Below are 144179 nucleotides of genomic sequence, written 5' to 3' on the forward strand. Positions count from 1 at the left end.
GCATTTATATAGTCCTTAAAATGTTGTTGATCAGAACTGAGTATGGTAATCTAAACAAGAAGCAATTATGCAACCCTAAATTTATTAATATAGCCTTAATTTTCTTCTTTCTTATCTCCTGCTTCTTCTTATTATTATACTGTACCATTGATGCACCTCCAGGAAATGTTCCTCCCTGTGTTTTCATGTAAGTACTATTGCTGAATTATATGCCCCTCAAAATGAATCTAGACAACTGGAAGTTTGGTTACAAGTCAGGTTCTCACAATTATTCCAACCAAATTACATACTGTTAGATTTTGTTAACCTTTTAGTTAAAAACTTCTTCATGCTGCTCTTGTTACCCAATGCATTTACTCACTTTTCTGTATTGCAAGTAACTGATTTTCTATAAGCATTTCTACTGATAGCTTTATCTAACTCATTGATAAATCTGTTCATATCAGACAAGGTCAAGGGCAAGTGCCTGTGGTGTTTCATCTGAAAAATCTTCCTTCAGGCTGACACAAATTCATTAAAATCACCACTGGGTATAATTATTCAGCCAGTTATGAAAACACACATTAATACTATGTATCAAGATTTTTTTCCCATCCGACCTAGCAGGTTATAAAGACCTAATTAAATTACTTGCTTGAACCTAACTATGTATATTTACTGCTTTGATATAATGGCTTATTAACTTTACAGAAAAGAGGTATGTATGGTAGTGCTCTGGTTTCTCTTTTAAATTTTATAAAGTAAAACCTAAAAAAGAATATATATATATATATATATAGTAAAATAAAAATTAGTTTAATTGAAATACCTTTGTTCATAATAATCACTTTAAAAAGTTTATGAAAGGAAGAATGCAAGAAGTGGATTCCTGGGTGGTCTGGGAGGTGGCATAGTGAATAAAGTATTGGACTCTCAAGTATAAATTCCTGAGTTCGATCCCCGGCAGCACATGTACGAGAGTGCTGTCTGGTTCTTTCTCTCTCCTCCTATCTTTCTTATTATTAAATAAATGAAATATTTTAAAAAGAAGTGGAATACCTTGTTAAGTGTCCATGTTACCATGCACAGAGATCTGGTTCAAGCCCCCAGTCCCCACCTACAGAGGGAAAGAATCATGAAACAGTGATATAGCTGTCTCTCTATTTCCATCTCTCTCCCTATTTCTCTTTGCCCAATCGAAAAACAAATGTTAAAAAAAAAACTTACAAAGTGGTTGAAGACACAGCAAAATGGTTATTTAAAACACTTTCATACCCGAGGCTCTGAGTTCTGAGGTTCAATCCCTAGAACCAGCATAAATCAGAGCTAAGCAGTACTCTTGAAAAACAAGTAAACAGCCAAACAAGTTTTTAAAAAGCCTCACCAAACAGGCATTTGTAAATATAATCTAGACTATTCCCAGCTAAGGAACATGTTTCATGGATCTCAAGGTAACACTTTTTTGAAAATAAAGTATTAAGTCATCTGTCGCATTTCTGTAAGATAATTAATTGGTCCATAGTCTCATTTAGGTCTCTGGTAATAATTAAGAGAGATCATAAAATATAATGGCAACTAGACCACTCAAGTTATTTCTCCACTTCTGTCCATGAGAGAGATCATGCCATATTCATCCTTCTCTTCTTGGTTTATCTCACTTAACATGATTCCTTCAAGCTCCATCAAAGATGAGGTGAAGACGATGAATTCATCTTTCTTAGTAATAAGTAATATTCCATTCTATACCTAATTCCATGTCGCCTCCACCGCAAGAGTTCTGTGTCCCTATTTCCTCCATTGGAATCTGCTGTAGTTTTCCAGAGGTCACAGATATGGGTTGACTATTATTTCTATAACTATATATATATATATATATATATATATATATATATATATATATATATCACATTTTGTCCTATGGTTCCCTTCCTTTTTAAGTCACACCAACACCTATTGCTACTTCAGAATATCCTTCCTATTTTCCCTCTCTTCACTCCTTTCTTTGACAGAATAGGAGTTTAGAGGCTGCTGGTCGTCTTCCCCTACTATTGCTCTGCCTCTGGCGGTATAGACCAACATTCTTTTGAGGGTGTAGAAGATGGAAGTTCTGGCTTCTGTAATTGCTTCTCCACTGGAGATGGGCACTGGTGGTTGATCCATACCCCCAGCCTGTTTCTATCTTTTTTCTGGTGGAGTAGGGCTCTGGAGAGGTGACACATTGATGTCTACAGGACACAGAGATAAGGTCCACTGCCCAGGGAAGTCAGAATGGCATCATAGTAGTACCTGCAACTTGGTGGTTGTAAGGCAGCAAGAAACAAAACAAGACAAACTAATAAAACTGAACAATAAACAGCCACCAAGAAGTAGGAATAGAACCTATGAGAATAGGCATCTTAGGGTAGAGAGAAGCTAGGAAGTCTATTTTAGATGTGTTCCTTAGGACCCATGACTTTAGTCATTTCTGTTTAAGCTTGATAGCTAACATGCAGATGGAGTAAAATCACTGGGGAAATGTAGTCAGAATTGAGAATAGGGCTAGAAAGCTGGACTAAGGCAAAGAGTAGCTCCCAAGCTCTTTATATATGTTGGTTATTAAACTCTTATCTGATGTATGGCATGTAAAGATCTTCTCCCATTCTGTGAGGGGTCTCTTGATTTGGGTAGTGGTTTCTTTTGCTGTGAAGAAGCTTTTTAATTTAATGTAGTCCCATAGGTTTATACTTGCCTTAGTCTTCCTTGTAATTGGATTTGTTTCATTGAAAATGTCTTTAAAATTTATGCGGAAAAAAGTTCTTCCAATATTTTCCTCTAAGTATCTGATAGTTTCTGGTCTAACATCCAAGTCCTTGATCCACTTGGAATTTATTTTTGTATTTGGTGAAATACAGTGATTCAGTTTCATTCTTCTGCATGTTTCAACCCATTGTTTCCAACACCATTTGTTGAAGAGACTCTGCTTCCCCCATATAATAGTCTGGGCCCCTTTGTCAAAGATTAGATGTCCATAGGTGTGGGGCCTCATTTCTGGGCTCTCAATTCTATTCCACTGGTCAGTGTGTCTGTTCATGTTCCAGTACCAAGCAGTTTTGATGACAATGGCCCTATAATATAGTTTGAGATCTGGCAGTGTGATGCCTCCAGTTCTGTTCTTTTTTCTCAAGATTATTTTGGCAATTCTAGGTCTTTTCTGGTCTTGCCAGACTCAACAACAAGACAACAAATAACCCCATCCAAAAATGGGGGGAGGACTTGGACAGAATATTCACCACAGAAGAGATCCAAAAGGCCGAGAAACACATGAAAAAATGCTCCAAGTCTCTGATTGTCAGAGAAATGCAAATCAAGACAACAATGAGATTATCACTTCACTCCTTTGAGAATGTCACACATCAGAAAAGGTAACAGCAGCAAATGCTGGAGAGGGTGTGGGGTCAAAGGAACCCTCCTGCATTCCTGGTGGGAATGTCAATTGGTCCAACCTCTGTGGAGAACAGTCTGGATAACTCTCAGAAGGTTAGAAATGGACCTACCCTATGACCCTGCAATTCCCCTCCTGGGGATATATCCTAAGGAACCCAACACATCCATCCAAAAAGATCTGTGTACACATATGTTCTTGGCAGCACAATTTGTAATAGCCAAAACCTGGAAGCAATCCAGGTGTCCAACAACAGATGAGTGGCTGAGCAAGTTGTGGTATATATACACAATGGAATACTACTCAGCTGTAAAAAATGGTGACTTCACCATTTTCAGCCGATCTTGGATGGACCTTGAAAAAATCATGTTGAGTGAAATAAGTCAGAAACAGAAGGATGAATATGGGATGATATCACTCTCAGGCCGAAGTTGAAAAACAAGATTAGAAAAGAAAACACAAGTCGAACCTGAAATGGAATTGGAGTATTACACCAAAGTAAAAGACTCTGGGGTGGGTGGGGAGAATACAGGTCCATGAAAAATGATGAATGAAATAGTGGGGGTTGTATTGTTAAATGGGAATCTGGGGAATGTTATTCATGTAAAAAAAAAAAAAGACGTAGAAACGCAAAGCAGAAATTGACTGAGTTTGGAGTATGGCACCAAAGTAAGAAAGCAGAAGTACACTAGAGTTTGCAGTGAGTACCCTCCCTAACACTTCCTCTCCACTATTCCAAGCTTTGGGTCCATGATTGCTCAATAATTTGTTTGGCTTTGTATGTTAACTCTCTTTTCAGTCATCAGGTTCCAGATGCCACCAGGATGCCGGCCAGGCTTCCCTGGAAAGAAGACCCCACCAATGTGTCCTGGAGCTTCCCCAGAGACCCACCCTACTAGGGAAAGAGAGAGGTTGGCTGGGAGTATGGACCGACCAGTCAACGCCCATGTTCAGCGGGGAAGCAATTACAGAAGCCAGACCTTCAACCTTCTGCATCCCACAATGACCCTGGGTCCATGCTCCCAGAAGGATAGAGAATGGGAAAGCTATCAGGGAAGGGGGTGGGATATGGAGATTGGGCGGTGGGAATTGTGTGGAGTTGTACCCCTCCTACCCTATGGTTTTGTTAATTAATCCTTTCTTAAATAAAAAATTAAAAAATAAAAATAAAAAAAAGAGTAGCTCCCAAACTTGAAAAAGTATACATAGACAATTAACTGTTTACCTCGTCGATCAGATACAAGGTGTATTTATATTCACATTTAGCTGTGAGTCTGAGCTCACAGCCTCTGGTAACAACTGGGAACATTCTAGGTTTCACTCATTTCAGGACCAGTCTTCCTTTAGTGGCAGAGCAGGATGACCCAGCCTCCGTTTGGAGAGTGGTGTAGTCCCTGCCATTGCTGCTCTACTGTGAGGGCAAGGTTCTGGAGAGGCCCCATGAGCGGGCTTATGATGATGTTCCTGATGGAAGTGACCACTGATGATGGAGAGAGGGATCTAGTAAAGGTCCAGGCCCGCCATATCTATATGGAAATCTGTTGCTGAGGACTTATTCTGATGCAGTCTCCGCCCCCAGGTTTTTCTATGCCCAGCTAAATCCTAGGGTGCCCCCTTTCAACCAATACTGGCTCCGCCCCCAGGTTTTTCTATGCCCCCGCTAAATCCTAGAGTGCCCCCTTTCAATCAATCCTGGCCCTACACGTCACCCCTGGTTGTCGCCCAATAAAAAGCCCCCTCACCCCTCCCCTCTCTCTCTGGGCTCTCGGCTCTCCCTCTCTGAGGTCTCGCTCCCTGCTCTCCCCCCGTGGTCGGCCATGGCCGGCTGGCTCTACGTGGTCTGAACCAAACCTCCCCCCCCATCATATTATAAAGATTTGTGTACCCCTTTGCTCTGGACGTCCGTTCTCTTCTCCGCGGTGCAGCCCGACACCAGACCGCTATAACAACAGAAATCCAAGGTTCCCCTAACTTGAGTCACACCCAGATGATGGGTTGGTCTGTTATTGGCCAAAAAGACCATCCATCATTAAGTGATCCAGTTTCTTACCCTTTTACAACTTTTTTAGTTCTTTATATGATGAGTTGACTTTCTCTCAGTTATTGAAATGCTGAGTGTCATTTTTTGTATCCAAACTGTTACTAGGTTTATTGGGTCTGGTCTTGAGTTAGGAAGAAAAGATACCTAGAATTTTAATGTGGTCTAAACTAACCTTAAACTGTACTGCATTTACTTGTTTGATGATCTGATAAAGGTTATAGAGACAGTAATTATCCTTTAGTTGATATATAATTTTTGCTATTATATCTCTTGACCAATTGTATACAGTGTTTCTTCTAAAGTTTATTAAGAGGTGACAATAATGATGGTGCTGGCAGAACAGATTAGGAGGCACATTTTACTTACTTTCTTAGTTGAGTAGATAGAGTGATTGAGAGAAGTGAAGTAAGGGGTAGAGAATAGAGTGACTAGGCCTAAGTAGTACATTTTAGATTAGACTGTGCTGCCTTCTTTAGGTTTCTTTACTTGCTTGCCAAGGCTATTAGATCTAAATATAAACACAACAGACTGTTGAGAACTTTTACTTTGATGTATTTAGTTACCCCTAACTTATGGATACATGTACACATATACCCTATACACTAGACCCTAGTCTATAACTTTGTTAGAGAATGCACCATTTGAAATGGAGCTAGGTGGTCCCAAGTGTTAAGAAAGGTCTCACCAGATTATTGGAGTTGGAAAGTTGATATTGTCAAGCTTGTCTCTGGATATAAGCGGAAGAAAAAGGCAATAGTAACATAATGATACAACTTCCTCAGACAGCCATCAGTTGTTGATTACCTAGGCTGTTTCCATGTTTTGGCTATTATAAACTGTGCTGCTATGAATAGGTATACACAGATCTTTTCGGATGGGTGTGTTTAATTCCTTTGGACACATCCGTAAAGAGGAATTGCAGGATCATAGGGTAGGAGAGTCCATTTCCAACGTTTGGAATTTTCCAGACTGCTTTCCACAGGGGTTAGACCAATTTACATTCCCATGAGCAGTGTAAGAGTTCCTTTACTCTCACACCCTCTCCAGTTTTGTTATTATTATTCTTTCTGCTGTATGACATCATCACAGTAGTGACATGATATCTCATTGTTTTGATTTGCATTCTCTGACAATCAGTGACCTGGAGCATTTTTTCATATGTCTGTTGGCCTTTTGGATCTCTTCTTTTCTTCTTTTGTGAATATCCTATCTCCACTTATGGATTTGGTTACTCTCTTATTTTATTTATTTGTTTATTTATTTATTTTTGTTGCATTTGGTAAACTCTTTACATGTTTCAGCTATTAGCCTTTTGTCTGATATATGACATTTAAAGATCTTTTATTACTATTCTGTATTGAGTCTCTTTGGGTGGTGTTTTCTTTCGATGTGCAGAAGTTTTTCAAGTTGATGTTGCCCTGTTGGCTTCTTTATTTATTTTTATCTAATGTCTAAAGATCTTGACTTCATTTATTTAACAAATATTCATTAAGAAGTATTTAATTCATACAAGGCCCTAGGCAAGCAGTACTGTACAAATCATAATCTCTACATTCATAAAGATCACATTTTAAAATAAAGACGAAATAAAGCACTTAGGTCTAGGAAGACAGAACCCTATGAGAGCATCAATTTATATGTCTGTGCCCCCAGGTACCATAGATTCCATGGCCTAACCTTATACTAGAGCTGAACAGTGTTCTGGTTTGCTAGCTCTTATTCTTCTCTCTTATTTTCTCTCTTATAAATAATCTTTTAAAAAATCTTTAATTACATTTGTTTATGTATTTATTGGATAGAAACAGCTAGAAATCTAGAGGGAAGGGGGTGATAGAGAGGAAGAGAGAGAGCGAGACACCTGCAGCCCTGCTGCACTACTTGCAAAAATTTCCCCCTAGAGGTGGGCAACCGGGACTCAAAGATGGCTCCTTGAGCATTGTAATATATGGACTCAACCAAGTGCACCACCACCCAGCCCCTAAATAAATCTTTTAAAAAATAAAGAAAACTCTTAAATATGTAAAGTAGTAGAGACCAGTAATTGAAAGAATGAAGAGTCTCAGAAGAGTCAGAAGGAAGAGACTGTAATTCACTATCTCCCTTCCATAAAGAATATATATATATATATATATATATATATTTTATTTTTTATTTTATTTATTCCCTTTTGCTGTCCTTTTTTATTATTGAAGTTATTATTGTTGTTGTCGTTGTTGGATAGGACAGAGAGAAATGAAGAGTGGAGGAGAAGACAGAGAGGAGGAGAGAAAGATGGACACCTGCAGACCTGCTTCACCGCCTGTGAAGCGACTCCCCTGCAGGTGGGGAGCCGGGGTTCAAACCGAATATATATATGTATATTTTTTATTTTAAAGTTTTTATTTATTTATTTTATTTAAGAAAGGTTTAATTAACAAAACCATAGGGTAGGAGGGGGTACAACTCCACACAGTTCCCACCACCCAATCTCCATATCCCACCCCCTCCCCTGATAGCTTTCCCATTCTCTATCCCTCTGGGAGCATGGACCCAGGGTCATTGTGGGTTGCAGAAGGTAGAAGGTCTGGCTTCTGTAATTGCTTCCCCACTGAACATGAGTGTTGACTGGTCAGTCCATACTCCCAGTCTGCCTCTCTCTTTCCCTAGTAGGGTGGGTCTCTGGGGAAGCAGAGCTACACATTGGTGGGGTCTTCAGTCCAGGGAAGCCTGGCTGGCATCCTAATGACATCTGGAACCTGGTGACTGAAAAGAGAGTTAACATACAAAGCCAAACAAATTGTTGAGCAATCATGGACCCAAAGCTTGGAACAGTGGAGAGGAAATGTTAGGGGGATACTCACTATAAACTCTCGTGTACTTCTGCTTTAAGGTATACAAGTAAAAGATTTGGGCTAAACTAAACACATCTAAGATAAATTTGTTTCATTTCACCACAAATCCATACCACTTGCCTAATTACTGGCATATAAATTCATTAGCCAGGAAAGACTATTTTAGGAATGAAATATTATTTTGCCTACTTGGAGAACTTAGTAACTTACAAAGTTGCTAATTTCATAGAAAAATTCTTTTTTCTTTTTTTTTTAACAAAACCATAGAATAAGAGGGCTACAGTTCTGCACAATTCCCATATCCCGATCTCCACATCCCACCCCCTCCCCTGATAGCCTTCCCATTCTCTATCTCTCTGGGAGTATGGATCCAGGGTTCTTGTGGGTTGCAGAGGGTGGAAGGTTTGGCTTCTGTAATTGCTTCCCTGCTGAACATGGATGTCGACTGGTTGATCCATACTCCCAGTCTGTCTCTCTCTTTCCCTAGTAGGGTGGGGCTCTGAGGAAGTGGCACTCCAGTACACATTGATGGGGTCCTCTGTCCAGGGAAGTCTGGTCAGCATCCGGAACCTGGTGGCTGAAAAGAGAGTTAACATACAAAGCCAAAGAAATTGTTGAACAATCATGGACCTAAAGACTGTAATAGTGCGGATGAAGTGTTGGGGGTATTCCCTGCATGCTCTTGTGTACTTCTGCTTTCAGTTATGTATTTTTCCCCTAGTTTATGGGCACGGGTGAACCTATGCTCTATCTCAGGGGACATGGACTATATCCAGGTTTGGGGACTTTATTGGGGAGTGGACCACCTGGAATGGAATTAGAGAATACTATGAAAGGAAAGGTCTCACCAGAGAGATGAAGCTGAAGGGTTGTTATTCCACACCTGAAGTCTCTGGTCACAGTCTGAAGTGAATCATGCTGGGGTGGTACTCATGTTGATTAGGTTGCGATCCGCTGATGCAATATTATTTGATCTGAATTGAGAGCAGCATGCAGAAAAGTGGGCCCCACCCTAAGGTTCCAGAACTGGGGGAAATATAGGGTCTATAGTGGAAATGTGAGGTTCCTATTGTCTTAAGGTTCAAGAAGACAATGGATAGTTATTGTTATCATCACATTATTTGGTGATAGGGTTAACTTTGGAAAGTCCCTTTGATAGGGTTTGGGGTATAGTACCCAGCATCTTGTATATAGCTGTGCTGTCGGTTGCTTCTGTTCTCCCTGGTCTAGGCTTTTGGGAGAGAACATATCAAAGACAGCCTATGTATTAAAAAGACTCAGTCTGTGTTTTAAGAAGTTCTAGACATATCATCAGTTTTTCACCTCTCAGATTAATTAAATAGTGGTTTATATAATGTTTACATTTTAATAGGATTGTACATAAACACCAATCCCACCACCAAAAGACTGTACCATCCCCCACCCATGCAAGCCCCCCCCCCCCTCCACCATGCTGGGAAGCCCAATGGCCACCCTCCCCTTCACCACAGTGTTTTTACATTGGTGCCCTGCTCTGGATTTAATCAGATCCTGCTTTTAATTTCCCTTTCTGTTCTTCTTTCTCAACTTCTGTTGATGAGTGGGGACATCCCAAACTCATCTTTATCTTTCTGATTTAGCTGACTTAACAGAATTCCTTCTAGCTCTGCCCACCAAGATGGGTCAGATAAGGTGGGCTCATTGTTCTTAATAGCTGCATAGTATTTCATTGTGTATATGTACCACAGCTTTCTCAGCCACTCATCTGCTGTTGGGCACCGGGGATCCTTCCAGGTTTTAGCTATTATGAATTGTGCTGCTATGAACATAGATGTACACACCTCTTTTTGGTTGGGCATTATAGAATCCTTGGGGTATATCCCCAGGAGAGGAATTACTGGGTCATATGGAAGGTCTATGTCTAGTCTTGTAAGAGTTCTCCAGACTGCTGTCCAGAGAGGATGGACCAATTCATATTCCCACCAGCAATGTAAAAGGGTTCCTCTGTCCCCACAGTCTCTCCAACATTTGTTGCTGCTGTCCTTTTTGAGGTATGCCATTCTCACAGGAGTGAGGTGGTATCGCAATGTTGTCTTCATTTGCATCTCTCTGACAATCAGCGACCTGGAACAGTTTTCCATAAGTTTGTTAGCCTTTTGCATCTCCTCTGAAGTGAATGTCCTGTTCAGATCCTCTGCCCAGTTTTGGATGGGGTTATTTGCTTTTTTGGTGCTAAGTTTGCTGAGTTCTCTGTATATTTTGGTGATTAGTTTCTTGTCTGATGTTTGGCATGTGAAGATCTTCTCCCATTCTGTGAGGGGTCTCTTTGTCTGTGTGACAGTTTCTTTGGCTGTACAGAAGCTTTTCAATTTAATGTAGTCCCATTGGTTTGTTTCTGCTTTAGTCTTCCTTGCAATTAATTGGGTTTGTTTCATCAAAGATGTCCTTGAGGTTTAGGTGGGAAAGTGTTTCACCAATGTTTTCCTCTAAGTATTTGATAGTTTCAGGTCTGACATCCAGGTCTTTGATCCATTTGGAGTTGATTTTTGTTTCTGGTGAGATAAGGTGGTTCAATTTCATTCTTCTGCATGTTATAACCCAGTTTTCCCGGCACCTTCTTCAACATAGTATAGGAAGCTTTTCCCATAGCAATCAGGCAAGAGAAGGAAATCAAAGGAATACAGATTGTAAGGGAAGAAGTCAAACTCTCACTATTTGCAGATGACATGGTAGTATACATAGAAAAACCTAAAGAATCCAGTAGAAACCTACTGGAAGTTATTAGACAATATAGCAAGGTATCAGGCTACAAAATCAATGTACAAAAATTAGTGGCATTTCTCTATGCGAACACTATACTGAAGAAGAAGACATCCAGAAATCACTCCCATTCACTGTTGCAACAAAATCAATACCTAGGAGTAAAGCTGACCAAAGAAGTGAAAGACTTGTATACTGAAAACTATGAGTCACTCTTCAAGGAAATAGAAATTGATACCAAGAAATGGAAAGACAATCCTTATTCTTAGACAATTGTTGAAAGGTTCTAAGTAAAAGTTTACTTAGCTAGTTACTTATCAGAAGAAGTTATTTGGAATATTTTAAGGTTTTCTTTTCATACCTATAACTTGTCATTGTGCTCTATTTTGCATTACTTATAAGGTTTTAGTGTTACTATTTTTGACTGCGGTTCTATGTAAATAAAATATTTTTTAAACTTCAGAAACAATTAATCATTCTTGTCTCAAATATGTTTTTGTATGGTTAATTTATAATAGGAATTATCAAATGAATGAATAAACTGATGAAAGCCCCTTTCAGTGACAATCACAAAGTTATATTACTATGTTAAAAGTAGGTGTCTAAAATATTTTTTTTATTTATACTAAGGAAACACTGATAAAAACCATAGGATAAGAGGGGTACAACTCCACAGAATTCCCACCACCAGAACTCCATATCCCATCACCACCCCTGATGATAGTGTTCTTATTTTTTAACACGTAGGAAGTATGGACCCAAGGTCATTATGGGGTGCAGAAGGAGGAACGTCTGGCTTCTGTAATTACTTCCCCGCTGAACATGGTCATTGGCAAGTCAATCCATACTCTCAGCCTTTCTCTCTCTTTCCCTAGTGGGTCAGATTCTAGGAAAGTGTGAATCCAGGACATTTTTTTTCTTTTCCTGACATCTGACATGCAGGTGGATTCAAGTTATTGTCTCGGGAGATGATGTCATGGCTGGAAATAAGACCAGATAGCTGGATCAGGGAAGAGAGTAGCTGTATTCTGAAGTATTCCTGGGATGCCAGTCTTCACTACCTTCCAAGCCCTCCCTCCCAAATTCTGCCTAACCCTGATAAGGCTGTGGGGAGAAAGCAAGGAGCCCAGGCAAAAAGAGTGCATTAAAAAGGCACATGTTTAATTTCCAACAGGAGAGGCCACTGGCTGAAGGTACCAGGTGGCCCCGTACAGTTTACAGTTTACACTTTATAATTTATAGTTTACATACTTCCTTCAGGGGTACACAGAGAGTACATGATAGGGAAGGGTTCAGCTGCTTCCCTTCTGATGTGGGATCTATAGAGTCCTCTGTCAAGCGCTGTCCTCCATGGAGCTGCTCTGGGGCAGGTGGTTGCTGTGAGCTGTGGACTGTGTTGCACTGGTGCTGCCATCTTGATGTGGAGCCTTGGCTTGAGTCATGACCTGGGAAAGAGCAAGGAGGCCTCTTTAGGGCAGCCAAGTCTCCTCAGCAGTGGGGGAGAGGAGGGAACCTGGGGGTGCTAGGCAAGGGGTGAGAACAACTTTAGAGTAATGCAGAACCACCCTGGGTGACAAGCTCCTCAGTCAGTGTGCACACTGCTCTCCCTTTACTGTTGGAGCCCGAGCGCCTGGGGTTCCCCTCTCCTTCTCAAAGAGGAAAATGTTCCTTAATGCTGAGCCCTGCCCACAGGAATCTCTTACTACAGCAACTTCAGACAACAGGGGAGGAAGCCCCTGTGGGACAAGAGACTGAGCAGCCCCCACCTGAGCCCCTCCATCAGTTCCCCCATGCTAGACCTCAGAGATTTTCAGAGAAAATACCAGGACCGGTGCTTGCTACTGAGTCAGAGTGCTGTGTCCTCAGACAGTATGACACCAGGACATAGTTACCTTCCTGCACCCTCTCAGCTACCTTCCACTGTGCCCTGTGACCACACTGAGATGTTTCTAAGAAAACATGAGATAAAGTGATTCAGCCTGTAGTGCAGCAGGTTAAGCACAGGTGGGCGCAGAGTGCAAGGACTGGCTTAAGGATCCAGGTTTGATCCAGGTTTGAGCACCCCACCTGCAGGGAAGTTGCTTCACAGGCAGTGAAGCAGGTATGCAGGTGTCTCTCTTTCTCTCCCTCTCTCTATGTCTTCCCCACCTCTCTCCATTTCTCTCTGTCCTATCCAATAATGACAACATTAATAACTACAACAATCCAAACAGACAACAAAAAGGGAATCAATCAATGAAAAAAAAGAAAACAGATGAAACAAATTATTTTCCATCTCATTGTATGTGCATTTAAAAGGACTCTGCTGTGCAGGTTGAGAGGTCACAATGGGTGCCTTCATTTTTGTCCGAAGATCAAGCCATTGGCTGAGAAGCTCTGACTGAGGCCAGAGAAGCTGCAGGGATGATGTTCCAGTAGGCCAGGGATGAAATCTGCTTGTTCAGGTCAAGATGCTGTGAGCCCAGCATTTCTGAACTCTGTCCCCAAAGAAGTGGTTGTGGGCAAGGGCTGAGATTCACACATCCCCTTCCAAAGTTCTCAGATGTGGACCCATCCCTGGTGCCTGCTCTCAGAGGGTTACCTGTATGTGAGCTGGTCCTCATCTCTGGTCTTATCCAGAGGGAGTGATTGAAACACAGAGTGAGGAGACCTGCCCAAGGCCACACACACCCTGGACTGGGCCTACCCTGCTCACTCTCCAGTGCTGTCTAGTGTAGGGCTTGCTGGTTTAAAACATAATGTGTTTTGTAAGTTTTAATCAAATAGAGATGGGAATGAGAGCTGAAATGAGAGATACCTTCCTGAGGAAACTATGTGGTCTTCACTTGGCCCATGCTGGATTCTCCCTGTGCTAATGGGGACCCAGGTGTCCCTGAGTCCAGAGATGTAGGGTGGGCTTTTTTCCTCCTGCTGCTGCTGCCTCCCTGCTATTCTCCACCTGGGTTGAGGAAGGTCATTGGCATGTTTATTCAATCAGGCTCTGTTCTCCAGTTGGTGGTTGCACCACTCACCCTGCAGAGGGAACTCAGAGGGATCTCTGAGTTCCTCTGAGAACAGTGTTCCCTACTGTGCTGCAACCCTGAGTGGAGCTTGGAATGTTTTTCTCGCACATGTAAATTGTAATGAGTTTACACCTTTAAGTTCAGAGCTAATAATGATCAGGGAATGCAATAGGTACGTACCTTGGTGTTGGCATTGGCAATTCTTCCTTTACTAATTCTGTATAATGTCTGTGCTGTAGGTTGGCTGAATGGATAGATGCTGGTGATCCCAGAGCTGTGTGGGGGCTTCTGTCATCCCCAGTGGTGCTGCCTCACTAGCCTTTGTCACAAGGGATTAAGGAAGGTCATGGAAATGTTCACCAGTTGACAACAGGTAACCCCATCGCTTTTCTTCCTAAAGCAGTACCAGGGGCTGAACATTGTGGGCATATTGGATCAATACCATGGTGGCAGCCACACTCAGAAAGGGTGGGCACCCTTATTGGGTACAGGCCTAGGCTCTCTCCCACATGTGGAAGGCAGGGAGAAGAGGCCTGGAAGTTCCTCACTGCACTCACTCCTCAGGTGCTGCCTGACTGACCCTCCTCCCTCACAGCTCCCCCAGGAGAAGGCAGGGTGGGGCCTCTTCAGTTACTCAGAGGGGTTCAGGGGCTGAATCTCTACAGAGTATGTAATCAGTGACAGTTCTTGCTCTGTGTGGGAATCTTTTCAGGTCCCTCCTTAGTGTGAAGAGTTCCCAGTACCAGTGTCAGGTGTCCATTTTTCTCTCCAGGTCTCTGTGGCAAATTGTTCTATGCTACTCTTGATTATGCTCCACTGCTTGTGTGGAGGCAGGTTCCTGGTGCATGGGAAACTCACCCAGTCAACAGGAAGGGTTATTTAAGTGTTGTACCATAATGAACATATGGAACTGGGACAGTGGAAGTGTGTCATTAGTGATATTAGGAAGAAATATTATAGAACATAAATGACATTTGAATTATTTAATAACTGACATCCATCTTCATAGAAATATTTCTATAACGTGACGGAAAAACACATATACAGATCATCACTCTAGCTCCTGTAATGTCAGGGAATTAACTTGGGAGCAATTTTTTCTCTCCAGCCTCAGCCAAGACTTATCCTCCTGGGCAGCAATTGCCATATTCTGTCATGTTTAAGAGAAAGAGACTAACCTGCATAGGACAGTCATTATATTAGAGCTAGAAATGACATGAAACCATTCACTTAATATATGGAAATAAATGTGCAAGTCCAGAGGGGTTTCTCATGTTCTCAAATTAATACAGTGGCTTAGTTAACTGTCTAGAAAGACTTTACCATCTACATTTTGACCAACTCCATTGTTTTTATGTACAGAAGGTGAACAACTTTGCTTTTAGTGTCTTCATTGCAGTGTCTGTCTTTCTGTCCTCTCTGTCTTTCCATGAGGCAGGCACTCCTTGTATCTTCCTCAAATGTTGCACCAGGAGCAGATGAGTCCTTGGCTCTCAGTAACGGCTGCTGCATGTTCTGATAGGGAGAGATGTGGGTGGCTATGTTGTAGAGTAGGAGGAGATAGAGAGAGGATGACTGCACCTGAGCAGAGAAGACAACTCAGGAATCTGTGTGAAGGCTACTCCTGACCAAGTCAGGGATGCACCCCATGAGGACTCCTCTGCAGAGATTACAACCCTCATTGTCTGTCTGCCCAGGATGCTCACTGGCCAAGTGCTCTGATGGGGTCACCAGACTGTGCATGCAGCTCTGTGTGGGAGCTTCTGTTAAGTAGGTCCCAGTGCCTGGGGTGCAGTGTTTCCCACTGGAACTAAACCTCAGTGAAGCTAGGAAATGCTGATTGTGCTAATCATGTATCATTTTAATGAAGTCTGGAGGCCAGAAAGATCATGAAGTGCAATAATTACCTCCCTGTTGGAATTGTCCAATCTTCCTCTTGGTCTGTTTGTGCTCAAGGGGATCTGAAAGCTGGTGACACCAGAGCTGTGTGGATGCTTCTCTCATGCCTGTTGCTCTAACCTTACTATTCACCTTTCTCACCTTGGATTAAAGAAAGTCACTGGCCTGTTGACAATGCCAGGGCTTCCAACCCCACGTGCTTTTCTCTCTAAAATCACTTTAATCAGCTGAATATTGTTGGAATTACTGGCTTCTCTCAGGGTGGAATCCCACAGTCAGCATTGGGCCCAAAGCTCCTGCTCTGGGTGCCCTTCTTGGGTGCAGTCCTTGGGTCCCTTCTCCATGGTGAAGGTAGACTGAAGGGGGCTGGGGCTCCTCACTACACTTACTCCTCAGCTGTTCCCTGTGTGTGTGTCATCTTCCCACAGCTCTCCCAGAGAAGGCAAGGTATGCAGAGCCTCTACACTTATTCAGAGAGGAGCAGAGGCTGCACCACACACAGCTTGTGTGTCCTTCCTGCAGAGCCAGCTCTTTGTCTGTGAGGAAAGCTCCAATTGTCCATCCTAACTGTGAAGAGCTCACCGTACCAGAGTCAGAAATCCAATTCTCTGTCCTGGTCTCTGTGGCAAAATGGTCTCTGGTTCTGGTATGTCCTCCACTGGCTGCCATCCTCAAAGATGCTCCTGCAGATGCCACTGGCCACACTGACATGTGCCCCAATGCCCATGTCACCCCTGTCCCCAGCCTGCTGGTGTGGTCACAGGCCCGGGTACACAGGAGACCCATCCCAGCCAACATGCAGAGTTGTTCTCATGTTGCACCAGAATCAGTTCATTTAATTGTGGGAATAGCAGTGTGTCACCAGTGACATTAGGAAGGGAATATTAGAAAAACATGCATGACAGTCAAAGTCTTTAATAGCCATCACACATCTTCAAACATTTATTATTTCTCTCACCTAGGATGGAGAGAGACCTACCCAGATCATCTCTCTGGTACATGGGCTATCCTAGATTGAACTTGACAGCATTTACGTTTTTCTCCATCTCTGGCCAAGGCTTCACCTCCTGGACAGCAGTTGCCATGTGCTGTTAGCTGTAAGAGAAAAAGAGTAACCTGCATAACCTGCATATCACAACTAGCACATCAGAGCTAAGAAATGGCATAAAAGCATGCCTTGGATTTCATGTATGAGAGCACAAGTGCAAATCCAGAGAGGTTTCTCATTCTCTCAGTTAATCACAGACCATTCCTTCCCTGACTAGGAAGCTTTGACCATCTGCACTTTGGTGGAAAAGAAAGGGTGTCCAAAAGGTGTACAGCTTGGCTAGTCTCATCGCTCATATTTGTGTCTTACAGCTTGGCTAGTCTGTCACATCTGTGCCAGCATTCTGTCTCCTCTCTCTCTCTTTCTCTCCCCGAGGTAGACCCTCTGTTTTTCTTCCTATGTGTCACTCAGGACCCATGGAGTTTTCAGCTCCGAGGAAGGACTTGTTGTCTGTGAGTGTGCTGGCCAGGAGACAGGTGGGTTGCTAATTTGTGGTAGTGAAGCAGCTACAGAGAAATTGAGAAGCTGAATGTGAGCAGAGTTGACAAGCCCAGAGTCTGTTTGAAGGCTGTTTCTGACAGAGTCAGACATCCAATATGAGAGCAATTCCCTGTAGAGCTTGCAACCTTTCTTATCTTTCCCAAGGATGCTCACTGGCCAAGTGCTCTGAGGCAGTCACCCAGGCTGTCCAGCTCTGCATGGTCCTTTCATGCAGGATGCGTGGTGCCTGGGGGTGCAGTGCTTCTCACTGAAAACAAACTAGAGTGGAGTTAGGGACCCCTTTTCTGGCTATTTCCAGAAATTTATATGTGCATAGAGTTAATAAATTAGAAAAATCATAAAGTGCAGTAGGTACCTTCCTATTGGCATTGTCCAATCTTCATTTCTTCCTGATGCCCTGGCTCTGGTCAAGCACATCTGAAAGCTGTTAACATAAGAACTTGATATCAGGCTTGATCACCACATGAGGTTTTTTCCCTAGGAGCAGCACCATGGGCTGAATATTGTGGGCACTATTGGCTGGATCCCTGGTGGCACACCATTCAGTACTGGGCCCACAGCTCATACTCTGCTGTCCCTATTGTGTACAGCTCCAAGCTCCCTCCCACATGATAAATGTATACTGAAGGGGCCTTTGGGCTCCTAGCTGCACTTGCTCCTCAGCTGCTCCCTGTCTGCAACTCCCTGCACATAGCTGCTACAGGAGAAGGCATGGTGTTCAGAGCCTCTTTAGTCACTTGGGGGAGCAGGGGCTGAACCTCACAGCACCCATATTTTTATCTTGCAGTTCCAGCTCTTTCTCTGTCAGGGGAGGTTATCTGGTCTCCTGTTAGTAGGAAGAACTCACTCTGTCAGAGTCGGGGGTTCACTTCTCTCTCCAGGTGTCTTTCCAAGCTGGTCTCTGCTCCTGTGGCCTGTTTTCCACTGCCTGTTGTCCTAGTGACCCTCCTTCAGATGCCACTGGCCCCACTGTCAAGTGCCCTAAAGCCCATTTTACTGCTTCCCTGCCTGCTGGTAAGCCAGAGGCCCTGGGTATGTCACTGTGATATTAGAAAGGAAATAGTAGAAAACATGGATGAGATTTAAATTCTTAAGTACATTCCACACATTTTCATGATTTATTATTTGTCTTACATGAGAAGGAGAGAACACTGCCCACCCTCCTGCAGATGTCTCTCTCTCTCTCTCTCTTTCTATGAGGCAGGCCCTCTTTACTCTTACTAGGATGAGACCCCAGCTCCAGAGGAGCCCATGTCTCTTAGGATGGGTTGTATGTGTGCTGACTAATATGCAGAAAGATTGTTGGCTGTGTTGTGAAGGAGAAGGAGGTATAGTGGGTAGCTGGACCTTTAGTAAAGATGAACATTCAGGAGTTTGTGTAAAGCCTGTTCCTGACTTAATCATGTAACCAACACCCTAGGAATATTCTGCAGAGCTTGGAGTCCTCCTTATCTCTGCCCAGGATGCTTGCCAGCCAAGCTCTCTATGGAGTCACCCAGGCTGTCAGAGCTGTTATAGGAGCTTCCATTAAGGGGGATTTAGCACCTGTGGGTGCAGTGTTTCCCACTGGTATTTAATTTGAGTGGAACTAGGGACCCCTGTTGTGGCTAATTTTTTAAAGAAAGGATAAATTAAAAAAACCATAGGGTAGGAGGGATACAACTCCACACAATTCCCACCACCCAATCTCCATATATTCCACCCCCTCCCCTGATAGCTTTCCCATTCTCTATCCCTCTGGGATCATGGACCCAGGGTCTCTGTGGGTTGCAGAATTTTAAGTGCATTGTGCTTATGTCAAGTTTAATTGTTTGGAGACCAAAAAGATAATGAAATCCGATAGTTACCTTCCTGTTGGCATTGTCCAATTTCCTCTCATGCTGACTTTTGCTTGTGCTAAAGGGAACCAAGTTGTGGGTGACCTCAGAGCTGTGGGGTGGCCTCTCTCCTGCTGGTGTCTCACTTCATAATCCCCTTCTCACCTGGGATTGAGGACAGTCATGGGCATATTCAACAAATCACTGCTCATAACCTCCATGTTTTTTTTCAAGAAATGGTACAACTGGTTGAAGTTTTGAGCCCATTGCCTTTTCCCCTGGGTGACTGTCACACTCAGCAGTGGGCCTACAGCTTATACTCTGGACACTCTTACTGTGCATTGCCCAAAGCACCCTCCCACATGATGAAGGCAGAGAGAAGGGGCCTCTAGTGGTCCTCAGAGGAGTGCAGATGATGAACCCTCACAGAATATGTGGCCTTCCTGCACTGCCAGCTCTTTCTCTGTGGGGGAAGCCCCATTGATCCCTTTTCAGTGTAAAGAACTCACTCTACAAGAGCCAGGTTCCACTTCTCTCTCCACATCCCTGTGGCAGCTCCTCTCTGTTCCTCTGGCTAGTCCACCACTGCCTGCTCTCTTGGAAGTCACTGGTCCTACTTACAGGTGCCCTTCAGCCCCTGTTACCCTGGCCCCTGGCCTGCTGGTTTGGTCACAGGCCCAGCACACAGGAGACTCAACCCAGTCAACATGCAGAATTATTTCACTGTTGGCAGCAGAATCAACCCATCTAGTAGCGGGCAGTAGCAGTCTGTCACTAGTGAAGTTAGGAAGGAAATATTAGAAAAGCATTAATGAGATTGAAATTCCTTAATAGTTGCTAGATATCTTCAAAGATTATTTGTCTAATGTGATGGAGAGAGACCTACACAGACAATCCCTCTGGCACATGTGGTGTCAAGGATTGAACTTGGGAGCACTTAATTTTTTTATCTAACTCCAGCCAAGGCTCCACCTCCTAGGCTGCAGTGCTATGTGCTGTCATATGAAAGAGAAAAAAGAGAAACCCACACATCACAGCAATGATATCATTATTAGGAAGTGATATAAATACATTCATTTAAATGAATGTGATAGTAGAAGGCCAAACCCAGAGGGGCTCTTAGTTGAAGACAGACTGTCCTCTCAGCAGGAAGCTGGGACCATCTACTTTTTGGTAGAAGTGTGAATGGTGGCCAGAAGCTGTACAGCTTTGCTGTACAGCTTTTGTAGTCTCTTCTTATCTGTGTTTGGTTTATCTCATCTCTCTCTATCTCTATCTCTATCTCTAGCAAAGACTCTGAGTGTCCTCCCTGTGCAGGTTCCAGGACCAGAGGAGGTTCTGCATCAGAATTAGAGCTGAGTGTGTACTAAAGGGGAGACTGGAGGATTGGTGTGCTGTGAGAATAAATACCTGAGTTAAAATCAATCGCAGGGGTCTGTGTGAAAGCTGCCTGTGAGGCAAGATCCACCCTGTCAGCTGCATGCTGCAGAGAGAACAGTCCTCTGCCCAGGAGGCTCAGCAGCCAAGTGCCCTGTAGGAGTTGCCCAAGGTCTCCATGAAAACACTGTATCTGTGTGTGTTTCTGGACTTCTGGAACTTGCTCATTAGTGCTAACACACTAAACTGCTAAGTCAGACTTTGTCTGTTCTCTCCACCAGTAATCACTAAAATGACTCTGTGTAATGCTGGACTGTTTGACAGATAAGACATGTCACTAAGGAGGCACAGGGCACTGTCCTGCATGTAGGCTCTATTTGTGTGGTTTGCGATTCACACTGTACCTGGGCCTCCTCCCACTCAGAATAGAGGGATCAGAGGATCGTCCCCTGGACATTTACTGAGCAGGTCTTTGCTGAGGGTCTCCAGGTCCCTCTAACTCTATAGTGTGTCCCGTGCTACAGATGATACTCCTGGGGGTGGGAAGGCAGACTGGCCACAATCACAGGGTACATCTAGCGTCAGCCCTGTACCTGCATCCCTCCAGAGCCCCAGCTGCTGGCCACCCTGCCCTGCAAGTCCACTGCTCTACAGGCCACTGTGTTCAAGACCAGATGTTGTACCCTGGTCCACACCCCAGGGGGAAGCTGCTGGTGTCTCTCTCCCTATCTATCTCCTCCTGCCTTCAAAGTTTCTATTCCAAAGGAAAGTATATAAATAGAACCACCAGGATAGTGGGGTAACTGTGCAGGCATCAAGCCTGGTGGCAAGAAATTAAAGTGTAACTTGGAAGTGGATACCATGCCCCTACAGGCTGGTGCTGAGGATATCTATATCAATCATTTTATTATATACATGCAACTAAAAATGGAAGTTAGAAAATAAGACTGCTTCCAGGAGCAATGTGAAGCACTGTTAAGGAACCAAGCCCCAGAAATGACCCTGAAATAAAAGGTTCATACAATAAACTAATAATAGAATAAAAATAAAATATGCTTTATAATAGTAAATTAAAAATAGATATATAATAACTAAAAATGAAATAAAAACAAAAATGAAAAATTTAAATTGAAAATTAAAATAAAAAAACAGAAATAAACCATTGGTGGCTGTCCCCCTGGTTAATCACACACATTGCCACATGACAGTGTGTGTGGATCTGAGTTCCTGCTCCTGCTCCCCACCTGCAGGGGAGAAGATTAAAAAGCTGTGAAACAGGTGACTTTTTCTACTTCTCTAATGCCCTCTTTAAGTTTAAGGCTATCAAATTAAAATAAAAAATAAAATGAAATAAAAAAATAACATGACATGTAAGTTAAAGGTGCAGAGCCACCAGGCCAGTGATGAGGGTGTGGATTTCACAGTCATCGCAGCTCCCAGCTCTGGACTTGACTGTGGGAGTGGTCTTTGGAGAGGCTGCAGCAGTTGCCTGGGGGCCTGCAGATGAAGGACCAGGAAAGGTGGCAACCTCAGTTGGAGCTGTGGTGGTCTTCCTGGGTCTGCAGTCAGAGCTTGAAGGTCTGAGGTCCTTCCTCATAGAGACCCTAGGGTTGGACAGGGCAGTGGCATTGTGACCCTGGGCCATAATCCCAGGAATGCTCAGATGGGTTAGGCTCAGAGCCTGCATCTTACTTATAAGGGAAGCCAAGTCACTGGTGACTCTGGTGCCAGCACCAGAAGTGCTTGAGTGAGCTGCCCCTCCAGACAGGCTGGGAACATTAGAAGATGCTCTCAGAGCACCAGAAGTAGTGACTCCAGATGGAGCAGCGGTGGTTTTCCTTCTGGCAGACCTGGCTGATCTGTGGTCCATCCCACCCAGGGCCCAAGATGTGGACAGGGCAGTGGGTAAAGGACCCTGGGCCACAGTCTTCCCTGTGTTGGAGTCACTCAAGCTCAGAATCTGTAGCCTATTTATAAGGAAATTCAAGTCACTGTTGGCTCTGGTGCCAGAGTCAGGAAGGCTTGAGTGAGCTGCCCCTCCAGGCAGATTGACACTATTAAAGGGCCCTGCTCCCAGAGCACCAGGAGGAGTGACTCTAGATGGTGCAGTGGTGGATTTCCTTTTACTGTCATCCCTGCAGGCCCTGTGTTCTTTCCCATGCAGGGCCCCAGAGGAGGACAGGACACTGGCTGACTTACCCTGGGCCACAGTCCCTGGAATGCTGCCATGGGAAAGGCTCAGAGCTTGCAGATTATTTATTAGTAAATTAAAGTCAGTGGTGACTCTGTTGCAAGCACCAGGAAGGCTTGAGTGAGATGCCCTTCTAGACTGCCTGACACTAATCAAGGGGCCTGCTCCCAGGGCACCAGAAGGAGTGACTCTAAATGGTGCAGTGGTGGATTTTTTATTCCTGATAGACCTGCACATTCTGTGGTCTTTTGCACCCTGGTTACCAGAAGGGGGACAGAGTAGTAGTCATTGAACCCTGGGCCTCAGTGCCCAGAATGCTGGGATGGGTAAGGCTCAGAGCCTGCAACTTACTGTTAGATGAATCCAAGTCACTGGTGACTCGAGCCAGCACCAGGAAGGCTTGAGTGAGCTGCCCTCCAGACAGATTGACACTATTTAAGGTCCCTGCTCCCAGAGCACCAGGAGCAGAGACTCTAGACGGTGCAGTGGTGGATTTCCTTTTCCTATCATCCCTGGAGGTCCTATGCTCATTTCCATGCAGGGCCCCAGAAGAGGACAAGGCACTGGCTGAGTTACCCTGGGCCACAGTCCCTGGGATGCTGGCATGGGTAAGGCTCACAGCTTGCAGATTACTTAAAGGTAAATTTAAGTTCCTGTTGACTCTGTTGCCAGCACCAGGAATCATTGAGTGAGCTTCCCCTCCAGACAGGTTGACAGTTATTGAGGGACCTGCTTCCACGGGACCAGGAGGAGTGACTCCAGATGGAGCAGTGGTGGATTTCCTCTTCCTAACAGACCTGCGCACTCTGTGTTTTTTCCCACCCTGGTTCCCAGAGGAAGACAGAGTTGTAGTCATTGAACTCTGGGCCACAGTCCCTGGAATGCTGGGATGGGTAAGGCTCAGAGCCTGCAACTTACTGTTAGATGAATCCAAGTCACTGGTGACTCTGGAGCCAGCACCAGGCATGGGGACTTCAGATGTTGCAGTGGTGGATTTTATTTTCCTGTCATCCCTGAGGGCCCTGTGTTCTTTCCCACCCAGGGCCCCAGAGGATGACAGGAAAGTGGTTGAGTTACCCTGGGCCACAGTCCCCATTTTGGCAGAGTCCCCCAGCCTCAGTGACTGCTGCATGGTGATAGCACTCACTCTCCTGTCTCCAGCATTGTGTAAGGTGCTATGTCTTGTCCCTGCAGAAGTGGTGGGAATGCCTGTGGGGGCTGCAGCCTGCACAACAACAGAGGTGGGCTGGCTGCTGGATTTGGCCCCTATGGTGAGAAATGTAGCACCTGAGCCCCAATTATCTGGGGTAACCATGGAGGATGGCCCCCCGTCTGCTCTTGTGCTGGAGGGTGCTCCACTAGAGGGATCACTGGCAGAGGTAGGGGTCCTGGAATCCTTTCCTGAATGGCCCCTTGGGAGCACCTGCACAGGATTTGACTGGACTGTGCCCTGGCTCCACTGTGTGCTGGAAGGATCTTGGTTCGGGACCTGAGGGGTGCTCCTGGCAGTGCCCCCATGACCCCTGTTGCTGTTGCTGGGGTCAGCTCTGGACACTGCAGTAGGAGCTGTCCGTCCCATGGCCTTGGGCCTGCCAGGGTAGACCTCTGCCATGTAGATGACAAACCTAGGAACAGTACTCCTGGCTGTGGGAGTGTCCTGTGTCTGTGTTGGGTCAGTCTCAGAGCTGGAGGCTTTGGAGCCCATTGCACCCAGGGCCCCAGAGGAGGACAAGGCAGTGGCTGAGGGACCCTGGGTCACAGTTCCCTGTTTGGAATGATCATGGCTTAGAGTGCCAGTGTGAGTCCCTCCACTGGGCACTATGGTACATGTTGCCCTTATAAAAGTGGCAGTGCCAGCATTGCCAGCAGCCTGGGAAGCTGTAGAGGGGGGCAGGCTGTGGGTTTGGGCCCTCAAAATGGATAGTGTAGAGCAGGAGCTCTGAGTCCCTGGGGGTGCAGTGGAGTCGTGGGGTGGAAGGCTTATAGTGGAGGAGGGCACCCCATCTGCTTCTGTGCTGGAGGGTGCTCCACTGGAGAGACCACTGGGAGAGGTGGGGTTCCTGGCATCCTTCCCTATGTGGCCTCCAAGGTGCACCTGCACAGGGGATGACTGGACTGTGCCCTGGCTCCCCTGTGTGCTGGAAGCATCTTGATTTGTGACCTGAGAGGTACTCATGACAGTGCTCCCATCACCCCTGTTGCTGTTTCTGGGGTCTGCTCCAGACACTGCAGTGGGAGCTGTCCCTCCCATGGTCTTGGGCTTGCCAGGGTAGACCTGTGCCATGTAGATGACAAATCTAGGGACAGTATTACTGGCTGTGGGGGTCCGCCATGTCTGTGCTTTGTCAGTTTCAGAGCCTGGGGCTTTGGAGCCCATTGCACCCAGGGCCCCAGAATAGGACAAGGCAGTGGCTGAGGGACCCTGGGATGTAGGCCCCCTCTTGGAGAGCACATGGCTCAGGGTTTCTGAGTAAATCCCCCCACTGGGGAGGGTGATGTCTGCTGTCCCTTTGAAGGGGGCTGCAGTGCCTGCATCACGAGCAGCCTGGGCAGCAGCAGAGGGGGTATGGCTCCTCTTTTGGGCTCCCTTCCTAGGAGCTTTGGTTGAGGACCTGTTTGCGCATGTTGGCACAGCCCTGCTCAAAGTGACCTGCTGGACCCCTGAGCTGTCAGAGGAGGCATAGCTTCTTTTAGAGGCTCTAGTCTTAGGTCTTGCGCCTCTGCTCCTCTTCTGCCCAGGGGTCACTGACATGTCACCCTGTTCAATGACTGAGTAATTGGGAAGGACACACCCCAGAAGGAACCTTGAATGGCTTGGACACTGAGCTGGAGTATGATCTGAAGATTCCAGTAGTGATATCTCCGCACAGCTGTGTGTGTGTGTGTGTGTGTGTGTGTGTGTGTGTGTGTGTGTGTGTGTGTGTTAGGGGCAGGACCAAAGAGAAGCCCAGAGAGGCCACATCCCACCCTGGCCCCACCCCTCCCCTCTCTCACCCCTTAGTGTTCCTGACCATTTGATATAGGTGCTGGTTGATCCCAGGACAAGTCCTCAGTTTCTGAATAAAGGACAGGAGGGAGCAGTTCACCGCATAGGGATCAGACCTGAAGAGAGCAATCTCTTGATCAGAGGTCAGCTCAGAATCAGAGATGCCAACTGCTTGACCTGTTGCCAGGAGACCAGTGGAAGCTGTTGGCCAGGGCAGCCCATGTCCAGTGGGGGGTCTGGGGGAGGTCTTCCCAACAGAGACAGTCTTGGACTACAGGGATTGTCCGGGTGCTGGCCTGGGGGGCGACAGGCCCTCTGAAAGAAGCATGTCCCCTCCCCCTGCAGCAACCCCAACCTATACTGGGTGCTTAAGGGACAGCTTTTCTTAGCCCCCATTGGAATGTGGACTGTCCCAGTCCCCTGTGATTGGTGGAAAGTCTTTTTCTAATGTCAGCTCAGGTGGTAATGTTCCATGACTATCCCTCCCCCAACCCATGGTAGGAATGTTCCACTTTTTATTGGGGGCATTTGCATATCTAATACATGGGGGCCATTCACTGTATCCCATTGCATATTGAAATCTACTCTTAACTGTATGGCTGTTAATGTGACTATCTTATTAATACTTGTTTCATGTATCTGCTGCTCCTTTATTTTATTTGGTTCATAGACAGGGTAATCCATGTAACAACTTCATGTTATTATGGGTCCCTAATCATCATGCAATGCCCTACATATATTTCTACCCTTATACATGGGGATCTATGTTAGGATGGGAAGAGATAAGGAAAAATGCTCCAGGTCATTGATGGTCAATGAAATGCAAATTAAGGCAAAAATAAGATGCCACTTTACTCTTCAGAAAATGTCATAGAGCAGAAAGGATAGCAACAAGAAATTCCGGAGAGAGTTTGTGGATAAGATAACCCTTTGCACTGCTTGTGGGAAGATGAATTTATCCAACTCTTGTGGAGAGTAGTCTGGAGAGCTTGTAAAGGCTAGAAATGGGCCTAATCTATGAGCTGCCAATTCCTTTCTTGTGTATATATCCTATAGAATCAAACACAAGCCTTCAAAAAAGTTCTGTGTATACCTATGTTCATAAGAGCAGAATACATGATAGCTAAAATTTGGAAGTAACCTAGGTGTCCAAAAACAGAGGAGAAATTAAGTTGTGGTTGGGGTCCAGGCATAAGCACACCCAGTTAAGCACACATAGTAGTAAGTTCACATAGTACTAAGCACAAAGACCCATGCAAGGATCCAGGTTCAAACCCTTGGCTTCTCACCTGCAGATGGTAGGATGCTTCACAAGCTGTGAAGCTAGTCTGCGATTATCTATCTCTTTCTCTCCCTAGATATCTTTTGATTTTCTCTCAATTTCTTTCTGTCCTATCCAATAAAATGGGAGAAAATGGCTGCCCAGAGCAGTATTGTTCTAGGGATGACATCAGTCCCAGCAATAAGCCTGGAGAGAAAAATATGTGTGGTGTCTATGTACAATGGAATATTACTTAGCTATTAAGAATGAAGAATTCACTATCTTTACCTCATCTTGGATGGATCCTCAAGAAGTCTTATTAAGTGAGATTAGCCAGAAAGAGAAGGATGAATATGAATTTATCTAACTCTTTGACAGAAGAGAAATAAGAACTGAAAGGAAAACACAAAGTGGAGCCTAGACTGAATTTGGAGAATTGCACCAAACTAAAGAACTTTAAAGGGAGCAAGTGCCCTTCAGGTTCAGGTACATGAAGGTGGAGGAGGACCTATATGTTTCCCGTACATTATTTTTAGCATCAAGCTTTCTATGAGACAATTATAGGAACAGAGACGGTATCATTATAGCCCATGCAATGTTCCTGAAATTCAAGTTTATGTCATAGTGCTCTGGTTAATGACAATATAAGTCTACATAAGAAATTCAGTCACTTGCACCAAAGTAAAAGACTCTGGGGTGGGTAGGGAGGGTTCTGTCCCTGTATCATGATGGCGGAGGAAGACCTAGTGGGGGTTGGATTGTTGCATGGAAAACCAGGAAATGTTATGCACATTCAAACTACTGTATTTTAGTGTAAACTTTAAACCATTAATCCTCCAATAAAGAGATTTTTTTTAAAAAAAGAAATTCAGTCATTTAAAACTCACTAGGACATTACCCACCTATGTTGAAATATGTCATTCCTTCAAGTTTCATTTAGTCCTCAATAAGAAAAATAGCTTTCACCAGTTGAAGGTGAACTATCTATGCAATACTTACAGTCTATTTGTCACAAACATCGAGTTAGTAAGACTTTTAATTTTTATATACTTGATCTATTTCACATGACAAGTAACTTTTCTGTGTATTTTAAAGAATCATGTGTGTTCTCACCTTTCTTCTATGTCTTAGCACCCTGAATTTTCTGCAGTAGTAATTAGTATGTCCATAACCTTGTATTTTACACATTCATGTGGAATGACTAGTATAGTTTTTGCTGAAGGAATCCCTGATCAGCATTGAGATAGTAACTCCCCCATGAGCTGGGAGTGTTGGTAGCTTTGGGGTTACTATTCAATCCTTTTCTCAGAATTTCTTGATCCAAATGGATGGGAATCAACATAATAAATTTATGTTTATAGAGGTGTTTTACTACCAATGGTTATATACTATAAGGGGGAACAAAGCTTCTACTTTTCTGAACTTTGAACAACTTGCACCAATCATCTTAAACCTAACTATTTAGAGTTCCTAGTTAATATGGACTTAAAAGTCTCTGGTGTAATTGAGTCACATGTCAGCTGCAGTCTTCTGTCCCATCCTGGTTTCATTATTCCTTATGGTCTTTACTACATAGTAAATTCTCTACTTGTTGCATTTCCATTTCAGATTCCATTTATTGGATGAAGAGAGTTGAACCCAATTGTGCTCCTAGAAAGACAATTACAATGTTTTATTTGTTTATTTGTTATTTAGTTATTTATTGAATCACTAGGGCTTCACCCCTCTGGGTTGGATTTTTTCAGATAGAAAGTGAGAGACAAAGATAGAGAGACAGGGAGAAAGATAAAAGAGCACCATAGCTTTCTTGCATGGGGCAAGGGGCAGGCTTGTACATTTGTTGTGCACACGACAACCAAGTGCACTATCCAAGTGAGCTGTATTGCCAATACCTAAATTTCTAGAATGGGACCCTGGAGTTGAACTACCAACTCACTGACTAATATGAAAATGGCACTGCTGTTCACAACTACAGTGTTGACAATCCCAGGCAAACTCCAGTGGTGCAAATTTCACAGATATCATAGAAGAGTCTTAGCAGAAGTGCTTTTAGTTTTATGTACAATATATCATACTGTTGGGACATGAATGTAATTAGCATTAGCATAGCATAATTAGCATATATCTGATGTCAGGCAGAGAAGACATATTCTAGATAAATAACCATTAAACTATAAGTAAAAGTAGGTTGTGAGACAATCAATGATATAAGTGAAAATGTTCTGTAAACTCCTAGAGATGGATAAATGTTAGGGGAAGAGCAACAGAGGGTTCTGAGCTCCAATTCCATAAGGATTTGGAGAGATAAGAGGAAGAAAGGAAGGAAGGAAAAAAGGAAGGACAGAAGTTGAAAAGGAAGGAAGAATTTTATACGTGAAAGCTTATAAGTGAGTAAACTATTACCTTTAAATTAATAATATTAAATTTATCTACAAAGTTAAAAAATTCTGTGAATTTGCAAAGATGTATTTCATTTATGGCATCATTAGTGACTTCTTAGAGGAGGATTTGTATCTGCATAGTTTCAAAGGACAGAGCATGTTTAACTGGGAATACTAGCGTTCTAGAGAGAACATCTTTTAAAAATATTTATATTTATTTATTAATGAGAAATATAGGAGGGAGAGAGAGAGAGAGAACCAGACATCACTCTGGTACATGTGCTGCCAGGGATTGAACTCAGGACCTCATGCTTGAGAGACCAATATTTAATCCACTGCACCACCTCTGGACCACAAGAGAACAGCTTTTATAAAACATGTTTCTCTTTGACCCATCAAATAAGAAAATAATAAAATGGCAATTGAAAGCAGTGGATTCATATTACAAATATTGATGTCCAGTGATAACCCTGGAGACAGAAAAAAAAGGAACACATTTCTAGCATTCAATGTTTTCTAAGTTTTCACCAAAAGTATGTGTCTTATATATTTTTTAAATATTTATTTTATTTATTTATTCCCTTTTGTTGCCCTTGTTGTTTTATTGTTGTAGTTATTATTGTTGTTGTCGTCGTTGTTGGTTAGACAGAGAGAAATGGAGAGCCAGAGAGGAGGAGAGAAAGATAGACACCTGCAGACCTGCTTCACCGCCGGGGTTCGAAAGGGGATCCTTGTGCTTTGCGCCACCTGCGCTTAACCCGCTGCGCTACAGCCCGACTCCCGTGTCTTATATTTTTAATCCATTATATATTGATAAAGGCAGAGCAAGAAAATTTCCTATAACTAAGTGTAGATAGGAAAATTATTTTTTTATATTTTCATCATAATTTTATAAAATAAATTTCCTGTGAGTCCATGTCCATCTTGATATAATCATAGACTTAAGACCTTACCTGCTTTAAATGGAGTCTGTCTTGGAGAAGGAGCTTAAAGTCATTGTCACTCTTTGTGATTTGGTTTACACAAGATTATGCTGTTTTAACTTGTAAACTGGATCCTTCAAATATATATAAGTACAAGACAGATTCTGTCACCTCATCAAATGAAAAATTAGAATCTGTTTCATTCTTAGAAATGGTCTAAGCTTTTTAAAGAAAAATATGATGCTTCACCTATTGAAATGCCAGAAAAGTCATGATGTATTTTTCTATGCTTTTCTATGCACATTTAAATGTGTCACAACTTTTCTGTCCACTCAATAGCTATACCCCATTTGGGTATATACTGCCGGAATCCCGAAATCTATACAGTATGACTACTGATTCATGAATACAATTTATTCTCTCCCCATGATAGGCATCTGCAGAACATTCTCTCCACCGTAGATCCTTTAATTGTTTCTATTTTTTCACCACCACATAAGTGGATACCTTGCTTACTTATCACATCAAATAGTAAACCTCACATGTCAGTCACGTTCCCTTTTCTCTCTTTTTAAATTCATGGAAGGATGTTAATATATGAATATAGTACAGCTGTTGACATCTTAATTCCTTTTAGCCACCAGGTTTCAGATGCTACCATGATGCCAATCTGACGTCCCTGGGTAGATGACCCCACTAATGTGTCCTGGAGCCTCACCTCTCCAGATCCCTACCCCACTAGGGAAAGAAAGAGACAGGCTGGGAGTTTGGATCAATCTGACAATGCCCATGTTCAGTGGGGAAGCAATTACAGAAGCCAGACCTTCCACCTTCTGCACCCCATAATCACCCTGGGTCCATACTCCCAGAGGGATAAAGAATAGGAAACCTATCAAGGGAGGGGATGGGATACAGAGTTCTGGTGGTGGGAATTGTGTGAAATAGTACTCCCCTTATCCTATGGTCTTGTCGAAGGAAAGGGAAAGAAGTGAAGAAAAAATTGTCATGGGGGGGGCAATTGATGACATACCTGGTTAAGCACATACACCACACAAGGATGGTCCCCACCTGCTGGGGGGAAGCTTCAAAATTGGTGAAGTAGAGCTGCAGGTGTCTCTCTGCCTCCCTCTCTATCACTCCCTCCCCTCTCAATTTCTCTCTGTCTCTATCCACTAACAAATAAACTAAACATAAAATAAAATTAAAAAATTTCATTGGGATCAGTGGATTTATCTTGCAGGTATCACATGGAACCCCAACAATAATACTAGTGGGCAATAAAAAAAAGGAAGAAATCACAGTCCAATTGGTCTATCCATTTAATACTATCTGTCCATCAGTACTGTCTACTAAAGGCCAATGATCACACCCTTTCAAGTAGCTTGGGTCTCCTTAGATGCCAGTCCCTCATGTTGCTTGATCTCTTGTTACCTTGACATTACAGAACAGATTGATCAGTGACTTTATAGAAAGTCCCTGAAATAGACTGAATATTTGTGCCCTCCTCAAATTTGCATGTGAAATCCTAACCCTAGTATCATGGCATATGGAGGTTATTGGGGAGTGATTAGGTTGAGATGAGGACATGAGGGTTGTACCCTGGGGTGGGATTCTTCTCCTTATTAATTAACAAAGAAATGATATTATAATCCTGTAAACCATTATTAAAAGACCTGTTGTCCACGGTCTGCGCAGACACTCCCAGTGAGGACACACCCCTATCCAGGAAGGATTCTGATTGGCCAGCCTTCTGCAACATCACAGTGAGCTCTGTCTCAGGCCTGGGTTGCAGGTGTTCCTCTGGTCAGTGGACTCTCTGACCACTACACCTCACGCCACTCCACAAAACTCTCCTTTGTTCTCATCTTCTCTCATCCTTGAGTGTGATGAGAGAGCTTCTTTTTTCATGTACTTCTCCTGTGGAAGCAGATTCATTGCCAGATTCACCAAGAGCCACATCTCAGGGAGGTAGGTGATCCTTTACAATTAACTGTGCCCTGCGAGGTGAGATTCATTGAGGACTCATATCAGTTCTGGAAGGTTCCACTGCTCTTACTGTGATGGGCTCATACATGATGGTTCACTACTGGATTTTCTTTAATCACTAAATCTCTTGAGATGCCATATTCTTTCCCCAAATTTGTTGTGGTGAATTATTTTCATCTTTCCCATGCCTCCAGTTCCTAGACTGATCACTTTTTAATATAGATATATTAACTCCATAGAGTTTTGAAAATATATATAGATACATGAGTACATAAATGTACTCATATTTATTATCATATGTACTGATACTTATTTTGTAGCCTGCCACCTTACTATATTTCTTAACTTTTTAGAAGTTATGTACTTGATTGATTCTATCTGATTTTAACCACTAAGTATTTTGTATAATGAATAACTTGTTGTTTGTTTTCTTCCAGGGTTATCTCTGGAGCTGTGTGCCATCACCAAGAATTCCTCACCCCATGCGGACACTTTTTCCTTTTTTTTTCTTTTATTGTAGTTTATTCAACAGGACAGAGAAATTGAGAGGGGAGAGGAAAGAAAAAGGGAAAGAGAACAGTAGATAACTGCAGACCTGCTTCACCACTTATGAAACGTACCACCTGCTGGTGAGGAGTGGGTACTTGAACTGAATCCTTGTGTGGGTCTTTACACATTAATACGTGTTCCATCACCCAGCCCTGACTGGTCTATTTTGAAGCATTTCCATCTGATGGGCATATAGAATCTTTTCTTTTGCCACATGATGTTAAATGTGCTCTGAAATTTTTCTGATTTTTGTACTCTTATTTTACTATACAAATCAGACAAATATATATAATAAAGTTGCCAGTGATAATGAATAGAAATGAGAGTCTAGAAACAAGCCCAAAACCTAAAGACAATTCATTTTGACAAGGAGAGCCAAAACATTAAATGCAGTGTACCTGGTTGAGTGCACACATCACGTGCAACACCCTGACTCAAGTCCCCAGTCACCACCTGCAGGCTTCACAAGCGATGAAGCAATGATACAGGTGTCTTTCTCACTATCTCCCACTTTGCCCTCAATTTCTACCCCCCCATAAAGCGCACACATAATGATGCACAAGGACTTGGGCTCAAATCCCCAGTTCCCACTTGCAGGCATAAACTTCATGAGTAGTGACGCAGTGCTAATCCTGTCTCTCCTCTCTCTCCTTCACTCTATCCCCTTTCTGTCAATCTCTATCCAAACAATACTTAAGTAAAATATTTTTTAGAAAGGAAGGTAGAAGGAACAAAGAACAGTAAGACAAAAAGAAAACATGACCACTAGTCACCAGCAATATTCTGGTGGCAATTTGAAAATTGAAATGACATTGTTTTGAATTAAGTATTCTCTCCCAGATGCATAGTACTGCATGTCCACAAGGTAACCAAACAGAAAATTATGTTTTCCTTCTATCCATTCTCTCTCTCTCTCTCTCTCTCTCTCTCTCTGTTGCTTTTCATGAGAAGGCAGTGTCATATTATCTGTTCAGCTGTTCCCTCCAAAATTAAGGATTATGGCTCCTTCTTTTGTATAATTGTAGAATCATATTTTTTCTGCTGTTCTGTCGAAATAATTTTAAAATGTCACCTTGAATTAGAAGTGTGTATTTTAATGCTGCAGAGGTTGTGGGGTCAAAGGAACCTTCCTGCACTGCTGGTGGGAATGTCAGTTGGTCCAACCTCTGTGGAGAATAGTCTGGAGAACTCTCAGAAGGCTAGAAATGGACCTCCCCTATGATCCTACAAGTCCCCTCCTGGGGATATATCCTAAGGAACCCAATACACCCATTCAAAAAGATCTGTGTACACATATGTTCCTGGCAGCACAATTTGTAATGGTCAAAAACTGGAAGCAACCCAGGTATCCAACAACAGATGCAAGTTGTGGGATATATATATATATATATATATATATATATATATATATATTACTCAGCTATAAAAAAGGTGACTTGACTGTAGCCAAACTTGGATGGACCTTGAAAAATTCCTGTTAAGCAAAATAAATCAGAAACAGAACAGAAGGATGAATATGGGATGATCTCACTCTCAGGCAGAAGTTCAAAAATAAGATCAGAAGAGAAAACACAGTAGAACCTGAATTGGAATTGGTGTATTGCACCAAAGTAAAAGACTCTAGGGTGTGTGGGGGAGAATCCAGATCCAAGAAGGATGACAGAGCACCTAGTTGTGGTTGTATTGTTATATGGAAAACTGGGAAATGTGCATGTAAAAACTATTGTATTTACTATTGAATATAAAACATTAATTACCCAATAAAGAAAATTTTAAAAATTTGTATTTTAAGATCTAATACATTTTAGAGGAACATCTTTTAAATGTGTGCAGTATGTTTATTTTGTGTGTAATAATTATAAGGTGTTAAGCTAAATAAATGAGGGGCCTGGCAGTAACACAGATGGTGGAACACACATGCTACCATATGCAAGTACCTAGATTCACTGCTCATGTAGCTTCACCACTCCCTGCAAATGAATCAGTGTTGCAGGTCTCTCTCTCTCTCTCTCTGTCTCTTTCTCCCTCCCTCCCTCCCTCCATTCTCTCAATTTCTCTCTGTCCTATAGCATTAAAAAATTTAAAATATTATTTTAAAAATAAACTAGTGACCTGTAATGAAATGATTGGTGAGGTTTATGAATGAAATGCTTTGTTCAGACATCATACACAAACCTAAATGTACTATAAAATGTTTTTATACAATTACCTAGCCTGAGACTGGGAGTATGGACCGACCAGTCAATGCTCATGTTCAGCGGGGAAGCAATTACAGAAGCCAGACCTTCTACCTTCTGCAACCCACAATGACCCTGGGTCCATGCTCCCAGAGGGATAGAGAATGGGAACGCTATGAGGGGAGGGGGTGGGACATGGAGATTGGGTGGTGTGAATTGTTTGGAATTGTACCCCTCCTACCCTATGGTTTTGTTAATTAATCCTTCCTTAAATAAAAAATAAAAATTAAAAAATTTTAAAAAAGATTCTAATTAATGGGCACCTCGTCAACCATCTGAGTAGATAGATGTGTGCCTGTTTCCTCAGTCCAGAGGAAGACTTAGCCTAGTGACTTTTCAGTCTCATACCACTTTGGGTTGCTATTATTCTAATTACAATGCATGCCTGATTCTCTGTTATTTCTGGTGCAGTAAAGAAAGGACATGACAAAATATGAGTAAAGGATTGAGAGAATCATATTTAGGAAAGAATAATAGATTGCCCAATTCTAGGGTTGAAATCGTGATTGGTAGGTAAAGGATACAGGGAGAGTTTAGTAAATGGTTTGAATATGACAGTGAACCTGTGAAAACAAAGATATAGTGTATTGTCTTGGAACAATGGGTCTTTAAGATAAAGTGTTAAAATATAATGAGGTGTGAAAAAAAAACAATTATCTAGCCTGAAATTACATCCCAGGGTGATACATGGTAAACAAAGATATACAAAAGTAAATGAGCACATTTGGAGAGAGAGAGAGAGAGAGAGAGAGAGAGAGACCTTCCAGGAGATGGGGACCACTCCTTGCACTCTGCTTCAGTGTTACTCAAGTGAGGATTCTTCCTGGGCTGCCTGAGGGGTTAGTGAAAGACCAGGACTTGTAAGTCACACAGACAGCTGCAAAGCTGCCTGAGACTGAGCACCCCCACTCTCTGCATGTTAGTACCAGCCCAGGTTCTCTGAATTGGAGCCCATGGAACATAAGGTGTGACACATTCCCTTTGTCTTTTATTAATATTTCTTTATTGGAAAGAGATGGATATTGAGAGGAAAATAAGTGATAAAGAGGGAAAGAGACAGAGAGGCACCTGCAGTCCTGCTTGACCACTTATCAAACTTTCCCCCTGGAGGTGGGGACCAGGGACTTGAACCTGGTTATTGTGCACTGTAATGTGTGTGCTTAACCAGGTGTGCCACCACGTGGATCCTGTTCTCATCTTTCTCCATTTGGAGGTACTCTCCTTTTTCCACACTGGACATGTTTTGATTATTTTCAAGGCTAAAGAGATAGGCCACAAAACAATGTGGCATATGAGGGTGGGTCAGAACCAGGGACCTCAAATGTACCCATTTTGCTCTCTGTCACTGAGCCACCACCACTACTGTGGCAATGTGTTCTCTGGCACATTTGGGAATGTCTTACTATGAGACTAGGAGACAGCATAATGGCTATGCAAAAAATTTAAGTACCCGGGTTCCTAGGTACAGTCCCAAGCACCACCATAAGCCTGAGTTGTGCATTGCTATTGTAACAAATCAAATCAAATAAATATATTAGCTAATTCCTTAAAAAAACGCCCGACACTTGGTTATACATATTCTTCATGAGGTTGATTCTACTTGCATCCTTTGCTCTGGTGTATTGTGCAGACTGACAGTAACATTATTTAAAGCTCTCCCACTCTCCAAGGGCTAGACAGTGGCAAGAGAAATAGCTCAGGTGGTAAATCACAGGATCTACTTCCCTGAGGCTCTATGCTCCATCCCAGCAGCCATATAGATGTTATCTTGTTGTTCTGCCGCCTCTCTGTCTGCCTCTTGGGTTAATCACTCTCTCATCTCTGAGACAGGAAAGTACCTTTTAAATAAAAGGGAGAGAGAGAGAGAGAGAGAGAGAGAGAGAGAGAACTTTGCTTAGGAAAAGTATTATGGATTTAACAATGGATTGAAAGTATGCACTCCTGAGGTGCATTCTACTGTGTGTCCACAAGGAGGTGACAAACAGCTGATAAAGTTTGCTTTGCTGGCCTCCTGCAAATACCAGCTCCCTTGCCTGTTGTTGCTCCTTTGGCTGGGATGTGTGGAGTCAGCTGAGAGTAAGTTTTGTAAATCCCTCCCACATCTTGGATGGGGGTGGGCATCATAATGGTTATGCAGAGAGACTTTACTGCCTGAGGCACCAAAGGTTCCATGTTCACTCCCAAACACCACCAAAAGCCAAATTTGAGCAGAGACCTAGTAAAACAAGAATAAATAAAATTAAATAACTCTCCCACATCTCAATGACTACAGAGAGTGGTAGGCATAACAGCTCAGCTGGGAGAGGGCAGGGCTTGCATGCCTGAGGTTTCTCATTTCATCTCAGTCACAAAGTAGGTGATAACTTTATGTTCACTCTCCTGTCATATCACTATTATAACTCACATTCTTGCCTCTGGATTAAGTAAAGACCTCTTTTTAAAAAAAACTATTTATCGCATAGAAACAAAAACTGAGCTTGGAAGGAGAGGGAGAGAGAAACAGACACCTGCAGTGCTGCTTCACCACTTATGAAGCTTCCTCTCCATTGCAGGTGGGGAACAGGGGTTTGAACCTGAGTCCTTGTGAAAAGGCAAATAAAGAGTTGACTAGCTGGATTCCTGTATCAAACCCAGATGTGCATAACAGCCCTGGGAACCCTGGGGAGTGTCTCTACGACCCCCATCCACATGGTGAATCTCATCCTGACAGGACAGGGAGTTTCTGTGTCCTCACCCTGGGGACAGACACCTGGCTGTAGAGATGAGAATGAAGTTGTACATTGTGATTGTACAACTCCTCCGAGCTTTGCATTTTTTGCCTTTGTAAGCCTGCCAACACAGGGGTCCAGGCTCTTAAAAGAATAAGTCACCTGGCCCCCACTAGCATAACTAAGAAATGCTGACATTCCTCATATTCTCAGTGATACTTGTGTCTCTGCTGAGGGTAACTGTTCCTGCCATTACAGGACCTACTGCCTCCAACCCAGAGGTTTGTCTTTCTGTTTTAATTTTTTCAATTATATCATATTAGATAAAGAGTTTCACACTGAGAACTCAGAGCACCACTTTGGTACATGTAATACTGGGGCTCTAATACAGAGCCTCAGGCATGAGAGTCCCTCATTCTATCAACTGAGCTCTGTCTCCAGCAGCCAGATTTGACTTCTAATGATCCCTGTTCTGGAGGGGGTGATCAGCTTATTCATTCTTAGGATGTTTCCCTGAATCATGGATATATTATTTGGACTCATGTCTAACTGTTTGCCTCTCTCTCATATTTTATTATATTTCATTTCACTTTATTTTAATTAGAGAGAAATACCACATCACTGCTCAGCTTTGGCTTATGTTTGTGCCAGGGATTGAACCTGGAACCTCAGAGTCTCAGGCATTAAAGTCTGTTGTTTGACCACTATGCTGTCTCCCCAGCCTGTGTGCTGATTCTCTATCTTTCAGGTGCCTTAGGTGAATGCATTTGTAGCATTTTGACCCTGTTAAGAGAGTGTATTCACTTCAGGTCACACTGTCGTATTATGTGTAGATAGTCTATTGTTTTATATAATTATCTAGAGGGAGGAAGGAAAGGAGGGAGATTACTCAAAGAGAGACAAGAGCAAAGTCCAGCACAGGCTGATGTATTTGCTGTGGATGGCACTCTGGATCTCTGCTCTTAAGGTTCTAGTACTGAGCAGTCCTCCTAGTCCAATTTTTCTCTTTGTGGTTTCATTTTCTATTTACACTATATATCAACATGCAAAGCTTTTTTATTAAGAGGGAGAGCTGCAGTTCAGAAAATAGATAGTAAACCACCACAGCAGAGCATGGATCCAAGGCAGAGGCTTCCACTTGCAAGTCCTTTGTCCCTGTCTCCACTCCCAGGCAGCCCTAAGTCCCCCCCTCATTCTGGAAACTCAGAAGCAGAGTTGAGTGCTGGTCCCAGTTCCCTGGAAGAGTTCCTATCTTTAAACTGGTTTTCCCAGAAACCTCCCAAGCAACCCTGGGAATTTCTTACACAACATTCTCCTCTCTTTATATTTAAGAGTTCTTTTTTCCCAGAGAAGAAAGAGTGGTAACAGAGCAAAATAGAGAAGACTGAGGTCAAAAGCACCTCTTAGGTGTCTGGATGAAGAAGTAGCCTCAAGAATGAACCCACCTGCCCAATGGCACATCCACATTCCAGGGAAACAGTCTGAGACAGCTGACCATTCCTTCCAGGCTTATACCCTTAAGAGACAGACTTCTATGCAGGAGGCAGTTGAATTCCTTAGAGAATGAATCTGTTAGCATTTACGACCAACCCCCACCCCCATACACACACTGCTCAGCTTTGGCTTCTGGTGATGCTGGGGACTGAACATGGGACTTCAGAGCCCCTTGCATTGTCATCAGGTAGAGCTGCTTAAGAAACCGAAGCTATTTCAGTCCTTGTGATAATGAACAAAGAAAGATTGACCCCCAGAAGTTGAAGCCAAGAGGTTTACTGTATTGTTCATGAGAAAGGTGACACTCATTGAATGAGGGCTCTCTACTGAGAAAGGAGATGGGCCCCGAAATATCGCAGCAAGTGTGTTTTATAGTAAATTTGAAGGAGCTTGAGATTATATCAAAGACTGACAAGGGCGTATAAAATTATTAGTAGTCTGGGCTTGTGCTTACCCATAATGCATACAGAAAAACCCATGTGGGGTGGCAGGGGGACAAACTGCAATCCTATTTTATTTTTATTTATTTTTATTTTTATATTTATTCCCTTTTGTTGTCTTTGTTGTTTTATTGTTGTGGTTATTATTGATGTTGTTGTTGTTGGTTAGGACAGAGAGAAATGGAGAGACGAGGGGAAGACAGAGAGGGGTAAAGATAGACACCTGCAGACATGCTTCACCGCCTGTGAAGCAACTCCCTTGTGGGTGGGGAGCTGGGGTCTCAAACAAGCATCCTTATGCTGGTCCTTGCACTTTGAATCATGTGCGCTTAACCCGCTGCGCTACTATCCGACTCCCTTTAATTTATTATGACCACAGTGTAATGAAGCTGGAGTCACCTTTAGCCACCTCTCTGTCCTTTCTGGGCCTGTTCCAACTGCAGTAATTGACAGGTATGCTTTTCCTCCTCAGTAAGCCAGGTGACATTTAGGGCCTGATTCTTTCCAGTGTGGCAGATGTTCTTGGCAAGACCGGGAGTTCTGCCATCTTACAATTCGTTCTTAGGTCCTTCCTGAGTGGTGGTTTTCCACCTAGCTGGTTACTGGCAGCATTTTATTTCTTGTAAGATAGATTTGGAAACCCTTAACTTCCACCAAAACAATCAGTACTTCTTTAATACCTGTTAGCCTTAACTACTTAACATCATGAAAGTGTTTTTTTTTTTTTTTTTTGCATAGCCATTGTGCTATCTCAAAGGGCCCAGCTGCTAGCACACCCCAGGTTTCAGACCCCTGAAAATACAAAAATCGGAAGAACTAGGCCATTTTAGAAATGTTTCAGTTGCTCATTGAATTCTGAAAATGAAGTCATATTGTTTTTCACCATGTGTATTCCAGGTTTCAGGTATGGTCTTTGTCACCAAGTGTAACTTTATATCCCAGATGGTGGGAACACTGCCAGAGAGAGGAGACCCACATCTGTGCATTGTTAGATGCCAGCTCAGGAACTCCTGAATCTGGAGCCCCTAGAAAAGTGACAGGTTACATGATCTTTTGCTTTCTCCCTTTCTGGATGCTCTCCATTTCCAATACACTTTTTCTTTTATTATATTTATTTGGGAGGCTGGGCGGTGGCATACTTGTTTAAGTGCACATAGTACTTTATTTTTTATTTACTAACCAGAAAAATGCTTATCTCTGGCATATGCCCATGCTGGATTTTGACCCTCGGGCATGAAAGTATTCTTACATAACCATTGTGCCCTGCCCACATTCCTTATTTTCTTTCTGTCTTTTCTTTCATTTTAGTATTAGATAAGACAGAGAGAAACTGTGAGGGGGAAAGAGAGACAGAAAAGGAGACACCTGCAGCACTGGGGAGCAGGGGCTTGAACCTGGGTTCTGTGTGTACTCAACCTGGTGTACCACTGGCCTACCCCATACCTTTGTTTCAAAAGTTATTTATGCACTGAGCAAATAAGATAGAGATAAACATCTATAGAACTCAGGCACAGAAGGATCAGAGATGGCACCTGTGAAGTCCCACAGGCTCATCTTGGTCTCCATCACAAGCCACCTTCCTGCTGCAATGTACTGTTTAGTAATGTCTGATCACATTGGATGAGATGAATACTCCTCCTTAACTGCATTCTCCTAGGGGCCACATGATGGCGCACCACTTGAGCGCAGGCTACAATGCACAAGTATCTAGGTTCAAGCCTCCGGTCTCCACCTGTAGTGGGGAAATTTCACAAGTGGTGAAGCAATGCTGCAGATGCCTGTCTCTCTCCCTCTCTATATCCCCATTTTCTCTGAATTTCTGGCTGTCTCTATGCAATAAATAAATAAAGATAATTATCTTTAAGCCCCACTTCCCCAGAGCCCCACCTCACTAGGAAAAGAGACAGGCTGTCAATACCCATATTCAGCAGGGAAGCAATTACAGAAGCCAGTCCTTCCTCCTTCTGCACCCCATAATCACCCTGGGTCCATATTCCCAGAGGGATAAAGAATAGGGAAGCTATCAGGGGAGGGGTGGGTACACAGAGTTCTGGTGGTGGGAATTGTGTGGAGTTGTACCCCTCTTGTCCTATGGTTTTTGTTAGTGTTTCCTTTTTATAAATAAATTTAAAAAATGTCTTAAATGCACATTCTACTGCATGTCCACAGATGGCAACGATGAGCTCAAGGCCTTCTTTGTAGCCCTTCCCTGCAAATGCTCTCTCCCATTGAGCCCTCAGTCAATCCTTTTTCTCTGATAGAAAGCCAGCTGACAGCAACCTTTATCCCCCTAAAGGTTTCCTACATTTCAAGGGCTGGAGCAGGGCAGGTGAGATAGCTCAACTTCAGAATGTAGTGCTTTCCTGCCTGAGGTTGTAACTCCATCAGAGGTGCTGTGCCATTGCTCTGTCTTTTGCTGGTGTAACCCACTCTCCATCGTCCAGAATAATAAAATGCCTCTTATATAAAATAGGAGAGACTTAGCTGTATAGGAAGCATCCAGCTGGTATCAGAGGGAAGGTACTAAGAAACCCACTTAAAGGTAGGAAGGAGTTCTTCCAAGGGGTGACAGGCACTAGTCTAATTCTGCTTTCAAGTTTCCAAAAGGAGGAGGGGACCTGGGGTTGCCTGGGGGCAGGGAGGACAAGGCGCCAGTAATAGCCCACACAGCAGGAAAGCTGCAAGGTCATCCCTCAGAGACAGTGGTAAAGCTGCATGCCTGCAAGAGGGGGACCCCTCTCTCTGCACTGTTAGTTGCCTGCTATCCAGGGTCTCTGAATCTGTGTCCCTGGCACAGTGAGGAGTGTCATGTTCCCTTGCTTTCTCTGTTTCGGAGTACTGTCCACTTTCCACACTGGATATGGATTCTTCTTTTCTAAAAGTCCTCATGGGAGATGAGAGACAGCATACCTAGTACATCACACAAGTCACCATTTACAAGTGCCCAGATTGCTAACAGACAAGCATGAGCAATGGAGCAAAGCTGCGTTTCTCTCTCTCCCTCTCTATTGCCACATTTCCTCTCAATTTCTATTATTTTTTTTTCAAAAAAGGAAATGATGGTCACCAAGAACAGTGATTTGTAGTGCAGGCACCCAGTCCAGAGATAACCCTTATGTCAAGGGGGAAAAAAAAGATACAAATAATATAATAGGGAAGATAGCATAATGGTTATGCAACAAGAAAAAAAAATACACACCTTTCATGCCTGAGGCTCCAAAATCCCAGGCTTAATCCTCCACACCACCATAAATCCAAGTTTGAGCAGAGCTGTGGTCTCTGTGTCTCTGTTTCTCCTCCTCCCATTAAAATGAAACATATAACTATAACAAGAAGAATAAAGCTACTTATGTGGGGACTGTAGCCAGAGATACCAAGCCTGAGAAGTCAACCTCGCAACTCTTCAAATTTGGTGAGATCTTTCCTAAACACATGGGTCTACCTATATCCATGCTAGATGGCACATCATTTAACTAACAGATACCAGATTAGGCTAGGGTTTAGGCTACTGGGTAGAGGTCTACATGTATCATAAGCAAGGGGTAACTATATAACTCCAAGTCAAAGTGCTCGATGATGGTTGAGGTGCCTAAAGAGTGCATTATAAATTCTCTAATTGACTGGACTTAGACCAAATTATCTGGGTGGCCAGGCAGAAAGGCCCAAAGAAGACAGATCCCAAAATCTAATTCTGGTTGGGTTCAACAAATTATTCTCAATGTGGAAACAACAGAGAGAAAGTCTAAGATCATCAAATAAAGAAAGGACTACAAAAGTTGCATAAGTGCAAGAGAGTGGCCCACTTAACAATGACCCTTTTGGTCAGTATCACACTACCTCATCATCTGGGGCCCTAGTTAGGGAATTCCACACACAAGATGGGCCTAGACTTCTAATGGATCCCTCTCTCCACCACCACTGGTCACTTCCATCAGGAATGTCATTTTGTGGGTCCTCCCAGGACCTTGTCCTCACCATAAAACAGCAATGATAGGGATAGCCCATCCTGCCCTGCCACTCAAGAAAGACTGGTCCCGAAATAAGTGCAGCCTGCAAGGTTCCCATCTATGACCATAAGCTGTGAGCCAGTAGCGACTTAGAGGTTACACAAGTTCTGGTCCTAAATATATATAATATATGGACCCTGGGTCAGATGACTGGGGGTAGTTAATTGTATACACAGAATTTTTTTAATAATTATTTTTATTTACTTATTGGACAGAGACAGCCAGAAATACAGAAGGAAGGAGGAGGCAGAGAGGGAGAGAGACATCTGCAGCCCTGCTTCACCACTTGTGAAACTTTCCCCCTGCAAGTGGGGACCGGGGTCTCGAATCTGGGTCCTTGCGCACTATAACATGTGCGCTCAACCAGGTGTGCTACCGCCCGGCCCCCACAGAATTTTTTTTAATATTTATTTTTATTTATTTATTCCCTTTTGTTGCCCTTGTTGCTTTATTGTTGTAGTTATTATTGTTGTTGTTGTTGTTGGACAGGACAGAGAGAAATGGAGAGAGAAGGGGAAGACAGAGAGGAGGAGAGAAAGATAGACACCTGCAGACCTGCTTCACTGCCTGTGAAGCGACTCCCCTGCAGGTGGGGAGCCGGGTTTGAACCGGGATGCTTATGCTGGTCCTTGTGCTTTGTGCCACCTGCGCTTAACCCGCTGCGCTACAGCCCGATTCCCCACAGAATTTTTTTTAAGGACAGGAGCTACTCACTTCCCTAATCCAACTTACTAACCCTTTTCTCTACTCTGACACCATCCTTTCAGACAATATTCTTATCCAGCTTCAGGCTAGCTATCAAACTCAAGCAAAACTGCCATAGGTATGTGCCCCCACAAACATGCCTAAAATGGATTTCCTGGCTGTCTTCTACCTTAAGGTCCCTAATCTCATCTGCTCTAAGCCTACTTTTTGGTTCCTGGTCATTAACCAATTTGTTTCAACTTAGGTCTTGCCATCCATCATCCAAACGCTAAATTACAGGACACCATTCTGACTTCTCTGGGCAGACAACCTCACCAAGGTGTCCTGGACCCTCCCATCTTCAGAGCTCTGGCCCACTAGGGAAAGACAGAAACAGGCTGGGGGTATGGATCAATCTACCAATGCCCATGTTCAGCGGAGAAGCAGTTACAGAAGCCAAAAAATTACCTTGATCCATACTCCCATCAGGGGAGAAGTGATAGGATGAAGATAAGAGGGCTCTGAGTTCTAGCTCCATCAGCACCCAGAGAGAGAAGGAAAAGGAGAGGAACATATGGAGGGAGTAATGTTTCCATGAGTGGTGTGGAGGGGAAGAGAGGATGGGATCAGGAAAAAGAAGGGGGGATTATATATAAATGTAGACATATAGCTGTAAAGATGATGGTTGGCCCACATCTACAAACTTAGGGGAACAGTGGTGGCTTGTGGTGAGGAGACTGAAGATTCAGAACTCTGGTGGTGGGAATGGTGTGGATTTAAACCCCTGCTGACATGTAATTTTGTAAAATAAAACAAAATTTAAAGAAAGCCTTCATGTTTACATTTTCTCCATCATGTTCTCTAATCAGTACATAAAATAAAAGACCAATTAAACATACAACCTTAAGAAGCAGAAAGAGAACAAATTGTTTATTGTGAGGATTTCCAGACAGTTGAGAATTTATTTCTAATTTTTCCTGTTTCCTGGGATTCAGTCTCATACACATCCTAAGCAGTTCTGTCACATGATTCTGGATCTTAATCCACAGTTGCCTGTGCTCTCCTAACTTTGTCCATCAGCACATTCTGATCTTCTGCCAGGTCTTCCTTCAGCATCCTAACAGGAACTTCAGACTCAGTGGTCAGCACACTGTACACATCAGGGCCCACTGCACACACCTGCCTTTTTCCCTGGTGCCAGAGAGAGATGCATGATCCTTCAAGTTCCACATCAAAGCTTCAGTGATCTCATGTCCCTGTGCTGACAAGCAAGTGATACAGGAAAAATCCTCACCGCTCCAAGGTGAGCATAGGAATCTTCCAGTCACACCTTCATTTCCAGGCCCATTTCCTTTGGTGTCCTGGCTGGGTCCTCCATTGTTGGATCATAACCCAGGTGTAATCTCAACCTGGTCTCTGCACTTGGAGGCAAGGAGACACTGAAGGGAAATGCAGACCACTCCACAGTGGCAGGAGGCAGCTTGCAGACAGGCCTTGGGTGGGTTGCTTCCATCTCAGCAGTGCAGGAGACCATCTTTACTATGTCCCAATGCTCTGTGTTCATTCCTAAGGTATACCATGGCATAGGAGCATAGGGGGGATGGAGGGCCCATGGTGCCTGTCCCAGCACCCACTCTCTTTGAATAGCCTTTCCTGGACATTCATCATGGAGCTGGCTGATGACTTCATCTATTCCATCTCACTAGACAGGGACAGCTGCATCAGACCACCACCAGAATCCACAGAGGCCTGTAGGGAGAATGGGCACTGGGAGTCTCTGAGAAATATCAGAATGGGGAAGTGACGATGATGGCTCCAGGACTGCATGAAGGTTTGGTTGCAGACCTCAGAATGAGGAAATGATCATTGTAGCCTAGTAGTTCCAGGCAAAACAAGATACAACTAAGGAACAACTACAGAACCCTATTCCTCCCTGAGTTATCAACCTGACCACCCACCTTTCCCACACGTGGTAAACCTCTACTCCCCAGGTATAAAGCCTGCAGGCCACTGAGAGACGGTACCTGTAGGATTACCTCATACACACCTGATGAGGTCCTTAGGAAGCAGTTTCTAGCAAGTTACATATTGTGCAGGTTAGGGGTGGTGGAGTAATAGAGACACCATGACTTCCTATGATACAACTGCAGTGAATGGTCTGAACTCAACTCTTCCCCAGATTTGGGTCTTGGCTCCATTCCCAGAGAGTGGGGGAGACTTTGTTGTCTATTTGTGTGCAGTTATGTTGTCAGCACCACAGAGAGGCTCTGAGCATGCCTGATGCAAGGGGCCTGAATACTAGAGTCTTGAGAAAGTGACCTCACTCCACTGGTAACTGGCATCAACAGAACTGAGAGTTCTGGAAGCCCACCACCCAAATTCTAGAGACAAGAGCCAATCCAGCTCACTTCCATGGAGACTTTTGAATGAAGAAGATGGTCACTAGATGTGTCCCAACATTGGGAAGGTTTGGCTGCACAGTTCTAAGAGTGAGCAACTTTTCTGTCAGCATTGGCATTGTCTCCATTCTCAGCTCTTATATCCTGAGTTATTTGGCATGAGGTACCCTGAGGAAACACAAGAGCTGTGTGAGGTGCATGAATCCAGGTTACACTGTGATCCCTTCTAGGGCAGTCACACTCATGGTGCACGTGCATGTGTGTGTGTGTGTGTGCGTGTGCGTGTGCGTGTGTGTGTGTGTGTGTGTGTGTGTGCGTGCATTGTTGGGGGCAGAGAGGTGCAGTGGATATATCGGACAAGATACTGGCCCTTTCTGAGCAGGAGCAGGTTATTATCTTCTAGAACCCGGAGGCTGCCATGTTCAATCCCAGATGGAGATGCAGGATAGAAGGTGAGTTCTGGGGCCCAAGATCTTCTGCCCCATATTAAACACAACCCTTGAGTTGGCATCTCATCCCTTCCCTAACCACAGTGCTAGACCAACATTCCTGAGCCTACTCTGGGGAGCAGAATTGTGCTGATTTCCCCAAAGCAATCCTTAAGAAGGTCTCAGGTCTTCTGGATACCGGGCACTGAATGCAGAGCTCAACACGTAAATAGCTTTATTCTTCTTGTTATATTTATAGGTTTTACTTTAATGTGAGGAAGAGAAACAGAGAGAGGACAGAGACAGAGACCAAAGCTCTGCTCAGACTTTGACATATGGTGATGTAAACTCTGTGTCATCCTGCTCTTCAGCAAGCAGTCACTGTGACCAGCATTTCTGAGCATGAAGTTGCTCTCCCTTCTTCCTCCCTTTCCTGACATCTATCCTAATTATCTGTCCCCTTTGTCCTTGTCTACCTGCCCCAGTGACAGTGATCTGTAATGTGCACTAGCAGGGAAGGGATCCCGAATACACCACACTCTCCATGTGACTGATGAATTAACAACCAGCACCTGCTCTGAGCGCCGAGCTATCTTGACCCCATTGGAGGGAAAGAGAACAAGTCCACACACCAACTGCTTGTCTCAAGCCTGGAACCATATTACTTGCTATGGGTGCAATTAACCTTAAAACGAGGTTTCCCAATGTGGTGGAAAGAATAAATGTGAGAGAAGTAACCTTGGAGCTTTTCTCTCCATAACTAGGGGCTGGGGGCATCCATTGTGTGGATGGCTGACCTTCTATATTTCAGACTTGGAGGGGAGGTACTCCCTGGAAAGGGGACAGTTGTGGTGGGGCTATACAGTGGGGAGCTCAGTACTGTGTGATTGAGGCAGTGGGCTCTATGAGGAGCACTGACCTCGTGTGAGTTCCTAGGACTATGAAAGTGCCAGAGACCAAGGCAGGGAGAGGAGACGGCGGGTGCATGGGGCAGCCAGCAGTCCCTACTCATTGGTCTTTCTGAATTCCTGCACCCAAAGAGGGGTTAGAAGAAAAGTGAATCAAGACTCCCTCAAATGTGGACAGTGACTGACTGTCCCAGCTTGCTGCACTCAAGGTCTGGGTGAGGAATGGGGTAAGAAATGGGTCCAGTCCATACTTCTCCCCATTTCAAATAGTAGGTCCTGAAAAGGGGAAAAGGGAGAGAAAGTTCCTGTCCATGGATCTGATGCAAAATTTGTTTGAAAGCATTACAAAGAAACACGTGAATGGAATGCGAATTACAAATCCTCCTTTATTAAGTTCTGAGGTAGAATCTGTGCAAAGTTGAAATTCAAAAGATATAGCTCAGGGACAGATTCTCCCAAGGGCCTTGGAATGCATACAGAAGGCCTTTCCCTGCATAGGTTCTTCTTCTCTTACACCCCACATATGTCACACCTGGGCCAGCTTCTTGTGGGCCTGCTGAGACCACCAGACAGGTATGGTAACGTTACTGAAACTCCTCCCACTACATGCAGTGCAATGCACCTTTCTTGTGTTCCCTGTCATGTAATTGTGCATTGTCCTCATATCCCAATCCTTTGCATGTTCAAACTCAGCGAAAACAGTGTCTATGCTCTCCAGGATCTCATGTATCTGTGCTGTCCCTCAACATTCTCCCCCTCTAGGAGTGTGGACCCTAAATTATTTTGGGGTGCTGAAGGAGGGAGTTTCGAGCTTCTGTAACTGCTTCACGCTGGCTAGGGGCACGTCGCCTGGTCGATCCACACTCCTAGACATGCTTGTTCTGTCCCTAACCCAACCCTATCAGGGTGAGGTCCTAGAGAGGTGATTCTTTGTAACAGGCTGAAGCATTGTCTGGGATTCTGATAAAATGGAGTCAACATGATGAAACATCATCTGGAAGATGAGGGCCACAAGGTGGGAGTGGCATGGGCTAGGAGGTTAAAAAAACAAGGGCGGAAACAGAAGAAGAGTATGATCAGTATTAATGGACAAAGTGCAACAAATTCTAGGCCCACACAGACATTAAGAAGAACAATAGCCATTCAGGTATCTGGAATTGCCTGATCACCACTCATGGCTTGTACCTGTGACAACTGGGAATTCCATAAACACTATTATAAAATGCTAACTTAAGAAATATTACTAGCAAGACATTCTATTCCTTATGCCCCCCCTCCCTTTTTCTTAAAATTATATACCCACTATAAAATACAAAAGGGAGAAATAAGTTAAGCATTTGGAAAGAGAGAGGAACAAAGTGGTGTAGCAGATGCTGGTACTACTTGAGGGGCTGCTGATGCAGGCTGTGCTGGCATTAATCCCCCAGTAAGGCAAAAGGGGTCTGGATGAGAGAGGAGGTGATCTGAGCAGTATCTCCTATGTCTCTCCCTCAGCAATCATTCAAAGGACCATTAGAGTCCGCGGTACTGTGCTGTGACCTCTGGAGCTCATGACGACAGCAGTAATCACACTTGCATTCTAGGAAACAAGACCAGAGTATTTTTTTCTCTCACCAAATATCTCCTTCATGTAAATGGGTCCAGTGGAGTCCAGGGTCTGAATCCTAGTAAGTAGTGTGTTGATCACAATGAGTGCAAATCAGATCAGCTGGGTCTGGCTGGCTACTGGGGCTCCATCTTCCAATGCAACTCATGGCTTCTGCTGGCTGGAAGCCATGCATACCCTCATCTTGTATTCCTATTGAAGGTGCAACGAAAAAGGTTAGATGACCATACCAGTGAAAGACAGACCTAGCACAGCAACAGACAATGTGTCCAGATTAGGAGGAAGTGGCAACTCCCTTCTACATCTACCTTGGACCCAGGTAAAACTTAGAGTGCACTGTCCATCCAGCCAGGTGGTAACCATGACCACGTTCATTCCACACAGCTCTCCGTTCCATTCGGTGCTGGCCCAATGCCTGGTCTGCTACACCAATCAGTAGTGAATCAATCTGATGCATTTAGCACAACAATATGCTTGCAAACATAAGGTGGTAACCACCCTAACTCTCTCATTAAATTGTCTCACTTTGGAAACCATTGGGCAGACTGCTCTTAATAGTGCACAGGCTGCTGACTAAGAATGTCTGTCAAAGGAGTCATCCAAAGGTATGGATCTCAGACTAAAGCTCCCAGCTGCATGGCAGCTCTTATGAGGCTGATTTAGGGGTCCCTTTTTTCATGGGATCATGACTAGAGTTAGCATAAATGTGTCTCATAGATAGTCTGAGATACAGAGAATGGCTTCCCATGGTCTTCAGAATCCCACGAGAACAAAATACCCAGCCACTGGGACCCATCCCAACAGAGCAGATGTGAAAAGTGAGACTAATCACCAAGATCAATAGAGATCAATGCTAGAAGACATCCCCACAGTAAAGCAAAGAAGGGAATAGAGGAGCAACCCAGGATTTAAAGCACTAGTGGCAATACAGTGTCAGTACTCATATAGTCTTTGTCTTATCTTATTTAAAGAAAAAAAAAGTCCTTCCAGGGGTTCTATAGTGTATTAAGTCATATTTGTAGGACATTGAGTGGAGACTGTCCTAGCTGATGTCTCAGGAGCAGCTTGTGTGCAAATAGGAGGCAGCTTCACTCTGGAGATGTGGATCCAGTTGTCGATCCCCAGGACATTCACTGCAGTGGAGGTAGAAAGAATCACTGTGAAAGGATCTTGCCACTTGGGAGTTCAACGATATTTTTCCTTTTAAGGATGTCCTTTAGGCCAGAACTTGATCAAAGCCTGTTGGCCAAGATGAACAATTAGAGAACCAGGATCTTTCCCTTCTTGAGGTACTTTTCCCCATTTGTGCAAGAGGCACTGGAGCTCTGTTTAGTCATTGCTACTGTTTCAGGGTCTACTATCAAATCTATATTCAAGAATGCCCTACCATAAACCATCTCAAATGGGCTACAAGTCATCCTTAGGTGAGGCAAATTATGAATCCTAAGAAGAGATACAGGTAGTCAAGCAAGCCATTTACCCTGTGTCTCCTGGCGTAACTTAGCCAGATGGGGTTTTAAAGTCCTATTCTTGCTTTCTACTTTGCCTGATGACTGTCACTGCCACCCTATATGTAAATAGTATTTAATTCCTATGGCTTTGGCTACTCCCTGAGTGACCTGGGCTGTAATGATGGACAACTGTCATCTGTAACCTCCCAGGAAATCCAGAACTAAGAACAATTCCTTTTAGGGAGTCAAGCAGTGGCACAGTGGGTTAAGCTCACATGGCGCAAAGCACAAGGACCAGCGTAAGGATCCCGGTTCTAGCCCCCAGCTCCCCACCTGCAGGGGAGTCGCTTCACAAGCTGTAAAGCCGGTCTGCAAGTGTCTTTCTCTCCCCATCTCTGTCTTCCCCTCCTCTCTCCACTTCTCTCTGTCCTATCCAACAAAAACGACATCAATAACAAGTAACAATGTTAAACAAGGGCAATGATAGGGAAATAAAAATTTTTTAAAAATTCAAAAATTTTAAAAATTAAAAAAAAGAAAAATATCTTTTAATAAAACCGTGGCAACTTTAGTTGCCCTCTCTTTCCAGGCTAGGAAAGCTTGGACCTGTTCCATGCAAGTGTCTACTAATACCAATAGAACTTTGTACCCCCTCCTCAGGGAGACATATGGACAAAGTCCAGTTGACAATCTACCTCAGGATCTGCTCCCTTTCTCTGAACTGGCTTTACTAGATTAAGTTTAAGGCCTCCAGAGGTACTATAAGAAAAAGTGGGGTATGCCTGGAAAACTTGCCGGACCAAGAGAAGTTGGTCCAGGGCCTGTGAACAAGTGCTGAGAGGCCATAAGAATGACTTTTCCCCCTAATGGAATAAATCATGCATGTGTTTGATTATCTTCCACTAATTGATTAGCTTTGGGAAGAAAATATTGATCATTTACCAAGCACCATCCAGCAACTCTGGTTCCTCCATTTTCTTGAGCCCAACCATCATTTTCTGTGAAATACTGAGGCTGAGTATCTAGATTTAGGCTAGGAATTAAATCTAGTGCCAAAGGTAGAGTCCTAGTGGCTGCCTGCTTGGTCTCTGAACCTTCTCTGTGATTTCCATTACAGACCACACTTACACCATTTTGATGGTGTCCCCAGCAGTGTGTGATAGGTACTTTCTGGGGTAAGTGGACTATATGTAGTAATTTTAAAATCTCCTCATCATATTTAATCAGAATATTTCCCTGTCAGCCTTCTAAATTCTTTCCATATAGCTGTGGAGGTATGACTAGCATAAAGGAATAGTTCGGGGTCAGTATATATGTTTAGGCAACAGTCCTCTCCTGGGCTAAGTGCCCTATTTAATGCTATAAGCTCAGCCTTCTGGGTTGAGGTTCCAAGAGGACCTGAGTATAAGTTCAGTTGAGGAAACCATAGCCTTCCTTTCACCACTGACTATGTAGCTACTGCAATCTGTGAACCATATATGTTCTGGGTCTGACAGTTAAGTCTTGCCTGCTGGCATAAGTATGAGCAATTATATGTGTACACTTATGTCCTAAAATTCGAGGAGCTGGTAGTAAAGTAGCAAGGTTTAACCCATTACAAACTTTAAGAGAGAGCTATGACAGCGGAGGGGGGAGGGAAGGTGGCATAGGAAGATAGCCTAATAGTTATGCAAGTATCAGTTATCCATAAATATCTCTGAATCTATCAAACTACAGACCTAGAATGGAGGAAAAACCTCAAGCTGTTGGCCCAGTGAGATTCTGGATGTTTCTGCTGTCAGGAGTGCTGTGGCTGCCAGAGCCCTCAGGCAGCTAGCCATCTTTGCACAGTACCATCTAACTGTCTGAAAAAAACAGGCAACAGGATGCTTCTCAGAGCCTAATATCTGAACATATATTCCTACAGCTAGGCCATACTTATCAGCAACATATAAATAAGCTGCAAATTCCCAAGGTAGGGCCACTGAGGAGAGTTTGCTTTAACTCTGTAAAAGCCTCTGACTCAGGAGGCCCCCAAGGTGGGGATTCATTGCCTGGTCATGACTCCATAACTGGGTGTCCAGAAATGGCTGAACCCTGTGAGACCAAGGAAACTATGCTGTTCGGCCTTGATTTGGGGCTTAGGAATCCCTCTAATAGTCTGTAATCTGTCTATCCCCAACTCCTTTTTCCTATAAGAGACTTTATAATGTTATTAATGGAGTCCTCTTGAGATAAATTACAAATAAGATCATCTATAAAGGCCCCCTCTAGCCAGATCTGTGTGAGATCCATTTCTAGAGTTCTGGCAAAACAATGAGGGCTATCTCTAAACCCTGGGCAACAGGTTAATTGCTGGTGCTGTCTTGTATATCATCCTCCCAATCAAAGGCAAAAATAAATCAGCTCTCTGGATCTAAAGGCACAGTAAAAAAAAAAAAAAAAAAAAAGCATTCTTTATGTGAATCACGCAGTACCAAGTGGTGTCTCCAGATATCTGAGTTAGAATGATATAAGGGTCTGCCTCCAGAGCGTGAACAAGTATCACTTCTTCCTCGGTAGCCTTAAGATCTTGAAAAAGATAAAATATTTTCTTAGACCTAGATACACTCACCTACTTCCTATTTCACTTCCCTCAATCAACTCTAAGTCTAAGCCTGTCAGATAATGTAAGCACTACAAAAGCTGGATAAGGGCAAGAGACTGTCACTACCAGGCCACTGCATCATCTGGAGCCCTAGTCAGGGAATCCTGGGTTTCCCAGACAAATATGATAGGCCTAGACCTCTAACAGATCCCTCTCTCCACCAATTGCAGAGACCCTGGGCCTTGGCTGTTGTGAAGTAAATAGGACTGTGACCTTCTTGGAAACATCACAAATAGTTACCAAAAAAAAAAAAAAAAGGAAATATGATTTCAAATGTAGTACTCTCAATGCTCAGATGCAGAATTCTACTTTCTCTTAAATGACTACAATGGGATAAGCAGAAAAACACTTCACACATCTTCAATTTATCTCTCTAAAGTCACAGCTCCCACAATGAGTCTCTAACTAGCACATGACACTCAGTGCCCTCCCCCATGGAAATGGAACCACCCTCAATTGTTGTTCCTACCTGGAGTCTCTCAGTCATGGAGGCTTTCATCATCTGAACTCTCCAAAGCCAAACCTTTGGAAACACAAACATGAATAGGATGGTTACTGGAGTGGACTCTGTCTCTACTCTAGCTAAAACCATGTTGATTCACACAGAATCACCCCAGATTCTCAGACTGTTTCTGTAATGATGGATGAGAGCCCTTCTGTAATTCATGGATCACATCTGAGAAAGGGTAAGAAATCACCCCCTCCACTTCTTATGACCCTCCTTCCCACTGGAATATGAAGGCTCTCATCTCCAAATGTGTCACCTGGAATTCCAACTCTATGGCTACCCTTGAGTTACAGGATTTCAATGAGCAGGATATGTGTTCAATGGTGCTTTCCAAGATAACACACAATGAGGATGGAAATAATTATTTGTGTTTGTTGTCAATATGTAACATTTAGCAAGTTCGGTGCCACACATAGTACACATACATATAGAGATTTTATATGTATTACACCCTGTATTACTTGAAATGTGAATGTGTAATGGGAAATGTGATGGTTAGTTTAGGTCACTTGATACTTCAATTCAGTAATTCATTAAGAGCATGAGGAAGCAATTGCTACACTAGAAAGCAGAGATGTAGTGATCAGCTAAGCCGAAGACATAAACTCCCCTTCATGACTCTCCTGTAGAGCAGACTGATAACCTGCTATGATCATGCCACACCAGGACACATGCCAAAGACTCTATTTCTAGAAAAAAAATAGAACATCAAGGTCTATGGCCAGTGAAGAGGCTAGTAGTCTACTTATGTGCAGAGAGGGGTGGTCACAGCACACATGCTCTGGACATGGTCAGGCCACTGGTCTGAGAGCAGAGGGACACTCACATATTCAGGACATCACCCTGTCAGCCTCAGCTGGGTGATAGCTAGGGTGGGCCCAGCTCTGTGTGGGACCTGACACACTGACAAACAGAGGAGGGAACACCACACAGAAGTAGTTTTAACTCAGGGGTGTGTTCATCAAACATGTACTGGGATGTGCAGGTAAGCACAGCTGGGGAGAGATGAGGAAGATACACTGCTGCCCTTGCTGTGCTCACACATAGTATCAGTGCCTAGGAGCATCCAGATTGAGAGAACACAGGGACCAGCCACCTAATGCTCAACTTCTGCTATTCTCAGGCACAGGTAAGATAGCAAAGACCTACTTAGCTCTAAAATAATCCCCAACCAGACAGATAATACTTTTTGCCCCACCTGTAAATCAGTTGTCCTGCTTAGGCAAAAATTACTCAAGTCACTGGACCATCAGAATATAGCTAAATTGGACTTCCTGGCTTCTTCCAACATGAAGACCCCAACCTACTAAACATTTTATCCTGCTTTATATTTTAATGCTTTTCAGCCACCAAGTTGCAAATGCTACCATTTCACCAACCTGACTTTCCTAGGCAGACATCCTCACCAATGTGTCCTAGAACTCCACCTTCCCAGAGCCCTGTCCCACTAAGGAAAGATAGAAATGGGCTGGGGGTATGGACTGACCTGCCAACATCCATGTCCAGTGGAGAAGCAATTACAGAAGCCAGCCTTCCCACCTTCTGTATCCCATATAAAGGTCTTTCGCACGTACTCCCAGAGGGATAAAGAATAGGAAAGGTTCCAATGGAGGGGATGGGATATGGAACTCTGGTGGTGGGAATTGCATGGAATTGTGTAACCCTCTTATCCTACAATATTGTCAGTCATTATTAAATCGCTAATTAAAAAAAATCCCACACAGTTTGTTCGACTCACTCTCCATGCCACACTCAACTCATCTGCCACAAGAATATTCTACAAGTGCCCTAACCATGTGGATAAGACATTTCATTTATGTAACTTTATTTCTGGGACAGAAAACATGGCTCAACAGGTGTAGACAAGGACTCATTCTCAGGGCACTTCTAGGAGGAGGTGCCAAAAGAAAGTAGCACTGGAATGACACAAAGGAAAATATATTTGGGAGCCTATTTTCCTGTCTACCACCCTTCTTCATTTCTGATGTCCATGTCCTGGAGGGCTATATGGAGGAAGGGAGACATGACTATAATTCCAGCCCCTCACCTCTGCATCTTTGAGGAAAGACTTGGTTAATCATAGAGTTAATGGAGATGATGATGAGTGTAAAGGAAACTCCTGTATCCATCTTTGAGGAAGATGTCCCTGCAGTGATCTCAGGAGCCATGGAAGAAAACAGCTCCTGCCTCATCTTTACTCAGAGAGGTCATAGTGTCCATCCTAAGAGCCTCAGTGCTGGGCCCAGGGCATGAGGACATTTCTGCCACCATGACCTTTACTCATTAGGACCCATGCCACCATGGACTTGCTGTCCTTGATACCTCCTTTGTGTCTCATGAATCATTCCTTTGAATGAGATATTTAATTCTACACTTCACTCAATGTCCACACATATATGTACCCCCACAATAATGATGGAATAACTTATTAAGGAAGGTAACATTGGAATTGTAGTAATAGGCTCTAGTAGTCATTGGGGCACACATACATACAATTATTCCCACTGGAGTTGGGCAGTAGTGCAGTGGGATAAGCGCAGGTGGTGCCAAGTGCAAGGACCTGCTTAAGGATCACAGTTCAACCCCCAGCTCCCCACTTTCAGGGGAATCGCTTCACAAGCTATGAAGCAGGTCTTTAGGTATCTATCTTTCTCTCTCCTTCTCTGCCTTCCCCATCTCTCTCCATTTCTCTCTGTCCTATCCAACAATGATGACATAATCAACAACAATAATAACTACAATAATAAAACAACAAGGTCAACAAAAGGGAATAATTATTTTAAAAATTAAAAACATAAAAAAACAGTTATTCTCACCACCACACATGGACCCTCAAAGTCAAGCAGGTCAGCACACTAGTAGTGACAACACTAGTAGTGAAACCACTTTCTTAAAGTTACATAGGCTTTTTTTTTTGCAAACAGAAATGATGGATGGTTGTTTTCCTCAGATCTCTAACATGATTCAAAGATCTCAGTCAGAATGAGTCTCTAGATTAATGACACTAAGTTTACCATGAAAGGTAGTGGCTGCAGGACACTTACCATCACTGGAGGATGATGATGATGCCACCTGTAACAACAAAAAGAAGACTGTGAGCCTCAACAAAAGGAATGCAGTGTGCATAAGAATTCTGTTTTCAGGTTGGTTAGGAAACCATATAGGAGATTACTGTATAATCATAGACCAAAAGCAAACTAGAATACATGTGCACTCTGGTTATGTGTGATTCAAGGCCAGTTAGATTAGCATGAAAACATTCATAACCAAAGGAGGAAAGTCTGACATGGAAAGAGGGACCCCTCCCATAGGATGTGTCACCACAATTGGTGTTTCTGTTCTGAGAGAGTTTTCTGGAATCAGCCATCACTGACATGGAATTCTCCCACAACACTCCCACCTAGATATTGTTATCTGTCATGGACAATGTGCAGTGTTGACTAGAAAGGAAATTAACAGGAGAAAAGACTTCCCCCAGTGAAAAAGGCAACTCACCTCAGTCCGTTGAGGTCCACCCTCACCAGTCTCCAAATGTATATTCATCCTTCTGACTTGTTCATCTGGTGGAAATACGAAGACACAGAGCAACTGTCAGGACATGGCTGCTGCTGCTCAGGATTATTGGGGGCTTTGATGGCTGGAGGATTCATGTGGGAGGGGTGAAAACTTGGTGTTGACACCCTCTGTACCAACTTCTCAAAAGAGCTGTGACAAGAGTAAATATCAACCTGGCTACTGACACACCCAGACAAATTCCAGTACTGTCTATCCTAGGTTTTGTGGTTTGCCTGATTAGAAGAAGATTTTATTTAGGGGGTCAGGCAGTAACGGGTAAAGCACATGTGGTAAAAAGGACCCAGAATGGTGTAGGATCCCATTTCAACCCCCTGGGTCCCCATCTGTATGGGGTTCACTTCACAGGCAGTGAGATAGGTCTGCAGGTATCTATCTTTCATCCTACCATTCAGCCTTTCCCTCCTGTCTCCATTTCTCTCTGTCCTATCCAACAATAACTACATTAAACCCAAAAACCACAACATTAAAAAGGGCTACAAAAGGGAATATTTTTTTTTAAAAAAGACTTTAGACAAAGAAGTCACTCATATGAAGAACATACTGAACTATCTTTCTGATGCTCAGCTTCCTTCCACAGCTCTCCAATTTCTACTCAGATTACTTGACCACAGGCATGACCTTCTGATTTATAATGTATGTCTTAGGGGTCTCTGCTGGCTCCAGCACTTCATGGCTGTCACATGGAGGTTGGAACTCTGATGCACAGTGACTCAAAAGCCAGCTGAATGACAAGTGAAGGCCACTAGTCCAGAACACCAACAGTGGGAGACACAATGAGGTCACATTTTTCATGAATGGGTGGTCACATCTCACCCATGCATAACATCCTCTCAAAAAAAAGTGTAGTACAAAAGTATAGCTAGAATACCCACCCGATCCAGGCTGCTGTGTGTAGTGGGTGGAAGTATGCTGGGGACAGGAGAACAGACAGGATACTAGCAATTGTGAATCTGTGAAAGTACAAAATATCCCTCTCACTCCCTCTCCATGGTCTCTATCTATATTTCTACCTACTCAGACTCTCACACTTGTAACAACTATAAATACTAAAAATAATGTCTAAGCCTAATGTAAACAAATATAAAGAATATAGAGTTAGTAAGAAATAACACATACAGACCACATTTCTCATCAAGAAATTTGCTATTTCCTTACCTCCCCAAGATCAATTCCCCATAGAGACCTGGAGCCAAGCTGGTTCTCCAGAGTGAAGACACCAAGGGTGCACTGCATGAATAAGCACCAACTTTGTCGTCAGCAAGAGAGTCAGCCCAGAATACTTACCATTTCGGGTGGAGATGAATGGAGCCTGCAATGGCAGAACAGAAAACACTGTGAGCATTAGGGCATTTTGTGTCCTGTGTGTTTGTTCCCTTGGTGGCTGTCACAAGCCAAAGGGAACAAGGGCCCAACCAAGCAAAAGCACTCCCTAGGGAAATGCATGATCTTTCTCCAGGGGATGATGTCTCACATCTACTGAAGCTGTGAGACATTACTTTAATCCAAAGAGAGAAAAGTACTTTCAAGTCATCATATTATATCCTCGAATTCCTAATACAATAAAAATAATAAACATCTATAAACCACACAGGTTTTGGCTACCAGGGTTATCACTGGTTTGTAGTGCAAGTAAAGTCATAATGATATTCCATTCCCCCAACCTTCATTTGGTGAGATAGACTGAAACTGAGAGTAAAGGGAAAAATACAGGTTGAGACAAAGAGACACCTTGTACACTGTTTCACTGTTTGTAATATTCCCCCCATGCTTGTGGGGGATATAATTTGGAGATGCCATCAGCTGGGGCCCTAGTTGGGGAGTCCTAAGCTTCCCAGATATGATGGGCCTTGACCTCGAATAAATCCCTCTCTCCATTGTTACCAGTTATCTCGATCAGGAACAATACAATAGACCTCTCTGTGGGCCCCCATAGAACCTTGCCCTCAACTTGGATCAACAATGGCAGAGAATGGTCCATCCTCTGAAGGGTGGCTAGATGATATACTCTGTCTTCCCCCTGAGGAAGTTTTGATCCTGCATTTGGTGCAGCTTGGAACATTCCTACTCATGACCACAGAATGTGAGTTTAGGTCTATAGGAATGCAGAGGTCACAAGGCTCCTAAGTTGAATATGGGCTAAATTGATGAGATTTACATAATTGGAAGCTACTGTCTCCCTGATTCAACTTTCTGGTCCTTTTTACAACCATGACATCATCTCCCCACACAATAACTTGAATCCACCTGCATATCAGAAGTCAGGCTCAGAAAAAAAAAATTTAAAAACCTAGTATAGTCATAAGTCCTTTGGAATATAACTAAAACAGGAATAATAACTATCTACCAATCAAAACCCCACCCCTTCTTCCTGCAAAATCTTCATCTGCACTATTCCAACCTTTAGGTTCATGATAAGTCAACAATTTGTTTGACTTTATATGTTAATTATTCTTTCAGCCATGGGTTCAAGATGCTAACATGGTGCCAAATGGACTTCTTTGGGCAGATGACACTAACAATATGTCCCACCCCACTAGAGAAAGAGAAAGACAGGCAAGGAGTATGTATCCACCTGCCAATGCCCATGTTCTGTGGGGAAGCAATTATAGAAGCCAGAATTCCACCTTCTGCACCCCATGAGCCTGAGTCCATACACCCAGAGGGATGAAGAAGAGGAAATCTATCAGGGGAGGGGATGTGATTCAGAGTTCTGGTTATGGGAATTGTGTGGAGTTGTACACCTTTTATCCTATTATGTTTTCAGTATTTCATTTTTATAAGTAAAAGTTTTAAAACAATAATTGAGCAAAAATTTAAGTCTATTATAAATAAATAAAAAAGTAAAAAAAATAATTCTCCATAAAAATAATTTTGGGGATGTTCTACTCAAGACCAGTCAGTCCAGCATGGTAGCACTCTAAAACAACATGGTGAAGGACCTCTACCATAGGGTGAGTCACCACAATGAGTTCCTGTACTGAGAGAGTTTTCTGGAGTCAGCCATCACTGACATTAAATTCTGCCTCAACACTTCCCACCTAGATACTATTATCTGTCATCTACAATGTGCAGTTTCAAACTCATCTGAACTTGACTGGAAAGGAAATAATTCAGGAGAAAATGAAAAAAAAAAAGCTGCTCACCATGTCAATCTGCTGAGGTCCACCTACACCACTCTCAAGACTGGGATTCAGCCTTCTGAACTGTACATCTAGTGGCAATAAGAAGACAAAGAATAACTGTCAAGACATGGATGCTGCTGGTCAGGGTTATTGGGGGCTTTGATGGCTGGAGGATACATATGGGAGAGGATAAAACTTGGGTGTTGACACCCTCTGTACAAACTGCTCAAAAGTGGCAAGAGTAAATATCAACCTGGCTACTGATGCACTCAAACATTAAATTCCAGTTGTGCCTATCCTGGGGGTTTGTGGTTTGCCTGATAAAAAGACTTTAGACAGAGAAGCCAATTATATGGTAAACACACTGAACTATCTCCCTGATTCTCAGCTCCCTTCACCAGCTCTTAAGTGACCAAAAATGGAGAGAGGTTGACCACCTTGTCCTATGAAGTTCCTCTACTTCCTGGAATAGGATCCAGAATATTTCATGGGTTCTAGATGCATTTCACTTGATTAATGAAAAATCTGTGAACAAATGCTATTTCTGCTCAGATTACTTGACCACAGGCATGAATGACCTTCTGATTTATAATGTATGTCTTAGGGGTCTCTGATGGCTTCAGCACTTCATGGCTGTCACAGAGAACTCTGATTCACAGTGACTCAAACACCAGCTGAATGGCAATTGAAAGCCACTAGTCCAGAACACCAGCATTGGGAGACACACTGAGGTCACAGTTTTCATTCCATTAAGTGGTAAGGCCTCACCCTCTCATAAAATTCTCTCAAAAGTGTGGCTAGAATACCCACCCCCATCAAGGTGGCAGTGTTGTGGAGGCACTGCCAGTTAGTGAGGCTGCTGTATGTAGCATGTGGAAGTATGCTAGGGACAGGGGAACAGACAGGACACTAGCAATTGTGAATCCGGGAAAGTACAACATCTCCCTCTCCATGGTCTCTATCTATATCTCTGCCCATTCAGACTCTCACAATTGTAACTATAAATACTAAAAATAATGTCTATGACTCATGTAAACAAATATAAGGAATATATAGAGTTAGTAAAAATTGACACAGACTACATTTCTCATCAAGAAATCTGCTACTTCCTTACCTCCCCAAGATCAATTCCCCACAGAGACCCAGAGCCAAGCTGGTTCTCCAGAGTGAAGACACCAAGGGTGCACTGCATGAATAAGCACCAACTTTGTCCTCAGCAAGAGAGTCATCCCAGAATACTTACCATTTCGGGTGGAGAAGAATGGAGCCTGCGATGGCAGAAGAGAAAACACTGTGAGCATTAGGGCATTTTGTGTCCTGTGTGTTTGTTCCCTAGGTGGCTGTCACAAGCCAAAGGGAACAAGGGCCCAACCAAGCAAAAGCACTCCCTAGGGAAATGCATCATCTTTCTCCAGGGGATGATGTCTCACATCTACTGAAGCAGTGAGACATTACTTTAATCCAAAGAGACAAAAATACTTTTAAGTCATCATATTATATCCTCCAATTCCAAATACAAATAAAAATAGTAAACTTATATACACCACACAGTTTTTTGGCTACCAGGGTTATCACTGGTTAGTAGTGCAAGTAAAGTCATAATGATATTCCATTCCCCCAACCTTCATTTGGTGAGATAGACTGAAACTAAGAGTAAAGGGAAAAATACAGGTTGAGACAAAGAGACACCTTGTACACTGTTTCACTGTCTGTGAAAATCCCCCCCATGCTTGTGGGGGATAAAATTTGGAGATGCCATCAACTGGGGCCCTAGTTGGGGAGTCCTAAGCTTCCCAAACAGATATGATGGGCCTTGACCTCAAATAAATCCCTCTCTCCATTGTTACCAGTTATCTCGATCAGGAATAACACAACAGACCCCTCTGTGGGCCCCCATAGAACCTTGCCCTCAACTTGGATCAACAGTGGCAGAGAATGTTCCATCCTCTGAAGGGAGGCTGGATGACATACTCTGTCTTCCCCCTGAAGAAGATGGATCATGCATTTGGGGCAGCTTGTAACATTCCTACTCATGACCACAATGTGAGCTTAGATCTATAGGAATGCAGAGGTCACAAGGCTCCTAAGTTGAATATGAGCCCCAGATCGGATAAAATTGATGAGATTTGCAGTAAAAAATATTTATACAACTTTCCCATATTTGGGAGCTACTCTCTTCCCTGATCCAGCTTTCTGGTCCTTTTTACAGCCATGACATCATCTCCCTGGACAATAACTTTAATCCACCTGCATATCAGATGTCAGGCTCAGAAGAAAAAAAGAGAAAGAAAAAAGAAAGAAATCTAGTATAGGCATAAGCCCTTTGGATTATAACTATAAAATAAAAAACAGGACTCCTAACTAATCTACCAATGGAAACACCACCCACGACCCCTGCAAAATCTTCATCTGCATTATTCCAGCCTATAGGTTCATGATAAGTCAACAATTTGTTTGGCTTTATATGTTAATTACTCTTTCAGCCACCAGATTCAAAATGCTAACATGATGCCAACTGGACTCCCCTGGGCAGATGACCGCAACAGTGTGTCCTGGAGCCCTGTTTTCCCAGAGCTCCACCCCACTAGGAAAGAGAGAGACAGGCAGCGTGTATGGATCCACCTGTTCTGTGGGGAAGCAATTATAGAAGCCAGACCTTCCACCTTCTGCACCGCATAATGAGCCTGAGTCCATACTCCCAGAGGGATACAGAATAGGAAAGCTATCCAGGGAGCTGGTGTGATTCAGAGATCTGATGATGGGAATTGTGTGGAGTTGTACCCTTTTTGTCAGTGTTTCATTTTTATAAATAAAATTTTAAAATAAAAATTAAGCACAAATTTAAGTCTATTATAAATAAATAAAAATTAAAAAATTAAATCTACATAAAAATAATGTTGGGGATGTTCTACTCAAGACCAGTCAGTCCAGTATGGTAGCACTCTAAAACAACATGGTGAAGGACCTCTACCATAGGGTGTGTCACCACAATGAGTTCCTGTACTGAGAGAGTTTTCTGGAGTCAGCCATCACTGACATTAAATTCTGCCTCAACACTTCCCACCTAGATACTATTATCTGTCATCTACAATGTGCAGTTTCAAACTCATCTGAACTTGACTGGAAAGGAAATAATTCAGGAGAAAATGAAAAAGGCAGCTCACCATGGTAGTCAACTGAGGTTCACCTTTACCAGTCTCGAAACTTGGATTCAACCGTCGCAACTCTTCAGCTAGTGGCAATAAGGAGACACAGAATAACTATCAAGACATGGATGCTGCTGGTCAGGGTTATTGGGGGGCTTTGATAGCTGGAGGATACATATGGAAGAGGATAACACTTGGATGTTGACACCCTCTGTACAAACTGCTCAAAAGTGGCAAGAGTAAATATCAACCTGGCTACTGATGCACTCAAACATTAAATTCCAGTTGTGCCTATCCTGGGGGTTTGTGGTTTGCCTGATAAAAAGACTTTAGACAGAGAAGCCAATTATATGGTCAACACACTGAACTATCTCCCTGATTCTCAGCTCCCTTCACCAGCTCTTAAGTGACCAAAAATGGAGAAAGGTTGACCACCTCGTCCTATGAAGTTCCTCTACTTCCTGGAATAGGATCCAGAATATTTCATGGGTTCTAGATGCATTTCACTTGATTAATGAAAAATCTGTGAACAAATGCTATTTCTGCTCAGATTACTTGACCACAGGCATGGATGACCTTCTGATTTATAATGTATGTCTTAGGGGTCTCTGATGGCTTCAGCACTTCATGGCTGTCACAGAGAACTCTGATTCACAGTGACTCAAACACCAGCTGAATGGCAATTGAAAGCCACTAGTCCAGAACACCAGCATTGGGAGACACACTGAGGTCACAGTTTTCATTCCATTAAGTGGTAAGGCCTCACCCTCTCATAAAATTCTCTCAAAAGTGTGGCTAGAATACCCACCCCCATCAAGGTGGCAGTGTTGTGGAGGCACTGCCAGTTAGTGAGGCTGCTGTATGTAGCATGTGGAAGTATGCTAGGGACAGGGGAACAGACAGGACACTAGCAATTGTGAATCCGGGAAAGTACAACATCTCCCTCTCCATGGTCTCTATCTATATCTCTGCCCATTCAGACTCTCACAATTGTAACTATAAATACTAAAAATAATGTCTATGACTCATGTAAACAAATATAAGGAATATATAGAGTTAGTAAGAATTGATACAGATCACATTTCTCTTCAAGAAATCTGCTATTTCCTTACCTCCCCAAGATCAATTCCCCACAGAGACCCGGAGCCAAGCTGGTTCTCCAGAGTGAAGACACGAAGGGTGCACTGCATGAATAAGCACCAACTTTGTCCTCAGCAAGAGAGTCAGCTCAAAATACTTACTGAATGTGGTGGAGGTGATTGGAGCCTACAGTGGCAGAACAGAAAACACTGTGAGCATTGCATTAGGGCATTTTGTGTCCTGTGTTGTTTGTTCCCTTGGTGGCTGTCACAAGCCAAAGAGAACAAGCACCCAACCAAGCAAGTGCACTCCCTAGGGAAATGCATGATCCTTCTCCAGGGGATGATGTCTCACATCTACTGAAGCAGAGAGGCATTATTTTTAACCCAAAGAGAGAAAAGTACTTTTAAGTCATCATCTTATATCCTCAATTCCAAATAAAAAATCATATTAAATATCTAGATACCACACTGATATATATATATATTTTTTTTGCTACCAATGTTATCACTGAGTTTTGGTTCCTGTACAATGAATACACCACACCCACAGTGATGTTCCATACCCTCCCACCCTTTATTTGGTAATACAGTGAAACTGAGAGTAAAGGGAGAGAGACAAGAAAAGACAAAGAGACACCTTCAGCACTGTTTCACTGCTTGTGATATTTCCCACATACGTGTGGGGACCAAGGGTTTGAGCATGGGCCTTGTACATAGCAACATGTGTGCTCAACCTATATGCTACCAGTCATCCTCTGCCATATTTTAAACAATTAAGTTCATTTAATACTAGAATTCAAGGAGAGAACAGTATGTCCCAGACAGGCAGGTGAGCTTACTTCCATTCCAGGTAGTGAAACATGGGATAAACTGTCACTACTGCATCCACTGCTGTCCTCATCTGAATCCAGGAAGGTAACTAAAAGCACAGAGAGTGACAATCACCTATTGGGAACTAGAAGCACAGAGTGACAGTCACCCATTGTTGCAGCTCAGAAATTATGCAGAGAGCTTGTCATGAACAGATCACTGTAGGGGTGTGGTTAGTTATAATCACGCACTTGGCCATTTCTGAGCCTCCTTCCTTCCAAGAAGGTCTGGTGAAGAGGAAACTCTGCTCTTCAGTCAATGAAGAGGTATCTCTAAGTGCACACAGCAGCCACACCAGTCACCTCCTCCTCATCCACATCAAGACTGAACCAACTACCTTCTCAAGATAGTCGATGCTGGGCCTAGTGTTCACTCTCCTGATTTTGTCACCTTGGAATCCATGGATACCATGACCTGCTGTGCATTATGTATCCCTTCTTTCCCTAAATCATTCTGCTTTAAGAATCCTATAATTTGTCCTGGACTATAGTTAATAACCTGGTCACAAAACCAAAGTTAGGGGGAAACGAGCAACTTGTCTCAAAAATACAAGCATTTTATTTTTTAATATCTTTTAACTTTTTTTAATGATTTAAAAATAATTTGCTAAATAGGATTACAGCAGACTTATTCCACACCACAACTTCTAGCAAAGCTCTATGCCTTCTTTTACCCAAAGTTCATCACCACATGCCTCAAAAAGTAGTAGGGACATAGGATATTAAAGACTTTGTTTTGCTTTTTGTTTATTTGTTTGAAAATTTATGTGTTTTCAAGTCTCAATATTCCACGTATGAACAAAACCAACCAGTAGTTTTCTTTCACGTTGTTATTTATTGTGCTAAGCATAATTAGCTCAAATTACATTTATTTTGCTGCACACCACTGACATACCAACTGCTCCAAATTGAATCCCACTGTGTATGGAAAAGGAGATGGGGAGAACATTTTGGGGGACTGCACATGTGATTTGAGATAAATGATATTTAAGGAATTTTAAAGATACCCACTTTGATATAATGAACATGAACCCTGGTGCACTATTGGTAGGAATGCATACGAGTGCAGCTTTTATCAAAAGCAGAACGCTTAAACAAATAATGGAAATACTTTATGATCCAGCAATATTGCACCTAGGCATACATCCAGAGGACATGAAACACTCACTCAAAGGGAATATGTGTTCCTGTGTTCACAGCTGCGTTACTTACAGTAGTCAAGAGAAGTAACCCACATACATATAACTGAATAATGATGAAGTCTTCTCCTTGTCCATATCTTGGATAGAACTGGAAGGAGTCATGGTAAGTCATATAAGACAGAAGGAGAAGGATGAATACTAGATGATCTTATTTAAAGGTGGTACATAAAAAAAAGTCAAGAAAGAAGTGAGAAACAAAGGAGGAAAAGTGGCTGGATTAGGTGTATTGCTGCTGAGCAAAAATCTCTGGCCTAGGTGGAGATGGTGTAGGAGGAGAGGGCGTCAGCTACCCAGGACATGATGGTGAAGAATTCTTGGGCTTGTGGTGGAAATGATGTGCAGACAGCATCCTGGGAAGATAAGAAACTGCATCCCTATAACAACAAGGACCCTGTAAGCCATTTCCCCCCCCAAATCATTTCTCATTTCAGGTTGACCACAGGGACCCTGTGACAGCAGTAATGGTGGTCAGTGACCCTTTGAGAAAACCCCAATGCATGTTCTTGATAACATTCCCTCAGGACAGATGCTAATCCTTCCCGGGAAGAGGGGATTGGAACCCTCTTAGCTCTGCCTAGAGGCTGCTCTCTGCTTAGGTTCCTCAGCACTGGCTAAGGCAGAGGCTCCCCAGCAGAGAAGGAGCCTAGCCTGACCTTCTGCTGACATGCAAAGGGTCCATCTAAAGCCCTTCAACCGACAGGACTGGGAGGGAGCAGAGCAGGAGTGAAGCAACACCAAGGGGAAAACAAGGGTTGATGCTTGATGGATGCGGTGACCACACTCAGCTTCTGCAAGGCCTCACATAAGGCTGGCGTTCATGTCAGAATTGCTGTTGGTTTCAGATTCAGACTCTCCCAGGGAGTGGAAGTGTGAAAAGTGCACAGGATGGGGATCAAAGGGCCTGACCTGCTGCCTAGACAACTCTGCCTCACTCAGGTGACTGTTCCCAGCCCCTTTTCTCCTCTCTAAATCTTATTTCAGGTGATGTTGCATTACAGTCATGTTCAACAAGCATTAAGAGAATGTCAGAAGCCACTAGGAGGGAGATTCAATATTAAATAATGTTGTACCATAGAATCAAACCCAATATTTAGAAACAGAGTTTTCTTCTCTAAATGAGTGTGTTCTCCAGTGATACTGGATGAATTCACGCTGAGGGATCACTCAATATAATGAACTGCTCATATATAAACAATGTACTTTATGAGCACAGCCCCTCCTACTAATGGCTGTAGATACCTGTAAGAAGGTATTCAAGAGGTGATGTGCCCCCACCTATAGAAATCTCATTTTTGACAATGCGGCTTCAAATACAAAATGGAGAATCTTTGCAACAAATGGTGTTGGGAAAATTTGGTTTGAAACATGTAGAAGAATGAAACTGAAACACTACATTTCACCACACAAAAAGGTAAACTCCAAATGGACCAAGGTCTTGGATATCAGACCAAAAAGTACCAAATACTTAGAGGAAAATATAGGTAGAACTCTTCTCCATCTAACATTTTTTGGCATCTTTAGCAACTCAAGTACACTTACAAAGAAGACAAAAACAAAAAAAAAAAATCAATGGGACTATATCAATTGAAAAGGTACACAGCAAAAAACCAAACAAACAAAACCAGACTCCTTCCAGAATAGCTCTCTCTTTACATACCATATATTAGACAAAGGGATGACAACAAAAATATATGAAGAGCTCTCCAAACTGAGCCACAAAAAACTAAATTAGCCTATCCAAAAAATAAAAAAGAAAAGAGGACAAAATGTGAACAGAGTATTCACCAAAGAAACAACCCAAAAGGACAACAGACATGTGAAAAAAATGCTCAGTGTCACTGTTTGTCAGAGACATACAAATAAAGACAATGAGATGATACTCCACTCCAACATAAATGACATACATCACAATGGATGGTAGAAATAAAATCTAGAGAGGTTGTGGGGCATAAAGAAACCCTCCTTGACTGCTGGTAAGAATGTGAATTGGTCCAACCTTGTGGAGAGCAGTCTGGAGAACTCTCAGAAGACTAGAAGTGGACCTAGCCTATAGTCAAGCAATTCCTCTCCTGGAGATAATGTTGTAAGAATTCAAACACACTCATCCAAAAAGATCTATGTAAACCTATATTCTCAGCAGCACAATTTATAACAGTCAACACCTGGAAGAAATCTAGCTGTCGAATAACAGCTGAAGTAGTAGGAAAGCTGTGGTATATGTACACAATGGAAAAGTACACAGCTATTAAGAATGAAAAATTCCCATTAGCCACCTCACAATGGATATTGCTTGAAGGAATCACATTAAGTGAGGAGCCAAAAAGGAAAGGATGAATATGGGATGCACTCACTCATGGATAAAGTCCAGAAATAAGAACACAAAGGGGAAACACAAAGCAGAAGCTGGATGGTGTTTGATGTATTGCACCAAAGCAAAGGAATCATTAGGGAGAAGCCTTTCAGATCCTGGGGCATGATGGTGGGACAGGATCTAGGTTAGGCATGTGTTTTGAATAAAATTGAGAAATTTTACACATGTATAAACAACTGTATGTACTGTAAATCATTAATTCTCCCAATAAGATAAAGGACATGGTGGTCCTTGTTCATCACACCTATAACATCATACAAAGGTCTCATAGTCAGAATGACCTGTTTTACTGGGATTTCCCAGTTTTCCCTGAAGGATGAGTGACTAGAACACTTACCATCTTTCGATAATTTAGATATCCGCACCACCTGCAATTACAGAAGGAAGATTATGAGCTCAGACACAAGGTGTGCAATGAGCACAAGATTGTGTGTGTGTGTGTGTGTGTGTGTGTGTGTGTGTGTGTGTGTGTATGTGAGTGTGTATGTGAGTGTGTGTGTGTGTGTGTGTTACCAGACTTAAGGTGATGTTGGGGATTGAACCTAGGACCTTAGGTGACTCAAGAATGAAAGATGTTTTGCATAACTATCATGCTATCCCTCCAGCCCCCTGCACAAAGTTGTTCTGTTGTTCCAGGTTTTTAGAAAATCTGTGCTCAGAGGGAACAGAGCAAGTCAGAGGATTGATGTGGAAAGGAACTAAGCAAGGAATGAATTAAAAGGCCACCTGGACAAAACTGACCACTTCTAACCCCACCAAGAAAGGCTGCCCTAGAGGAGAAGGACCCCTGCCAAGGATGCCTTCAGGATAGGTGTTCCTGGGCAAAGTGTTCTCTGGAGTCAGCCATAATTGGCAAGAAACGCTCCCACAGTACTTCCCACCTGGATACTGTACCTGTCCTCTGCAATATGTAGGGTCAGGATCATCTGAACTTGATTGGAAAAGAAACGACCCAGGAAGACCAGTCCTCTCCTGCTAATTGGAAGGGAAAGCTCACCTTCTCAGTTCCCTTCAGTCTTCCATCTCTCGCCTGGTTTCGTAGATTCACCTTTATAAACCGCTTCTTCAGTGGCTCTAAGAAGACAAAGAAGAACTGTCAGGATATAGCTAGTGCTGTTCTAACACTTGGAGGATTCAAGGAGGAGGTGAAAAGGGTTCAGGACATATTTTGCTAGCCCAGGTGCACAAGAGAGGTGCAAGAGTAGTGCTGCATCCTGGACACCGAGCAAATCATACACCAAATTCTAATTTTCTTCTCATCCTGTATGTGTGATTGCCAGATATGTGTCTACTTAGAGCAAAGCAGGACATATTATCAAGAAACTAAATTAGGGTTGGGGTAGATAGCATAATGGTTCTGCAAAGAGACTCTCATGCCTGAGGCTCCAAAGTCCCAGGTTCAATCCCCTGCTCTAGTTAAAAAATAAAATAATTGGCCTCCCTAATTCTCATTCTTCTTTGTTCAGCTTCTAAAAGGCAAAGATGTTCATGGTGCATCCAACAACTATGGTTATAACTGGGGATAAAGTGTCCAGGGACCAAGGTTCATTTCCACTCGAATGTTGTAATATTTATGGGGAAATATTTTTATTTCTACAGTGACTGAGCACTGAGGTGACCCTTACACTGAGAAATATAGGTATCTCTGCAGGCTCAGGCACTTCAAGGCTATCAGAAAGAGGCTGGGACTCCACTGCACATTGACTCAGAACCCAAATAAATGACAAGTACAGGTCAATAATCCAGGCCATGAACACTGAGAGTCACACTGAGATGACAATTTCATTCCAATAGGCAATCAGACCTTACTCATTCATGCTGCATAACAACACTCTAGAAGTTGGCTGGCTGCTAGAATACCCAGCCCTCCAGGTGGGAGTGTGTTGAGGACAACACAGTGCCAATTAGAGCAGGCAAGCTGTGTAGGGTGATCACAGTTGGGTGGGGCCTGTGATACACAAGAAACTGCAGAGAAGTAATAGAAAACTCACCTGGAGAAACATACATCTCTAGTTTTCTGTACTCTCTTTCTCAGACTCCCTTTTATGTATACAAACACTCATATGACTAGAGAAATAGTAGAGATACCCACCTCCAGTGCAAATAATTTTAGAGAATATATGTCTCCATGGACTGAGAGGTCTGAACATCACTTTCATAAGAAATGTGCTATTTCCTCACCTCCTCAACCACCATTCCTACCAGAGACCTGGGACCAGGCTGGCTCTCCAGAGTGAAGACACCACCAAGCACTGACTGCCCACCCCCCACACCCCAACCAAGACCTCACATTGTCCTCAGCAAGAGTGTAAGCCCAGAACACTTACTCTTTGAGGTAGAAGTATGTGCTACCTGCAACGAAAACAGAAAACAATGTGAGCACCTGAGCATCTTGTGTCCTGTGTATTTGATCTGTAGGTGACTGTTCCAAACCAAATAGAGGCAAATTGGCCCCTACCAAGCAAGAGCAGACCCCAGGGAAAGGCATGAGCTTTCCTTAGAGGATCCTCATCTCAAGTCCACTGATACATGCATAACACAATACTTTTAATTCCATCAGGTAAATCCTCTTGAGCAAAATTTCTCATCCCACTACTAATTTTCATCTACTATTACTAACCAAGCAGACAACATTTACCATTATAGTCTAATATGAATGCAGTCATAGTTCTATAAGTGAAACTCAATTTTAAAAGAATCCAAGTAACAATATTTGTATATCATGTGAGCTTACCTCAGTGTCAGATGAAGACACATCTCCCTCTGATCCACCACTGAAGACACCTGTATCAGAACCCTCTAATGGAGATAGAAGGACAGAGCAACAGTCAGTCCATTTTCCAACTGGAAGGTTATAATACCACTCCAGGGCACATATCCAAAGGAAACAAAAACACTACTATGTGGTATATGCAGTTGCTTATTCATAGCTACAACATACCAATAATTAAAATGTGAAATAAAACCTAAGTGACCACACCAATATGACTGGAAAATGAAGTTATAGGGTATATGCCCAATAGGATATTACTTGGCCTTTGAAAAAATATTTCACCAGTTTGGAGAAAATGGATGAACTACAGGTAGTTTTACTAAGAGAAACTAAGATAGTTTTACTAAGTGAACTTTCAAAAAATACTACTTTCATACACATGTACAGGTATGAAAGTATACAACTTAGCAAAGTGGGGGGGCTCATATTTGTGAGCAATGACAATGGTGAGGATAACATTCCCAAGTTAACTAGGCAACCTATGATGAAATATTTGATTCAGCTAGACACACAAAATGCAACTAACCCATTATTTCAAAACTGAGCATCCCTTTATCCCCTGTCAACTCATGCCCTCTTGTAGGCCTGATAAAACTAGCTTTTGGATAAGAAAGTCTAAACAAATTGTGACACACGGGTCATTCATGCATTTCCCCAGATACTTTCAATTATCTTAATCATGTAATTTTATTTAAATACAATGTTTAGGGAAAGAGTTCAACAAATAGCATAATGATAACTTTCAGAAATTTACACTATAAAACATCCTTCTCTTAATTCAAAAGAACTGTGATATATTCCATGGTTCTGTCAAGTGTCTCCTTTTTATAAATAAAATAAAATAAAATAAAATAAATGTCAGACTTCACCACACACACAAAAAAAAAGAATAAAGAATTCATTTTTTTCACCTCATCTTGGATGAAGTTTGAGGGAATCATGTTAAGTAAGACAAGACAGAAAGAATAGGATGAGGACAAGATGATCTCACTCATAGGACTTGTGTAATAAGAACAAAAGGGAAAACAGAAAACAGAACTTGAACTGTTTGGTGTATTGCAACAAAGCAAAGGGCTCTAGAAGAGGGGGATAGGTCCTGGTATGTGATGGTGGAAGAGGACTCAGCTATTGGGTTACAGCATTTTGCAGAAAACTAAGAAACTTTACACTTATATCAACAACTGTATTTATTGTTTACTCTAAATAATTAACCCCAAAAATTTTAAAAAGAGATGGTGTCTTCAGATTCTTTCTATGACAGGTGAGGAGGAAACCCAAACTAATGAGCATGTGCCTCATTTCAGGGATTTCTCACCAAATATAACCAAGATAACCAACAGATTGAAATGCTCAGGCAAAGATAGGACTCTTAGGATATTTAGTTACCTACCAAAGCAAGAAAAGATGGTTATTATATAAACTGTGCACTGACACCTAGGACGTAATTCTTCATCCTATGATATCAGGCAATATGAAAAAATATATATACCCACATTGATTCTCACTGTTATTTCCTTTCTCTATCTGACTCATTACTCACTCCTGGCCTCAGAAATGGCAGTAGAAATTCTGTATCTCCTTCCAATAGGACTAACCTCAGTGGCTGTTCCTACCTGGAAATTCTTCACTTGTGGGCAAATCCTCAAGTGACTCCAAAATGCAATCTTTAAAGACACGAATGAATGAGAAAGTTATTGCAGAGCCAGACACACTCAAAATGATGAGGTATAATTATGATTGCAAATTCAAGCAACTGAATGCTAGCATCTTAGGGGAGGCAGGCATGGGAAAATAAATAAATAAATAAAAAACTGAGACACTGAATTACAGGAAAACTTAATCTGAAACCATAGCAGAGAATCATCCACAAAGGAGATTCAGTTACATGCCATCATTACAAATAAGAGAGATGCATCAGCTCAGTGGCTTTTTGGAGGTCCAGCTCAGTGTTGTTGTTTTTTTTTTTTTGTGGGGGGGGGAAGGAGTCTTTACTATTGACTGTTAGTCCTTAGCCATATCTCCCAGAAGCCTTAAGTGCTACATCAGCTTGTCATGTTCAAGTCTTTCTGTCCCAGTGCAACCATATACTGGCAATACCTTTATCACAATTTCTATCAGATTTAACATAGAGCTAAATTCATGGGCAGGATCCAGTTACATAAAGACATTCTAGAACTGTATTTCTCAATCACTTTCCAGTTTTTAGAGAAACAATTCATTGTGGGAGGTTGTAGTACACTAAAGTAGAAAGTCATTATTGTAGATACACTATTATTCTGGCACATTCTTTGCTCTGCATGTCAGTGCAGTCAGTCACTGTGTAAAAGTCCCTCTATCCCAGCAAAGTGCATCCAGTGAAATAAGAAGAGCTTCAGGATAGTTTAGAAGTGGATGAGCAGCTACTCTATCTTCTTATGTGTAAAGCAGAGCTCTGTCTCCTACAGCTCCACAACAGCACTGAGACAATGATGCTGATGGCATCTTCATAACAAAATGTTGCTGTGAGCTCCTATTTCTGCTAACTATGTCTCTCAGGATTTGAGCCTTTCTATTGCTCACAGCTATAAGGGAAAAAAACTCACTAAATATCTCTTTATTCACTTAATGACCTGGTGTTAGGAACTGAGATATAACTTAGCATTACAAGTGAAGATATTTCTAATTGGAACTTCATAATTGTCATATCTTTGAGGTGACAAGAATCCCAGAATCTTCTGTGATCTGTCACACTACTAATATGATGAGGGCTCCCATGGGGGCTATGAACAGGAAGTCCATTTGCAATGAAGGATAGTGGGGGAGGGGGCTCATTGTGGACTCAGGTATTGTCAGAATTACATACAGACTGTGGAACAAGCTGGGCGGGTCCCCATGGTCAGGGAGAGCCTTTTAAGTGTGTTAAGTACAGCTGAGCATTTCAGAGAATCAGCCTGAGGCCACATGTCTGATTTACATTTTGGCTTCTGTACTTTATACATTATATGTTTGAGTTCCTGACTTTCCATGACTCCAGAAAATTGTCTAACATTGTGTGAACTATGTAACAATGAACATACTACAAAAATGGCCATTGAACAATTCAATGAAAACATTTCTACACACCGTTTATCAAACTGTTCTTCTCTGACAGAGGTTTCAGACAGTCCCTGACTGGAATGGCCCACTTCTGAGGATATGTGAACACAGGGCTGGATTCCTCTTCAATAAACATTCATGGAAAAATGAAAATAGAGAAAGCTATTGGCATCCCTTAGAACACAGAAAATAGTAAGCATCTCTTTGAACACAAAACCTGATCACATTGTCCCAGCACATTCATAATGCCCTTTATATCTGACTGAAGTGAACAACCAAATAAGACAGGTAGCCTGTTATAGATTGAAAAACATTTGGACATTCCCCAAATTATCAAGCAAACTGCTACTGACTAAACTATCCACTTCTAAGGAATGTCATTTGTACCTAAAAAGAGATCTATGCCTTCCACAACTCATCCCAACAATATTCACAATTGTGAAGCCATGAAACATACCAAAGTCCCACAGCAGGGATCTGACAAAGACATACTGCATTTTACAAAAAAAAAGTCTTTACAAAGATTAGTAACCTTTCATTTGTGAAACATGAATGAACACCATGCTCAGGAATAGAAGTGAGGTTCTGAAGGAAATACCACAGCCAATTTTATGGAGAATCTAAAGTTATGAAATACACACAGATGTAGTAAAGAACAGCAGTTCTCAGAGGAGGAGTGGGAGTGGAGAAGTTGTCCAAAGTCCACAGGTGTTTCCCTTATTAAAAAAAAAAATCAGGGCTGGGGAGAAGGCCTCATGACTTTCATGCTTGAAAAGCAATAAGGATCACTTGAGAACTCCACAAGACAAGGATCTCTTCAAATACCCACCAAGCCACAGGTGAGTGCAAAAATGTGTGGCTTATTGACAGAGAGGGGTTGAGAGAGAGATTCCTAGGCATATTCAGGAGTGGCTAGTACCAGTCAGAGTTTGCCAGCTGACCTATCACTTCTGGTGTGAGTTTTACCAATAGAAACACTTTTGAAGGGAGGAGAAAATCATCTAAAATTTGCTAATTTACAACTGTGAGTCCCCATTGCTTTTTCCCCTTAGAGGATGGAACAGCAGCAGGGAAACCCGATATTGGTATCAAGGTCACAGAATGGCCAGGTGATTCAAGATGAAATCTACCCTCCCAGTGGTCAAGAAGTGTGGCTAGAAAGTAGGAGCCATTTTGCAATGTTTTCCTGATCAGCTAGGAAAAATGGTGAAGAATCACCTCAAATCTCAACAAATATAACCAGAATTTATTCAGAAACTCACTGGGCCACAGAGTGCTACTTGGGTCTGGCTGGCAGTGGACAGGGGAATTGGGTCTGGGATTTTGGACCCTCAGGCATGAGTCTCTTGCATAACCATTGTGCTATCTTATCTTTCACCCTGTTTTATCTTTTGGTCTCCAGTGAGTGATTAAGCTGAAAAATCTACTTACAGTTAAAAAGCCCTCAGGATCCCATAGCCCACAGGGATAACATACAAAATTCCATCAACATCACAATGGTTTAAAATTCATTGTGCTTCACCTCATGGATTGAGGTAAAAGGAAAACAACTGCTAATATTTGCAACTGTGAACTCTTAAGTACATTACTTAGACACAAGTCAATCCAGGGAATTGTGATCAGTGGATTGAAAAGTAGTGATGGGGGACCCTTCAAGCCTGTAAAAGCTATTCTCAACATAAGGAGGTGCCATCTTGCTATTCCAATCCACTTTTCTCTTCAGTTTGAACATACCTTACCTTCCATATTGCAAAAGCAGCTGTATCAACATTAGACTAACAGCTCCACCCAGTACTGAAGCACATCAGGGGCCAGAGGCGACCAGCTTCAAGGATCCAGGAACCAACCGACCAGAAACCACCTCACACCATATATAAATATCAACACCCAGGAAATTTATGTAAATTTCTTATAAGTACTGAACACTAACCAACTGCATGCATGACTGGAGCTATTTTGTGTAAAATTCATAACACACCAAAGATAATGGTCAAATCAAAAAGAAACATTGGAGAAATGAACTAGGAAAAAAGCCCGGAAAAAAAATCCAAAAAAGCTAGAAGCAAATATGAATGAGGAAAACATCCAAACACTAATAGATGCAATAATTACAGGATTGAGGAAAGCTTCTGAAAGTAATATCAGAAATAGGGAAACAACAAATGAGACTCTCAAAGAAAACACTACATGGAGGTAATTAGAAATGAAAACTGAAGTAGCTGAGGTAAGAGCACAACTAGCTGAACAAACATATACATATCTGAACTGGGTAACAAAATATTGAGCTACAGAAAACACCAGAGGAGAAAGAGAGCAGAATAATTGAAGCAGAAATCAGAATTAGCAAGACTAAGGATCAATTAGAGGAAACTAAAAAGAAAAAAAAACAAAACTAAAAGAGATTAAGAGATACAGAAAACAACAGAAACATGGGGTGACTTGAAAACAAGTGATGTACATATAACTGGCTTGCAAGAGGAAGAAAGAGAGGAAGGGGAAAATAGCATTCTAGAGGATAGTTGTTGAGCACTTCCATACTCTATAAACGACATAAAAGTCATAAGGGTCCAAGATTCCAAGAGAGTCCCAAACAGAACTGACCCAGAACTAAAGACACCAAGACATACCATATTTAGAATGAAAAGGAATAGGGTAAAGAAAGGATCCTGAAGGCTGAAAGAGAAAAACACAGAGTCACTTACAGAGGAAAACCCACAAGATTATCTGATTTCTCCACACAAACTCTAAAGGCAAGAAGATAATGTCAAGGCCAGAAGAGAATGGCAAGGTATATATTGAGCACTCAATGAGAAAGGCTTTCAACCAAGACCACTGTATCCTTCTGCACTGTCATTCAGACTATATGGAGGCATAAAACCTTCTCACATAAGACTTTCAAATCTGAGGCTCCAAGGTCTCAATCAATCTCCAGTACCACTATGAGTCAGATTGAGCAGTGCTCTGGTATTTCACTCTGTATCTCCTCTCTCTTTATCTGTCTCTCATTAAAATAAAATAAATAAAATATTTTAAATATAAAGCTATTATAATAAATCAATCCTGAAGATGCTATGAAATATATATGCTACGAATAACAAAGTGGGAATATAGATCTATTAAATCCCCTAACCAAAAACGGTAAAACCACAAAACAATTGTACACAAATACTCTATTTGAACAAAACACCTAGAAAAGCAGAAGTGCACTTGGCTGAGCCTGGGATCTCTGCCTAAGTCCTCTGCCTGTCATGTGAAACCATTTAGAGCAATTAGTTTCAGTATGAGAAGGAAAAAAAACAACTCTGTAAATGCTAGATCTGCAGGAAATGATACCAGTGACTCTTCAATGCTATAAAATTTTTGGGTACTAGGAGATCTGGAGGAATAAGCTTGACTCTTATTAGTGGTTAAAGCAGAAAGGGGACTTGGGTGACTAGTGGACAGGGGACTAAGGACATGGACTTTGCATCTTGGCACAGGCCTGATGCTTCATCACCATGGAGAATATCTGTGAGCTACATATGATTTCCACATCAGTCATCAAGGGGCACAGGTGAGGAACGGAGCCAATCCATCCTCATTCATGGAAATGTTATTTGGAATTTTGAAGTGTCTTGTCCATTTTCCTGTACTAATTGGGAATCTAGGACAGGAATATTTTTGTTTCCTTGGGGAGTGGAAGACATCTCATTCTGAGACACCCCAGAGAAACTGAGGCCAAGCATTAGAACCTCATTTAAGATCCCTGATTACTATCTGTATCAAATGTTCTGGCTCCAACACTTCTAGGAAAGAACTTATGCCTTAGTTAAGTAATGGAACAAAGAGGAAAACATAAATGCAGGTGCAGCACTTTCTGTCCATGTCTCAACTCCTGATCCTAAACACCATACAGAGTCTGCTAAACAAAGACTCCCAGGAAGAGAAGTATGGTCCCCTGTCATCTTCCTCTGCATTATCACTCTTCACCCTCTCCCTCCTGCTTTCACATGACCAACCCAAATGACCATGAGAGGGCTTATCAGCCAAAGGAATTTAGGGCATTCTAAACCAGCTGTGCCATGAACACTGCATTGATTAGTTCCCACAAACTGCACCTGACATCTGCCCATGATCAGCAGAGCTCAGATTGTTGTGTCTAACTCTCACACCTGGCACATGAGAAAACTGTGTTTCTGGTCCAAATGCATGTGAGAGTTGTGTTTCCTATGTTTTCACTACAGGTCAATTTGAACCCACCCTAATAGTTTCCTGTTTCACTCCTAGAGATTTCTATCTAAATAAATCCAAGGACCCCATGATTTAAAGTAGCCAAGAAATATTTCTGGTCTCCATGTGTGATCACATTGAATTCCCAAAGCAGAGCAGACCATTCTAGCTCTTTGCAATGAAATTAAAGGCAGAATTCTTCCTTACATGGCACTAAAATAGGAGAGAACAAAAGGAAACTGAAATACTTTTCTTTGTCTTTCTGGTGTCACAGCTCCCATTCACACTCTCAAAAACAGAAGGTCTAACTCAATGCCCCACACCCCTGTCATCCATATTCAGGGAGTTTTCCTAACTGGTATCTCTTGGATCTCATCAACCCAAGAACCTAGTTCTTCAGGGAGCTCTACAGTATTATCTTTAAAGGCACACACATACAGAATACAACTCAGATGTGAGCTGTTAGGACATCTTGTCTGATGCCACACATGAGAGAATCTAGCAAGGATCAGTGCAATAAGCCAGAAGATGGCAAAGTGAGATGATCTCATAAGTGGATTTCCAGAAAGAAAGAAAAGAAAAATGAGGGTGAAACATTAATAAACTTGAGGCCAATTTCAGCACACTTGAAGGAGAATACACAAAAGGGAGACAGATAGGGGTGGGGTGTGTAGGGGTGTAGACAGATGGGTTGGGGCCTGTGCAAAGGGTAGAGGAAGGGAACTATACTGATGGACAATGTTTGCAGGCAGTTATTTTGAGGGATGTGAAATTAACCAGACACAAAGGGTCTGGTAAAACATTTTCATAATAAACACAAGTGACACAGTATTGTATAACCTAAGTATTGCAGAGGGACTTACCTAAATTTGGAGTATACAGGTCATTGGATCCGAAGACAAGCACTGGAGTGCTGGCAGCCTGTTCTCCTTCTTCATGGGGCAAAAAGAGGAGAGAAAAGACAGGAGACACTCAGCCCAGGCTTTGCAGTGAAAAACATCTGAAAACTACCAAGTACCTTCCACTCATGACAAGGAACTACATGCCACTGTTTAAATGACAGAGAAGCTTCACACCCAATACTAACATCTTCACCTATTCCGCCTCAGGAGACCCACACATACTGTCAGTTCATTCCTCACAAGTCTTACAGGATTTTACCACTGCGCCAATCTCATGGATGGGATTACATTATAATCCAGGTATTACATTCTAATGCATTACTGCTTATTTCATCTTTTAATTATATTTTTTCTTATTGGACAGAGACAGCCAGAAATCAACATGGATTGGTGATAGAGAGAGAGAAATAAAGAGAGACACCTGCAACACTGCTTCACCACTTGTAAAGCTTTCCTCCTGCAGGTGAGGACCAGGGCTTGAACCTGGGTCCTTGTGCATTGAAACATGTGTGCACAACAGGCGTGCCACCACCCAGCCCCCATTGCTGCTTAATTATTCCTCAGTTTTTATACAAGCACTTCATCAGGGAGATGGTAATGTACTAAAATTGTAAATGACATATGGTCATACCACCCAGAACAGGCCTAATCTCATCTGAAACTATAAACATAATCATCACTAAAGAAATCATATTGACCATCCTTTGCTTTGCATGTCTTTGTAGTCACTGGCTTGGATGCCCCCCCATGCCAACAGAGTTCATCCAATGAAGGGATAGCTCAGCACAGTGGGCTGTAAGCTCCTTCTGCTCTCTGTAACTTGAACACATACAAGACAGAACTTGTCAAACTGTCAAAGCTCTTTCAAGAGCATCAAAGATGCTGATTCCTATTTAGTAACTAAATAGTCCTTCTAGGGTGTGTCCTTCAGGATTTGAGTGCTTCCACTGCTTTTGGCAATAGTGACAAAATCTCACTAAATACCTATGGATTCCTGTTTTGATGCCAATGCTGAGGAAGACTCTAGAACTGGAAATTATGTTAACAGCTATTTCTAAATGTTACCTCACTGAAGTCACAAGTATGAGCTATTCAGAATGCCTGGGTCTTCTGTGAGTTGTCATAATAATAATATGGGGGTCAGGTGGCAGCACACCTGTTTCAGTGCACACGGTATGAAAATATATGTTGATGGTTCCTTCAGATTGTGTGAACAGGCAGGCAACGGGAAGTAATGCTAGATAGTAGGTCCCTCTAAGGGGCTCACTATAGATGCAGGCATTTCCAGAATTACACACACAGTATGGTGCAGCTTAGGAGGCTCCTACTGACTCCAAGGACAGAGGCAGCCTTGTCAGTGTGCTAAGTACAGCTGAGCATGTCACATAACTGAGGTCAAATTTTGGCTTCTCTACTTCAGACATTTATCTCTTTGAGTTCCATAATTTAATGGATCAGTTCATGAATCCTAGCAATGACTCAGCATTTGTGTCTAAAATAGTGTTAATAATGAACATATTACAACAATGGCCCTAGAGTCAAAACAGTAAGGTCATTTCTACTCATCTCTTGGGGCTGCTTGTATGTTCAGAGCTACCACCTCTGTTCCATCATTGATGACTCTGTGGACTGCAACAGATGTTCAGGGAAATTTATTACCAAAGAGTCAGTGGCTAGTATCCTTTATTCACAGTCAAAATCTGATCACATTGTGCATCAATGGCCACCAGACTGAGTGGGCTTTAGAAAGACTCAGTGTCTTATGAAGGCTTAGTGTTCCTCTTGAGGGAGAGGCTGAGGTCCTACAGTGACCATCCTCCCAGAACCTTTACCCTCCCAGGTGTCTCACATCCTTCCTCCTTCTGATTCCTCAGTAAGGGCTACTCTCCCTAGGAAACTCAGAATTCAGCTCCCAGTCAATAGCATGGCAGACTGTTTACTCTTGCTGTCACAACCACAACAAACACACTCTGAATCCCACAGATTTATGGGGAAATCATATGCTTATTCTAAGGAAAAATGTCCCAGACCCCTAAGTAGATCCCCTAAGGAGTTACCTGACTTTTAATAAAAACTTCCATTATGTTATCACAGGATAAAGAGGTTTTATTAGTTCACAGAAGACATTGATGTCTTTAAAAACAAACCACAGCTATCATGAAATAATTCAAATGAGCAATGCAAAATAGAACATAGTGAGCCAAGAACACACTACAGAAAATTAGACTTTTTTTACATGACAATCCCATGTCCTTATTTTACTATGCAACTGAGCTGGACAATCCACTGCTGTGTGTACTACAACAAAATCTGTGCAATGTATCCCATGCTGCATGTAACAGACTAGAGTCCATAAGACACAAGCCATTCCAGCCTTTACTGACTTGGATCTTAAATTACTTGAACAAGTTGAGAGAAGATGACTTTAGACATGAACTTCAACTACATATTGAGGTAGGTAATCAGTTCAGAAAACAGAACTATTTGTTGTGAACAATCAGTTCAGAGAAAGAACATTTGCCATAGAATTATAATAAAATTAAAACTAGAAAGAAAAGCTTGCTTTACTTTTCAAAATCACACAAATAAGGGTGTTGTTCTACTAATAAAACTGATCTGCTAACTGAACTGTTTTTGTTTTTTTTAACACTTTAATTTGAGGCTATCATTTTACCTGAGAGTTTGACTCAGAGTTAACATATGAATGGATCAGTATAACATTATGGTTGTGTCATGAGATATAACTCAGGAGTCAAACCTATGTAAATTTTAATGGAAAACAAAAAAGTGAATAATTAATAACAAGTTGGGTACATGGGCAAAAAATGGGACACTGAAGATGAAAGAATACTGGGGACCAGGCAGTAGCACAGAAGGTTACGTACACATGGCACAATGCATAAGGATCCTGGTTCCAGCCCCTGGCTGCCCACCTGCAGGGGGTCACTTCATAGGCGGTGAAGTAGGTCTGCAGGTGTCTGTCTTTCTCTCACCCTGTCTTCCCCTCCCCTCTCCATTTATCTCTGTCCTATCCAACAACTGCAACAACAGCAAAGATAAACAACCAGGGTAACAAAAGAAAAAAAATAGCCTCCAGGGGCAGTGGATTTATAGTTTAGGCACCAAGTCCCAGCAACAACCTTGGGAGGCAAAAGAAAAAAAAAATAAAAAGGTAAAAAAAATTTAAAAATCACACTCTAAAAAAAAAGTCAGAAATTCTATATCTCATATCTGTTGTATCCTATCTTCCCTTAAAAATGTATACCATTGCCACTGAAATTTGGGAAAATGAGACATTTATGGTGGGCAGTTAATACACACTTTCGATTACATTGCAGAAACCACAGACACACCTCCACTATTTAATAAAATTAAATAAATAAATTGCACAGATTTTGTTGTAGTGCACACAGAAGTGGATTGTCCAGCTCAGCTGCACAGTAAAAGAGGGACATGTAATTGTCATGTATAAAGTCTAATTTTCTTTTTTTAGTATTTTATTTTATTTATTTATTCCCTTTTGTTGCCCTTGTTGTTTTATTGTTGTAGTTATTATTGTTGTTGTCATCGATGTTGGATAGGACAGAGAGAAACGGAGAGAGGAGGGGAAGACAGAGAGGGGGAGAGAAAGATAGACACCTGCAGACCTGCTTCACCGCCTGTGAAGCGACTCCCCTGCAGGTGGGGAGCCGGGGTTCGAACCGGGATCCTTATGCCGGTCATTGTGCTTTGTGCCACCTGCGCTTAACCCGCTGCGCTACAGCCCGACTCCCAAAGTCTAATTTTCTATAGTGTGTCTTTGGCTCACTCTGTTCCATTTTGCATTTCTCATGTGAATTATTTCATGATAGCTGTGGTTTGTATTTAAAGACATCAAAGTATTCTGTGAAGTAATAAAACCTTTTAGTGCTATGATAACATAATGTAACACACAGACCCACTGCACCTATGACCATAACTACTCCATAGTCTGAGAAAATGGGGCCACTTTAGCTCTCTGGAAGTGAGCTTTTCCATCAGTATAGACCCTGAGCCATTCCCACCATGGAGTCAGGGCTTTGGAGAAACTAAAACTCACAGGCAAGCCCCCCAAGACTTGTCTATATTGTGTCCTCAGCTGCTGAAGGATTCAGAGTACTTACCACTGACATGTTCCACTGGGAAGTCCTGTAAAGAATACAGAAAAGACCATGAGAATCAGATATGTTGGAAGTTTGTTCTCTTGGAGTATCTCTGAAATCCTGAGGACTGAAATCAAAATCCTTGCATGCATGGAGAACTTGTGTCAAAAATGTCAAGTGTTTCCTGAGAATGCATACCTCAATCCAGTAGTATCTGTTATTAAATATTCTTAATTCAAGAGGAGAATCTGTCACTATAAATACCCCTCAATATAGTTAATACACTGATATTGCCAATTTTGAGTCAAGTATCAATTGTAGAGATTCTCCTTATCTCTCCGAGTTCAACAACACCTCATATGTACTAACTAAGGGAACAGTTTTTCAAATTTGCCCATAATTAAAAGAGAAAGCACCAAGGGAAATTCCAAAGGCATGACCATAGAGTAGCAACAACTGTATGGCTAAGCCGCCGCCCCCCCCCCCAAAAAAAAAAAAAAAAACAACATTAGAAAAGACAATGAAAAAAATCACCTGATATCTCATCAAAACACAGCTGGGGCTTCTAAAGAAACTCACTTAGCCATAGGTGGGTGCAGGCACAAGTGACCAGTAGGCAGAAAAAGGGTGAGAGAGAGATTCACTCTGCTAACATTCTGAAATATAAACAGGGAAATCCAACACTGCAGCCACAAACCTAACTGGTGGCTCAACAAAAGAAACTGGACTGACAGTGAAAATTGAGATGGAACCAAGCTATCACAATGGCAGTGCTTACAGACAAGTAGATATACACACATCTGGAGAACATATCAAGGATAGGATTAAGAAAACATATTATGAGAGTGCTTGAAGAATCTAAACATATGCAGAAAAATATCCAGGAATTTAGAGATTATATTAAAGAGTTACAGAGTACAAAAGAGTAACAACAAATAGGGTTCATGAAAAAGACTAGAAAGCAAGAAAGAAAAAAACCCTAGGGTTACAGTGAGTTAAGGACAATTTGAGTGCAGTTATGGTTCAAGTATTTGATCTAGGAAATAGAATAAATCATGAGAAGCAGAGATTACCAGGGCTATAAGAGCACACACCCTCAAATACTCAGTCTTGGTCTGTGAATTCTAAGATGTTGGTAAGGAATGATTTGGGAAATAGTAAGCAATTCAACCTTAAACAGAAAGCTCCATCAGAAAGACAAATATAAGAGTGACTGGAGGGGGCAGAGCCAAGATGCCTGTGTACACCTATGTTTATAGCAGCACAATTTATAATGCCTAAAACCTGGAAGCAACCTAGGTGCCCAACAACAGATGAGTAGCTGAGAAAGCTGTGGTATATATACACAATGGAATACTATTAATGTAGCTATTAAGAACAAGAAAGGAACCTTCTCTGACCCATCTTGGACAGAGCTAGAAGGAGTTAAGTGAGCTAAGTCAGAAAGATAAAGATGAGTATGGGATGATCCCACTCATCAACAAAAGTTGAGAGAGAAGATCTGAAAGAGAAACTAAAAGCAGGATCTGACTAAATTTAAGTAGGGCACCAAAGTAAAAACCCTGTGGTGAGGGAGGGGGAGGGTGGGCATTCGGCTTCTGGGGCGGCAGGGGAGTGGGAGGGGACAGGGTCTTTTGGTGGTGGGAATGGTGTCTATGGTGGTGTACACTTCCATTAAATTGTAGTCATATAAATCACTATTTAATTAATATGAGATGGGGAAAATTGATTGCATGTCTTGAACTTTTTAAAACACAGACTGAGTCTTTTTAATACATAGGCTGAGTCATTGATATGTTGACTCAAAAGTCTAGACCAGGGAGAAGCAACCAGTGCCACAGCTATATACAAGATGTTGGGTTTTGTACAGCAAATCCTAACAGAGGGACTTATTAAAGTTAACCCAATTACCAAATATTGTGATGATAACAACGACTATCCATCATCTTCTTGAACCCTAAGACAGCAGGAACCTCACATTTCCACTATAGAGCCTATATTTCCCCTAGTCCTGGAACTCAGGGTGAGGCATGATTTCCTGCATGCTTCTCTCAAGTCATATAAAATAACATTGCATCCGCTGATCACAACCTAATCAACTCGAGTGCCACCTCAGCAGGCTTCACTTCAGACTGTGTCCAGAGACTTCAGGTGTGGAATGACAACACTTTAGCTTCATTACTCAGGTGACACCTTTCCTTTCATAGTATTCTCTAATTCCATTCCACATGGTTCACTTTCTAACAAAGTCCCAAATCCTAGATATAGACCAGGTCCCCTGAGATAGAGCATATGTTCACACATATCCATAAACTAGGTTAAAATATATACCTGAAAGCAAAAGTACACAAGGGTTAGCCGTGAGTAACCCCCCAACACTTCATCTGCACTATTCCAGCCTTTAGTTCCATAATTATTCAATAATTTGTTTGGCTTTGTATGCTCACTCTCTTTTCAGCCACCAGGTTCCAGATGCCAGCAGGATGCCGACCAAACTCCCCTAGACAGAGGACACTACCAATGAGTCCTGGAGCTCTGCTTCCCCAAAAACCCATCCTAATAAGGAAAGAGAGAGGCAGGCTGGGAGTATGGATCTACCAGTCAGTGCCCATGTAAAGTGGGGAAGCAATTATAGAGACTAGACCTTCCACCTTCTGCAACCCACGATGATCTTGGGTCCATACTCCCAGAGGGATAGAGAATGGGAAAGCTATCAGGAGAGGGGATGGGATATAGAGATCTGGTGGTGGGAATTGTGTGGAGTTGTACCTCTCCTACCCTATGGTTTTGTTAATGTCTCCTTTTAAAATAAACAAACAAAAAATAAAATAAAACATAAAAAAGAAAAAGAGTGACTAGACTACTTGAGGAGGAGGAGGGGGAGAAAGGAACAGAAATCATATTCAAAGAAATCACAATAAAAATTGATCAAACACAGACAACATTCAAAACATAGATACATATCCAGAAACCTGTGCAAATATCATGTTTCTAAGTCCAAAATGGTCTAAGACATATCATAGTAAAATTATCAAATAATGAAGACAAAGAAAAACATTATGGGGAGGAAGGTAGTGATGCACCTAGTTGAGCACTCACACTACAGTGCATAAAATCCCAGGTGCAAGCTGCTGGTGCCCACCTACGGGGGGAAGCTTCACGAGTGGTGAAGCAGGGCTGCAAGTGTCTCTCTGATTCTATCTATCTATCTATCTCCCCCTTTCCTCTCAAATTCTGTCTCCACCCAATGATAAAGATTTAAAAAAAACATAAAAGAAAAAAAAAACTTTACAGGCTGCTATGGAAAGGAAGAAAGTTACATACAAAGACTGGGCTTTCTGGCTTCCCTAGATTTCTCATAACAAACCCTAGAATTAAGTGGTATAATTTTTTATGTTTCTTATTTTGTTTGATAGGACAAAGATAAGTTTATAGGAGAGTGGAAATAGGGAAAGAACAGGAGAAACACCTGCAGCATTGCTTCACTGCTTGTAAATCTTCCCTTTTCAGGTAGCAACAATGTCACTGCACTTGATAATACATGCACACTAACAGGTGCACCACCATTAAGCGCCAAATCAAATATTCAAAATATTAAAAGAGAATAGCAGCTGAGACATCTGGGGTGTGGCCATGGAGTAACTGTGACTGAAAAATCATGCTCTGAAACAACCAGATAAAAGGACAAGAAGAAGGAGGAGGAGGAGGAGCAGGAGGAGGAGGAGAAGGAGGAGCAGGAGGAGGAGGAGGAGAAGGGAGAAGAGGAGGAGGAGGGGGAGGAGGAGAAGGAAGAGATGGAGGAGGAGGAAGAGGAGGAGGAGAAGGAGAAGGACAAGAAGAAGAAGAAGAAAGAATATTACAACATTGCATTAACAAGGGGTTTGGAGAAAATCAAGGAGACAAAAGTGTGTATACTGTACAGAATTGGGGGGGTGGCCCCGCATAAATATGTTGAGCTAGGAACTGACACTTGGAAGCTGACACTATTCTGAATCACAGGGAAGAACTCACAGAACTAGTCTAATTAGCAGAGGACAGCAGGTTACTCAACAGAATCAAAAGCTGTGGGCCAGGAGTCGGGCTGTAGCACAGCAGGTTAAGCGCAGGTGGCGCAAAGCACAAGGACTGGCATAAGGATCCCGGTTCGAACCCCGGCTCCCCACCTGCAGGGGAGTTGCTTCACAGGCGGTGTAGCAGGTGTGCAGGTGTCTATCTTTCTCTCCTCCTCTCTGTCTTCCCCTCCTCTCTCCATTTGTCTCTGTCCTATCCAACAACGACAACAACAATAATAACTACAACAATAAAACAACAAGGGCAACAAAAAGGAATAAATAAATAAAATAAATAATAAAAAAGCTGTGTACCTATTCGAATATATGGTGGAAATGGGCTATGAGAGCCCAAAATAAAGTCTGGAACAAGGGAATAAAAACTCACTGCCTAAAACAACACAAATGACTATGATAGATGCTCAACCCACAAAGACATAATGAAAAAAAAGAGAAACAGAGTCATCTGCAGGCTAAACAGCAAATACCACATTTAAGCAAAACATCAACAAAAAGATTTGGAAAAAAAATGTCTGAGTTTGATCTCAGAAAACAGTATTAAGAAAGTTCAAGATATGTGTCCAGGTGATGGTGGAGCACCCATGATATAGTGCTCAAGGACCCACGTTTATGCCCCTGGTACCCACCTGCAGGGGGAAAGCTTCAAAAATGATAAAGCAGGGCTGCAGGTGTCTCTCCATCTCTCTCCTCTATCACCCCTTTCCCTCTCAACTTCTGGCTGTCTCTGTCCAATAAATAAATGAAAGTAATCAAATTTTTAAAAATAAATAAATAGACTCCAAGCATAACATATAAACACAAATACATAATCTTAGGGAACATTTCATGAAAGAGCTATAAAATTTACAGAGAAAAGCAAAAGTACACAATAGTCTGCAGTAAGTACCCCTCAACACTTCATCTGTACTATTTCAGTCTTTACTTCCATAATTATTCAATAATTTGTTTGGCTTTGTATGCTCACTCTCTTTTCAGCCACCAGGTTCCAGATGCCAGCAGGATGCCGACCAGAATCCCCTGGACAGAGGACGCTACCAATGAGTACTGGAGCTCTGCTTCCCCAAAAACCCATCCTAATAAGGAAAGAGAGAGGCAGGCTGGGAGTATGGATCAACCAGTCAACGCCCATGTTCAGTGGGGAAGCAATTATAGGAGCCAGACCTCCCACCTTCTGCAACCCACAATGACCTTGGGTCCATACTACCAGAGGGATAAAGAATAGGAAAGCTATTAGGGGAGGGGATGGGATATAGAGATCTGGCAGTGGGAATTGTGTGGTGTTGTACCCCTCCTACCCTATGGTTTTGTTAATGTCTCCTTTAAAAATAAGTAAATAAAAAATAAAATAAAACATAAAAAAGAAAGAGTGACTAGACTACTTGAGGAGGAGGGGGCGGGAGAAAGGAACAGAAATCATATTCAAAGAAATCACAATAAAAATTGATCAAACACAGACAACATTCAAAACATAGATACATATCCAGGAACCTGTACAAATATCATGTTTCTAAGTCCAAAATGCTCTAAGACATATTATAGTAATATTATCAAAAAATTAAGACAAAGAAAAACATTATGGGGAGGAAGGTAGTGATGCACCTAGTTGAGCACTCACACTACAGTGCATAAGATCCCAGGTGCAAGCTGCTGGTGCCCACCTATGGGGGGAAGCTTCACGAGTTGTGAAGCAGGGCTGCAAGTGTCTCTGTGACACTATATATCTATATATCCCCCCTTCCTTCTCAATTTCCATCTCTACCCAATAATAAAGATTTAAAAAAAACATAAAAGAAAAAAGAAGAAAAACTTTACAGGCTGCTATGGAAAGGAAGAAAGTGACATACAGGGCTATCTGACTTTCTTAGATTTCTCATCACAAACCCTAGAATTAAGTAGGATAGTTTTTTATGTTTCTTATTTTGATTGATAGGTCAAAGATAAGTTGATAGGAGAGTGGAAATAGGGAAAGAACAGTAGAAACACCAGCAGCACTGCTTCACTGCTTGTGAATCTTCCCTTTTCAGGTAGCAACAATGTCACTGCACTTGATAATACATGCACTCTAACAGGTGCATCACCATTCAGCCCCAAATCAAATATTCAAAATACTAAAAGAGAATAGCTGAGTCATCTGGGGTGTGGCCATGGAGTAACTGTGACTGAAAAATCATGCTCTGAAACAACCAGATAAAAGGAGAAGAAGAAGACGAAGAGGAGGAGGAGGAGGAGGAGGAGGAGGAAGAAATATTACAACATTGCATTAACAAGGGGTTTGGAGAAAATCAAGGAGACAAAAGTGTGTATACTGTACAGAATTGGGGAGGGAGGCCCTGCATAAACACTTTGAGCTAGGAACTGACACTTGGAAGCTGGCACTATTCTGAGTCACAGGGAAGAACTCACTGGACTAGTCCAAGTTGCAGAGGACAGTAGGTTACTCACCAGAATAAAAAGCTGTGTACCTATTCATATGGTGGAAATGGGCTATGAGAGCCCAAGATAAAATATGGAACAAGGCAATAAAAACTCACTTTCTAAAACCACACAAGTGACTATGATAGATGCTCAACCCACAAAGACATAATCAAAAAAAGAGAAACAGCGTTATCTGCTGGGTAAACAGCAAATGCCACATTTAAGCAAAACATGGACAAAAAGATTTGAAAAAAATGTCTGAGTTTGATCTCAGAAAACACTATTAAGGCAATCCAAGACTTGGGGCTGGGTGGTGGTACACCTGGTGGAGCGCACATGATACAGTGCTCAAGGACCCAAGTTCAAGCCCCTGGTCCCTACCTGCAGGGGGAAAGCTTCACAAATGGTGAAACAGGGTTGCAGGTGTTTCTCTGTCTCTCTCCCTCTCTATCACCGCTTTCCCTCTCAATTACTGGCTGTCTCTATTCAATAAATAAATAAATAAAAGTAATAAAATTTTAAAAAATAAATAAGTGGACTCCAAGCATCATATATAAACACAAATACACAATCTTAGAGAACATTTCATGAAAGAGCTACAAAATTTACAGAGAAAACTTTGAATAGAGTTACATGACGTGAAGAATGTTCTAGAGGGCTTTAGGGATTACACAGGATACCTAGGAAATAGAATAATTTTTAGGAAGAGAATATCCAGGTTAAAAGATAAAATCACCACACTCTCTTAGTGCAAGCATTTTGTAGAGGAAAGTCTTATGAAAAATGAAGAAATTCTGTATTAAGCAGTGGACTCCATCAGAAAAAAAAAGCCAAAGTTACTAGAATATCTAAAGATGAAAAGAAGAAAGGAGCAGAGATCATGTACAAAGAAGTCAGAGCAGTAATTTTGCAAAGCTGAGAAATACTAAAAATATAAACATAAGAGGAAGCTCAGTAAACACACAGGACTTTTAATTTAAAATGACCTCACCAGGACACAACACTGAAAAATGAACCAAAAGCAAAGACTAAGAAAAGCTAATGCAGGCCACAAGAGGAAAAAAGAATTTGACATACAAAGGCAGAACCCCCATATTTCTCGCCACAAACATTAGGAATAAGAGAATGGAATGACATTCACTGTACTAAAAGATAAAGATCACCAGCCACAAATACTCTACCATGCTAAATTAGTTTTCATTATAGAGGAAAAATTAAAACTGTCCCAAACATGCAGAAACAAATCTTGACTGTAAGAATTATGAAAAAGAGTCCTACAGAAAAAAAAAAAAAAAAAAAAAAAAAAAAAAACTTCAACTCTAAATGAGTTCATCAGTGGTAGAATAGAATTGGAAACACAAACAACTGCCACAAAAGAAGCACAGGCATTGGAAAAAGGAGGAAAAAATGGACAGAGCAATATGATCAATAAAATAAATAAGTAAATAAATGGGAAAAATGGCCACCAGGAGCAGTGAATTCATAATGTAAGTGATAACCCTAGAGGTAAAAAAAAAAAGAAAGAGAAAAATAAAGAAATAAAGAGGAAAAGAAAGAAAGAGAGAGAAGAAAAAAGGGGGGAGGGATTCTGATACATTGTTGGTGGGAATGCAAACTGGTGCATCCCCTGTGGAAGACTGTATGGTTAGTCCTTAAGCAAACCCAAACATTTTAACCCAACAATACCACTCTTTTGAATGATCCAAAGGACATGCAAACACTAACTTGAAGGGACATATGCTCCCCTATGTTCATAATTGTATTATTCACAGCAGCGAAAGTGGAAACAGCCTAAATTCCATCAACAAATGACTGGATAAAGAACTTATGGGATGAGTCATGACATCATCTCTCCAGACAATAACTTGGATCCACGTGCATATCAGATGTCAAGCTCAGGGAAAAAAGAAAAAAGAAAAAAACAAATGAGTAGTCATGAACCCTTCAGAATGTAACTAAAACAGGTCTACTAGCTATCTACAAAATGGAGAGCCCCCAATCTTCATCTGTACTATTACAGCCTTAAGGTTTATGATTGGTCAACAATTTGTTCTGCTTTATAGCTTAACTCTTTTTCAGCAACCAGGTTCCAGATGTTATCATGATGCCAATTGGAATTCCTTTGGCAGACGACTCTACTGATGTGTCCTGGAGACCTCTTTCCCCAGAATCGTCCTATCAACACCCAAACCCATGTTCTGTGGGGAAGCAATTACAGAAGTCAGACCTTCCACCTTCTGCATCCCATAATGACCCTGGGTCCATACTCCCAGAGGGATAAAGAATAGGAAAGCCATCAGGGGAGGGGATGGGATACAGAGTTCTGATGGTGGGAATTGTGTGGAGTTGCACCTCTCTTATCTTATTGTTTTGTCAGTGTTTCCTTTTTATAAATAAAAATTTTTAAAAAGAAGTTATGGGGTAAGGTAGGTGTAGGGTGGACAGCATAATGGTTATGCAAACATAATTCTCATGCCTGAGGGTCCAAAGTCACAGGTTCAATCTCCTGTACCACCATAAGCCAGAGCTGAGCTAGTAAAAAAGGGGAAAAATCTAGTAAAAAAGAAAAAAAAAAAGAAAGGAAAAGAACAAACGTGGGGGCCAGGAGGTGGTGCACATAGTACAAAAAAAAGGACTCACACAAGGATCCAGTTCAAGTGCCTGACTAGCCACCTGCTGGGGGTGGGGGGGTCAGTTCACAAGCAAGTGAAGTAAGTCTTCAGGTGTCTCTGTGTCTCTCTCCCTCTCTATCCCTCTCTCTCCCTCTCTATTTCGTATCCAATAAAATTTTTTAAAAAGGCCTCCAGGAGCAGTGGATTTGAGCTCCAACAACAAACCTGGACACAAAAGTAAAGATGCATAAAAGAAAAGAGGATGAGGAGGAAGAGAAGTAGTAGCAGCAGCAGTAGTCGTAGCTGTTGTTGTTCTCATACAATATATACTTCATGGAATACCGCCCTAAAATCAACAATATGATATTGTGTCCCTTGGGACAAAATTGATGGAACTGGATGTCACTATGCTTAGCAATATGAGCAGAGATGAAAGATAATTACTGGATGGCTTCACATGTGCAATCTAGAGAACAAATACATATCAACTCACAAATAAAATCCAGAAGTAAGCAAAAGTGTCTCTAAGACTCTGAGAACTATGATGACTATCTGACTCTCCTGGGGAGACCGGGTCACAGAACTTTGGTGGTGGGTGCAATATGAAACTATATCCTGTAATGTTATAATCCTGTAACCATTATTCATCATAATTAAAATTGGTTGCCTCAGTTAAAAAACCCAGACCTTTCACCTTCTGTACCCTATAAAAATTTTTGGTCCATACATAACCCCAGAGGTATAAATGGTAAGAAAATATAACCAAAGGTCTCTGAACTCCAATTCCATTAGGTGCTGGAGAGAGAGAGAAAGAGAGAGAGAGAGGGAGAGAAGGAAAGACACTTGGAAGTAGTAGGTGTGACATAGAAAGATAAAGCTGGATCATATTAAAAATAGGAAAAAATATATAAATATAAATAGACAGAAATAACAGCCCATTGACATGGAACTCTTGTGGTGGGAAAGGTGTATAATTTAACACCTATTATCTTGGAATTTTGTAAATCAATATCAAATCATTAATATTCTTAAAAGAATATAGACATAATACACATTTGTATTCACATATATAGTATAATATAAACGGACGAATAGTCCCTAAAGGAATAATGGGATGTCAAAAATAAATAAATAAATAAATAAATAAATAAATAAATAAATAAATAAAAGGTAAAGAACCCATCACCTAAATTTTCATTATCATGCACTGAGTATCTAATACCCTCTCTACCCCCCTCATTTCTTCCTTTCCCAGAGAACTGTGCTTTTGTGTAATACTCCACACCCAGTTCAAGCTGCATCGTGAATTTTCCCTATTTGTACTTGGTTCTGAAATTAAATCTATAAGTTTAGGGAGTGGTGTGCAGACACCTATTACAAGGTCATATGAACTGTACTTATATTTCAACAACTGTCCTGTAAACCATAATCTTCCCAGTAAAATAATTTATGAAGGAAGGACAGGATATTGTGAGGCAGGGAGGTTCAAGCCAACTGCCAGATGGTCTCAGCTATTTGTGAGATATGACATTGAAAAACATGAACTAAATTATAGAAGCCAGACCTTCCACTTTCAGCACCCCAGAATGTCCTTTGGTCCATGCTACCAGTGGGATAAAGAATAGTAAAGCTACCAGCGGAAGGGAATTCTAGTGGTGGGAATTGTGTGGGGTTGCACCCCTCTTTCCTATGGCTTTTGTCAGTGTTTCCTTTTTATAAATAAAAACTATTAAAAAATAGGGAAGCTTCTAATGGAGGGGATGGGATACAGAAATCTGGTGGTGGGAAGTGTATGGAATTGTGCCCCTGTTATTATACAGTCTTGTTAATCATTACTAAACCAATAATAAAAATTTTAAAAATCCCCCAGAAAGGCAGTATACACATGAAAAAAAGAAATAAAAACATGAACTTATAAAGGTGGAGTGTTCATACTGCCTCTCTTATCCTATGGCTTTTGTCAGTGTTTCCTTTTTATAAATAAAAATTATAAAAAGAAAAAATCTTTATGGGTTTCCTGCTAAAATAAAATTTAAAATACTCAAAAAATGAAAGAATGATATAAGTTATCTGGGTAGGGAGAACACAAAACTTTGGTGATGGGTGCAGTGTGACATTACACTCCTATATTCTATAATCTTATAACAGTCTAAATCATTAAATCACTAATTTTTTGACGTGAGGAATTTTTATGAATAGTTTCCATGCCACTAAGTGAAAAAGTATGCAACCAAACAGCATGTTCAGTATAATCACATTTTTGAATTAAATAGGTATGTGAAAGAATTGGAGATATATATATATATATATATAGGTTATCTATGTTGAAGATCGAGGTAGATTTTATTTTAATTTGCTTAATACTGTTTTTCAATTGCATTATCTTTTTTTTGTCTTTTATTTTTTCTTTCTACATCATCTTTTCAGACTGTGTCCAGAGACTTCACGTGTGGGATGACAACCCTTCAGCTTCATTACTTGGGTGAGACCTTTCCTTTCATAGTATACTCTAATTTCATCTCAGGTGGTTCACTTTCTAACAAAGTCCCAAAAGCTAGATATACACCAGTTTCTGTGAGAGAGAGCATATGTTCACACGTATCCATAAACTACTGCAAAATATATACCTGAGTAATGAAGCTGAAGGGTTGTCATTCCACACGTGAAGTCACTGGACACAGTCTGAGGTGAAGCATGTTGAGGTGGCAATCGTTGCATTGGTTAGGTTGTGACTGGTGGATGCAATATTATTTGGTATGGATTGGGAGAGGCATATGGGAAAGTGGGCCCTATCCAAGGGTTCCAGGACTGGGGGAAGTAGGGGCTCTATAGTGGAGATGTGAGGTTCCTGCTGTCTTAGTGTTCAAAAAGACAATCGATAGTTAATGTTATCATCACATTATTTGGTAATTGGGTTAACTTTGAAAAGTCCTTTTGTTATGGTTTGCTGTTCATTATCCAGTATCTTGTATATAGCTGTGCTATTGGATGCTTCTAATCTACTTGGTCTAGGCTTTTGAGAGAGTCCGCATATCAAATACACTTTCTAACAATGTCCCATAACCTAGATATACACCAGTTTCTGTGAGAGAGAGCTTATGTTCACACGTATCCATAAACTATTGCAAAATATATACCTGAAAGCAGAAGTACACTAGCGTTTGCAGTGAGTACCTCCCTAACACTTCCTCTCCACTATTCCAAGCTTTGGGTCCATGATTGCTCAACAATTTGTTTGGCTTCGTATGTTAACTCTCTTTTCATTCACCAGGTTCCAGATGCCATCAGGATGCTGGCAAGGCTTCCCTGGATTGAAGACCCCACCAATTTGTCCTGGAGCTCCGCTTCCCCAGAGACACACCCTACTAGGGAAAGAGAGAGGAAGACTGGGAGTATGGACCGACCAGTCAACGCCCATGTTCAGCGGGGAAGCAATTACAGAAGCCAGACCTTCTACCTTCTGCAACCCACAATGACCCTGGGTTCATGCTCCCAGAAGGATAGAGAATGGGAACGCTATCAGGGGAGGGGGTGGGATATAGAGATTGGGTGGTGGGAATTGTGTGGAGTTGTACCCCTCCTACCCTGTGGTTTTGTTAATTAATCCTTTCTTTAAAAAAAAAAACATGAATTTATAAAGAGAGTACATTCATACTGCCTCTCTTATCCTATGGTTTTTGTCAGTGTTTCCTTCTTATAAATAAAAATTATAGAAAGAAAAATCTTTCTTGCTTTCCTCTTAAAAATAAAATTTCTGCTTGCAAGAATCCCACCTGACCCAACAAGACAAACAGACAAATTGAAAGGATGGAAAACTATCATGCAGGATAATGGACCATAAAAAAAGGCAGGAACAGCTATACTCATATCTGACACCATAGACTTTAAATTAAATAAAGTAATAAAAGATAGGCAAGGACATTACATAATTATTAGAGGATCAGTCAACCAAGAAGATTTAACAATTATTAATATCTATCTACCCAATGAGGAACCATCTAAGTATATCAAACATTACTGAAAGAACTACAAACATACATCAATACAATAATAGTGGGATACTTTAAAACGCCACTCTGACACTTAGATCAACAAAGCAAAGAATCAACAAAGAAACAAGAAAATTCAATGAAGAGATAGACGGACTAGACCTCTGGACATTTTCAGAGTTCTTCACCCCCCAAAAGAGGAATATACCTTCTTTTAAAATCTGCACAGCACATCCTCAAGGATAGACCACAAGTCAGGCCACAAAAATAGTATCAACAAATTCAAGAGCATTGAAATCATCCCAATTATCTTCTCAGACCACAGTGGAGTAAAACTAACATTCAACAACAAACTGAAAATTACTAAAAGTCACAGATTTTGAAAACTCAACAACATGCTGCTTAAGAACCACTGGGTCAGAGAGGCACTCAAGCAAGAAATTCAAATGTTCCTGGAAACAAATGAAAATAAAGACACAAGCTATGAAAATCTTTGGGGCACAGCTAAAGCAGTATTGAAAGAGAAACTCATAGCCATACAATCACATATTAAAGAATAAGAAAAAGCTCAAATAAATGACCTTACTGCACACCTTAAGGTGCAGTAAGCGGGAGAGGAACAAAAGAACCCTAAAGCAACCAGCAGAACGGAAATAACTAAAATTAGAGCAGAAATAAACAACATCGAAAATAAGAGAATTGTACAAAAGATCAATGAAGCCAAATATTGGTTCTTTGAAAAAATTAACAAGATTGAAAACCCCAAGACAGACCACAAATAAATAAATAGAATTGTAAACAATAGAGGAGATATCACAAATAACATCACAGAAATTCAGAAAATTATGTGAAACTTCAATGAAGAACTATATGCCACCAAGCTAGAGAATCTGGATGAAATGGGAGAATTCCTAGAAACATATGTCCTTTCAAATCTTATAACCTTCTAAATCATTAAATCACTAATTTAAAAAAATACATAGATGAAAGAAAAAAAAACAGTTTTTCTCAAATAAACCTGAACTTACCACAATGGGTGAATATGCAGTATACACATGAAAAAAAAAAAAAGAAAGAAGAAATGAATTTATAAAGAGGGAGTATTCAAACTGTCTCTTTTATCCTATGGTTTTTGTCAGTGTTTCCTTTTTATAAATAAAAATTATAAAAAGAAAAAAACTTTATTGGTTTCCTGTTAAAATAAAATTTCAATTACTCAGAAAGAAAGAATTATGCAGGTTGTCTGGGTGGGAAGAACACAAAGCTTTGGTGATAGGAGCAGTGTGACATTACACTCCTATTTCCTATAATCTTATAACCTTCTAAATCATTAAATAACTAATTATTTAATAAAATACAAAGAGGAAAGAAAAAAACACCATTTCTCTCTGAAATAAAAGGGACCTTAGCACAATGGATGAAAAGGCAGTATACACATGAAAAAAAAAAAAAAAACATGAACTGATAAAGAGGGAGTGTTCAAACTGCCTCTCTTATCCTATGGCTTTTGTCAGTGTTTCCTTTTTATATATAAAAATTAATTACACCTAATTCCTATAATCTTATAATCTAAAAAATACATAGATGAAAGAAAAAAACACCATTTCTCTGAACTAAAGCTAAATTTACCACAATGTGTGAATATGCATGAAAAAAAGAAAAGAAAAACATGAACTGATAAAGAGGGAGTGTTCAAACTGCCTCTCTTTACCTATGGTGTTTGTGAGTGTTTCCTTTTTATAAATAAAAATTATTAAAAGAAAAAATATGTATTTGTTTTTTACTAAAATAAAATTTCAAGTACTCAAAAAAAAAGAATTATGCAGGTTATCTGGGTGGGCAGAGCACAAAACTTTGGTGATGGGTGCAGTGTGAAATTACACTCTTATATCCTATCTATATAACCTTCTAAATCTTATAACCTTCTAAATCATTAAATAACTATTTTTCAAAAAAATACATAGACAAAAGAAAAAACATCATTTCTCTCTGAAATAAAGTTGAAATTTCTGCAATGAGTGAATATGCAGTATTCATACTAATCATTAAATAACTATTTTAACAAAATCATTAAATAACTACTTTTTTAAAGAAAACACATAGATAAATTTAAAAAAAACAACTATTCTCTCTGACATAAAGCTGAACTGAACACAATGGGTGAATATGCAGTATACACATGAAAGAAAAAAAAAGAAAAAGAAAAGAAAAACATGAATTTATAAAGAGGGAGTGATCAGACTGTCTCTTATCCTATGGCTTTTGTCAGTGTTTCCTTTTTATAAATAAAAATTATAAAAAGAAAAATTTTTATTGCTTTCCTGTTAAAATAAAATTTCAAATATCCATAAAAAAAATTTATGCAGTTTATCTGGGTTGGGAGAGCACAAAGCTTTGGTGATGGGAGCAGTGTGGCATTACACTAATTTCTATAATCTTTATAATCTTCTAAATCATTAATAATTATTTAAAATATATAGAGATGAAAGAGAAAAACAACATTTCTCTCTGATATAAAGCTAAATTTACCACAGTGGTGAATAGGCAGTATACACATAAAAAAAGAAAGAAAAACATGAACTGATAAAGAGGGAGTGTTCAAACTGCCTCTCTTATCCTATGGTTTTTGTCAGTATTTTCTTTTTATAAATAAAAAATTATAAAAAGGAAAATCTTTATTGGTTTTATGTTTAAATAAAATTTCAAATATTCAAAAAAAAGAATTATGCAGGTTATCTGGTTGGGGAGAACACAAAGCTTTGGTGTTGGGAGCAGTTGCACTCCTATTTACTATAATCATATAACCTTCTAAATCATTAACTAATTCTTTTAAAAAATACATAGATGAGGAAGTGTTACCTTCTGCAACCCACAATGACCCTGGGTCCATGCTCCCAGAGGGATAGAGAATGGGAAAGCTATCAGGGGAGGGGGTGGGATATGGAGAATGGGTGGTGGGAATTGTGTGGAATTGTACCCCTCCTACCCTATGGTTTTGTTAATTAATACTTTCTTAAATAAAAAAAAATACATAGATGAAAGAAAAAAACACAAATTTCTCTCTGAAATAAAGCTAAATTTATCACAATGGGTGAATGTGCAGTATATATATGAAAAAAAGTAAATAAAACCATGAACTGAGAAAGAGGGAGTGTTCAAATTGCCTCTCTTAGCCTATGGCTTTTGTCAGTGTCTCCTTTATGTAAATAAAAAATACCAAAAGGAAAAAATCTTGATAAAACAATGATGCAGGCTATTTGAGTAGGCAGAACACAAAACTTTGGTGATGGGTGCAGTGTGACATTACACTCCTATATCCTATAATCATATCATTCTAAATCATTAAATAACTATTTTCTTTAAAAATATGTAGACAAAAGAAAAAACATCATTTCTCTCTGAAATAAAACTGAACTTACTACAATAGGTGAATATGCAGTACTCATACTTACTTATCATGAAATAACTATTTTTAATAAAATCATTAAGTAACTATTTTTTAGAAAATACATATATGAATGAAAAAAGACCATATGTCTCTGAAATAAAGTTGTACACCACAATGTGTGAATATGCAGTACAAATATGAAAACAGAAAAAGAAAAGAAAAACATAAACTTATAAAAGGCGTGTTAAAACTGCCTCTTTTACCTTATGATTTCTGTCACTCTTTCCTTTTTATAAATAAAAATTATAAAAAGAAAAAAAATATTGCTTTCCTGTTAAAATAAAATTTCAAATATTCAAAAAAAAGAATCATGCAGGTTATATGAGTGGGGAGGACACAAAACTTTGGTGATGGGTGCAGTGTGACATTATACTCCTATATTCTATAATCTTATAACTTTCTAAATCACTAAATAACTATTTTTTAAAACAAATACATATGCAAATGAAAAAAAAAACACCATTTCTCTCTGAAATAAAGCTGAACTTACCACAATGGATGAATATGCAGTATTCATGTAAATTATTAGATAACTATATTTTAACTAAATCATTAAACAACTAATATTTTAGAAAATATACAGGTGAATGAAACAAATACCATATCTCTCTGAAATAAAGTTGAACTTACTACAGTGAGTAAAAAGGCAGTATTCACATAAAAAAAAGTAAGAAAGATAAGGAAAACATGAACTTATAAAGAGAGATGGTTCAAACTCCCTCTCTTACGCTGTGATTTTTGTCAGTTAAATAAAATAAAAATTACAAAAACAAAAAATCTTTATTGCTTTTCTGTTAAAATAAAATTTAAAATATCAAAAAAAAAGAATTGTGCAGGTTCTCTGGGTGGGGAGAACACCAATCTTTGGTCATGAGTGCAGTGTGGCATTACACTCCTGTATCCTATAATCTTATTACTTGCTAAATCATTAAATAACTATTTTTTAAAAAATTACATAAATGAAAGAAAAAACACAATTTCTCTCTGAAATAAAGTTGAACTTACCACAATAGGTGAATATTTAGTACACACATTTAAAAAAAAAGAAAATCTTGAACTTATAAAGAGGGAGTGTTCAAAGTCTTTTATCCTATGCCGTTTGTCAGTGATTCCTTTTTATAAATAATTATTAAAAAATAACATTTATTGTTTTCTGTTAAAATAAATTTCAAATATTCAAAAACAAGAATTATGCAGGTAATGGATGGGGAGAATATAAAACTTTGGTGATGGGTGCCATGTGACAGTACAATTTTATATCCTATAATCTTATAACCTTCTAAATCATTAAATAACTATTTAAAAAAAATACATAGATGAGGGAGTCGGACTGTATCTCAGTGGGTTAAGCGCAGGTGGCTCAAAGCATAAGGTCGGCATAAGGATCCTGGTTCGAGCCCCCGGCTCCCTACCTGCAGGGGAGTCCCTTCACAAGCGGTGAAGCAGGTCTGCAGGTGTCTATCTTTCTCTGCCCCTCTCTTTCTTCCTCTCCTCTCTCCATTTCTCTCTGTCCTATCTAACAATGACAACATCAATAACAATAATAACTACATCAACAATGAAAAACAACAAGGACAACAAAAGAGAAAATAAATAAAAAATACATAGATGAAAGAAAAAAAAACACCATTTATCTCTGAAATAAATCTGAACTTAACCACAATCGGTGAAAAGGCAGTATACACATGAAAAAAAAAAAAAAAAAAGAAAAACAAGAACTTATAAAGAGGGAGTGTTCAAACTGCCTCTCTTATCCTACGTATTTTGTCAGTGTTTACTTTTTATAAATAAAAATTATAAAAAGAAAAATCTTTATTGGTTTTCTGTAAAAATAAATTTCAAATACTCACAAAAAAGAATTATGCAGGTTATCTGGGTGGGGAGAACCCAAAACTTTGGTGATAGGTGCAGTGTGACATTACACTCTTGTATCCTATTATCTTTCAACCTTCTAAATCATTATATAACTAATTTTTAAAAAAATACATAGATGAAAGAAAAATAACACTACTTTGAAAGAAAGCTGAACTTACCAGAACTGGTGATGACTGCTGTGGCAGGACCCTGCACGCACCTAGGAGGACACAGAAGAACTATGAGGGAACTGGCAGTTCTGAACCTGTCAGTTGCTGGGGACACTGCTCAAGAACCCCTTAGTGAGCTTTCCCTGACTTGACACAAGTTAAGTGGAGGTCCTTGATTGGTTAACAGTGTGAACTCAGGTGCTGGTGGAGAAGGATCCATCCTCTCCTCTTGGTTGGAAAGAGGTTGGGCATAGTCTGTGGCTTTCTTGGAAAAACCAACCTACAACACCATCTAAGTCAAACTTCGATGAGTAAATACTGAAAACTGTGCTACACTTTATAGCAGTTGACCATGACTGTAGCCTTTTATTACAGACTGAATCCAACTACAGACCCATCTGATACTGATAGTCATCTCTTACAGAAACCACCATATTATCTTACACACACCCAGAGCAGAAAGAGTATAACAAAGATATTTTGACTGCAGTGATAGGTATCCACCTTGTTTGGAGGGCCTCCCATGAACCTTTCTAAAACCTTTCTAACCATTCTTGATTCAGTATCAGTTTATGACATTAGTAACTGAATCAAGTATGAATTAGCCAGGCTAAAAATACACAAAGGTAAAATGTCACCACACTTCTACTTAATTAACAGTCCTGATGTGATATGAGGGAGTGGGCCACATGAGTTATAATTTTTTTCTTAAAGTAGGAAACTGTTAAGGAAATGAGCTTGAGAGATGGAACCAAAGTACAGTGGAAAAAACACAACCTCAAGTCCCATGTGTGAACTGTGTGATCACCCGGAGCAGCTGAGTTAACAGTGGCTGGAAAGTACTTTGAAGAAAAGCTAACTGGCACCTTAGTAGCAACAGTGTTCAGAGAATCTGATGAACATACCTTTAGAGCAACAAATGTTTCCCATTGTCTGACACGATCAATCCTCTGCTCAGGTACCACCTCTCTCACCTGTCCCCAGTCGAAGCTCAGGATGACAGTTGGGATAGAAGGCTCGATGACATCATCACATTCCAGCCCTCCTGGAACTCCCAGAAGGCCTTCTCCACATCTCCTCCCAAGCCATCCCCCCACCTCTATCCTGACACTGTTTCCCTGCTCAGTGTGAAATCTTGTCTTAAACATTATTACTTTTTCTGACATATTACTTATTATTTATTTTTTGAAAACATGGCTTGATGCTGGTATGCTCGGTAAAGTGCACATATTGTCATTTGCAAGGATACAAGGTCAAGTCTCCAGTCCACATGTGAAGTAGAGGAGACTCACAAGTGGTAAAGTGCTGCAAGTGACTCTCTTTTCCTGGGGCATGGCCGTAGACTGAAAGATCATGCTCAGAAACAATCGAGTAACCAACCAAAACTCAACCATAATATTACAACATTGCAATCACAAGGTTTGAAGAAAATCATAAAGCTAAAGGAGTGTGTACTTCCTGAAAATGGGGAGTACAGATACAGTCTGAACCAGGCTGAAAGCTAATAATACTGTCAGCTCCACCCCAGTCAGCCATCAGAGACACTGCTGAGTTGCACAGTGAAGACTCTTAAGTCAGGCTCTGCAAAGCCCACTGTCTGACCTCCCCTCAAGGCACTGACAGCCTCAGCTACATCAGGTGCAGCTCCACAATCACACTCACATGGCAGGATGCTCAGGCCAAGGTCTCCTCCCATTGCTGCCCCTGCTCCAGAGACATTGGCAAGGCAAGGGGCACACCCCACCCCGGCAGAACTTTCCTCTCCTTCAGGCTGCCACTGCCTATTCCAGGTGTCTCTCTTTTTCCCCAACTATATCTACCCCCACCATGTCTCTTTTCTATATTAAATAAAAAAGAAAATGAAAAAAATGGCTACAGGAGTAGTCGGTTCACCATACAGGCACCAAGTCACTGATAACACTGTTGAGGAAGAAGGAGGAGGAGAGAAGGAGAAGCAAAAGGAGAAGACTGAGAAATAAAAATTTGGAGAACGGGCTGGGTGGTGGCGCACCTGGATGAGCAAACATATTACAATATGCAAGGACCCCGGTTCGAGCCCCCGGTCTCCACCTACAGGGGGAAAGCTCTGTTAGTAGTGAAGCAGTACTGCAGCTGTCTCTCTGTCCCTCTCCTTCTTCTATCCTCCCTCTGGATTTCTGGCTATCTCTATCCAATAAATAAAGATTTAAAAAATTGGAGAACAATGGTACATATGGAAATGACCTGCCCACAAAGTCTATGACCATACTTTCTTTTCTTTTTTTAAGTTATTTTTTATTTAATAAAGAATAAATTAACAAATCCACAGGTTAGGAGGGGTACAACTCCACACAATTCCCACCACCCAATCTCCATATCCCACCCCCTCCCCTGTTAGCTTTCCCATTCTCTATCCCTCTGGGAGCATGGACCCAGGGAATGACCATATTTCCATGTGTAAAGAATGAATGAAAGGAAACTTTTTAGATAAAATAGAGTTCCTTTATGTGTCTATAATATCCCTGCCATTTCTACTATCCTGAATCATCAGACATTTGTAGGCCAATTTAAAATTCATTCCAGGTGACATGGAAGGCAGCACTCATACAAATTTGGCTGCCAAGGCACCTAGTGTGGTTTATCCCAACAGATCACACATTTTTCCATGATGAGCACCTGAGTACAAAAATAGGCACACAGTCCAGTGGAACAGAATTGAAGGCCCAGAAATAAACCCCCATACTTATGGAACTTGAATCTTTAATAAGGGGGCCCAAAGTATAAAATGGAGAAAGAAAGTCCTCTTCAATAAATGGTGCTGGGAAAACTGGGCTGAAACATGCAGAAGAATGAAACAGAGACACTTTATCTCACAAAAAAAAAAAAAAAAAAAAAACTCCAGATGGATCAAGGACATGGATGTTAGACCAGAAACTATCAAATACTTAGAGGAAAACATTGGTGGAACACTTCCCCACCTAAACCTCAAGGACACCTTTGATGAAACAAACCAAATTGCAAGGAAGACTAAAGCAGAAACAAACTAATGGGACTATATCAAATTGAAAAGCTTCTGCACAGCCAAAGAAACTATCACACAAAGAGATACCTCACAGAATGGGAAAAAATCTTCACATGCCATACATCAAGAGACTAAAAATCAAAATATACAAAGAGGTCAGCAAATGTAGCAACAAAAAGCAAATGACCCCATCCAAAATTGGGCAGAAGATATGAACAGAACATTCACTACAGAAGAGATTCAAAAGGCTAACAAACACAAGAAAAATTGTTCCAGGTCAGTGACTGTCAGAGAAATGCAAATAAAGACAACAATGAGATATCCCCTTCTCATATTAGGGAGCTACTCTCTACCCTGACCCAGCTTTCTGGTCCTTTTCCCAGCCATGACATCATCTCCCCAGACAATAACTTGGATCCACTGGTGTATCAGATTTCAGGCTCAGGGGCAAAACGAAATAGGAAAAAAAAAAAACTATCAACCAACAAACAAAAAAACTAGCATTACTGGGAGTCAGGCTATAGTGCAGTGGGCTAAGCGCAGGTGGCACAAAGCACAAAGATTGGCATAAGGATCCCGGTTCGAACCCCGGCTCCCCACCTGCATGGGAGTCGCTTCACAGGCAGTGAAGCAGGTCTGCAGGTGTCTATCTTTCTCTCCTCCTCTCTGCCTTCCCCTCCCTCTCTCCATTTCTATCTATCCTATCCAACAAAGACAACAACAATAATAGCTACAACAATAAAAAAAACAACAAGGGCAACAAAAGGGAATAAATAAAATAAATATTAAAAAAATTTTTAAAAACCTAGCATAACCACAGGCCCTTTAAAATTTAACTAAAATATGCCTACTAGCGATCTAAAAAAATGGAGGACCAGATACAACTCTTCATCTGCATTATTCTAGCCCTTAGGTCCATGATTGGACAACAATTTGTTTGGCTTTGTATGTTAACTCTCTATTCAGCCACCATGTTCCAGATGTTAGCATGCCAATCAGACTTCCCTGAACAGACAACCCCACCAATATGAGCTGGAGCTCCACTTGCCCAGAGACATTCACCACTAGAGAATGAAAGAGACAGACTGGGCGTATGGATCCAACTGTCATGCCCATGTTCAATGGAGAAGCAATTACAGAAGCCAGACCTTCATGCTTCTGCATCCCACGATGATCTTGAGTCCATACTCCCAGAGGGTTAAAGAATAGGAAAACTATCAGAGGAGGGGATAGGATACACAGTTCCGGTGGTGGGAATTGTAGAAAGCTGCACCCCTCTTATCCTATGGTTTTGTCAATGTTTCCTTTTTACAAATAAAAAGCATTTTTTAAAGAAAAATAATAACAGAAAGGAAAACTCAAAGCAGGATTTGACTAAATTTGGAATAGGGCAGCAAAACAAAAACCCTGGGTTGAGGGTGAGAGTGGATGTTTGGCTTCATGGGGACACAGTCTTTTGGTGGTGGGCATGGCATTTATGTACACTCCCAATAATTTATAGTCATATAAATCACTATTTAAGTAATATGGGGGGAAACCTGATTGAATGTCTCAAACTTTTTAAAGCACAGACTGAGTATTTTTAATACATAGGCTGAGTCTTTGATATGTTGACTCTCTTAAAAGCTTAGACCAGTGAGAACAGAAGCAACCAGTGGCATGGTTATACAAAAATAATGTCAAACGACATAAATTATGCTATGTTGTGTATGGTACATTATATACTAACAAAGGGATTTTTTCAAAGTTAACTCAATTGCTAAGCATTGTGATTATAGCAGTAACTATGTATTGTCTTCTTAAACCCTAAGACAGCAGGAACCTCCCATTTCCTCTACAGAGCATATATTTCCCCAGTCCTGGAACCTCTAGGGTGGAGTTCACTTTCCTGCATGCTTCTATCAACTAAGACCAAATGATATTGAATCTGTGGATCCCAACCTAATCAATGCAACAAGTACCACCTTAGCATGCTTCACTTCAGACTGTTTCCAGAGACATCAGGTATGGAATGCCAACCCTTCAGCTTCATTGCTCTGGTGAGACCTTTCCTTTCATAGAATTCTCTAATTCCATTCCAGGTGGTTTGACTTCCTTTCAAAGTCCCAAAACCTAAAAATAGACCAGGTCCTGTGAGACAGAGCATATGTTCACATGTATCCATAAATTAGGACAAAATATATCCCTGAAAGCAAAAATACACAATAGTCTGCCATGAGTCAGTATAAAGTTCCTAAAGAAATAGTGTCTACTTAGACTTAGATACCCTCCTCACCTACCTCCTATTACAGTTCTCTCACTTACTCACTCCAAAGCTCAAGGCAAGGACTGCAAAAGCTGAAGAAGGGAAAGAGACTGGCATACTTTAACGATGACTCTTTAGTCACTATCAGGCCATTCCATTGGCTGGGGCCCTAATTGGGGAGTCCTGAGATTCCCAAACAGACATTATAGGGCTAGACCTCATATAAATCCCTCTCTCCATTTACTGATCATCTCTATCAAAATAACAAAATAGACCCCTTTGTGTGACTCCATAGGACCTTGCCCTCAACTTGAATCAACAATGGTAGAGAATGCTCCATCCTCTGAAGGGAGGCTGGACAACATACTCTATGCTACACATGAGGAAGATGCATTGATATTGGAGCAGCTTGGATTGTTTCTATTGATGACCACAGAATGTGAGCTCAGATGTACATGGATGCAGAGGTCACATAGGCTGAATATGGGCCCCAGATCACATCAAATAAATGGGGTTTATAGTCAACAATATGCCCCTTTCCCATATTTGGGAGGTGCTTTCTTCCCTGATCCAGCTTTCTGATCCTTTTTGCAGTCAAGTCATCATCTCCCCAGACAATAACTTAGATACACCTGCATATCAGATTACAGGCAGTGGGGGAGAGAAAGAAAAAAAAAAACTAGTATAGCCACAGGTTCTTTAGAATATAACCAAAATTGCCTACTAGCTATCCAAAAAAATGGAGACCCCCTCCCCCAACTCTTCATCTGCACTCTTTTAGAGTTTAAGTTCATGATGAGTCAACAATTTGTTTGGCTTTATATGTTAACTCTCTTTTCAGACACCAGGCTCCAGATGCTAGCTGGATAACAACCAGACTTCCCTGGACAGACAACCCCACCAGTGTGTCCTAGTGCCCCAATTCCCCAGAACCCCAACCCACTAGGGAAACAAAGAGGAAGGCTGCGAGTTTGGATTGACCTGTCAACACCCATGTTCAGTGGGAAGCAATTACAGAAGCCACACCTTCAAGCTTCTGCATCCCACAATGACCTTAGGTCCATACTCACAGAGGGTTAAAGAATAGGAAAGCTATCAAGGGAGAAGTTGGGATATGGGTTCTGGTGGTCAGAATTGTGTGGAGTTCTACCCCTGTTATCCTATGGTTTTGTCAGTGTTTCCTTTTTATAAATAAAATAAATAAATCATAAAATATTAAAAAGAAAACTCCCAGATTTATTGAAAATATATAATAAACTTGGCAGGCTACAAAAATCAATGGCATTCCTCTATGAAAACACAAATCCAGAAGATGGAAAGATACAAAAATCAATCCACGTCACCATAGCAGCAAAAACAATCAAATATTTGGGAATAAAGTTAGCAAAGGAGTGAAGGACTTATCCACTGAAAACTATAAATCATGCTTCAAGGAAATGGAAAAATATCCCTTGCTCATGGTCTGACAAGATTAACATCATCAAAATGATTATCCTCCCCAAAGCCATGTACAGATATAATGACATCCCCATCATGGTACCAGCAAACTTCTTTAAAAGAATAGAACAAATTATACAAAAAATTATTTGGAACCAAAAAGTCTCCAAGACTTCCCAAGCAGCCTTAAGACAAAAGAATAAGACTGGAAGCATTACACTACCTAACCTCAAGCTATAACACTGAACTATTGTAACCAAAACCCTCTGGTGATGGAAACAAATCAGACACACAGACCAGTGGAATAAAATTGAAGACCCAGACCCAGAAATAAGGCTCCACATCTGTAGCCAACAAGTATTTTCCAAGTAGACTCAAACCATTAAATGGCAAAAGGAGAATCTCTTCAACAAATAGCACTGGGAAAGTTGAATTGAAACATGAAGTTGTACCATGCTCCAAAGTCAACTGCAACTGGATCAAGGACATGGATATTGGGCTAGAAATACATGGGAAAAAACATTAGCAGGACACTTCACAACTTATGCTTCATAAAAGCTTCCAAGGATTCAAATCCAACAGCAAAGAAAACAAAAGAAAAAAATAATCCAATGGAACTACATCAAACTGAAGAGCTCTGCAAAGCAAAGGGTACCACCACCCAAACAGAAGGGCATCCAATGGCATGGAAGAAGATCTTTACACAATGCACAAAATAAATAAATGAATAACCCACTTAGAGAATGGGACCAGGACATGAGCAGAAATTTCACTGAGGAAGAGATCCAGAGGGCCAACAGATATAATGAGAAGGTGCCCAAAGTCACTGTTCATTATAAAAATACAGGTAAAGACAATGAGTTACCACTTTATACACACGTGAGAATGACATTCATCAGAAAGGACAGAAATCACAAATGTTGGAAAGGATGTGGAGAAAAAGGAACATGATCCAAACACTGTAGAAAGCAATCTGAAGTCTTATCAGCACACTAGAAATGTACCAATTCCTCTCCTGAGTATTTGCCCAATGGAAACAGATTTACCTATCTGAATACTTATGTTCATAGCAGCACAATTTGTTAAGTATCAGGACCTGCAAGCAACCCATATGTCCAACATCAGATGAGTGGCTAAAAAAAATTTTGCATACACAGTTTAATTCTTTTTTTTCATTTTATTTAAGAAAGGATTAATTAACAAAACCATAGGGTAGGAGGGGTACAACTCCACACAATAACTACCACCCAATCTCCATATCCCACCCCCTCCGCTGACAGCTTTCCCATTCTCTATCCCTCTGGGAGCATGGACCCAGGGTCATTGTGGGTTGCAGAAGGTAGAAGGTCTGGCTTCTGTAATTGCTTCCCTGCTAAACATGGGTGTTGACTGGTCAGTCCATACTCCCAGTCTGCCTCTTTCTTTCCCTAGTAGGGTGTGTCTCTGGGGAAGCTGAGCTCCAGGATACATTGTTAGGGTCTTCAATCCCGGGAAGCCTGGCCAGCATCCTGATGGCATCTGGAACCTGGTGACTGAAAAGAGAGTTAACATACGAAGCCAAACAAATTGTTGAGCAATCATGGACCCAAAGCTTGGAATAGTGGAGAGGAAGTATTAGGGAGGTACTCACTGCAAACTCTAGTGTACCTCTGCTTTCAGGTATATATTTTGCAGTAGTTTATGGGTACGTATGAACATATGCTCTCTCTCACAGAAACAGGTGTATATCTAGGTTTTGGTCAAAGTGTAATTCTAATCAGCTATTAAAAATGATGAATTAATATCTTTTTGCATCCTCCTGGATGAAACATGAGGACATCACGTTGAGTGAGATAAGCCAAAAAGATAAGGACTAATATCAAATGATCTTACTTACTAGTAGGACTTGGCACAAAGTGAAACATGAACTGGACATGGTGTGCTGCAACAAAGCAGAGGACCCTATGAGGGAAGGAGAGGGAGAATAAGGAGAAAACTTTGGGGGGCTAGTACCTGGCTATCCTCCACAGGTCCTCTAAGGTCAGGGACATTCAAGTAGAACAGCAGATCATGCCATTGATTCCATGGCCAGGCATTCTCCAAAGAGCCGGGCTTTTGTGTCTTTTTTAGTTTACGATACTTTTCTGACCAGCAGGGGTATTACTGAGGTTCAGTAGCAGTATTCCCAGCAACCATTCCCCCTCCTTTTCTTTTCTTTGGCTAGAAACAGAGATGAAGAGGGAGGAAGAGAGGGGAGAGAGAAGAGACTTCTGCAGCACTGACTTTGCTCATGAAGTTTCCCCTCCTGTGGGTGAAGACCAGAGATTGCAACCAAGGTGCCTGTGCTTGGTGATGTGTGGACTCTACCAAGTGGGCCACCACCTGCACTGCCCTACTTCCTCTTTCTGATAAAGAGTGAAACAGAGAGGCAGAGAGAGAAAGGAGGAGGGAGGAAAGAAAGAAAGAAAGAAAGGAAGGAAGGAAGGAAGGAAGGAAGGAAGAAAGAAAAAGAAAGGAAGGAAATGAGCATAGCACCAAAGCTTCCTCCATTATGGTTGGGACCAGGCACGAATCTGAGTTGAGCACGTGGCAAAGCAGCACACTATATAGATGACCAGTGCTGCCAAACCCTAACAAGAGAATTTAAAGCTGAGGGCCACTGAGCCATCTCAGACTGTTAGAGCACCAGCTCACAGGTCTGAGGCCCCAGAGATCACTAGTTCAATCCCTAGTACTACCTTATGCCAGTGCTGAGCAGTGCTCTGGTATCTCTCTTCCTGTCTCATGATAAATAACTATGTTTTTCACTTTAAAAGAGAGAGTTTACAACTGCAAAGTGCCTTGAGCCTTTTGAGAGTCTGACAGGTCCTATGTCACCAGCATCTCTTGCAGTCAGAAGTGAAAGCTGTGTGGGGACCAGGGATGGGGAATGGGGTGCTATGCACAGAGCAGTGGGAAGCATGTGCAGTGATGGTGGACCTCACTAGAGGAGGACCTCCAGTCAGGAGACATACTTCCGGGGTGCTTGCTCTGTCCCATTTGGTTCCAAGAGCCATGAATAGGCTCTTTCTAGAAGCTTCCTCAATAAACAGGACTCCTGGCTGTGAAATACCATGACCCAGAGGCTGAGAGAACAGTGGAGGGAGGGTTCACTGCCTCTTTCTCACCACTTGCCTTCTACATCACAAGCCTGCAAAAGCAGCATTTGGGCAGTGGTGTCACACAAGTCACCAAGTACAATGACCTGGGTTTCTGGTCCTGGTCCCAAACTACAAGGGGGAAAACTTTGAGAGCAATAAGCAGTACTAGAAGTATCCCTCTCTCTCTCTCTCTCTCTCTCTCTCTCTCTCTCTCTCTCTCTCTCTATATATATATATATATATATATATATATATATATCATCCCCCCCCAAAATTCTCTGTTTGTATAAAAGCAACAGCAAACATACAAAAACAGCATGGGTCTCCCTAATTTCACAAGGGAAACCAACACACACAGACCCAGGGTATTGCCTAAAGACCCTCAACATGTGTTCCTGTCCTTGAAAGTCCCTGCAAAACTAGATCATCTAGTGGAATCCATGAGACACCCACACATGTTGTCAACTGAAAGCACTCCCGACTCCCACTGCAGCCCAGTGACTTCTGCAGGGGAGCCTGCCTTGGAGATACAAAAAAATCTTTCCAGCCTGAAGCTTTGAGGCACCAGGACCAAGCCCCAGCACCACCAAAAGCCAGAGCTGAGCAGGGCCCCAGTTAAAAAGATGAAAGAAAGAGAAAGAGGGAGAGATAACGGGAGGCAGGCTATGGAGAAGGGCAGGTTTTCAGAAGCAGCCCTGGATTACTCTGTGTAGTGAGGGCAGAGGCATGGTAGCACATGGCAAGGAGTGAAGGCTGCCTGGGCAACAGCAGGGGGAGCATCACCTCTTCTGTGAACTCTGTAAGGGATCAGTCCCCTCAGTTCAGCCTCAGGCAGCCAGAAGAGAAGAGACAAAAATAGGCCACACCAGATGGCATGAAAGTCAACTCTGGCTCCATGGCACTCTGTCAATCTCTCTCTCTCTCTCCCTCTCTCTCTCTCTCTCTCTCTCTCTCACATAAACACACATATATAGACACACATTTACACCCTCACACACATATAGACAAGACACATATATACAGGCACAGATATACACACATGTGCACACACCAACACACAAGAACTAACACACAAACACATGTAGATATACACATATATATGCATATTCATATACATATTCAAATATACATATATATGTGTGTACACAAAACATTTAAGTACACACAAACACACATGCAGACACAAATACACTCAAACATATATACACCTATACTATGTACACATAAATACACATGAAAATACATACCCACATGCTTATTTAAGACCATACACACCTACTATATTCATACAACATCCACACATATACTGACACACAGGCATACACACAGAGATTTGGCCCATACCTAGGCCTCCTGGCATATGATGGAGCTCTTTCCCTTCCAGACTGAACTTACCCCCACCCCTGCCATGGGCCACCCAGGTAAGATTGACCTCTCTCATTGCAAAGGGATGTGGAGGCAGCACTAAACAGGGTTGGTGAATCTCTATCAGATCTGGCTAAAGACAGGAGCTGAGTGAGGCTGGGCTGAGATCCCTAGATAGCAGCTCCCAGCTACTTTCTGACCCTCCCACCCCTGCACTCAGAGTCTCTATTGGTAAACCCTAAAGGGAAAGGGGGGAGTAAAGGGGCCAGGCAGTAATGCCCCTGGCAGACTGCATCCATTTCCATGCACAAAGACCTGGGTTCAAGCCCTCAGTCCTCACCTGCAGAGTCAGGTGCTTCATAAGTAGTGGATCAGTGCTATAGATGTCTCTCCCTCCTCTACCTGCCCCCCACCGGCTCTCAAAAAAAAAAAAGGTGACAAATTGGGGCTATGAACCATTCAGCAACCAGTCCAAAAATAAGCTACCCACCCCCCAAGAGGTGAAGCAAGTCCACCTAGGGTAAACAGCCTAGAACCTTCCTGGAAATAGCTGTCTCATGAGTATGCATGAAAAATATCTCAGGCTTCCAGACGTAGTCTCTTTCTCTCTTTGAAATGTCAGCCCTGAACAGGGAAGCTCCAAAGATGACTCAACACCCCCACCTCTACCCCCACCCTTCCCAGAAAGAAAAGAAGAGAGACACGCAAAAGAAAGCAAACATTGGTGCCAGGTGGTGGTGCATTAGGTTGAGTGCACATATTACAGTGCACAAGGACCCAGGTTCAAGCCCCTGGTCCCCACCTACAGTGTGAAAGCTTTGTGAGAGGTGCAGCAGGTCTGCAAGTCTCTCTCTCTCTCTCTCTCTCTCTCTCTCTCTCTCTCTATCTCTCTCTTCTTCCTTTCAATTTCTGGCTGTCTCTGTCCAATAAATATACAAAGATAATAAAAATTTTTTAAAAAGTAATCTCTGGAAGAGTGTAGCTTTTAGGGTGGGTCTCATTCATTCATTCACTCACTCATCCACTTACTTTTTCCCAGAGCAATCCATTTCCCAACTCTTTTTGAAATTGTTATTTACAAAAAAGAAACACTGACAAAAAACATTTGATGAGAAGAGTACAATTACACACAATTCCCAATACCAGATATCCATATCTCATCCCTTCCCTTGATAGCTTTCCTATTCTTTATCCCTCTGGAGTATGGACCCAGGAGCATTATGGGATGCAGAAGGTGGAAGGTCTGGCTTCTGTAATTGCTTCCCCGCTGAACATGGGTGTTGACAGGGTGATCCATACTCCTATCCTGTCTTTCTCTTTCGGTAGTGGGGCGGGGCTATGGCGAGGTGGGTCTATAGAACACATTGGTAGGGACATCTGCCCAGGGAATTCAGGGCGGCATCAGGATCACCTCCCAACTCTTAATGCATCCCTTCTTACCTCCCCCAGACTCCTTCCCCTTTTCAACACCTACAATACGGCAGCAAATACACACTCACCCTGTGGAGAGAACTTGTTACTTTCAGAAAGCCTGGGAAAGCTGAAAAGACAGCTTAGTGGTTCTGCAAAATGCCTCTCCTTCCAGGGGCTCCAAGGTCCCAAGTTTGACTGCAGGCACCACTAGAAGCCAGAGCTGAGCATTCCTGTGGAAAAATAAGTGAATGAGTGGATTAATGTATGAATGAATTAAAATTAAATTAAAGACCCAGAGATACAAAAAAATGAAGCCGTTCACATCAGATTTTTCTCCCAGCACCCATACACTGAGGTTTTGATTAAGTAACAGCTTAGACTTGTTGGAAAAGTGGGTTTCCCAGACATGTAAACTTCCCCCCTCCAACACATTCAGGGGATCCCTCCTTTCTGGTCTTAATACTGAGGACCAGGCTTCCCTGAGACTGACCCATCAGTGTTGTTAAAATTCCGGATGGCTCCAGCTGACCGGGCTAGCTTCACTGGCAGGTAACAGAGACGCCCAGACAACGGCTGGGCAGGGAAGCTGTATTTCTTTATTCAGGAACAACGATTCACAAACTAAGACAAACTAATCACCAAACAGAACTCTGCTGTCTCACAAGCACTCTCTCTCTTACTCTGGAACTCAGGAACCCTCTCCCTTACTCTTGAACTCAGGAACTCAGGAACTCTCGGACTCAGGAACCCCCTCTCCCTTACTCTCGAACAAAAGGTTAAAAGACGTTGTTGATATGTAAAAGTCTCAAATTCCTTCTCTATTAGAAACGTTGGATCTTGCAGTAGATATGCTAATAACAAGTTTTGTTTCATAATAAGTAAGTTGCAGCTAGCTGCCTGTGGGACTCTAGGCCATTCCCTGCCCCCATGCAAATGCCCGTCGAAGAAAGTAAGCCCCCCAGAGGCAAGAAATGTTTTTTTTAAGCTGATAAAGTTTAGTTTGTGCCAGTTTCTTTTTTAAAAAATGCCGGTACGATATAGGTTTCTGTTCACCACTGCGAAGCCAACCCAGCCCGGCAAGAGCCTACGAAATTTTAACAACAAATGGTGCCCACGTGGACCTGACCTGCGCATCTCTCAGATAAGTAAAGGCAATTTGGCTACCTATGCACTATGGCCTTCTCTTCTGCTTGTGAAGAGATCTCCAAAGGCCTCTGCTCTTTCTTCATGAGACTGTTTTGCTGTTTCTGGAACATTTATGTCTGGACCACTCTGTGGTTTCCACTCGCTCGGGCGAACTCAGAACAGCCAGCGGGAAGAGCCAGCGGGAGGGAGGCGAGGCGTGGAGCTGCTGTTTCCACCTGGTTAAACAGCCAGCCAGCCGGCTGCGCCCAGACAACCCCGCGCACCGTGTCCGCAGTCCCGCAGCCCCGCAGCCCCACAGCCCCACAGCCCCACAGCCCGCAGGAGGCCAAAGCCAGCACACAAGAGCCCCTGGAGCCCGAGGCCAACACGCAAGAGCCCGAGGCCAGCCCACAGGAGCCCGCTCTCCACTGCGTGGCGCAGGGCACTGGAAGCATGATCCCTCCATGCTGCTCGGCCACTGCGAGCAGGGCAGCAGACATGGCAGGGCCATGGGGCAGGGCCGCGGCAACCCATCATGGCCGCCACCCCTGGGCACCTAGGCCCACGCCTTCTGCAAAGCTGGCCTGCCTGCCCTCTTTCTATGAATTCTGGAACCATCCCGGGCCTCCCGGACCCCCGGGCTCCCTGCCGAAACTGGGCACACGAGATCTCCAGCCGCCGGTCCGGTCTGAAGGCAGACAAGCTGGAGTATGCAGAGATTTGTGCAGAGATCGCAACCTACAATTCCTAGAAGTGGAGCTGCTCAGGAAGCCACCTCCGGATGGTGAACCCCCCCCCCCAACAACTAAGACAGTACAGACTTAAATTCGTGTTTAAAATGACATGTCTTCGTAACAAAGGTTTCTCTCCTTGTGTATTAATGACCATGTTTATGTGTATGTTTAAAGTTTGGTAAACAGTAGCTTTAAGGCTAAATTCTTACTAGTCAAAGTTAAATGAAAAAGGTTTTCAATGTAATTCTCATAAAGATAAAATTAACTTACATTTAAAGTCTAAGGTAAAAATTAGTTAACAATCAATATATTTTAACTAAGTTAGTCTAAACAAAAGGTTAAATAGACTTGTTGATATGTAAAACTCTCCATTACCTTCTCTATTAGAAATGGTAGATCGCACAATGGCTATGCTAATTATTCTCATGCCTGAGGTTTCCTCTCAGTCCCACACCTAGGGTGTGTCTCCATCTTGAATGGGTGTAACAAAAGGTTAAAGAGTAAGGGAGAGAGTTCCTGAGTTCGAGAGTTTCAGGGTTACAGAGTAAGAGAGAATTCCAGTGTGCCAGAGTTTCAGAGGGTTCCCCAGTATGAGAGTTCCAGAGTCCCAGAGTTGGAGAGTTCCCGAGTTACAGAGTAAGAAAGAGTGCTTGTGCCGCCGCAAAGAGACAGCAGAGTTCTGTTTGGTGATTAGTTTGTCTTAGTTTATGAATCGTTGTTCCTGAATAAAGAAATACAGCTTCCCTGCCCAGCCGTTGTCTCCGCGTCTCTGTTACCCGCCAGTGAAGCTAGACCGGCCGGCAAGAGCCTACGAATTTTAACAACACATCAGCAGGGCAGAGGCCTCCTGAAGCTTCTGCACCTCCTTTCTCCCTTTAGATTTCTGGATGGGTGTGGTCTGCACTGCTCAGGGCAGTCTCAGGGAAGACATACACACAAACACACACACAAACATACACACACATGAATATTGCAACCCTACATGTAGAATTCCCCTCAGGACACCTACACACAGCACCCCAGACCCTGATGGAGATTGTGGCCCCAAGCCTCCTCCCTTCCAGTCTGCTGACATCACAAAGGTATCAGATGGTGACCTGGCTGTCCTGAGTCTCCCTGGCGACTCTGGGCTGACAGAAGCAGGCAGGAACCAGCCCTAGGGAGTAGGCCAACCTCCAGTGGCCTGAAGTTTCATCCTCTTCCTCCCCCTGGCTCACCAATGAAAATCTCCAAAAGAAGCTAGGGTACAGGCTTCCTACTGGTGCCTCCAGTCCTGGTTGGCTGAGGGCAGAAGGAGCCAAGAGCAGCTACCACAAGTGATGTCCCGCCTTCAGGCCCTGGGCCCTGTTGGCTGCTCCTGACCTTTGGAATAGGCTTTGTCTCAGGGTCTGGGTGCCCCACTTCCTGCAAATGCCAGAAACAGGAGGCCATTTGCTTGTGGGCTGGACTAAGTGAGTACCCCGGTAACCTGTCCCCGAGCACCCACAGGCTGACCCTGGCCCACAACTCACTGATATTTCTGCCAGCGCTGGACCTGGGGCTTCTCAGTGACCTGGTCTCCCTGGAATGCTCACAGAATGGGTCCGTGAGGTGCTGGACTACACCTCTGTAGGGGTCTCCTGCCTGCTGTACCTGGACCTCAGCAATGTACTAGCAGCCATGGCACAAGGGGCCTTCTCCCCACTGGCTGTCATGCTGCAACTCAATCTATCACACAACCCACAGCTGAGGGCAGTGCCCTTCTGGGCCTTCACCAATGCCAGTGCCCTATGACTGCTTGACCTGCGCCACAGGGGCTTACACAGCCTCGACCAAGCTGCTCTTAGTGGCCTCCCAGCCCTGCACAGCCTCTACCATAGCGGGAACCCATGGAGGTGCAACTCCTCCCTTCTGGACTTTACCATCTACCTGTTGCGGGTGCACCTCTGTCTCCCCGGTGAAGGCTGGAGGGTGGGCTGCCCCCTGAGAAGGGGATCATTGGGGTCCTGCAGCAGGTCTGTGGCTGGGGGAAAGCAGGAAATCTCAATGAGGTTTAAGAATAGCAATCCCCAGAGCTAAGCTCCAACCTGAACTTAGCTCTCACTCGTTGGTTGTCCTTGGATAAGATGCCATGTCCTGAAACTCAGTATCCCTATCAGTAAATTGAAGATGACAGTGGTGTCACTTATCTCTGGATCTGTCACATCAGTGAAACTGACAAGTGTGGGAGTAGTGACAGTACTGCAGAGTACCTAGTTGTGGGGAATACCAGAACCCCATGGAGCAACATATTATGGTCACAGGACCTGAAGCTGGGTAGGGAAAGGGGATGTGAAGCAGGAAATTGAAAGGGCCTGGAGCCCAGAAGGGAGGGGGGCATGCAGCAGAGACTCAGCAGTGCCTAGAGCTGGGCAGAGAGAGAAGACATGGAGTAGGGACTCAGCAGGGCCTAGAGCTGGGCAGGAATCAGGGACATGGAGCAGGGCCTGGAGGCAGGTGGGGAAGGATGCATGGAGCAGTGCTTGGAATTGGGTAGGAAGGGAGGATAAGGAATAAGAATTCAGAAAAGCCTAGAGCTCTGGAGGAAGAGGGGACAAGGAACAGGGACTCAGCAGGACCTGGAGCTGGGCAGGGTGGGGAAACAAAGAGAGCAGATCCTGGAGCTGAGAAAAGAGGGGGGACATGGAGCAGAGACTCACCCAGAGCCTAGAGCTGTGCAGGGAAAGGGGAAATGGAGCCAGGCCAGGAGTCAGGCAGGAGGGAGGGGGCATGGAGCAGTGCCTGGAATTGGGCATGAAGGGAAGACAAGGAACAAGGACTCAGCAAGGCCTGGAGCTCTGGAAGGAGAAGGAACATGGAGCATGGACTCAACAAGACCTGGAGCTGAGAAGAGAGGCTCTGATCTGTCTTTCTCTCATTAAAATTAATTAAAATAAAAAGGGTAACTGACACAGTGGCCTGGGAAATGGTAGTGACTCCTTCCAGGAAGCCTTTTTTTTTTTTTTTTTGCAAACTTTGTGGTCTGGGTGTGGAAATAAACAAAGAGGTGGTTTAGATTTCTTTTGGCTTATCTGCAGAATGGAGTTAAACATTAAAGACCTGGGAGGAGGGGTTAAGAGCAGCAGCAGATCTGTTCCTCTCCTCTCCTTCCCTCTCTTTTCCTCCCTTTCCCTCCTCTCCCCTCCCCTCTCCTCTCCTCTTCCTGATCAACTAGGAATACCACCTAGTATTCCTAGGAGACCACCTGGGACCCAAACAAGACAGGCACCCTGCATCTGGCAGCCCTCATGGCTGCCTGAGGGTCCTGCTGAATCTGGGCACAATGCTATCAAAACTGGATGGGGGAGAAGGGTTCACCAGGACCAGGGCCTCAGAGCACCTCAAACCAACAGCCACCATCTTGCAGTCACCAAATATGCAACCCCCAAACCCACAACCCCCAAACCAACAGCCCTCCAAACCCACAGGCCTCCAAACCACAACACTCAACCCACATCCCTCCACCAACAGAGCCCCAAACCACAACCCACAAACCAACAGCTACCCAAACACACAGGCCACAAACACATAGCCCCCCAAATCCACGGCCCCCAAACACACAGCCCCCAACCCACAACCCCCGCCCCCAACCCACAGCCCACCAACAGCTCCCCAGCCCACAGCACCCAAAACCACAGCCCCCTAACCCACAGGCCCCAAACCACAGCCACCAAAACCACAGACCCCAAACCCACAGCCCCCAAACGACTGCCCCCCAACCCACAATCCCAAACACACAGCCCCCAAACCCACAACCCACAACCCCCAAAGCCACAAACCCCAAACCCACAAACCCAAAACCCACAGCCCCACAACCCACAACACCCAAACCCACAGTCCCCCAAAACCACAACCCTCAAACCCACAACCCCCCAATCCACAGCCCAACAAATCCACAGCCCCTCAAACATATAGGCCCCCAAACCCACAGCCCCTAAAAACCATAGCCCCCAAATCCACAGGCCACAAACCCAAAGCCCCAACCCCAGTGGCCACTAAAACCACAACCCCCCAACACACGGCCCCAAAACCCACAGCTTCCTAAACACACAGCCCCCCAACCCACAGCCACTAAAAACCACAGGCCACAAACCCACAGCGCCCCAAACACACAGGTCCCCAAACCCATAGAGCCACAGACCACAGCCCCTAAAAACAACAGACCCACAAACCCACAGCCACCCAAACCCACAGCCCCGAAACCCACTACCCCCAATTCACAGCTCCCCAAACCAACAGGTCCAAAACCCACAGCCCCTAAATCCCACAGCCCCCCAAACCCACAGACCCAAAAACCTACAGCCCCCCAAACCGACAACACCAAACCCATAGCCCCCCAATCCACAGCCTCACCCCACAGTCACCAAACCTGTTCCCTCAACTCACAGTTCCCCAGATCCACACAGCACTAAGACACTCACAACCCCACTATCACAACTCCCAAACCTCACAGGCCGCAGACCCTCAGAGCCCTCAGACCATGAAAGCCCCCCTACTTACAACCTGCAGATTCACAGCACCCAGACCCTCTCAGCCCACAAGACCCTCTCAGCCCTGAGAGACTCTCAGCCCCCAGACCCTCATAGGCCCCAGACCCTCTCAGCCCCCAAGACCCTCATAGTGGCCAGACACTCACAGCCCCCACTCTCAGGCCCCAGACCCTCACAGTCCGCAGACCCTCATAGCGCCAAGACCCTCACAGCCCCCAGACCCTCTCAGCCCCCAAGACCCTCATGGCCCCCAACTCACAGTCCCCAGACCCTCACAGCTTCCAAGACCCCCAGGACCCCTGACTCTCTTAGCCGCCATCTGACCACAGGCCCCTCCCCCAGGATCCCACTCACCATGTTGATCTCTGACACCATGTTGATTCTGGATATGTCTATGTTCATGCCGACAGGCATGGGGGGGGGGGCTGTGGGGCGCCAGTGACCACAGGCCTGAGTGTGGGCGGCAGCCCGGAGGGCCCAGCACAGGCCAGCTTCCACTTACAGCCACCGCTCCTCCACACCAAGGGCCTCCCTACTGGTTGCTGCAGTGGACAGGACCCTCCCCACTGGACAGTGAGGTGGACAGGACCTCCCCACTGGACGCTGAAGTGGACAGAATCTCCCTGATGGACACTGAGGTGGACAGGAACTCCCACTGGATGCTTCTGTGGACAGAAACTCCCCACTGGATGCTGCAGTGGACAGGACCCTCCCCACTGGACACTGAGGTGGACAGGAACTCCCACTGGATGCTGCAGTGGATAGGACCCTCCCCACTGGACAGTGAGGTGGACGGGAACTCCCACTGGATTCTGGGGTGGACAGGAACTCCCCACTGGATGCTGCAGTGGACAGAAAGTCTGCAATGGGCCCCAGAGTGGACAGGGCCCTCTCTATTGGAAGCTTAGTATACAGCACCCTGCCCACTGGGACCTGGGGTGGACACAGCACTTCTCCAGACCACAGGACACAGGTTTGTCTCAGGCAACACCGGGACTATCAGCTGTTCTTCCGCCTTGTTCTGGACTGGACACTGCACACAGGTCACTCAGACTCAAGCCTCAGGCTGGAAGTGTGCCTGGCGGGCAGCACCCAGGAACTTGGGGTGTTTCAGGGAGCAGGGCACAGTCAGCCACCAGGGACCCAGTGCAGCACAGTGCTGGAGGTGGCGTTCACAGCCCGGACCCTGCAGGACACTCACAGGGCTAGACACCATTCACTCTCACCTGCACTGTCACCCCCTCTCCCTGCACTCCCTAACCTGCACCCCACCTCCTACCCCCGGCATCCCCTCACCTGCATCCCGCATCCTACCCCCTGTACCCCTCACCTGCACTCCACCTCATTCCCTCTGCAACCCCTCACCTGTACCCCCACCTCCTACCCCCTGCCCCCCTCATCTGCACCCTCACCTCCTACCCCCTACATCCCTCACCTGTACCCCACCTCCACCCCCTGCACCCTGCACCTGGACCCTCACCTCCTACCTGCTACACCGCTCATCGGCATCCCACCTCCAACCCCATGCACCCCCACCTCCTACCCACTGCACCCCCTCACCTGCACCCAAAATCCTACCCCCTGCACCTCCTCACACCTAACCCTCACCTCCTACCCCCTTCACCCCTCACCTGCACCCCACCTCCTACCCCCTGAACCCCCTCACCTGCACCCGCACCTCCTACCCCCTGCACCCCCTTACCTGCACACAATCAGCTGCACCCCCTCACCTACAGCCCCACGTTCTCATCCCCTCATACCTGCAGCTCCTCACCTCCACACCCTCATCTCCCATGCACCCCCACTTCAGCAACCCTCAACTCCCAGGCACCTGGCACCCTCTACACCCAGCAACCTCACCTCCAAAGTCTGACCTCAGGCAGATGTCATAGCCTTTCAGCAGCTTTCTCCTTCACCAGGGTGGTGTTACTGGGGTTGCTGACACTGCGGGGAAGGGAACCACAGTGCATGGTGGGTGCTGCTCAGTCCTGCCCCCCGACCTATGGGTCAGTTCCAGGGCCCTAGGGCCCCCCCCCGGAGGGGTGTCCCAGCCTGACCAGGGGGCAGATCTCGGGGTCCCAGCCCGACTGAGGGGCAGTTCTCAGAGTCGCAGCTTGACCGAGGGGGCAGATCTCTGGGTCCCAGCCTGACTGAGGGGGCAGATCTCCGCGTCCCAGCCTGACCGCAGGGCCCAGATCTTGGGGACCCAGCCTGACTCAGGGGCTGTTCTAGGGTCCCCCAGCCGGTGGGGGCAGTTCCGGGGCCCCCAACCAGTCTGGGGTGCAGACGGAGGGGTCCTGGCCCTATGGGGGCGGCCATTCTCGTGGTCCCGCCTGCTGCTGGGGTGCAGTTCCTCCCAGGGCAGCCCTGTGCCCCCCGGCCGGCTTGCAGGATAAGAACCTCTGCGTGCTCACTATGGCCAGCAGCACCGGAAGGGCCAGAGCCCACTGCCCCTGAGCCAGGTGTCCCCCATCCTGTGGCTGAGGGGAGCGCAGCCACACTGGTGGAATGGGGGTGGTGCATGCACAGGTGCACCAGTGGGGGCAGGGAGGGGCGAGGCAGGGCAGAGCTCCCTAGCACCCCCTAGGCAGAGCACCCCAAGGAGCGCCCTGTGGAAAGCCCCAGAGGAGCACCATACCTGAGCACACAGAGAAGCCTGCCTGAGCACCCAGAGAGCACCCTGCCTGAACATCTCAGAGGAGCACCCTGCCTGAACACCTCAGAGGAGCACCCTGCCTGAGCACCCAGAGGAGCACCCAGAGGAGCACATGGATGAGAATTCCGGATGAGCACCCCAAGCTGAGCACTCAGGCTGAGCACCCTGGCTGAGCACCCCAGAGGACAGTCCCAGGGTGTGGTGCTTGGTGAGTGCTCAGGGCGCTGTGGGGTACAGGCAGGCTCCTGATGGAGGGCAGGGGCCTCTGTGCACTCAGCCAGATAAACTTAGCAAACTGGAATTGGGATAGCTTCCAGGACAGGGGACTGGAGACTGAGGACTAGGACTGGGGACAACGACTGGGACAGGGGACAGGGGAAAGGGATTGGGGACTGGGGGAATGGGGACAGGGAATGGGGACAGGGGACAGGTGACTGGGACTGAGAACAGGGGACTGGGGACAGGGACAAGGGACTGGGGACAGGGGGCTGATGACAGGGGACTGGGGACAGGGACTGGGGACAGGGGACTGGGACTGGAGAAAGAGGGCTGAGGACAGGGCAATGCCCTGAACACCCTCAGGACCCCTCCCCCTCTCAGCACCCCAGGCCTCTGAAGACCCTCAGGTCTCCTCCTCCTCTCAGCACCCCAGGCCTCTGAAGACCCTCAGGCCCCCTCCATTCAGCACCACAGGCCTCTGAACACCCTCAGGCCCCTTCCTCCTCTCAGTACCCCAGCCCTCTGAACACCCTCAGGCCCCCTCCACCTCTCAGCACCCAGACCTCTCAGCACCCTTAGGCCCCCTCCTCCCATCACCACACCAGTCCCATGAACACCCTAAGGCTGCCTCCTCCTCTCAGCACCCCAGGCCCCTGAACACCCTAAGGCCCCCACCTCCTCTCAGCACCTCAGGTTCCTGAACAGCATAAGGACCCTGCTCCTCTCAGCACCCCAGGGCGCTGAACACACTCAGGCCCCTACCTCCTCTCAGCACCACAGGCCCCTGAACACCCTCAGGCCCCCTCCTCCTCTGGAGCCAACCCAGGTGTTCCTGCAGCACCCACTCCTCCTGATTCCTGTCCTGCACAGGTGAGCCCCTGGTGGCCATCTGACTCCAGGTCCAGGGCTTCCTGCCCATAGAGCCACTGAGAGCCCCACAAGCCAGGGCCAGACCATTGCTGGATGCACGTGTTTACTCTCAGCAGATTCAGTACACACTGGGAGTCCCGTTGTACTCCAGACCTCGGGGACATGGTGTCGGGCCTCTGGGCACATCTGTCACTTGTGGCCAGGTCCAGAGGGTGGGCATCCATGAGGGCTGCCAGCTTCAGGGTGGCTGCACTGCATGCAGAGGCCACCACCTGATGCTGCTGCAGCACATATCTTCCCAGGATGGGCTCTGGTGGAGCCCCAAGTGTCCACCCCCAAGGTTTATTCTGGACTTCCAGACCCCTAAATATCCCTGCATTCAGCTGTCCCCCAAGGTGTTCCCTACTGCAGGTTTCCAAGACCGCCAGGCCCAGCTTCCCAGCCTCCTGCCAGGAGCCTTAGCATCCTCAGGAATCACTGTCCCATGTGTTCCCCCCATCACAACCCCCCTACTTACAACCTGCAGATTCACAGCCCCTGATCCTCTCAGCCCACAGGCCCTCAGACCCGAGAACCTCTCAGCACCCAGACCCTCTGAGCCTCCAAGACCCACACAGCCCCCAGACGCTCTGCTTTCAGCCCCCAAGATCCTCATAGCCCAAAGAACCTCTCAGCCCCCAGAGCCTCTCAGACCCCAGACTCTCATAGCCCCCACCCTTACAGCCCCCAAGACCCTCAAGCCCCAAGTCCCTAACAGCCCACAAGACCCTCATAGCCCCCAGACCCTCAGAAATCCCAGACCCTCTCAGCTCCCAGACCCTCTTAGGCCCCTAGACACTCATGGCCCCCAACTCACAGCACCCAGACCCTCAAGCTTCCAAGACCCCCATAGCACCCATGCCCTCACAGCCCACAGACCCTCACAGACCTCAGACCCTCACAGCCCCCAGGCCCTCTCAGGCCCCAGACCCTTACAGCCCCCAGACCCCCACAGTCCCCAGGCCCTCACAGCACCCAAACCATCTCAGCCCACAAGCCCTCACAGCCCACAGACACTCACAATACGCGAGACCCTCACAGCCCCCAGGACCACTCAGCCACCAGTCCCTCACAGCCCCCAGACCCCCATAGCCCGCAGGCCCTCACAGCCCCCAGACCCTCTCATCCCACAGGCCCTCTCAGCCCCCAGAGCCTCACAGACCAAACCATCAAAGACCCCCAGGCCCTCTGAGCCCTCAGACCCTCACAGCCCCCAGACCCGGTCAGCTCCCAGATCCTCACAGCACCCAGACCCTCACAGCAACCAGAACCCCACAGCCCCCATATCCTCACATTCTTCAGACCCTCACAGCCCCCAGACCCTCTCATCCCCCAAGACCCTCTCATCCCCAAGACCCTCACAGTGCCCAGACCCTCACAGCCCACAGACGCTCTCAGCTCCCAAGACCTTCATAGCCCCCAGGCCCTCTCAGCCCCCAAGACCCTCATAGCCCCCAAGATCCTCTCCACCCCCAGAACCTCTCAGCCCCTAGACACTCTCAGCCCCCAAGACCCTCATGGCCCCCAACTCACAGCCCCCAGACCCTCACAGCTTCCTAGATGCCCAGGACCCCTGACTCTCTTAGCCGCCATCTGACCACAGGCCCCTCCCCCAGGATCCCACTCACCATGTTGACCTCTGACACCATGTTGATACTGGAGATGTCAATGTTCATGCTGACAGCCACCAGGGGGGGACCTGGATGCATTGGATCGACCTTCCCATGGTGCATCTCGTGAGTACCCATTCATTGGGAAAACTGATGATCCTTCCTAGCCGACTGAATCCACATGGATCCCAGTCACTTTCCAAGCCAGCAACAAGCAGCTCCTGACAGCTTTCAAGCTGTTGGTCCTGCTCTTCGAGTCCTCCAACTTAATGTTGAGGGGCTGTCCTTTGCCAAACGCGTTCTTATTGGTCAATTGGCGATACAGCATCAGGCAGATGTTATCTGCCTAAAAGAAACACATATAGCAGTCGATGAAGCTGCTCGATTCACCATCAGTGGATTCAATTTAATATGCTATAATCTCCATCCTAAACACGGCCGAGCCATCTACGCCAAATCGTGTCTTGCGGTTGTTTACCATACGTCCTCTTCAACCTTCTACGACTCCATTACTATTGGAACTATTCAGCTCGTCAACGTATATAAGTCTCCCAGTGCCTCATGGGATAATGAGGTCCTGCCTAGCCCAAATCACCCAGCCATTTACGTTGGAGACTTTAATAGTCATCACCAAGACTGGGGATATTCCTCCACTCATGCTGACTGCTCTATCTTAGCCGACTGGGCTTCAGCGAATGACCTCTCCCTACTATACGATCCCAAACAGCCAGGCTCTTTTCACAGTGCTAGATGGAATAAAGAATCGTCACCCGACCTGTGCTGGATTAGCACAGTCAACGGCCAAGCCTTTCCCTCTACGAGACAAGTTCTCAAGATCTTCTCGCACAGTCATCACTGCCCAGCTATCATCGACATTGGTCTCCAGCTCCCACTGATTCTGTGCTCGGAGAAACTAAGATGGAACTTTCAGAAAGCAAACTGGCGTCTGTTCAGTGATCTTAGCAACAAATCTATTCCTGCAATTCCAATTAACTCTATCCCCTCTGAAGACTCCTACAGGCGCTTCCGCCAAGCCATCATCAAAGCAGCTTCCCAAGCCATTCCTCGTGGGAGACGTGCTAACTATACACCTAGTCTTGATGCTGAATGCGAGCAACTACAAAAGCAGTATGATGAGTCGGGCGACCCAGATGAGGCTGACCATCTCATTGCCTCCCTGGATGCAGCACGCCAAGCCCGCTGGCAACAACTCACGGAAAGTCTGAACTTCACCCACTCAAGTAGGAAGGCCTGGAAGCTTCTTCACAGACTGGGTGCTGGTAGCCAACCCCCTCCCGCCTCCCATCCTCCCGTCTCTCCAAACTCACTGGCCAGTCACCTAACTCAAGTTGAACGTGCTAAGATCGACCCAGTCTGGAAAAGAGAAATTTCCCATGATTTCCGATTATCTTGTCCATCTCCAAAACTCTCTCCCTTTACACTGTCTGAACTGGAAGACGCTCTGAAGAGGGTTAAACCGGGAACAGCTGCTGGCTATGATATCATCACCCCAGAACTCATTCTTAACCTGGGCCCCGCTGCAAAGAAGTGGCTTGCTTCACTCCTGTCCCACATCTTGGAATCTGAGTCTATGCCCAAAGTTTGGCGTCCTACGAAGGTAATAGCGGTTTTGAAACCAAAGAAAGACCCAACACTGGCCGCCAGCTATAGACCAATTTCTCTCCTCTCTGTGTGTTACAAACTCCTTGGGAGGCTGCTTCTTTCACGTATTTCTCCTCTTACAGAGAAATTCCTATCACCCGCCCAAGCTGGTTTCCGCCCAGGAAGATCTACCTGCGAACAAGCCCTGGCCCTCTCAACTTACATTGAAAATGGATTCCAGAAGAATTTGAAGACGGGTGCTGTCTTTGTTGATCTCACAGCAGCCTATGACACGGTCTGGCACCGTGGTCTCCTAGTCAAGATCTCAAGATGCCTGCCTCCATGGGTTACCAGCACTATATCGTTTCTCCTCCAAAACAGAAGATTCCGGATGCATCTGGGTGACAAGCCTAGCAGATGGAGACTTGTTGCAAGTGGCCTCCCCCAGGGCTCTGTTCTGGCTCCTACACTATTTAATATTTACATCAATGACCTCCCAGAAACTTCTTCAAGGAAGTTCATCTACGCCGATGACATCTGCTGTGCAACTCAGGCATCCAAGTTCGACATCCTCGAGGAAACACTCATGAAAGACATGTCTCTGATATCTGATTACTGTACAAAATGGCGACTAATCCTTAGCACTGCAAAAACGGTATCATCTGTTTTCCATCTACACCTCATGTGAGCTTAATGTGCAGCTTGGAGATACGAGAATCTGGCATGAAGCCCAGCCAGTCTATCTTGGCGTTACTCTCGATCGCACTCTGTCATTTCACGAACATCTCATAAAAACTACAGCAAAGGTGGGCGCGAGTAATAACATCATTGAAAGACTGGCCAGCTCCTCATGGGGCGCGAGCGCTTCCACACTATGATCATCATCTCTGGCATTATGCTATTCCACTGCAGAATACTGTGCCCCAGTATGGTTTCGTAGCCCCCATGTCCACTTGGTCGATTCCAAATTATATTCCTCCATGAGGATAATTTCTGGAACCATCCGTTCCACCCCGGTTCCATGGCTGCCAGTTCTTAGCAACATCGCCCCACCAGATATTCGTCGGGATGCGGCATCATCTAAGTTCATTTCCCACATCTACGCTGGACCGGACCTGCAAATATACGCAGATATCTTCGCCCACCCTGTCCAACGCTTGATGTCTCGTCACCCAATCTGGTTCCCTACGCCTACAATGAACTTTTCTGTTCCAGACTGTTGGAAACAGAGTTGGCAGTCAGCTGAGGTAAAGAACAAACACCTCATCACAGACCCCTGCAAGCATCAACCCGGCTTTGACCTAGCACATTATGATTGGGCCCTCCTCAATCGCTATCGAACAGGCCATGGCTGGTGGGCCGCTATGTTCCACCGCTGGGGAGCCAGAGACGACCCGAACTGCCCCTGTGGCTACAGACAGACTATGACCCACATAGTCAACGACTGCCACTTCTTCAGATTCAAAGGAGGTCTCGAAACTGTACATCAGGCTCAACCTGAAGCTGCTGACTGGCTACGGAAGAAGGGCAAACGCTAGAAGAAGAAAGGGGGGTCCTGTGGTGCAGCAGTGACCACAGGCCTGAGTGTGGGTGGCATCCCTGAGGGCCCAGCACAGCGCAGCATCTACTTGCAGCCCCCATCTCCTCCACCAGGATCCCAGCCCACTGGAGGGGGCAGATCTCGGGTCCCAGCCTGATGGAGGGGCAGTTTGGCGGTCCCCCCACTGGAGGGAGCAGTTCCGGGGCCCCCACCCGGTCTGGGGTGCAGACGGTGGGGTCCTGGCCCTATGGGTGCAGCCATTCTCGGGGTCCCCCCAGCTGCTGGTGTGCAGTTTCTCCCAGGGCAGCCCCGCGCCCCCCTGCCAGGCTTACAGGATAAGCACCTCTGTGTGCACACTGCGGCCAGCAGTACCAGAAGGGCCAGAGCCAGCAGCCCCTGAGCCCGTGCCTTCCATCCTGTGGCTGTGCTCCCAGCAGCCACACTGGCCGATTGTGGGGTAGCACATGCATAGGTGTGCCAGTGGGGGCGGTGAGGGGTGCTGAGGGGCGGGCAGGGGAGGGGCAAAGCAGGGCAGAGCACACCAGCAGCTCCCAGGCAGAGAACCCCAAGGAGCATCCTGAGGAATGCCCCAGATGAGCACTGTGCCTGAGCACCCATGGAGCATCCCCAGGCCCCTGAATACCCTCAGACCCCTCCTCCCCTCAGCACCCCAGGACCCTGAACACACTCAGGCACCCTCCACCTCAGCACCCAGCCCCCTGAACATGCTCAGGCCCCCTCCTCCTCTCAGCACCCCAAGACCCAGAACACCCTCAGGACCCCTCCTCCTCTCAGCACCCCAGGCCCAAGAACACCCTCAGGCACCCTCTTCCCCTCAGCACCCCAGGCCCCAGAACACCCTCAGAGTCCCTCCTCCTCTCAGTACCCCAAGCTCCTGTACACCCTCAGGCCCCATCCACTCAGCACCCCAGGCCTCTAAACACCCTCAGGCCTTATCCTCCACTCAGCACCCCAGGCCTCTGAACACCCTCAGGACCCCTCCTCCTCTCATTCACCTGGTCCTGTCCACTCACCTGCTAAGTCAGTCACAGGGTACTGTCACTCAACTAATCCAGTCAGTGGGTCCTCTCTACTCTCCTGCTAAGTTATTCAAGGGTCAGTGTGAAAGCTACTTGTGAGTCAGGATCCACCTCTTTTCCAGGTCATGACTCAAGGCTCCACATAAGGATGGCGGCACAAGTGCAACACAGTCCACAGCTCACAGCAACCACCTGGCCCAGAGCAGCTCCATGGAGGACAGCGCTTGGCAGAGGACTCTACAGACCCCACATCAGAAGAGAAACAGCTGTACCCTTCCCTATCATGTAATCTCTGTGTACCCCCTAAGGAAGCATGTAAAGTGTAATTTAAGTCAGGTGTCCATTTCTCTCTCCAGGTCTCTGTGGCAAGTTGTTCTATACTCCTCTTGATTATGCTCCACTGCCTGCTGTTCTAGGTGACCCTTTTGCAGATCCCTTGTCCTATTTGGAGTTCTCTTTTCTGCGCAGTGGAATGTTGTGGTCCAGTTTCTTCTGCAGGTTTCAACCCAATTTCCCCAACACCATTTGTTGACTTGCTCTCTACAAGAAACCCAGCTGAGCTTCTAAGACAAAGCAGCACCAAGTCAATGGTAGAAAGCTGCTCCCACTAACAGAAGGTGACTTTAAAAAGGGAAGGAACAACTTGGGCATTGCATGATGATTAGGGACCCATAATAACATGAAGGGGTTACATGGATTACCCTGTCGATGAACCAAATAAGGAGCAGCACACACATGAAACATTATTCATAAGATGAGTCACATTAACAACCATACTATTGAGAGTAGATTTCAATACTCAGTGGGATACTGTCCTCCATGGAGCTGCTCTGGGGCAGGTGGTTGCTGTGAGCTGTGGACTGTGTTGCACTGGTGCCGCCATCCTGATGTGGAGCCTTGAGTCATGACCTGGGAAAGAGGTGGATCCTGACTCACAAGTAGTTTTCACACAGACCCTTGACAAACTTAGCAGGAGAGTAGAGAGGACCCACTGACTGGATTAGTTGAGGGACAGGACCTCTATCTATCAGATGTGCAAATGTGCCCAATAGAAAGTGGAACATTCCTACCATGGGTTGGGGAAGGGATAGTTAATGGAACACCATCACCTCAGCAAACATTAGAAAAACACTTTCCACCAATCACAGGGCACTAAGACAGTCCACATTCGGATGGGGGGGGTAAAAAAAGCTGTCCCTCAAGCACCCACTATAGGTTGGGGTTGCTGCAGGGGGAGGGGACATGCTTCTTTCAGAGGGCCTGTCCCTGCCCAGGCCAGCACCCAGACAGTCCGTGTAGTCTAAGACTGTCTCTGTTGGGATGACCTCCCCCAGGCCCCCACCCCCACTGGACATGGGCTGCCCTGGCCAACAGCTTCCACTGGTCTCCTGGCAACAGGTCAAGCAGTTGGCATCTCTGATTCTGAGCTGACCTCTGATCAAGAGATTGCTCTCTCCAGGTCTGATCCCTCTATGGTGAACTGCTCCCTCCTGTCCTTTATTCAGAAACTGAGGACTTGTCCTGGAATCAACAGCACCTATATCAGGTGGACAGGAACACTAAGGGGCAGGGGAGGGGAGGGGAGGGGTGGGGTCAGGGTGGGGGGTGGCCTCTCTGGGCCACATTTGGGTCCTGCCCCTAACACACACACACACACACACACACACACACACACACACACACGCGTGCGCGCGCGCGCGCACACACACACACACACACACACACACCTGTGCGGAGATACTACCACTGGAATATTCAGATCCTACTCCAGCTCAGTGTCCAAGCAATTTAAGGTTCCTTCTGGGGTGTGCCCTCCCCAATTACCCATCATGGAACAGGGTGACATGTCTGGGACCTCTGGGCAGAAGAGGAGCAGAGGCACAAGACCTAATACTAGAGCCTCCAAAAGAAGCCATGCCTCCTCTGACAGCTCAGGGGTCCAGCAGGTCACTGTGGGCAGGGCTGCGCCAACAGGCGCACAAGGGTCCTCAACCAAAGCTCCTAGGAAGGGAGCCCAGAAGAGGAGCCATTCCCCCTCTGCTGCTGCCCAGGCTGCTGGTGATGCTGGCACTGCAGCCCCCACCAAAGGGACAGCAGACATCAGTGTGCCCAGTGGGAGGAGTGACTCAGACAACCTGAGACACGTTCGCTCCAAGCAGGGGACTATTTCCCAGGGTCCCTCAGCCACTGTCTTGTCCTCTTCTGGCGCCCTGGGTGCAATGGGCTCCAAAGCCCCCGACTCTGGCTCTGAGACTGACCCAGCACAGTAGCGGCAGACTTCCACAGCCAGGAGTACAGTCCCTAGATTTGTCATATACATGGCAGAGGTCTACCCTGGCAGGGCCAAGGCTGTGGGAACGACAGCTCCCACCGCAGTGTCCAGAGCTGACCCCAGCAACAGCAACAGGGGTGATGGGGGCACTGCCAAGAGCAACCCTCAGGTCCCAAGCCAAGATCCTTGCAGCACACAGGGGAGCCAGGGCACAGTGCAGGTATCCCCTCTGCAGGTGCTCCCTGGGGGCCACATAGGGAAGGATGCCAGGACGCTGACCTCTGCCAGTGGTCCCTCCAGTGGAGCACACTCCAGCACAGGAGCAGATGGGGTGCCCTCCTCCACAGCAGGCCTTGCTCCCCATGACTCCACTGCACCCCCAGTGACTCAGAGCTCCTGCTCTACACTACCCATGGTGAGGGCCCAAACCAGCAGCCAGCCCCCATCTACAACTGCCCAGGTTGATAGCAATGCTGGCACTGCCACTTATGCAAGGGCAACAGGTATCACCACCCTGTCCAGTGGAGGGACTCACACAGGCACTCTGAGCCATGATCTTTCCAAACAGGGAACTGTGACCCAGGGTCCCTCAGCCACTGCCTTGTCCTCCTCTGGGGCCCTGGGTGCAATGGACTCCAAAGGCCCCAGCTCTGAGACTGACCCAACATAGATGCAGCAGACCCCCACAGCCAGGAGTACTGTCCCTAGATTTGTCATCTACATGGCAGAGGTCTACCCTGGCTGGCCCAAGGCCATAGGAGGGACTGCTCCCACCAGTGTCCAGAGCTAACCCCAGCAACAGCAACCGCAACAGGGGTGATGGGGGCACTGCCATGAGCACCCCTCAGGTCCCAAAGCAAGATCCTTCCAGCACACAGGGAAGCCAGGGCACAGTCCATTCATCCCCTGTGCAGGTGCACTCTGGGGGCCACTCAGGAAAGGATTCCAGGACCCCTACCTCTGCCAGTGGTCCCTCCAGTGGAGCACCCTCCAGCACAAGAGCAGACGGGGGGCCCTCCTCCATGGTGACCCCAGGTAATTGGGGCTCCTGCACTACATTGCCCACCGTGGGGGCCAAAACCAACAGCCAGCCCACATCTGCTGTTGTGCAGGCTGCAGCCCCCTCAGGCATTCCCACCACTTCTGCAGGGAAAAGAGATAGCAGCCTACACAATGCTGGAGACAGGAGAGTGGGTGCTATCACCATGCAGCAGACACTGAGCCTGGGGGACTCAACCAACATGGGGAGTGTGGGCCAGGGTAACTCAACCACTGCCCTGTCCTCCTCTGGATCCCTGGGTGGGAAAGAACACAGGGCCTGCAGGTATCACAGAAAAAGAAAGTCCACCACTGCACCATCAGAAGTCGGCATGCCCGGTGCTGGCACCACAGACACCAGTGACATGGAGTCACCTAACAGTAAGTTGCAGACTCTGAGCCTTACCCATGCCAGCATTCTGGGGACTGTGGCCCAGGGTTCAATGACTACTGATCTGTCCTCCTCTGGGAACCAGGGTGGGAAAGACCACAGAGTGCACAGAACAGTCAAGAACAGGAAATCTACCACTGCACCATCTGGAGTCACTCATTCTGGTGGTCTGGGAGCAGGTCCCTCTATTAGCGTCAACCTGTCTGGAGGCAGAGCTCACACAAGCATTCCTGGTGCTGGCAACAGAGCCACCAGAGACATAAAGCCAGCTATAAGGAAGCTGCATGCTCTGAGCCTAAATCTTGCCAGCATTGCAGGGACTGTGGCCCATGGTAACTCAGCCAGAGCCCTGTCCTCCTCTGGGGCCCTGCATGGGAAAGAACACAGGGCCTGCAGGGAGGACAGGAAAAGGAAATCTGCCACTAAACCATCTAGAGTCACTCCTCCTGGTGCTCTGGGAGCAGGTCCCTTGAATGTTCTCAATCTGTCTGGAGGGGCAGCTCACTCAAGCCTTCCGGACTCTGGCACCAGAGTCACCAGTGACTTGAATTTCCTTATCAGTAGGCTACAGGTTCTGAGCTTGAGTGACTCCAACACGGGGCTGACTGTGGCCCAGGGTCCTTTACCCACTGCCCTGTACACATCTTGGGCCCTGGGTGGGATGGATCACAGATCAGCCAGGTCTGCCAGAAGGAAAACTTCCACTGCTCCATCTGGAGTCACCACTTCTGGTGCCCTGGGAGCAGGTCCTAAGGTTCCCATCCTGTCTGGAGGGGCAGCTCGCTCAAACCTTTATGCTGCTGGCACCAGCATCTCCAGTGACTTGGCTTCAATTATAAGTAAGATGCAGGCTCTGAGCCTAACCCATCCGAGCATTCCTGAGACTGTGGCCCAGGGTCACTCTGCCACTGCCCTGTCCAAATCTGGGGTCTCTATGAGGAAGGGCCTCAGAGCTTCAAGTTCTGACTGGAGACCCAGGCAGACCAACACAACCCCAACTGGGGTCCCCGCCTTTCCTGCCCCTTCATCTGCAGGTCTCCCTGCAAGTGCTGCAGCCCCTCCAAAGACCACTTCCACAGTCAAGTCCAGAGCTGGGAGCCGTGATGACTATGAAATCCACACCCTCATCACTGGTCTGGCGGCTCTGCACATTTAGCTTACATGTCTTGGGATGATTTTATTTTATTGTATTTTTATCTGATAGTCTTAAACTCAGAGAAGAGAGAGAATTAGATAAGAAGAAAAAGACACCTGCTGTACCTGTTTCACAGATTTTGAAGCTTCTCCCTGCAGGTGGGGAGCAGGAGTTGCAACTCAGATACACACACACTGTCATATGGCAATGTGTGTGGTTAACCAGGGGGACAGCCACCAACATTGTTTGATTTTGGTTCTTTATTTAAATTTATTTTTCAATTTAACTTTTTTCATTTGGGGTTTTTATTTCATTGTTTTACTTAGTTATTACTATATCTATTTAGTTTACTAGGTTAAAGCATATTTTTTTATTCTGTCTACTATTAGTATATTGTATGAACCTTTTATTTCAGTACTTCCGGGTCATTGCTGGGACTTGGTTCCTTAACAATGCTACACATTGCTCCTGGTAGTAGTCTTATTTTCTGCTCTCCATTTTTTGTTGCATGTATGTAACAAAAGTATTAATACAGATAATAGTCAACAGAAGCCTGTAGGGGCTTGGCATCCACTTGCATGTTACGCTTTAATTTCTTGCCACCAGGCTTGATGCCTGCACAGTGACAACCCCCACTATCCTGGTGGTCCTATTTATATATATTTCCCTGGAATAGCAACTTTGAAGGCAGGAGGAGATAGATAGGGAGAGAGACACCAGCAGCTTCCCCCCGGGGTGTGGACCAGGGTGCAACATCTGGTCTTGAACACAGTGACCTGTAGAGCAGCGGACTTGCAGGGCAGTGTGACCAGCAGTTGGGGCTATGGAGGGACTAAGGTGCAAGGCTGATGCTAGTTGTACCCTGTGACTGTGGGCAGTCTGCCTCCCCACCCCCAGGAGCATCATCTGCAGCATGGGACACACCAGATTAGAGTGACCAGGAGACCCTCCGTAAACCTGCTCAGTAAGTATCTAGGAGATGCTCCTCTGATCCCTCTATTCTGAGTGGGAGGAGGCCCAGGTACAGTGTGAATCACAAACCAAACAAATAGAGCCTACATGCAGGTCAGTTCCCTGCTCCTCCTCAGTGACCTGTCTTGTCTTTCAGACAGTTCAGCCTTACACAGACTGATTTTAGCGATTACTGGTGGAGAGATCAGACAAAGTTTGCCTTAGCAGTTTTAGTGTGTTAGCACTAATGAGCAAGTTTCAGAAGTCCAGAGACACTCACAGATACACAGTGTTTTCATGGAGACCCTGGGCAACTCCTACAGGGAACTTGGCTGATGAGCATCCTGGGCAGAGTCCAGGAGGGGTGTTCTCTGGGTAGCATGCAGCTGACAGGGTGGATCCTGACTCACAAGTAGCTTTCACATAGAACCTTGAGTTTTATTTTAACTCAGGTATTGATTCTCACAACACAGCAATCCTCCAGTCTCCCCATTAGTACACACTCACTCAGCTCTTCTTCTGATCCAGGACCTACTCTGGTCCTGGAACCTACACAGGGAGTTCAAGAGTCCTTGGTAGAGAGATAAGAGATTGAGAGAGAAAGAGAGAGCAAGAGAGATAAATAGAGAGAGATGAGATATACGAAGCACAGTTAAGAAGAGACTACTAGCAAAGATGTACAGTTTCTGGTCACCATTCACACTTCTCCCAAAATGTAGATGGTCAAGGCTTCCCATTGAGGAAGGGATGGGTATGTGTTCAACTAAGAGCCTCTCTGTATTTGCCCTTGTACTCTTATTACACATTCAGTTAAATGAATGCATTTATATCACTTCCTAACACTGATAAGATTGCTGTGATGTGCAGGTTCCTCTTCTTCTCTTATATATTACAGAATATGGGACTGCATCCCAGGAGGTGGAGCCTTGGCTGGAGTTCGACCAAAAAGTAAGTGCTCCCAAGTTCAATCCTTGACACCACATGTGCCAGAGGGATTGTCTGTGTAGGTCTCTCTCCATCACATTAGACAAGTAATAAATCTTTGAAGATGTCTAGCAGCTATTAAAGAATTTAAATCTCTTTTATGCTTTTCCAATATTTCCTTCCTATCTTCCCTAGTGACACACTGCTACTGCTCCCTACTAGATGGGTTGATTCTGGTACCTACAGTAAAATAATTCTGCATGCTGACTGCATTGAGTTTGCTGGGTCTGTGAACACACCAGCAGGCCAGTGGCCAGGGTAACATGGGCTGAAGGGCACCTGTCAGTAGGACTTCCAAGAGAGCAGGCATTGTTGGACAAGCCAGAAGAGCAGAGAGGAGCTGCCACAGGGATGTGGAGAGAGAAGTGGACACCTGGCTCTGGTAGAGTGAGTTCTTCACACTGAAAAGGGTGCAGTGGAATTTACCCCACAGAGAAAGAGCCTGCAGTGCAGGAAGGCCACATATTCTGTGAGGGCTCAGCTCCTACACCCCTCTGAGGACCTCAAGAGGCCCCTTCTCTCTGCCTTCATCATGTGGGAGGGTGCCTTGAGCCATGCAGACTAATAGTGGCCAGAGGATAAACTGTGGGCCCACTGCTGAGTGTGACAAGTCACCCAGGGCAGAAGGCAATGTTCTCACAACCTCAGCCAGTTGTACCATTTATTGGAAAAAAAATAGAGGTTATGAGCACTGATCTGGTAAACATGCCCATGGCTTTCTTCAATCCCAGCTGAGAAGGGGATTATGCAGTGAGACACCAGCAGGTGGGAGAGAGGCCTCCCCACAGCTGTGAGGTCACCAACATCCTGGTTCCCTTCAGCACAAGAAAAAGTCAGCATGAGAGGAAATTGGACAATTCCAACAGGAAGGTAGCTATGGCATTTTGTGATCTTTTTGGTCTCTAAACAAAATTGACATAAGCACAGATCCACTTAAAATTAGCCCCAACAATGGTCCCTAGTTCCGCTCAAATTAAATACCGGTGGGAAACACTGCACTGCCAGGTGCTAAATCACCCTTAATGGAAGCTACTATAACAGCCTGGAGAGCCTGAGTGACTCCATAGAGAGTTTTGCCGGTGAGCATTCTGGGCAGAGACAAGGAGGGCTGCAACCTCTGCAGAACATGCCTAGGGTGTTGGATACATGATTTATTCAGGAAAAGGCTGTACAAACCCATGAATTATCATCTTTACTAAGGTCCAGTTACCCACTCTACCCCTTCTCCTTCACAACACAGCCAACAACCTATCTGCATATCAGCGAGCATACATCCAAGCCTTCCTAAGAGACAAGGACTCCTATGAAGCTGGGGTCTTATCCTAGGAAGAGGAAAGAGGGCCTGCCTCTGAGAGAAAGAGAGACAGAGAGACAGAGACAGAGAGAAAGAGAGATGACCTAATGCCAGAAAGGGATGAATAAACTAGGAGCAGGTTGTACACCTTCAGGCTGTCCAACACACCAGTGTAGACAGTTAAGCCTTCCTAGCTGGTGAAGAAAGGGTCTACATTCATCTGAGAGCATGAGAAACTCCTCTGGATTTACACTTCTTCTTTCACACATTGAGTTAAATACACAGCTTTATGTCATTTCATAGCTCTGGCAGGATTGTGATATGCAGGTTACTCTTTTTTTCTTATAAATGACAGCATATGGAAACTGGAGGCCAGGAAGTGGAGTCCTGCATGGAGTTGAAGAAAACAGGAAGTGCTCCCAAATTCAATCCTTGACATCACATGTGCCAGAGCAGTGGCCTGGGCAGATTTTTCTCCCTTATACATAAGACAAATTATACATCTTTGAAAATGTGTGGAAGGAACTTAGGAATTCAAATTTCATTCGTGTTTTCTACTATTTCCTTCCTAATATCACTGGTGACAAACCCAGGGCCTCTGGCAGTACCAGCAGGCAGGACAATAGGAAAATGAGCTTTAGGGCAGCTGACAGCGGGGTCAGTGGCATTGGAAGGAGGGTCACTAGGACAATAGGCAGTGGAAAGCAGGCCACAGGAGCAGATACCAGCTTGGAAAGAGACCGGAAGAGAGAAGTGAATCCCCAACTCTGATAGAGTGAGTTCTTCCTACTAACAGAGGACCAGAGAACCTTCTCCAACAGAGAAAGAGCTGGCACTGCAAGGTGAAAACCTGGGTGCTGTGGGGTTCAGCCCCTGCTCCCCCCTGAGTGAATAAAGAGGCTCTGTACACCCTGCCTTCTCCTGGAGGGGCTGTGTGCAGGGAGGTGCAGACAAGGAGCAGCTGAGGAGCAAGTGCAGTGAGGAGCCCCCAGGTCCCTGCAGTCTACCTTCATCATGTGGGAGGAAGCTTAGAGCTGCACCCAATAGGAACACCAGAGTATGAGCTGTGGGCACAGTGCTGAGTGTGGTGTGCCACCAGGGATCCAACCAATAGTGTGCACAGTACTCAGCCCATGGTGCTGCTTCTAGGGAAAGAACCTCATGTGATTATCAAGCCTGATATTGTAAACACACCTATGAATGTCTTCTATCCCAGGTGACAAACATAACAGTAAGGTAGCAACTGCAGGGGTGAGAGAGGCTTCCCCACAGCTTTGGTGTCAACAGCTTTCAGATGTGCTTGACCACAGCCAGGGCATCAGAAAGAAATGAAGATTGGACAATGCCAACAGGAAGGTACCTAACTATTGCACCTCATGATTTTTCTAATTTATTAACTCAACTCACATAGAGATTTCTGGAAATAGCCAGAAAAGTGGTCCTTAGCTCTGATCAAGTTTGTTTTCAGTGAGTATGGCCTTCACACAGACTCCTGAGTTGTCTTCTCTGCTCAGCTGCAGTCACCCTCTCACTCTCTGTCTCCTCCTACTCCACAACATGGCCACCCCCATCTCTCCCTGTCAGAACACACAGCAGCCATTCCTCAGAGCCAAGGACTCATCTGGTCCTGGTGTAACACCTGATGAATAGACAAGGAGTGCCTGCCTCATGGAAACAGAGAGAGGACAGAAAGACAGACACTGCGATGAAGAGACTAAAAACAAAGTCGTTCACTTTCTGGAACTAAGAACAACAGAGTTGGTCAAAATGTAAATGGGAAAGGCTTTCTAGAGAGTTAAAGAAGCCACTGTATTAATTTGAGAACATGGGAAAACCCTCTGCACTTGCAAATTCATTCCCATAATTTAATGAATGGTTTCATGTCATTTCCTAGCTCTAATATGAAGACTGTCCTATGCAGGTGACTCTCTTTCTCTTACATATGAGGGAATATGGCAACTACTGCCCAGGAGGTTAAGACTTGGCTGAGGCTGGAGAGGAAAAAGTAAGTGCTTCCAAGTTCAATCTCTAACATTAAAGGTGCTAGGATGATGATCTGTAGATGTCTTTTTCCTTCACATATTAAGAGAAATATTTATTTGAAGATGGATGACAGTTATGAAAGAATTCAAATCTCATTTATGTTTTCTAATGTTTCTTCCTAATATCACTAGTGACACACTTCCACTGTCCCAGTTCCATGTGTCCATTATGCTACCACACTGAAATAATCCTTCCTGTTGATGCGGTGAGATTTCCCTGCACCAGGAACCTGCAGCCACACAAGCAGGCCTGAGGCAGGGGTATCATAGGATTTAGGACATGTGTCAGTGAAAGAGTGGTATCTAAAGCAGGGTCTCCTAGAAGCGCAGGCAGTGGAGCATAATCAAGAGGAGCATATAACAACATGCGACAGAGACCTGGAGAGAGAAATGGACACCCGACTATGGTAGTGTGAACCCTCCACACAAAGGAGGGACCCAAAGAGATTCCCACACAGAGCAAGAACTGTCACTGATTCCATATTCTGTAGGGGTTCAGCCCCTGCACCCCTCTGAGTAACTGAAGAGGCCCCAAACACCCTGCCTGCTCCTGGAGGCCCTGAGAGGGAGGAGGTTGAGTCAGGGAGCACCTGAGGAGTGAGTGCAGTGAGGAAGCTCCTGGCCTCTTCTCCCTGCCTTCTTTATGTGGGAGGGAGCCTAAGGCTGTACCCAATATAGGTGCCCACCCTTTCTGAGTCTGGCTGCTACCCTGGTATTGGTCCAATATGCCCACAATGTGCATCCCCTGGGACAGCTTTGGGAAGAAAAGCAAGGGGGTTAACAGTTGTCATCTGGTAGACATTCCTTTGACCTTCCTTAATCCATTGTGAGAAAGGCTAGTGAGGCAGCGCCACTGGGGATGAGAGAAGCCTCCCCACTGATCTGGGATCACCAGCATCCATCCATCCAGCCAACCTACAGCACAGACATTTTACAGAAGTAGTAAAGGAGGAACTGGAATGCCAACACCAAGGTACCTACTGCATTCCCTGATCATTATTATCTCTGAACTTAAAGGTGTAAACTCATTCCAATTTACATGCGCAAGAAAACGCTTTCCAAGCTCCACTCAGGGTTGCAGCACAGTGGGGAACACTGCTCTCAGAGGAACTCAGAGATCCTAAGCATAGCCCCATTCAGAGCAGTACAGACTGGGGGACCACCTGTGCACTTGTAGGTGAGGCTCCTGGCCAGAGACAGAAAGGGAAAGGCACAAGTTTAGTCTGGCGAACACAACCCAGGTGAGTGCAGTGAGCTGTCCCCAGGTCCCTTCCCTCTGGCTTGAATGCAGGCATCCCAGCACCCACCTGGGAGGCTCCACACAGAGTTAGTGTGTGCCCTGAGAGGTGTGGAGTGCAACCCCCCACCGACAGGACAGAGCCTGATTGAGTACACATGCCAATGACCTTCCTTAACCCAGGTTGAGAATAGGGAGCAGGGAGGCAGCAGCAGCAGGAGGAAGAAAGCCCACACCACATATCTGGACTCACGGACACCTGGGTGCCCATTAGCTCACGGAGAAGCCAGCATGGGCCAAGTGAAGACTGCACAGTTTTCTCAGGAAGGTATCTATTTTTCATTTCAGTTTTCATTCCCATCTCTATTTGATTAAAACTGACAAGCACATTGTGTTTTAAACCAGCAAGGCCTATACCAGGCAGCACTGCAGAGTGAGGAGTGCAGGTCCAGTCTAGGGTATGTGTGACCTTGGGCAGGTCTACTCACTCTGTGTTCTCATCAATACCTTGGACAAGACCAGAGAGGATGAAGACCAGATCACACACGGGTGTTCCTCACAGAGCAGGCACCAGGGATGTGTCCACGTCTGAGAACTTTGGAAGGGGATGTGTGAATCTCAGCCCTTGCCCACACCCACCTCTTTGGGGACAGAGTTGAGAAATGCTGTGCTCACAGCATCTTGACCTGAACATTGAGATTTCCTCCCTGGCCTATTGGAACCTTAGTCCCTGAAGCTTCTCTGGCCGGCCTCTGTCTGAGCTTCTCAGCCAATGGTTTGATCTTGGGACACACCAGAAGGCACCCATAGTGACCTCTCACCTGCACAGCAGAGTCCTTTGAAACCCACACACAATGAGGTGGACATTAATTTCTTTT

The 144179-nt window shown here is 44.0% G+C and overlaps 1 protein-coding gene and 1 long non-coding RNA gene across 6 annotated transcripts; one reads left to right on the top strand and one right to left on the bottom strand.

Annotated features, from left to right (window-relative positions):
• Positions 1-50790: 50790 nt before the first annotated feature.
• LOC132536399 (uncharacterized) lies at positions 50791-104404 on the bottom strand. 5 transcript variants are annotated; one of them, XM_060184191.1, is made up of 20 exons: positions 104340-104404; positions 103444-103484; positions 84898-84922; positions 80717-80785; positions 75672-75767; positions 74183-74233; positions 72531-72595; positions 72124-72148; positions 70797-70870; positions 70134-70164; positions 66194-66273; positions 65514-65538; positions 64291-64358; positions 62370-62394; positions 61148-61215; positions 59289-59313; positions 57924-57988; positions 57473-57500; positions 54390-54443; positions 50791-51082 (listed from the first exon to the last, which is right to left on the bottom strand). In XM_060184191.1, exons 1-19 carry the CDS (start codon positions 104362-104364, stop codon positions 54400-54402), a joined length of 930 nt encoding a protein of 309 aa, XP_060040174.1. In that variant the 5' UTR covers positions 104365-104404; the 3' UTR covers positions 50791-51082; positions 54390-54399. The 5 variants fall into 5 exon arrangements, 4 of the variants coding, with proteins under 4 accessions (XP_060040174.1, XP_060040176.1, XP_060040173.1 ...); XM_060184193.1 differs by lacking the exon at positions 50791-51082 and adding an exon at positions 52866-53134; XR_009547993.1 differs by lacking the exon at positions 50791-51082 and having other exon boundaries at positions 57473-57988.
• Positions 104405-139472: 35068 nt separating this feature from the next.
• Positions 139473-143565, top strand: LOC132536398 (uncharacterized). Its single transcript, XR_009547992.1, has 4 exons — positions 139473-139598; positions 141944-142027; positions 143242-143305; positions 143485-143565. It is a non-coding gene; the product is annotated as an uncharacterized LOC132536398 (long non-coding RNA).
• The last annotated feature ends 614 nt before the right edge of the window (positions 143566-144179 follow it).

The sequence above is a fragment of the Erinaceus europaeus genome, unplaced genomic scaffold (assembly GCF_950295315.1).
Source record: "Erinaceus europaeus unplaced genomic scaffold, mEriEur2.1 scaffold_304, whole genome shotgun sequence".
NCBI lineage: Eukaryota > Metazoa > Chordata > Mammalia > Eulipotyphla > Erinaceidae > Erinaceus > Erinaceus europaeus.

Bases quoted from the DNA above. Each gene is read 5' to 3' on its own strand.
- LOC132536399 (XM_060184190.1), bottom strand. From the start codon at position 104,364: ATGGGAAACATTTGTTGCTCTAAAG. The intron at 72,149-72,530 runs GTAAGCTCACAT...TTTTCGTTGCAG, and splicing joins TGTCTTCATCTGACACTGAG to GTAGCACATACTTCTACCTC. The intron at 61,216-62,369 runs GTAAGTATTCTG...TATTGCCACTAG, and splicing joins ATTCTTCTCCACCCGAAATG to ATGTACAGTTCAGAAGGCTG.